This window comes from Pteronotus mesoamericanus, unplaced genomic scaffold (genome assembly GCF_021234165.1).
Source record: "Pteronotus mesoamericanus isolate MK-2021 breed Mesoamerican mustached bat unplaced genomic scaffold, CSHL_Meso_final contig_214, whole genome shotgun sequence".
In the NCBI taxonomy this organism is placed as follows: Eukaryota; Metazoa; Chordata; class Mammalia; order Chiroptera; family Mormoopidae; genus Pteronotus; species Pteronotus mesoamericanus.
In genome coordinates this window covers 5,463,042-5,603,191 of record NW_026555089.1, presented here as the reverse complement: position 1 = coordinate 5,603,191, position 140,150 = coordinate 5,463,042, and the positions used below count along the sequence as shown (strand labels likewise).

Here is a 140,150-nt window from a genome sequence, read left to right as displayed (position 1 = left end):
CCGCTGCCCTCCTCTCCTGCCAGCCCTGCTGCCCGGTGCCCATGGCGTCCCTCAGCTAGAGAACCTCCCCGCCTGCCTGCAGCTTCCATTTGGAGGCGCCTCCCCAACGTGGGCCAAGGCTGGACCGCGGACGCCCCCGCCCGCCCCGCCCCCAGACTCCATCGCAGGAAACAGCCCCATCCACGGGCACCCCAGGACCCTGCAAGCCACCCCTGTTCCCCTTCTCTTGCCCCCTAGCCTGACCCCCTCCTTCTGCACGCTGTCCCCTGGCTCAAGTCACTACCACCTCGGGCCTGGGCAGGCCCCCGTCTGCTCCTGGGTCTCCAGCCTCTGCCGGGCCACCGCCAGCTCTGCGGAGGAAGCCTGTCCCGATGCAGCCCTCACGGTGACCTTGCAGGTGGACGGCTACCCAGGACAGTCCCTGTCCACACCCACCTGTCCCCCCGCCCCACCTCTGCTTTGTGCCCGGCACGCTGGCCTAGGCTCCAGGCCTCCGCCTCAGGGAGACCTTCCAGGCTGCCCTTGCCCTGGCCTGGGCACCGATGTCCGGTGGTCTTGCCTCCATCCCTCATCATAACCTCCCCGCACGACACCCACTCATTTATTGTGTCCCCGCGAGACGTAGCTCCAAGGAGGCAGGGGCTCCGGGGTGGTATCCCCAGAGCCCGCATGGCACAGTCATAGCCTCGCGAGTGGATCTACGGCTTCCTGGCCTCTGGCTTCCCCCAGACAGTGCAGGCTCTGCTGTCCCACCCCTGTGTCCCAATCCCCACCTTGCGTGTCCTAGCTTCTTCCTAGAAGGCAGGTCTGCTGCTACTCAGTTCCTTGGTTTCCTCCTGTAAGTGGGGACCCTGGCACCTACCGCTGGGGTTGTTGTGATATAATAAGTGAGTGAATCACATCGAGAGCTCGGGCCTCAGCCTGGCAGCTGTGGGTTCCAGAGGGCCCTGAGCATAGCAGGGAGACTGAGCGGCAGGGAGGGACATGCCGCTGCCTCCCTGTCCCTGGGGACTGTCTGCACAGGGAGCCGAATTGCAGTCAGTCTGCGGTCCCCGGGAGCCTCGGGTCAGAGCCAGGTGTCACCTCGGGTCTGGGCTGGGCGTCCTTGCTCCTGGCCGCTGCTCAGACAGGCAGGGCTGAGGTTTGCCCACATCTCTCCGATCGAACCGACACACACTCAGCTGAACGCAGCGGTGGTTCTGGCTGAGGTGGCCCACGGCAGCAGCGGCACTGTGGGCGTACGGGCCGGGGACGGAGGGACCTCCTCGGGTTGTTCCCTGAGAGGTCCCATCACTGTGCACAGGTAGGTGGAGAGCAAACCGGCGGATTGGCCCGGGGCCACGTGTGCTCCGCTTCCTGGCCACGCCGTTCCCTTGCTCAGCGAGTGCCTTGATTTTCACAACAGCTCTACAAGGCATGTCATTGTGAATACCTCCATTTTACAGATGGGGAAACTGAGGCTCAGAGACATTGAGTCACGTGCTCAGGGTCACCCATGAAGGGCAGAGTGGGACCCAAACCCAGGCGTCTGATGCCAAAGTCCATTTTTGACTGTGAGACTATGCTGCCCGCTGAGAGCAAGGCGCCTGCCATTTTTATGGCAAACGCACTCTACATGGGCCCCTATGGGCTTTGAGAAGGACGTGCGTCCTGCCCTAACATGCGCGCCCACTGCGGGGCTCTAGCAGGCAGCCGCCCGGCTTCAGTCCTCTATGTCCGGGTCCCCAGGCCCCTCTCCAGGCCCTGCCGTGCTTGCTCCCCAAACAGGTTTGGGCGGACGCCGATGCTGAGCTGGTCCTGCCTGCTGGTGGCCGTGGCCAACACGAGTGCCATCTTTGCCCCCAGTTTCCTCATCTACTGTGGCCTCCGGTGTTTGTGTGCTTTTGGGTTGTCCGGAATCACCCTGACCTCGACGATACTCAGTGAGTCGCCGGCTCAGCCCGTCGCCTGCCACGGCGGGGAGGGGAGCACGGGGCCCAAGGCCACCACGCGCGGCCCTTACCTGCTCTCCCCCGCTTCGCCTTCCAGTGGTGGAGTGGACCACGACTCAGAGGCATGCTCTCAGCATGACGATTCTGGGATGCACCTACTGCATAGGCCAGATAGTCCTGGGGGGTCTGGCCTTTGCCCTGCGGGACTGGCGAGCCCTCCACCTGGCCACGTCAGCGCCCTACTTTGCCTTCTTCCTGATATGCTGGTGGGTACAGTGTGGGGCCTTTGCCCTTGGGGAGAGCATCAGTGAACAGGAGGGGGACCCAGGGGAGGAGTGTGGCCCTCGGCCCCGCCCCCCGGGCTGGCTGTGAGTCCCACAAAGCTGAGAGCCATGGAAAGGGGTGATGCGAACGGAGCCCTTGCTGGGAAGAGGTGGTTCGGGGCGTCAGAGTTCCAGGGTGTGCGTTTCAGCCAGAGGCCTGAAGGTCCTGTCCAGCCCGCTGACCTCCCTTACATTGGCATCAGCACCCCCACACTTGGCGGCCTCGCTTGCACATCACGTGCTGAGCCTGTGGGCATGCAAGTCATGAGGACAGCCATCGCATATGGAAAGGAATCATCGCCACTATTATTTTGGTGCTACAAAAATCCCTGAGGCCTGCAAATACAGTGGTACCTCGGTATTTGTCGCTACTTCGTCCCAGAACCTGAGACGAGTGCTGAGACTGACGAGGACCGAACGATGAAGCATTTTCTCTTGCGGGGCGTTGTGACTCAAACAAGTTCGACGCATCCCTGAGCAAGCCCCGAGTGCTGAAACATCCTTTTCCCACGTACATGCAGCGAGTACAAGGTTTGACTTGATGAGCTCTGAAGCCAGCACGTACCGAGGTCTGACTGTACCTGCTTGGGTGGGGACTAGAGGAAGAGACACTGGGAAACAAACACAAATTCAGGTCCCGTGGGTTTTCTTGGGCCCGTGAAACAGTTGAGCTCACCTGGGCCCAGGTAAGTCCACTGTGGGCTGCAGTCATTAGGGCTTGTTCCTTACCTCTCAGGTATTCACTGCACTCTAACCCTGGACAAGAAATGGTTTTAGGCATTGGGGACACAGCAAATAAAGCCACTGACCATACAGAGTGTTATTGTATAAACAGGATCTGTAAGCAAAGAGGAAGACAGCCTCTAATGACACCCATGAGGCAAGCCACAGGGTCGCACTGTTTGGGTGTGTCCTGGCTGTTGTTGGTAACACCAGATGTGTATTAACGTTTCTTCTAATGAGGGAGATGATGCTATTACCAGTGGTTTCAGATGAGGGGTTGAGGCCTCAAGAGGGTCGGTCACTCGCCCACGGCCACGTAGCCAGTGTGAGCCAGAGGCAGGATTGGACCCCAGGCAGCCTGACTCTTTTAAACCACTGTCTGTCAAACTGCCTCTGGAAGTTTTTCTTAGCTTCTCTACAAACCGGGCTGAGACCCTGTTGCTGGAAAGCTCTGCCCCTTCCACCAGGGAGACCCTTCTCCCTGCCCATCTGCCCCGAGGCTGGAAAGAAGCAGGCTTGTCTGTAAAACCGTTTGGTCTGGCTGGCAATGTTTTTAGTGTGTGTGTGTGTGTGTGTGTGTGTGTGTGTAATTCAGCATGAGGTAAGCTTTCTCCCATTGCAATGGCCCCAGAATCAGCCCGTGCCCAGGCAGCCCATGAGCCGCTGTGTGCATGGCCCAGGCGGGCAGGGCCCAGGCATCCAGGGAGCCAGATGGGGCGGCCCTGCGGGAGAGGCGTTGGTGCTCATCTGAGACTCTCAAAGAGACGGCGCCTCCCAGGCTGGCATTAGCAGTGCAGAGGGAGACGTGGCCGTGTCTCCTCGCTCTCCTGGCCGGGGGGCGGGTCGGCTGCCCACCACGCCCTCCACACCTGACTCGGGGGCGTGGCCCGAACACACGGTAAAAGGCAAAGACCCAGCCAGGCAGCTCTTTCTCTGACAGGTGGCTGCCGGAATCTGCACGATGGCTGATTGTTACTGGCAAACCAGACCGAGCCCTTCAGGAACTCCAAAAGGTGGCCAGGATAAATGGCCACAAGGATGCCAGAAAGACTCTGACCATAGAGGTGAGATGCTGCTGTTTGTGACATAGAGTGTGGGACGTGACTGGGACACGACACCTGCCGACATGTTATCAGCATTAGCACCAGCTTCACCACTGCCCACTCGACCACCACCTCCATCAACACCACCGGTACCATCGCCGCCGCCGCCACCACCACCACCGTCGTCACCGTCCTCGTCACCCTCATCGCCCCCGTCATTTCCTCCGCCGTCACCACTGTTACCCCCCATGGCCACCGCCACTCCCATCATTGCTACACAAACACAGCTACCATCGCTGCCACCAGTAATAGCGACACCGCTGATACCCACAGCTACCCACGCTCCCCCGTCACCGTCACCGCCTCCGTCAACAGACCGCCCCTAGCAATTTTATCTTCCTCACCACTGGCGTCACCAACACTATCACTCACACCCCCAACAGCACCTCTACAAACGGCCGTCATCACCGTCACCGTCACCTTCCCGACCGTCACCGCCGCCAATAACACCACCACCGTTACCAGCAACACACCCACCTCACCACCTCTGTCATTCACCGCCTTACTCCGCCTGTATTGCACACCCACCTCATGGGGCTTCTCAGTGTATTTGGGAAACAGGACGTTCTCATTCAAAGATCACTCTTTCAAGGAAGTAGATGCGGGGGGATGTGCGGTCCCAGAGATGAGAGGACACGAAGCACGCTGGGGTGGAGGATCAGGGCAGGCTTCCAGGAAGAGGCGCGCTAGGGCTGACCAGCACTGGACTGAGCCCAGGGCAGGCAGAGCCCAGGGGTGCAGCAGGAGGCTGGATGGGCCCTTGCGGCGTGGAGAGGGGCCAGGGTGGCCGCAGTGGGCAGGCCCTGAAGTGGTGAAGTTGGTGAGTGAGGAGGGAGGGCAGGGTTCTGCACAGTGACTGCTGAGAGCGTCCGGTTGCCTGCAGCTCAGAGGACCAGAGCGGGGCGTGCGACTCGCTCCTTGGTCCCAGTAGGCAGGCCGGGTCTGGGGAGGAAGCTCAGCCAAGAGGCAGAGAAAGCCCTTTCTGCCCGCCTCCCCCTCCCCCCGAGGGCCCTCCAGTCTCCGGAGGTCAAGGCCCGGGCTCCCCCATCACTCTGGACACCGTTCCCTAGGATGGGGGTGGGGCAGGGCCTTGGGTGCAGCCCTCACTGTGGCCCTGTTTCCCTGGGAGGTGCTGATGTCCAGCATAGAGGAGGAGGTGGCCTCCGCGAAGGCCTGCCAGTCACTGCTGGACCTGTTCCGTGTGCGCATACTCCGCGGGAGAAGCTGCTGTCTGCTCCTGGTGAAGTACGCCGCCCTCGTCTGCCCTCCTGGCCGTGGAGCTGCGGAGGCGGGGAGAGGGATGTCGCGTGGGGACCCCAGCAGGCCTCTTGGGGTGCGTTTCTGGCAGGGACAGGCAGCTCCTCAGGAGACAGAAGCCCTGGAAGGCAGGGGACAGGCAGTAAGTGCGGGTGTCGCCTGAAGGCCAGCTCCTGCTGTGGGGGCAGGCGGGGCAGGCTGAAAGCACAGGGTCCAGGGGGCACCTGGCCCAGCAGTGGCTGGAGCGGCCCCCTGCGTGTCAACGATGGACTCACCCCAACAGTGCGCTTCTAGGGGGCTGAGTGTACGGGGTCACCTACTTACCCCTCTGAGCAGCCCTGAGAGATAAGTTCACTTACACCTCCATGTACAGATGGGGACAGAAGGGTCCAGAGTGGCAAGTAGCTTGCTCAAGATGATGAGCAGGTGTTTGAACGGAGGCTGAGCTGTCTCCTCTCCCAGGTGTCACCTGCAGATCCCACGTGGGGCATGGAATCCTCCCCCTTACCCCGCCAGGAGGCCCTGTCTTGGCACCCAAGGGCCCTGGGACTAAGGAAAGTCCCCTTTATAAAACAAATGCAGCTGAAGTGACTTCTAGGAGAGCATATTGAAAAGTGAGGGTCCAATTTGATTGGAACTTATCTTCAAATAAAACTGGAGATTAGGAGAATGTTTATTTTATGCTATATTTAACCACAGAGTTATAAAGGGCAAACATTTACTACATCTTAGAACAGAGAATGGATCAAATGCTTTTTTTAAATTTTCTTAAATGCTTTTTTTTAAAAAAAATATTTATTTATAGAGAGAGGGGAAGGGAGGGAGAAAGAGGAAGATAAACACCAATGTGTGGTTGCCTCTCGAGCGCCCCCTACTGGGGACCTGGCCTGCAATCCAGGCATGTGCCCTGACTGGGAATCGAACTGGTGACCCTTTGGTTTGCGGACTGGCACACAATCCACTGAGCCACTGAGCCAGCCAGGGTTTTGTTTGTTTGTTTGTTTGTTTTGGTTTAGTTTCTTTCTGACAAATTAGAAGGAGTGCCGCTGTGCCAGGAGAGCCCAGGGTCCTTCTTTCCCCGGCCTCCGAGGCTTCCTGGGCTCTCCCCAGGGCTGCGCTGCACCCTTTGTTGTTCAATCACAGGTTGGAGAGCAGCGGCCCTCGTGGGTTTTCTTGCCTTTGGCTGCTAACCCAGCTGTTCTGGACTGTCACACCGAGTGTGGGCCCCCACATCACCTTCACAAACATCAGGAGACACGGCAGCTTTGCTCTGCTGTTGTTTACCTTGCTGGTGGCGTCAGGTGCTGTGGGCACAGCCTTCAGGCGACGCAGCAGGGAGGGCTGGGGTGAGTGTCCTGGTGAAACAGGGATGGGGACGGATTTGAACAGCAGCCAAGAATTAAGTTCACATTGTGGGCACTGGTGGATCCAAATTCAATCTCCAGACTGGAAATCCAGCTACTGTAAGTTCACCTACTCGCAGGCCTGAAGCCTGAGTGGCAGGAAGCCCGCCTGTCTCCCCCCTCCCCCTGCCAGCTGCCTGGGCTCAGCCAGCAGGGGCTTCCCTGCGGGGGTCTTGGGCTCAACCAGAGAGAAGTCTTATGTCCCTCTGGCCATGAAGACCTGTCGTGGGGCGCTCTCCCCGGCTGAGAGGTGGCACCGCCAAGGATCGGGGACATCAGACCTTCCATCCTGAAGGAGGGGCAGCCCAGCTCCGCCTCCTCCACAGAGGCCTCATGAATCCATCTTTCAAGACAGAGAAATGGGCAACCAGAGACGGGCAGGGACCTCTCTGGTTATCAGAGCAGGAGCCAGGTCGTGGTTCCAGAAACAAAGCCAGAGGGTGCTAGAACTGGACAGGGGGCAGCTCAGCCTGACCCACAGAGCCCCTGTCTGCCCTGGGCCGGTCAGGCCTTCCCTCGACCCACGGCCCAGCCCTTCCCTCCTTCTCCTGGGACAGCCTGACCCTCGGGAGGCATCCTGCACTGGGCAGGCTTCTGCGGCCCGGCCGTGACCAGCTCCGGCTCGGCTGTGTCCTCTGGGGATGGCCGCGGTGTCCGGCAGGGCTGCAGGGGGCCCTCTCCCTGTGGGCAGGGACCTGACTTCCGGCTTTGCCCTGCAGCTTCTCTGTCATGATGTCCTACACCGGGCTGGTCTACGACCTGCAGAATCTGGGGGGTAACATCTTCTTCCTCCAAGTCCTCTTCGGAACCATGGACTTCCTGGGCCGGGCTGCCAACAACTTCTTGCTCAAGTTCTTTGGCCGCCGTGTGACCCTGGTCAGCTCCCTTGCCTTAGCCGGCCTCTGCATCCTGGCCAACATGCTGGTCCCACAAGGTGAGGCAGGGCAGCGAGCAGGAGAAGACAGGGAGCCGCTGACCGTCTTGGGCCCTTGCTTCCTTGCCCTGTCCCCCGCTCCGCCTGCCCCACCCTGGCCTCCTTCCCCTCCCCTGGCCCCAAGGCTGGGAGGGCCCCCTGCCCCAGCCCTGCCCAAGCCTATCGCCATTACAGCCTTTGCCATATCATCTCAGGAATCCAATCCCCAAATAGTCACTGCCCATCTTCCTGAGGAAGGTGGGGTTCAAGGTGGTGAAGTCACGTGCCCAAGATCCCTCAGCCAGCAGGTGCTGGAGCCAGGGCTTGGAGCAGACTTCAGGGCCGGGCTGGAGCCTGCAGGGGGAGAAGGGCAGGGAGGGCTGCGGCGGGCTTCAGGTGGCTTCAGGTGGCTGGCAGTGAGGCACCAAGCCCCGTGAGTGCGGTGTTGTGTGCAGAGAGCTGGGGTGGCTGCTGGGGGCCTTTGTCGTCCTCTTTTATTTCGGAATAAGGCCGCAGGGCCCTGGAGAGCCTCTCCTGTCCCTTTTGTTTGTCAAGAAGGGAGACTGGACCCTATAGCTCAGTTGGTTAGATCATTGTCCGGATATGCCAAGGTTGCCAGTTCAAGTCATTCCCGGCTGGGGCACATACAAGAATCAACCAATGAATGCATAAGTAAGTGGAACAACAAATCGATCTCACCTCTCTTTCCCTTCTTCTGTCTCTCTAAAATCAATACATTTTTAAAAATTTATTTTTTAAAGATTTTATTTATTTTTAGAGAGGGGAAGGGAAGGAGAAAGAGAAGAAGAGAAGCATCAACGTGTGGTGGCCTCTCGAGTGCCCCCACTGGGGGACCTGGCCCACAACCCAGGCATGCGCCCCGACTGGGAATCGAACCAGCGACCCTTTGATTCGCAGGCTGGCGCTCAATCCACTGAGCCACACCAGCCAGAGCTAAAAACAATTTATTTAAAAAGGGAGGAGACAGGAGCAGAGGCAGGGATGGCTGGAGTGTGACCTGGACCTCAGCTTCCTGGTGAGGAACCCTGCTACCCGCCCATGGCTCTCTGTGAACCCAGGGGTCCCCGCAGGCAGGCCAAGGGAGAGTGAGAAGGACCCTGGGTGCCTGCGCCCCCGCATGACCGTCTCCTGCAGGGGAAAGGCCCAGGGCTCTCAGGGCCCGAGGGACGTGGCGCAGTGGCCACCCGGTGGGAGGCAGGCCCCCTGTGCGGCCCTCAGCCACCTGGCCGTGCCCACCCATCCCAGACCTGGCTGCCCTCTTGCCTTGCATCCCACCCCCCGCCACCTGCCATGATGTCATCCTGCCCTGAGTCCCCATGTGACCCTGGGCGGCCTGGCACTGCCCGGGTCCTGCTTTCAGCACAGGGAAGCCCGCGGAAGACCTGGCGCCTCAGCTCTGGGCTGGCTGGGCGACCTCCCGGGCTGACCCTCCTCTCATCTTTCCTCTTCCCAGACTTTCAGAGCCTGCGAGTGGTCTTCGCTGTCCTGGGAAAGGGCTGTCTTGGCATATGCCTAACCTGCTTCTCTGTCTACAAGTCTGAACTCTTCCCAACCTCGCTGCGGTAGGCTGGGCTGCGGGCTGTGCCCAGGAGGGGCTGCCCGACCTGGAGGTGGGGGAGGAAGGGACACCCCTGCAAGGCCAAGGAGGGCAGAGCACCCAGGAATACACAGCAGAGGGATCCAGCTGCCGACCTGGAACGGACCGCACGGCCCAGCTTCCTTCCCCGAAGGCCATCCTCAGCCAGGGCCTCTCAGAGCAGCCTGTCCCCAAGCCCTGCCCCAGCCGCTGCCCGACAGCGGGGCCCCCAGCAGGCCTCTGGGCTTGCGATTGGAAACTCCCCTCTGCTGGGGTGGAATCTGGCAAGGAAAGCAAGAGCTGCCCTGGGAGAGCGGGGACGGCTACCTGCCCCCCACTACCCACCCCTGTCGTGGTGGAGTCACCCGCTCAGAGTCCAAGGGCCCCAGGGGACACAGATGGAAAACAAGTGGTCTCAAGTTAGACCGCCCCCACGTTGAGCAGTTGGGTAAACTGAGGCTTAAGGACTTAGTATCAAAGGACTTCCTTAATAGAAGATCAGGAGTGGACCTCAGTTCCTCTGACTCCTAGCCCAGTGCTCTCCCTCATTCCTGGCACTCATTTACTCACGTGTCCATTCTTTCTTTAATTTTTTTGATGCGTACTAATTGATTTTGTTGATATCATATAGAAAACGCAAGCTGGCAACTCAGTGGTGTAGCAGGAGCCCTGAGGCCAACCTCCAAATTACCTAAGACCAGAGTGGAAGGGGCCCTAGATAGTTCCCAAGAAAGACGCTGCATGTTCCCAGGAAGCAAAGCCCCCACCTCTGTCTCTGGATGGGAAAATCTAGGTGGGCTCCATGGAGGAGGTGACATTATGGGCACCTGCTGTAGCCCAGTTTTTCCTCCCCTGGTATCTCCTGACCCAACCAAATGTCCCTCCCCCCAACTCCTCGCTTTCGTAAAGCCCTCCCCTCTAAAGTGCCAACAGTGACAAGCGTTTGGGCCATCCCCTCTGCCCACAGGATGACAGCAGATGGCTTCTTGCAGTCAGTCGGTCGGTTGGGGGCTGTGCTGGGCCAGCTGATCAGGATGACCCGCCAGGTCGTGCCCCTGCTGCCCACCCTCTCCTACGGTGCCACCCCCATCATTTCCAGTCTTTTTGTCCTGCTCTTCCTCCCGGAGACGAGGGGACTTCCACTACCTGACACCATCCAGGACCTGGAGAACCAGTGAGTGACTCTTGGCCACCTGGGAGTGGGCCTGGGCTTGCTCTCACACCAGGATGCTGCTGGGTGGGGCTGCAGGTGTGGTGCCCGAGGGTCAGGGAGACATCCTGGGTGGAGAGGGCAGGGACCGGGCTGGGCTTGTCATGGGGTGACACTCGCGGCTGCAGTGGTGGCGAAGCTTGTGTTTGTGGGACCATTTAATTTTGACAACAACCCTGTGAGGGAAAGACAATTGCTATCTGCGTTAACAACAACCTCAGAGGGATGAAGTGACTTACTCCAGGCCTCACTCGTAGAAGGTGATGGTGCCGTAGGCAGGTGACACAGTGGTCGCGAGCACGGCTCCGCAGCCAGACTGCCTGGAGCAGCATCCCCACCTCCCTGGGCATGTTACTCACCTCTGCTACCAAAACTCACTGGGGAGAGACAGCCTCTGCTGTCCTAGTTACATCTTCCCCCAGAGACTTCCAGGCCCAGGCAGAGCCACAGTGAGTTCTCTTGGACCCTCCAGGAACAAATCATGCTACTCCCACGTATGTGCCTGGAGAGAGGAGGCATGAGGGGATGGTCTTCAACTTCATTCTACAGTCAGGATCACCCTTACGTTTCTGCTTCCTCATTTGTAAAACGGGTATAAAAAAAAAGAGGAAAACCAGCCTTGCTGGAAGAGCGGCTTTTGGGTTTCACTGAGTTGGTACACAAAAGCAACCAGGGACAGACGCAGGCCCACAGCACATGCTGGCCCTGAGCAGCGGCTGTGCCTGGTCCTGGCCTCTGCGGCGTCCGCAGGAGGAGCAGGGACCGAGTCACGGCAACAGTAATGAGAGCAGCTGGTGTTCAGCGGGCCCGCGCTGCTTTAACATAGTCTCCTGCATAATCCAGATGATAACCCCACAAGGGGCTGTTGTGTACGATTTCCTTGTCGAAGCAGTGGAGACACAGAGAGGTTATGTGACTTGTTGGAGAACACAGGGACGCTGGGACGTATTTTGCTCTCTCACTTCAGTTGTTTTTGTTGTGTTCCTGCTGTTCCAGGCCCTGCCCTAGGCTTTGGGTGGGCCGCGGTCCCTGCGACCCGATCTCGTAGAGTTTACACTCTCCTGAGACTTGACTCCCAGTTCTGCCCTCCCTGCTGGGAAGGGGCAGCCGCTTCCCCACGCATCCCTGCTCTCTCTGCTGATTATCGTAGGGGATCAGCACCAGCCAGGAGCAACCAGAGAGAGGTGGTCATCAGGGAAAGCACCTGGTTCTAGAAGTTCTGCCTGGGCGGAGCCCCTCTGGCCAAAGATCCAGATGGAAGGAACTAGATGGAAGAAACTGCCTTATCTGCAATCAGAGGACGGAATTGGGCAGCCCGGAGGGCTGGGTGTGGCCAGGGCCAGGCTGGCTGCTGCTTCCCCTGCCCTGGTTGGACTCCCCGCCTGCCTCAGCCCCCCAGGGGCCCACCTGGCTGCCTTCAGCCTCCACACCCTCACTCAGCGCCCTGCCCCGCCTCACAGAGCCTGGCTTTGCAGGTTTCTCACCCCGAGCCTCCAAAGTAGGTCATAGGACAGACGAGGGCAGGCTCCAGACAGAGCTGGGTCCAGTCCCTCCCCAGCACTTACAGACTCCTCGTCTATGACATGGGAATGATCCAGGAACCTTCCTCTAGGGGTGGGCGACAAGGCTAATGGATCATAGCACAGACCAGACTCCAACAAATAGGGATGCTCAGAGCTGCGGGGCACAGGTGTTCAGGTAGCGTCCTGCCCGTGGCGCCCCCTAGGGAGGCGCGCGGGGGCTGAAATCCAGCCCAGGGCTACCCTGGCCCAGCCCCTTACCCTAGCGGGGGCTGTGTTCACTCTGAGAAAGGGTGTTTTCTGTTTTGTTTTGTTTTTCAATCTTCACCCAAGAAAGAGAAAGAGAAACATCGAGTGAGAGGGAAACATCTTGTATGCGTCCAGACCAGAGATTGAACACACAACCCAGGCGTGTGTCCCGACCGGGAACCAGACCTGCAACCTTTTGGTGCACAGGACAATGCTCCAACCAGCTGGGCCACCTGGCCCGGCCAACCCTGCTGGTGAGGGAGCGCTCCCCACCCTGGGGTTCTGGGGACGGCCCTACGCCCCGCACTTGACCCTGCACAGCGCAGATGGACCGCGCTTGATCAATGACAGGCACTCACGCTGCACACCAGGAGGGTCACATGGGGGTGTGCTCAGGAGCAGGGAACCCCCTGGCACTGCGGGAGGAGGCTTTGCATCATCAAGAGGGGGGGCGGGGGGGCCCTGATTCCTGAAGGAGGATGGATGGGCTTATTTGATGCATTCACAGGTTGGCAGGAAACTAAAATACACGTCTCAGGGATTCAGGAACTGTGCCTGGTCCCTTGAGAGAAGTGGTGCTTGGCCGGGGGACTTTGTCCCACAGGCACAGACCGGGGAAGACACGGGCAGTTAGGCCCCTCGAGACCCTCCTGGTTTCACCAGGTGTCAAAAAGCATGTAACATTGGATCTTAATTTTAGGCCTTACACCTCAGGGTGTCTCTTGGCTGTTTGTCTATCTCAAGGGGCCAGCTTTTCCTGTCTGCTAAGCCCCTCTCCGCGCAGCCTTGGCCGTTGAAACGACAGGATAATCGAGACCGGCCACTTCTTTTAGAGGTGAAGAAACTAAGGCCCCGAAAGATGGAGCGACATGCTCAGAGTCACGTGGCAAATGCTCGCCCGATGTCCAGTCCCGGGCTCTTTCCAGAACACCAAGCTCCTCCGCCTCACCCACAGCCCTTTTGCCCTATTCCTATCAGTCCTGTCACAAAGTTACACGCTTCCCCGGAGAGCCACCCTGTAGACAACTGTCTGCTCTCCTTCATGACGCAGGGAAACCTCAGGTCTCGGGTTCCCCTCCCCAGGCACCCAATTCTCCTCTCTCGTTTCCATCAGGCACAAGCAGGCCCATCAGGTACAATTCCAATCAAACCCCCTGTTTGCTTAACACCCGCTGGTGTCTTCCGAAGAAGATTTTTACTCCGCGCACCGCCAACAGGCCCCCGTGGGTCCTCAGCCTTCCTTCACTAATAAACTTTAAATGATTTAAATTACACAAAGTATATTCTTGTCATCATGAAGTTAAATTAGAAATTAGTGTCAGAGAGATATCCAAAAAACTCCTTAAAATGAAACCATGCACTTCTAAATGTCCCACAGGTCAAAGAAGAAATCACAAAGGAAGTGAAAGAATATTTTGAACAAGATTTAAAATCTTTAAATGACATATCGAAATTTGTAGGATGAAAGTAGAGCAGTGTTTAGAGTAAGATTTATATCATTAAATGCCTACATGAGAAAGGAAGAAAGTCTCTCATACATATAAGCTTAAGAAATGAGAAAAAAGAAGAGCTAATTAAAAATAAAGTCAGTAGGAGACAGGAAATAATAAACAGCATAAATCTGAAAATTAAAAAAAGAATCAATGAAACATGAAGCTCGTTCTTTGAGAAGATTAACAAAATTTATAAACCTCTAGACATACTGATCAGGAAAAGAAAAAAGACACACATTACCAATATCAGAAATGAAAAAGAGAACATCACTACAGATCCTACAGACATTTAAATGATAAGGGAACATCATGAGCAATATTTCACCAATAAATTAGACAACTTATATGAAATTAAGAAATTTCTTGAAGGATACAAATTAGAAAAGTTCACTCCAGAAGAAATAGATAACATCTATTAGAGAAATGGAATTTATGGTGTAAAAGCTTCCCACAGACACAAATCCAGGACGAGATGTTTTCACTGGTTAATTCTGCCAAAATTTTAAGCGAGCGATAATACCAATTTTACACAAAACCCTACATACATTGAAAAAAGATAACACCTTCCAACTCATTCTATGAGGCCAACATTAGACTGCTACCAACAACAGAAAAAGACATTATAAAAAAACTATAAGTCAGTATCTCTTATAAACATAGAGACAAAGATTCTTAACATTTACAAAAAATTCTAAACATTCAGAAAATTGAATTTAACATTATACCTAAATTAAGGAGACAATACATCATGACCAAGTGGATTTTAAACAATTTTTTATTATTTATTTTTAGGGAGAGGTGAAGGGATGAAGAAAGAGAGGGAGAGAAACATCTATGTGAGAAAGAAACATTGATTGGTTGCCTCTCGGACACGCCCTGACCGTGGACCGAACCCACAACCCAGGCACATGCCCTGACTGGGTAATCAAACTGACTACCTTTTGCTTTGTGGGATGTCACCCAACCAACTGAACCACACCAGTCACGGCATTGAGTGGAGTTTATCCCAGGAGATTGAACTAGGTTTAATATTCAAAAACCAAGGTACGCAAACAAAATTGTTAACAAACCATGTGATCATCTCAACAAACAACATTTCACCAAATCCAGTATTTATTCCTGATAAATGACATTCTGCAAACTACAAACCCAAGGGAACTTGCTCAACCTGATAGAGAACATCTATGAAAACCTAGAGGTAATGTCATACTTAATGGTGAAAGACTGGATGCTTTCCTATTAAGATTAGACATGAGTCTTATCACCTCTCTTCAGTATTGGTCCTAGCCCATGCAATAAGGCAAGAAAATATAAATAAGAGGTATACAGTTAAGAAAGCAAGACCAAACTGTCTTTATTTGCAGGTGAAAGAACGGTAGAAAATCCTAAGAAATCTACTAAAATGTTACTAGAATTAATAAACGAGTTTAGGAAGGTTGTAGGATACAATGTCAATATACAAAAATCTGTTGTATTTCTCTATGGGAGTAACAGTCAGAAACTAAGCAATCAGAAAACACCGCCTAACAACAGCATGGGGAAGAAACAATTTCTAGGAACAAATTCAACAAAATCAAGGCAAGATCCATACACTGAAAACTACAACACATTGCTGAGAGATACTAAAGAAGACCTAAATAAATGGAGAGATGTGCCATATTCAGAGGCTGGAAGGCTCTGTTACCAAGACGACAATTCTCCACGAAGGAATTTATAGATTCAATGCAATCCCAGTCACCTGGCAGCCCAAGGGGCCTGGCCATAGCATGCTGGGGTTGAGGGCTGACACTGAGGGTGGGGATGGGGCACCCATGGGAGCCCCTCATGTCTCACCAGGCTCAGTGGGTGGTGGGGGGGCAGGACAGGCCGCATCCCTGCCCGGTTCCCCCACGAGGTGCCTCACGGAGCACCACGGCTTTTCCAGCCAGTCACATGCAGCACGTATAATTCTGAGAGCTGAACACAGACTTGCTCTCGGAGACACAATGCCTTGGCTTAGGAAAACCCCTTGGCAGGCCACATGGGGAAGGCGAGGCCCTGAGGATGCCTGTTTTTGCAGGAGAAAGAGCAGCAACAGAGAGGACAGAAGGAGCAGATGTCTGCGGTAGGAGGAAGTAGAGGAGAGAGATGGAAGGGAGGAAGCTGCTGGGTGAACCCAAGGCCGCAGGCCAGCACTCAGGACTGTGCAGTTCCACACAGGCACGGATGCTCTCGTGGCTGCGGACAAACGCGCCCTTTGTCTCCTCGAACCTCGAGGCCTTAGAAAATGGTGGGTGTGTGTGGTAACTGCGTGCATGTGTGTACCTGCATGTCACTGTAAATAAAGGCTGGGGACTGGCGTCTGGCTTCCAGGACACAGTTTCATCTGGGATAGAAAGAGAGGAAAAACCACAAGCCCACGGAGGACAGACTCTGGTGGGAACGGGACACTCCCCGAGCCGCAACCTCCCCTCACCTGCCCTCCCGCACCTTCCCGCGTGGAGCTCAGACAGCATGGCTGGGGGGTGAGCCTGAAGGCTCAGCCGCCCTGCGGCTGCATTACACGTGCTCTTTCTCAAAAAATAAGAATTCTTTGTCAAAACCACAGAGCAAGCATTAGCCAAATATGGAAATACAAATCACGTTTCAAACCAGATTCATGACAGCCTCTCTCCCTGGGGCTTGCCCTTCAAAGGACAGCTGCCATGCAGGCGCCGACCCTGGGCCCCTCCTGCCACTTCAGCTCCCAAGTCAGAGCCCTTCTCAAGTCAGCCTTCCGGGGTGCCCAGGAGTCTCCCACAGCCCTCCTCAAAGATCATGACAATACCCTGCCCCGTGTCACTCAGTTGGCTGGGTGTCATACCACAAAGCGAGACTCACTGGCTGGACTCCTGGTCGAGGCACATGCCTGGCTGCAGGTATGTTCCCTGTCAGGGCACATGTGAGAGGAAACTAATTGATGTCTGTCACCCTCTCTTTCTCCCTCCCTTACCCTCCCTCTAAAAATAAGTAAATAAATGAGATCTTTAAAAAATGACGATGATGATGAACAAGAAGACGATGAAGATAGCATTAATGTTAAGCACTCCCTGCTTGCCAGACAGTGTACTCGTGGACTGTATAAACCCATTTAGTTCTCAGAAGAGCTTTACAAAATCTGAACTCTTATTGCCCCATTTTACAGAGGAGGAAACTGAGGCACAAGAGGTGAAGCCCCTTTCCCAAGGCCGCACAGCTCGGATGCAGCTGGACTTGAGATCCAGACTGCCTGCTTCCGAGTCTGTGTGCACAGCCCTCGGGCCACATGCCTCTCAAGCAGGGGACTCCCCGGCTTGTCACCGGCACAGATGGCATGGGCCACTGTGACCTCAGGCTGCGTGCCCCACATCCGCAGAAGCAGAAGAAGAGGCTGCTGATTGTAGAGTGTGTGTGCACGTGGCCCACCCCTTCCTGCCCCTATGATTTCAGATGAAGGGAGAGGGATTTTGCCAAAATTCATGTCGCACTTTCCTATACCCTTCCCTCCGCTTGTCCTTGCAGCCACCTGAAATTCCTCCTCTGCGTAGGCTGCAGCTCACAACATCAGGAAGAGACAGCTTTCGGTGGGGGGACCAGGCATTTCTAAGAGGCAGCTACACCAGCATCTGAAAGGACCGGCCAGGACTGGGACGGGGGAAGCAGCAGCTGGGAAGCGGGGCCCTGAGGCACAGGCCCCAGGAACAGGGCGGGGGGGCAGGGGGTGGGCCAGCACTTGTTAAAATGTTCCAGCAGGTCACTGTCAGCTGCAGACCAGGCCCTCAAGGCATGGGGCAAAGGTCAGCCCGCTAGAGCAGCTCGAGTTCTGAGAAGTCAGGTTCCAATGGCTGGTTAAGAGGTCTTGGTTGAATTTTAACATGAAATATCTTTTTGACAGCGCAAGGCCCGCGACTCCCCTTTGGTGAAGGAAGACCACTCTAGCAGAGGCGGCGGCACATGAAAAGGAAGGAGCCAGGGCCCGGCTGCCCAGCCCTCCCCTTGACCTAATTTGAGAGAATTTGCTCAATGGCCGGAGGCTCCTGGGGCGGGCGGGGGCTCCGGGGAAGCACAGAAGAAGGTGGCTGAGGCAGGGTTGCAGCAGCTCACACGAGGGGGCCAATGCAAGCTATGACATACTCGGTCCCACGCCTTGGCCACCGGCCCGAGATGGCGTGGGGTCAGCAGCCCGCGGCCTCCCCCAGCACCGCCATATGACCGCTCTGTGGGCGCTGGGTACACGCAGGCCAACGGGCCTCACCCTCTCCCGGGGGTTGGGGGCTTTGAGGCCACAGGAAGATGCAGTTCCCTGTAGCCAAAGCCCGTGACGTCTCTGGAGTGGTGCCCAGGACAGGAAGCCGGGTTTCTGCTGATGAGTGCCCACCGGGTACCTGGCAGGTGCCACACGCAGTGCAGCAGAGGGGACAGTGGGTGACTCCAGAAGTCCATTTGGGGAAAGGCTGCTTTTCTGTGCAGGGAAACCTTCTCCTGGACCTTCTCCTACACAAAGGCAAAGCCAGGCTGGGGTCCAGAGGGCGAGGAGGCTGAGCTGGCAGATGAGGACGCAAAGGGACCTCTGCCCTGGACACTGAGGGGCTGTGACAGAGATCAATCTGGGGGCCTTCTAAGGAGGTGCCAAGCAAGGGGAAACGTGGCCCCAGCTGGGGCTCGGGGAGGAGAGAACATGAGGGAACGGGCTGCTGTTCAAAGGGGAGCAGGTCCCCAGTGAGAGTGAGGGGCAGCCGGGGCGGAGGCAGGCGTGCGGGCCTGGCCACGGTCCGCGCTCCCCAGCATCCTCCCTCGCTACCGCCAGCCTTAAGCCCACCTGAAATTGAACGCAGAGGTGTTGGGGCTGGACCCGCCTCAGCTGGAGTCCTGATTAAGCCGGAGGGGCTGTGTGGCTTCGTTCGCCTCTCCGCGCCTCAATCTTCACATCTGTAAAAAGGGGGGCAAGAATATGGAAGGGTTGGAGGAAGGATGAAATGAGTTGATGTGAGGAGAGCACTTAGGATTGTGTCCCACACATAAAGATGACGCAGTGACCATTAGAGAACACCACACCATCACATTCATCACCATCATCATCATCACCGTCAGCACCATAATCACGATAAAGCACTGAGGACTCCTGAACTGTGCAGTGAGGGATTCTGAGTTGAGCATGTGGCCACCGTTGGGGCACATTAGTTCCGGATGAGGGGTGGGGCAGGTGGGGACGAGTAACACCCAGGAGACCAGGGCTGCAGAGGGTCTGGGGAAGGAGTTGGTATTTGGGGACCTAAGTATCCTGACTTTGACACGTGGGCGGCCAGAGAAGGTGAAGACGCTCAGAGAACTATGTCTTCTTCTTGTGGAGAACTATGTCACCGCGTCACCAAGGGGGGCTGCGACGTCCATTTTACAGATGAGGAAATCAAGGCTCAGGGAGCCCAGACTCAATTAGAGACCAAGAGGCCTCAGTGATCTCCCTCCTTCCCTGCCTGGGCCCTGGTCTGCATGCCAGGTCTGGCTCTGGGGAAGCTGGGGGCACGATGACTCAGACCTGTCACACATGATTCTTGCCACCCCTCAGCTGCAGAGGGAAGAGCTCCAGGCTCACGCAGCACGCGGGGCTGTTTGAAAGTTGCAGGGAGAACAGGGGGAGACGCTGTTGGGGGGGGTGGGTTCGGAGGGAGGCGAAAGTTCTCAGGAAAAAGAAACTGCAAACTGGGAAGACAGGGCAGAGGCCATGGGGCTGGGGCCCCAGGCCGTGTGAACACACAAAGCAAAGGTTTTGAAGGTGGGCGAGAGAGTAGGGTTCCGCGCCTTGGCCTTGTCTCTGAAGCACCAGTGAGTCTTCGAAGGCTTTCAGCAGGACTGACAGCTAGAAGCTGGCAAACACCATCAAAGGGACCAACACAGACCAGCCTCTCAGGAGCACGGTCTCACCTCAGACAACCAGCTCATGGAGATGAGGGGCAGCAGGCGAGTGGAGGCGCAGACGCTACATTAAGTCATTGTCCCAGGTTCTGGGGAGCCCAGAGGCATGAGCAAACTGAGCTGGCCGTGGCTTCTGCTTCCTCCCATCGTCCGCCTGGATTCAGCCAGTCCTGGGGGCCACCCTGGGCCTGGTCTGAGTCACTGACAGCACGTAGTCCAGCTGGCCTTTCTCCTGCCTGGCCTGGGCCCAGAGGCAGCTGCTGTCACCACGGGACATTGGGGGTTGGGAGGAATCACGATTGGGCCAGAGAGAGGTCCTCACACAGTGAACCGCCAGCACCAAAATGGATAAAAATCAACTACATTGACAAACAGCTTGCCTGTGTCCATTCTTGGAGTCCTGACACCCTCCTGCTAATAACCCCTGATGACCGCCAGGGCAGGTCCAGGCGGGGACGCAAGGTCTCTCACGGCGCCATCTCCCTTCATCTCTTTACCATGTTGCCTTGCCGCTCTTTTCCTTCACTTTCTCTTTACCTGCCACTCACTCCCACAGTCATAATCTCCATCAGGGACCACCCACCTCCTAGGTTGCCTCCCAGGTCTCCTCCCAGCCTCCCGCCCTGTACCTGGACCAGGACCATGCTAGGACGCCACCAGCTCTAGGGCACAGTGTCCTCCCTTTCTGTGTGGTGGTCACCCCATGTCTTCACTCTCGTCTCGTATGTCATCCCAGCCATTCCCCTGCATCTGCACAGCTCAGCAGCCCCATCTGTCTCCATTATTGTCACCTGCTGGGGCCCAAGGCCTTGTCCACTGCACGCCTGGCCCCAGCCGCAGAACAGGACCCCGCCTACAGTCCCACCCAGTTCCCGGCCAACGCCCTCTCCTCAGTGGCCAGCCTCGCATCTGCATTCACTGGCCTTCCTGCCCTCCCAACATCATGTCCACCAGGGGAGCTCCGGGCCTGCACGCCGTGTGCACAAGCCGGGACTCACCTCCGGCAGCCCACGGGGAGCTCCCAGGGCCGAGGCCCCCTCGGAGCTGGATCCCATCCCCTCCCATAGCCTCAGGGGCTCTGCTCGCAAATAGCCCTCCTCCTGCACACACCATTAGGATTTCCCCAAGCTCCAGGGATTTCCAACGAAGCACAGTATCTCCCGCCGCCACGGGAGTCCCGTAGTACACACAGCTGTTCCCAGCGCCCTCACTTGCCTGCATTCCCACACGGCTCGCCATCTTGCTGGGGCCCTGGGACAGACTCTCACCTATGGAGGGTGAACGGAAGCCCTGCGTGTCACACCCTCTTGTCCCCATCTACGGCTTGACGCACACAGGAGCACAGCGGCCGTGCACCAAGCGGCCGGGGCCGAGCCACAAGGCCGGCGAGCCAGCGTTCCCAGACACGGCTTGGAGGAGAGCTGCCCGGTGATCAGCACCAGCCATTTGGGGCTTCACAGGATCAGGAAACGCACTTCTGTTGTGCTTGAGCCATGATACGTTTTGGGCCTTGGGTGTAACTGCAGCTGGCATTGCCCTAATTAACTCAACCACACCCTGTCCAGTTCCCACTTCATCATCCCGCCTCACAGCGGCACTCCTGGGAGGAGCTCTCTGTTGCCACTCTCTCCGCTGCCTTGTGTCTAATTCTCTGACCATCCCACGCCCATCGGGACCGCCCACTATGCCACAGAGAGCCCGCAAGCCATGGCCGTTGAGGCTGTCCACCTGCGCACCCAGAGGTCAGCTCCGGCCCTGACCTCACGCCCCCCGCCAGCAGCACTTGATGCCCTTGTTGCCTGTCGGATGCTCTCCTCTCTGGCGTTGGGGACTTCACAGCTGCCCTGCGCTCACTACCTCGCTGGCTTTGCCTACATGATCTCTTTGGCTGGATCCTCTCCTTTCTCCGCTCTCACAGGTGGAGACCAAGCCCTGGCTGTTGTGGCTCATCTGGTTGGAGGCGTGTCCCATAACTGATGGATTTGTGTTTGATTTCTGGTCAGCGCACATACCTAGGATGCCGGTTCTGGACCTGGTTGAGGTATACACAGTAAGCAACCAACTGATGCTCTTTTCTTGCATCAATGTATCTCTCTCCCCTCCTTTCTGCCTTCCACTCTCTCTAAAAAGCAATGAAAAAATGTACTTGGGAGAGAATAAAAAAAAATTAAAATTAAAATTGGAGCCCAAGGACCCGGTCTCAAAACTCTTCGCCGCTGGCTGATCTCACTCGGGCCTGGACTTGAAATCGGCCTTTGGCTCTCAGGGCACACGCGGCCCCATCCGAGTACCGGCTTGTTTCCCGATGCCGCCACCTGGGGGGCAAAGGGCCATGTCAGGGCCAAACCAGACGATTTACTTCCCCCTCAACCTTGCTTCGTCCCCACCCGTGTTCCCTGTGGGGGGTCACCCTTTCCCTCCGCTCTCAGCACCCAAGTCCAACCCACGCCAATCAATACACCCCAAATGCAGGCTCCTCTCTCCGCCCGCCCTGACGGCCCACGCCTGACCCTTGTCACCCCTCTCGGGGAGTATAAGCCAGCCTCAGGGGACCCACCTGCACTTGTCCCCTTCCCAGTGTGCTCTCCACACAGCAGCCCCGGGGCACTCCCTCTCACACGTGTCCCCTAGTGTCACTCCCCTCTGCGAGGCCCAGGAAGGACCTGGATGTCTTGGCCCTGGGACTGCTCTACCCTCATCACATCCCACTGTCTCCTTTGGTCATGGCCCTGCAGCCACACTGGCCTCCTTACGGCTCCAGTAGCACACAGGGCGCGTGCTCACCCCAGGACCTTTGGACCTGCTCTCCTCTCTGCCAGGAGTGCTCTTCGCCCAGCTCTCTGCGGGCTTTGTCCCCTTCCCCCACTCGGGTCTCATCCCATGTCACCTCTGGAGGTGCCGTTCCTGACTCTACCCCTCGGACACCCTGTTCCTGTCCGAGGCATGGTCTTTTCCCATCACTGTGTGTTATCCATTCATTTCTTGCCCTGCTTCCCCGCCCCCACCCCCGCATGCCCCTCCACAGAGCCCAAGGCAGGGACCGTTCTTGTTTGCTCACTGCTGCTCCCCAGGGCCAAGGGCCGAGGCCGCTCTGTAATCACTCAGCACAGTCCCCTCATGGATGAAGGATGCCCCTTCATCCATGCCCCGAAACACTAAGAGAAAGGCTCATGCATCCCCCCCTGTGGAGCAAGGAGGTGACTCCAGCCATGAAATGGGAAGTGGAAGTGAGAAACAAGAACAGGCAGCTTTGGAAGGACCAAATTGTAATTTCGAAATGAAAGGTATAAATGCAGAGGTTACAGTTCCCATGGTGTGGGAAACATGAGGCCCAACGGAAGGGCTGAGGGCCCAGCGAATTCAACCACGGAGCCCAGGCCGGTGCTGGATGCAGGAGCTGCCAACCTCCCACAGGAGGAGGCAGATGCTGATGAATTCTGGGCTGAGGCTGTGATGTGAAGTTGAGGCATTTGTCCCTTCATCCATTTGACGCACATGATTGAGAGCCTACTACGTGCCAGGCGGGCCTTTCCCTGTGTCACTGAGAGACAGCAGTGAAGGAAATGGGCCACCATTGAGGAGCGCACAGTCCAGGGCTGGGAATCAGCTAAGAAGGAGCTGGGAGAGGAGGCGATGCGGGCGCTGGGTGGCAGGATGTGCTACTACAGGGGAAGGGAAGCGGGAGAGGGCACGGGGAGAGCCACAGCGGGAGCGGGGGGGGGGGGGGGGGGGCGGGGAGGGCCCACGTGGAGGTGCACCGGCTGGGGGGGGAGGCCCTCCCTGCGAACGAGGAGACTGAGGCACCGGCTTGCTGGCGTGAGAGGTTCCGGGCAGAAGAAAGAGCAAGTGCAGACCCTGAGGTAGAGACTTGCCAGGCACATTGAAGAGACAGGACAGAGGCCCAGAGGCTGGCGAGGGGAAAGCAAGCGAGGGGGGGGCCGCGAGCCCAAAGGCGGGAGAGGGCCGAGCTCGTGAACAGGCGTGGGCCTTCGCTCTGTGTTTGATGAGGAGAGGCTGCCCGGTTCTGAGCACAGCAGCGACTGGTCTGAGGAAGGCAAACAGCCTCCGTGTGCGAGCGGAGAACAACCTGCGAAGGCCCGCGGTGGAGGCGGGAGGCCAACGCACAGGCCGCTGCGGGATCCTGGGAAACAAGGCCAGGGCTGCGGCAGGTGGCGGCAGCAGTGGGGGAGGTGAGGTGGGCACAGTCCTGGGGGTCAGGTGTGAAAGGAAGGGGGGCAGCGATGACTCCAGCGCATTGTCCTGAGGGCTGTGAATGGGAAAGCCGTGGGGGCGGGGCGGATGCCAGAGGGCGCTCCACTTCGGCGCAGGGGCTGTGAGACGCTTACTGCACACACACAACACACACAACACACACAGGCCCTCCCAGTGCACAGGATGTCGCTCCACGCTCACACCAGCCCCAACATTAGGAGGATCCCCAGTGAGGCCGGCGGGGTCCGAGGAGGTCCTAGGAGCCCCATTTGGCCCAGGACTGAGCCGAGGCCTCGCCCACAGCCGTCAGACACCAAGCGGTTGGCCTGGCCCCCAGCCCCGACAGGGCAGGCGCTGCTGGTCTTTTGCTTGTGCTCCCTCAGATCCCAGTTAAACTTTGACCAAGGAAACGATTACTGACTCCTATCCCATAGGTGGCACCTGGTCACAGTTTAATTCCAGTCGGGGTGCCTTCAGTCTCCACCTTCCCCACGTCCCTATTCAGGTTCTCCTGGAGATCCAGGTTCTGCCGCATCTCTGGGGAGATGCCAGGGGCTCAGGGTGACCCCACGCACCCTCAGGTCCTGGGTGGAGCCAATCTGAGTGACCGCGCAATCTGAGTCACCCGCCCCCGAGTGAGTGAATCAGAGGGGCCGATGCTGGACTCCAGGCTGCCTGGCAGGAGAGCCCTTGCTGCCACCGGGGAAGCAGGCTGTTGGTGTGGGCTTCTCGGCCCTGGGCCGGCCTCTCTGACTGGCTACATACACTGGTGCCCTGGGGAGCTTCATGGCCTTTTCTGAACTCCTGGACAGAGTGAGCAGCCTGGGCCGGTTCCAGGGTCTCCAGACACTGGCCTTGGCGGTCCCCATCATGTGGCTCAGTGCTCTGATCCTGCTGGAGAACTTCTCAGGCGCTGTGCCCGGGCACCGCTCCTGGACAACAGTGCCGCCCAGGCCAGCGCCCCCGGGGCCCTGGGCCCTGAGGCCCCCCTGGCTGTGTCCATCCCTCCGGGTCCCAACCATGGGCCCGACCAGTGTCGCCACTTCCGCCACCCACAGTGGCAGCTCCTGGACCCCAATGCCACAGCCACCAACTGGAGTGAGGCAGCCACGGAGCCCTGCGTGGATGGCTGGGTCTACGACCGCAGCACCTTTACCTCCACCATCGTGGCTGAGGTGAGGGCTTCCCCCGACACCCTCCCCAAGCCTGGGCACCTTAGAAGCCAGATTCACTGCGTGCAGTTGGCAGGACTCAGAATAGCCCAGGACCAGAACGCCTCCTCACTCGCCAGGACCTTCCAGCCACCCTCCTTGGCCACGTCTGCAGGCAGAGGGCTTGCGGGCAGGACATGGCCTACAAAGGCCTGGGCTGGTGGAACAGCGGCTGACGCTGGCGGCATACGCAACACGCGAGGGCGGCCCTTCTGCCGATGTCAGCAGTGCCTCTGGCAGCTCTCTCCACACGCGGGCCATCGCTCCATCTCTCACAGGGACCTGGGGAAGATTCGTTCGATTCCCAGAGGCAACCCCACAAGGGATCACTGAACGAATCTGATCTGGCAACGTGGAGAGGCGACCCGCCCCAGCCAGCGGGAAGGGGCCTCTTTGTACAGAACCAGAGGGAAGTGGGAGGAGGTACCAGTTCTGGCAAGGCAGGAGCGGGCAGGCGAGGCGAGGGAAGGCTGACCCCTGGCAGGAGGGCTAAACGGAGTCACGCAGGGGCTTAGGCCAGGGGTGACAGCCCTCACTGCCCCACAGGGCACTGCCTCACATCCCAACAGCTCACCCGGCCCACCACCCACACTCAGCTCCCTGGGGCCTTCCCCTCTAGCTCCTCTGCCCCCGCTGGCTCCCCCTACCGCCTGAGCTCTGCTCCCCCTCTGCTCTCCCACCAGTGGGACCTGGTGTGTGGCTCTCAGGCCATGAAGCCCATGGCCCAGACCATCTTCCTGGCTGGGCTCATGGTGGGAGCCACCATGTTTGGCAGAGCCTCTGACAGGTGGGCACCTGCCGCCCCCTTCCCGTTCCGCAGGCCCTGTTGCCATCGCTGCCCCCTTGCTCCAAGGTCCCTGAGTGCGGGTCTCCCTCCTGACCCTGTGCAGCTGTCCAGCTGAGCAGGGCTGGGACCCTCTCTGGGCCTTGACTTCCCCGGCTCTCCTCCGGGGTTGTGGAGGGTCCTGCTGTTATCAAACGTTCGCTGCTGAAGCCCGTGCAGCCACAGGTCTGCCCTCAGCTGCTGCTTGGGTGCTCCTGCTGATGGAGAACTCATTTGTGGCCGACACTACCTTTGCGCTCCCCCTGTGTTCCCAAGCCCCGCATGGATGAAGAATGCGGGTCAGGCCCTGGGTGTCATTTCAGCCTCCCCTTCTGCCCCGTGTGCAAACGTAGGGTGGGCAGAGGGGCTATTGGCTCCTCCACACCCCCAAAGCCAATACCGCAGCCCGTGTGGACCCGCCTGCCTCCAGTGTGTGTCACAGGTTTGGGCGCAGGCTGGTGTTGACCTGGAGCTACTTTCACGTGGCCGTGTGGGGCACAGCGACTGCATTTGCTCCCACTTTCCTTGTCTACTGCCTCTTCCGCTTCCTGGTGGGCGTGACCTGCTCAAGCATCTTGGTGAACACCCCCGTTCTCCGTAGGTCCCCTGACCCGGGCAGAGCAGGGAAGGCTCCTGCAGGCTCCAGGGATGACCTGTGTGGTCTTCTTGCAGTGACGGAGTGGACGTCTGAGCAAACCCAAGCCTTGGTGCCGACCCTCAGTACCCTGGGCTACAGCTTCGGCATGGTCCCGTTGGCCGCGGTGGCCTACGGTCTACGCGAGTGGACGCTGCTGCAGCTGGTCCTCTCTGTCCCCTTCTTCCTCTTCTTTGTGTACTCCTGGTGGGTGTCACCCCACCGCCCTGCCACCCTGCACCCAGAGAATGGGAGACCCTCCCCTGGGGGAGCAGGAGGTTGATGTGCAGGGCAGGAGCCAGGCACAGACGGCACGCACAAGCACTGCATGGTCACCCACTCCACCCATGGTCCAAAATGCATCTCCTTCCTCTGTCTCCCTTGCTCCTTGAGGGTGCTTTCTCCTTCCTTCCTCAACCTTCTCCCTCGCCCTTCCTTCCGTCACCTTTCATGACCCTAGCCACCCACCCTGTTGTAGCTGGTGGGTGCCCATTGTGACCTCTCCTTGTTGTACCCACGGCTCTCCCTTCAAAAGCTGCTGCCCCTGAATTCCCTCACCAGCCCCGCCTTTCTCTGGCCACCAGCCTCCTGTTTCCAGCAGCCTCTGTGACATCTCCACGATTGGGACCCCACACCGAAAAGTACCATCTCCGTGCCTGCCACTCCCGAGGGCTCCCCAGGCACCCCCGGCGTTCACAGCAGCCGCCGCCCTCCAGGTCCTGCAGTGAGAGTTGCCATGACACCTCCATTTCCCTCACCACTCCCCCAGCCCACGTCCCGCAGGTCGCTGGGTCTTGTCAACTCTACGTCCTATGGGCACCTTGATTGCTCCCTTCTGTCCCCTGTTCTGCAAGCTCCAAAGGACCTCATGGGCCCAGTGGGTGTGAAGCAGTTGCCCCCCGCCCCGCTGCCGCTGGCAGGGAAAGTGTGTCTCGCTGGTAACCGGCAGGATCATGGCCTGCGGGTAGGAGCCAGGGTGGACAGGTGGGCACCGGAGGGACCTCGGCCAGCCGGGTAGACAGCACGGGAGATGCGGACTTGACGCTGAGGGCCATGGGAGCCAGGTTAGAGATAGGGTCAGGGTCCTGCCATGGGGAGGGGCACTGGCATGCACAGGGCCCAGTGGCACCCAGGAGGCGGCTGCGGTTGTCCAGCCGGGACAACAGGGACAAAGGTGAGGCAAGGCCCATGGGCCAGTGGAGCACAGGGGCTACTAGAGGTGACAAGAACTGCGGACGGACTAGGTCCCAGGAAAGTATGAAGCTGTTTGCAGGAAGGGGCCCGGGAAGGAGCCAGCTCAGGCAGGATGGTGGGGCCAGGGAGAGGAGGGGCTGGGGGCCAGGCTGTGTGACCGGCAGGCAGGGCCAACAGTGGGGCGCGGACCCTGGCAGGCCCCTCGTCTGCGGTGGGCTGGCAGGACGGTGCTCCTGCATCGTGGAGGTGCGGGCCAACCCGGCTGCCCCCAGGCCCACCCAGGCCTGGCTCCCAGATGAGGCCGGGGAAGGGCTGTGCGGTCAGGAGGGGGTAGACGGTGAGAACAAGACCCCCGATCGGAACCTAGTGGAGAGGGGAGGGAGGGAAGGGGGAGGAAAGAGTCCTGCTGCGGAAGACGGTGGGGCTGAGTTGGTGCGGCCGCCACCTGTCACAGTGCCCCTCGCAGCCCACCCACTGACCTTGCCACGCTGAGCCCTGAGGCCACCCTCTGTGGCAGAGGGGGAAGGAGGGGCAGTGACGCTTGTGTAGGCCAGGCTCCAGGCCACCCATTGGAGCCAGGCCTGGGGGCCACGGGCAGTGATGCCCCACCCCTCCCTCGCCCCTGCCCCAGGCGGCTGGCCGAGTCGGCACGCTGGCTCCTCATTGCAGGCAGGCGGGAGTGGGGCTTGCGGGAGCTGCAGGAGGTGGCATCCGTCAACGGGAAGAGGGCAGCATGTGACCCTGCTCAGGGCCTCTGGGAGGCCAGCCAAGGGCTCCAGACCCCTAGGGTAAGGGTGTCAGAGAGAAGGGCTGCCTGGAGTCCCCGGTGCTCACAGTGCCCTCCCCCGCCCCTCAAGGCCTTGCTCTCAGCGCTGCAGGAGGAGCTCAGTGTGAGCCAGGCTCCGCCAGCCTAGGCGCCCTGCGTCGCACCCCTGGAACTGGGCCTCCGCACCTGCGTCTCCACTGCATCCTCGTAGATGTTCCTCAACCCCCAGCCCATCCAGGCCCCAGCCTCTGCCTCTGGCCTGCCCGCAGGCTGCTGGCCGCCAGGGAACTTGGAATCAGGGCTCTGGCTGGTCCCACTCACCCACGGGCGCCCCTCCCACAAGCCCTGTGGCACGGGCGCCTCTCTCAGTGAGCCAGGCCGGGCCAGGCGGGCTCTATGGCAGAGTCTATAGAAGAGGAATATCAGGGATTCAGACCAAAGGCGCTGGGGAGAGCTGAAGAGCCCGGGAGGATGAGGACGCAGTGGGAGAACGCACACCACCTTAGTTTGGAGGGCCCAGGAAGGCAGAGGGGTATTCTCTGAGGCCCAGACTCAGAGCCACCCAGCGGAGACTGACACCAGCCAGGCCCCAAGGGAGGGGCCACTCAGTGGAAGAAGGGGCTGTGGAGGGCACACAGACACTGCCAGACAGGACACCTAGGAGTGGAAGGAAGGGAGGAATACCCGGGCTCCTCCCCTGATCCCGCCTCTAGCCTCCCAACGCTGCCTCCCACTGGCCAAACCTAATGAGGTGCTGCATTGGCATGGAGTCCTGGGAAACGCAGTCGGCAGAGGCAGCCCTCTGCCTTTCAGAGCTCACAGGGGGAGGGCAGAAATGGGTCTGATGATCAAAAGCAATTGAGCAACTCAAGCCTCAGCCAGACTCCATCTGTCCCGCCCCCAGGTTCGCCTATGGCTTCACCTTCTTTGGTCTGGCCTTGGACCTACAGGCCATCGACAGTAACATCTTCCTGTTGCAAGTCATCCTTGGGCTCATTGACATTCCAGCCAAGATAGGCTCCCTGATGCTGCTGAGGTGTCTGGGCCGCCGCTCTGTGCAGGCAGCGTCCCTGGTGCTCGGGGGGCTCTGCGTCCTGGCCGACGCGCTGGTGCCCCGCAGTGAGCGGGCAGGTCTGGGGCTCGCTGCTGCAGCCAGGGGCCCGACCCAGGCCGGGGGGTGGGTCCTGAGCCGGGAGCTGCCTGCCCTCGTCCCCTCCTTAGAGGATGCCGGACCGGAAAAGGGGCCCAGTTAGGAAGGAGGCTCCGGGGGTGACCAGGACAGATGACGGTGGCCTGTACTGGGCGGTGGGAGCAGGGATGGAGTGGGGAGGGTGATATTGTGACAACTGTGGAGATAACATAAGAACTCAGAGACAGATGGTGGGGACAGGGGCACGGAAATAGTGGGAGGGGTGGCATCAGGGAGGGCTTTCAGGGTCAGGCTCTGCGTGTCCCTGTGGGGGCAGATTGGGGGCATCAGGGAATGGGCCATGAGGTCACATAGGAAATGGTGCATGTGTGTGCTCTGGGGACACCCAAGTGGAGGTGACTCACAGACATCGAACGTTCAGGGAGAGAGCCTTCATCGGACCCTGGGGCCCCCGCCACCATCCCTACTAACCCCATCTCTATCTACGGAGATGAGGTACCTGCAATCAGCCCTAGCCATCCTGGGCTCGGGTGTCTAGGGACCTCCTACACCCACATCAGCATCTACATGGGGGAGCTCTTCCCCACCTTGCTCAGGTGAGGCGGTACCTGGGCCCAAGAAGGGGAGTGTCCTGGGCGGGGACCACAGGCTGTGGGTAGTCTCCCCAGACCTAGTTGTCCCTGCCTACTGCCTTCCCTCCATGAGGCCTCAGGGCTGGCTGCCCACATGTGTTCCTGCCCAGCCTGACCTATGGTGGCTCCCCATGCAAGGTAGGGCTGGGCCAGGTGGGAGATCAAGGCCACAAGCGGGAAGAGTGGCCCCTCACAGGTGTCCCTGTGCCAACAGGATGACTGCTATGGGCGTGGGCCACAGCGCGCTCCGGGTGGGAGCCATGCCGGCGCCTTTGGTCCGGGTGCTGGGCGTACACCATCGCACGCTGCCCCTGCTGCTGTACGGGGCCGTGCCGGTGCCGAGTGGCCTGCCCGCATTGCTGCTGCCCAAGACCCAGAGTCTGCCGCTGCCCAACACCATCCAAAATGTGCAAAACCAGTAAGTGGGCCCAGCCCCGGGACCCACGCCTTCTCCTTCTATTGATCCCCCGAACAGGGTGGCCTGGCCGCCCACCTCCATCACTGGACAGAAGAATGAGGCCCAGAGAAGGCTAGGATTGGCTGAGTCACACAGCACCTCTTTGAGAGTGGAGGCCAAGGGCTGGGTCTCCCAGCTGACAGTGTGGAGTGTGTTCCCTGCCCTTCGTTCCACCCTTGGAGGCCCAACGGCCCAGCTATGCCCATCTCCACCTTGCGAGAGGTCAAGGGGGAGGATGTGTAGCCCTGTGTTTGGCGCAGAGCCAGGGCCATCATGGCCATTGCTGGGGATCCTCACTGACCCCAGACTCTACTACTAAAGTTCCTCGGTGTCTGTGGCGGCTGTCACTGCCCACCCACCCTCCATCATATGCTCAGGGAGTTCAGTCCTGGGCCCCTGAGAGCAGCAGCATCTCTGAGTCCTCAGGATGGACACAGGGCCGAGGTCGGGGGTCAGCGCACCTGCGAGAGCCAGCCCCTTCCTGTCTTTCCTGAACAGGACAGTAAAGAAGGCAACACATGGGACCCGGGTGCACTCTGTCCTGAAATCCACGCAGTTTTAGTCTTCCTGGGAGAAGAGCATTCTGTCCTCTGTTGAAGGCAGGTGAGCAAAGGCCTCGATTTCCAGAGGGTCCGGGGCTGCCCCTCACTGTCTGAGGAGCCCCCTCAACACACACAGGGAAAAGGATGGTGTGATGGGCAGCCAGCCACCTGCCCCTCACTCTCAGCTGCGAAGAGGAGCTGCGACCAGCGCCGGGAGGCGACCAGCCTGTGGACCCCGAGCCCCTGACTCTTGCCGCCCCGGCTTAGAGGCTTATCATCCCCCACAGCCACAATCCCCTGAGCTTCTCCCTGCGGCCTGAGGGCTCTGCGCAAGCGCTGGGGCCTCAGATCCCCAACTTCACGCAAAGGGTTGCTCCTGGATCCGCCAAACCTCTCCACACTCCAGCCACACGGCCGTCCTGCCTGCCACCCATAGCTTGGCCCTGGAATCCCCCTGACCACTTCTCCACAAACTCCCTCTCAACCTCCTAGACCCAGGCCAGCGTCTTCATTCCAGGGACCCACGGCCCAGCCCGGGGATCGGATGAAACCCGCTCCCACAGCCAATGCCACATGCCTATCTCCCATCCCCGCCAGCCTGGGAGCCTCCAGAGGGTTGGGATGTCCCCAGCTGCTCCCCCGACCCCAGAGCAGGGGCAGAAGAACATTCGTGGGAGGCAGACGAGTGAATAACGGAACCAACGACTGGCCTTCACCAACTCAGTGGTGGGCCCAGGTTCTGCCAGGGCGGGGGCTCCTTGCTGGCATGGCCCTTTCCCAGGCCTGCTCTCCCACCCGGAGAGTCGGCCGTAGGAGCTGCCCTTTCCAGCCCCTGTTGTGGGCCAGGCACCACGCTGGGCACATCAGGGCATCATCTCATTTCATCTTTTCCTGAATCCTTGGAGACAGACCTCACCCTTTTTCGTAGAGGGGAAAACCGAGGCTCAGGGACAATGACTGCCCAGGACACACAGCTAGGAGGGAGCAGAACCAGGGATCAAGCCCTAGTCTGTAAGTCTCCAGAGCGCCTCTCTGGCCACCACACCCCTAGTCTGCCCTCAGGCCTCACCATCCCTCTCAGAACCTGCTGGGTCCCTGCAGGGTCCTCGGGAAACACCACGCAGGGCCTCAGGCAAAAAAGGGCAGGCCCAGGATCTCCCCTCTACCAGCTGACAGATGTGGCTGCAGGCAGGAGCCCCCTGCTGCCCGGTGGGATCCCCGCCAGCTGTGTTCTGGTGGTCTCTGGGCCACCTGGGCCTGTATCACTGCTTCCAGGCACCTCAGCAGAGAGCTGCACACCTCCACATGCACACAGAGACACCAGTGAATTGTACACGTCCACACATACATACAGAAGGAAGTTAATGGGAAAACAGAACACAGCACCTTGCCCCCTCCCCCCAGGGAGATGGGGTCACTCCCTGGCCTGGTCTTAGCAGCTGGAGCCTCAGGGCCTCTGGGGGTTACGTCCTTCAGTCATCAGACCATGGTTAGCCCTTAGGGAAGACCCCCAGGGCTGAAGGTGTCCCAGCCCCACCTAGACTTTCCGTCTTTGCCTGCTGCCCAGCTGAGCCCCAGATGTCTTTCCTACCCTTACTCAGCATTCCTGGGGCTCCATGGTGTCCAGTAGCTTCCAGAAGGCAGAACTCAGGGCTGGTGGGAGATGAATCCTGCTCTCCCCTGGGGTGTCCTCTGGCTCACTAAGTGGTCAGAGAGGCCTTGCTCCCAGTCCTTCCAGGTGGTCACAATCTTCAGGACCCAAGGCCCTGCACCCCTGGGCTACTAGGAAATGTCATCACCATGGCAGAGTGGGCGCCCTGTGAAGGGAGAAGGGTCATCCCCAGGCAGCAGCCACAGACCTGCGTTATAGCCACGCGCTGATAGCTGAATGGGAGGCCTTCACCTGGGACACACCCTCTTTCAATGACTGCCACAGGGAGCTCCTGGCTCCAGAAGCTGCTGGAGACCCTGCAACAAAGGAGCCAAGGGGACTGGGTTTGGGGAAGAAGAACCCACCAACTAATCCCATGGTCTCCTGCCCCCATGGTGGCGGAGGCCTCAGGCAGCAAAGACAGAAAAGTGACTCAGGACTTACTTTGCTCATTCTCCTGCCCCCAGTGAGTGCAGTAGTTCACACAGGAGGGAGCGTGGGGAGGAGCAGTGCTGGGCACCATGGGCTCCATATCCACCTCCAGGAGGGGGACATCCTGCCAGAAGAGCCCCAGCACTGGCTGAGCTGCTGTCCCCTCCCCTGGGCGCTTGCATGGCCAGCGGAGGTCTGCAAAGCCAAAGACTTCAGCCAGACTTCACTTCGAGCTTCTTCCCCATACCCTGTCCTTGGTCAACCCTCCCCCCCCCCCCCCCCCCGCCGGTGGAACCTCCTGACACATCCCTGCAATTACTGTCAAGGACGGAGTCCCTGGAGTTTCAGTCACCCCCAGGTGCTGTTTGAGCTCTCCTGGGGGTCACTGCCAGGCCAGCCAGAACCTGAGGGCCCAGGTCGGGCCCAGCTAAGTTCAACATCGGATGTCTTAGACAAAGGAGCTGAGTCCGAGGCAACCATCTCTTACAGATGGGTAAACTGAATCAACGGCAGGGTCCAGGAATCCTTCCTTACAACCAGGCCTTTGAGTGACAAGAGCTCTCAGCTTCCTTATGCAGAGAGGGAACACCCAGTCCCACAGCCACATGACCCTGAGCAGGACTGAAGTCCATTCTCCCAACTCCTGCACTGTCCCTCTCTCTGGACCCCCGTATCTGACAGACTGTTCAGGGCCCTTCTACAAATTTCTTAAGCAAGCATGTGCCTGTTTTTATTTTCTTCGGTGATAGGGAGAGAGGACAGCAGCAGAGGACCCAGGGGCAAGGCTATCGCCTGCATAGGGACAGGACATCCCGGCGAGACTGCCCCAAGTCAGAGCCTCAGCCAGGCTTCCGTGAGGCATGAGAGCTGACCTTGGGGGTGCCAGCCTCAGGCTCCAAGACTGGGAGCCGTGAGGGAAAGGGGGTGCCGGTGCCTCCCCCAGCCGGGGTGGCTGGTTTAGGAGGACAAGGGGAGGGCAAAACCATGGACATCCATACCCCAGGCAACTGGGGGGGGACAGCTCTGCTTTCCTTGATAGGACTCTGGGGAGGACTCAAGGACTTTTGGGCGCCACATCCCATAGTGGGGAGGGTCCCAAGACAAAAGCTTCATCCCAGGATGGAGGGAAGGAAGGGAAGATGAGCTAACCTGGGTGTGCTCCCAGAAGCATTGACCTCAAGGGCCTGGGAGGTGTCTAAGCCTAAACAGGGACCAGGCTCAGGAACTGGGAAATGCCACAAGAATGAGCTGGGCGGCAGCAGAGCCGCCTCAAATGAAGACGCAGGAAGCTGAATCAGGCTTTGAAAGGTGATGGCAAGCTGAGGGCCCAAGAAAGCAGAGCACAGAGGGGAGGTAAGCACCCTGAGCAGAAGGCAGAGGAAACCTGAGTGTTCACAGGTGTGGTGACCTGACCCACCACCGCCACCAGGGAGATGCAGACTCATCTACACTCTGCTCTCCTGGGGGTACCGGCACACGCGGGTCCTCAACTACAACCCCCACCTTTAGAGGCCCTGCACCTTGTGATTGTGGCATGCTCGAGGGCTTCACAAATACAAGCCATCTCTCAGCTTTGTCTGCGCCCGTGGGCCTGTTTAGGTTCTTCACGTAGGAGCGAACACCTGGGCCTGAGTCCACACCTGCAGCCCCAGGAACTGCCCACGCGCAGCTGGGGTGGACAGGGAGGCTGTGATCAGGGAGGACAGGGTCCCAGCCTCTAGAGATGTGGAAGGCAAGAGCCTCTGGAGTCAGGCAGAGCTGGGGGCAAATCCGGATACAGCTGCTGATTCACCCGCCTTGAGAGCACGGACGGCCTTCTGTGCCCTTGCCACCCAGGTATAACTCTGCCTCTCCCGAGAGCTGTGGTGACCACTAGGGGACAACAGGATCCTCCTGCCTCTGGGGACTCGTCTCCATTCAGGCAAACTAGGGCCCTAGCGTGGGTTGGCCCAACCAGGGCCACAGAGCAGCCTTCACCCACAAGCCTGGGGGCTGGTCCCTGCCCTCACCCTCTGCCACGAGGAGACAAAGACAAGGAGACAAAGACAAACTGCCCCACGCGCCCAAAGCCATGCTCAGCCCAAAAGTTTGGGGACCACTTACCAACTCTCATGGGCTCCAATTTGGGACCTGAGCCAGGGCCAGTGTCCCAACAACTCCCACCCAGAACAAACTGCACAGGACCGTTGGGTTTGGAAAGTTTTTGTTTTCTTTTCCCACACATTTCCGGGGTTGGGGTGTTTTCCAAGACTCAGACACAGTTGTTAACAAAGAGAAAAAATTGGGGGAGCAGGGAGCCCTGGGCAGAGAAGCGACCCCAGCAGTCTGAGGGCAACGCCTCACTCTCCCCCCCTGCTGCTGGCGCCTCCCGGGCCGCCCAGGCTGCTGCTCGCGGTATCTAGATTATTTGTCTTTAATATATATCTGCATTTGCCTTTCCCCTCCCACCCGCCCCCCACCCCTGCTCCTCCAGCAGTTCCCCCAGCAATGCACGTCGCCCGGCGGCACACAACAGAACAGGCCTCCCCCGGCCCAAGCCCCTTCCCTGGGCCGCACCAGGAAGGCACCTCCCCCACCGCATGGGTGGAGTCGGGGCGCTCGTAGGGTCACCTGCTGCCCCGCCCCCTCCCTCTCTGGGCACTCGCCCACCCTCCCCCCTTCTCCCGCGGACTCTGGAAACCCAAAGGGAGGAAAGGAAGGGAGAAACCAGACACACAAAAAAAGAAATGGGGAGGAGGATGGGGCAGAGAGACTGCAAGCCTGGGGTGGGGACTGAAGGGCTTGGAAGAGAAGGAAGGCAGGAGGGACAGATAGAGGAAAAAGAAAAGTTGAGGAAAATGAACAGGACAAGTAGTGGACACTTTACAAAACCCCCAGCCTTCCTTCCCGCCCAACCCCACCAAAATAAAACTACCCCCCTTAAAAAAATAAATCAACCCAGGGCTGTGAGCACGTGCCCTGCCCGGGAGCGCAGAGCGGAGAGGGCCAGCCAGCCCCAGGACTGACGTGCCGCCACCCCAAACGGCAGGAGGAAAGGGATGAGCACGGGGTTTTCCTTTTCTTTTTTTTCTTTTTTTTTTTGCGTTTCCTCTTCGTGAGAGAAGTCTGAGGCAGCCAGGGAGTGGGGCCCCAGAGCCCCGGTAGGGAGAGGACCGCACCCTCCTCCTGGGCCCTCCCGGGAGGGGCAGCTGGCAGTGGGACGAGGTGCCGGGGGCTCAGACGTAATACTCCTTGTCTTTGTTCTTCTTGGCCTTGCTGGGCGTCTTGGGGGCCGCGGGGGCCTTCTCTTTCACCACCGCCCCATTGCTCTGGGCCGAGTTACTGATGTAGTTCCGGCTCTGGTCCACCTGGTAGGAGCCCTCGTCGCGGTTGCGGTATTTGTACATGGCGTAGAGGAGGATGAGGATGCAGAGTGCCGCGGCCGCCACGATGCCTACCACCATGCCCGTGGTGCTGCTGGACTCCCGGATCACCTCCACTGCGCCCGGCGGTCCCCGTTCCCCAGGCCCCGTGGGGTTGGCTGTGGGCAGATGGGGGAAGCCAGGGGCGGCGGTCACACCGGGGCGCAGGGGAGGGGGCCTCCGTGGCTCGAAGGATGTGGGGGCCCCGGGCCCCAGGGGTGGGTTCTCCAGCAGGGGCTGCAGCGGGTCTCGGTGGTTCATTTTGCCCGCTGGCAGGTTGGGGGCCGGGGCAGAAGGGGCTAGCAGCACCCCAGGGGCGCCGGTGGCCCCATCTGTCCTGAGGTTGGGCCGGGGAGCGGGTTTGCGGGGTGAGAGGAGGGTGGTGCGGTCCGTGACCAGGGGGAAGGTGGTGTAAAAGTCCTCGTCGTCCGTGGGGGGGAGGCTGGAGTCAAAGACCTCCCCGGAGGCAAAGCCCGAGGCCTCGATGGGCTCCTCGCAGTCGCTGTCGTCCTGCTCGGCCTGGCATGGGCCCCCGGCGGAGGGTGGGCGGCGGGCCGAGGGCGGGGGCAGGGTGTCTTGAGTGGCGCCCACGCCCGTGAGGAAGGGGTAGAAGGTGGGGGGTGGGGGCACGAAGGGGGATCGGGTGGCCACGGGAGGGGGGTCTAAGGAGTCCTCCGTGATAATGGGCAATATTAACTCTCCTCCTAGAACAAGAGAGAGAAGAGAAAAGAGAGGGCGTCAGCGAGGGCCGGGGTGCAAGTGGCCGCCACAGAGAGAGAAACAACAGCCTCACACACCCAAATCGGTTCCAATTGGCTTTGGCGGAGACTAGAGCGGGCTGGGCCCGCCCGCCAGCCGGCCGGAGCACTGCGCTTTAAGCAGCACTGCGCTTTAAGCGGGCAGCGGCTGGATGCCCTGGGCACCCCACGCACGGGCTCTGTGGCTCTCGGGGGTTTTGGTCTTTTGATTGTCTTAAGAAACCAAAAGGAACAGAAAGGAAAGGAAATCGAAAAGAAATAGAAAAAAAAAAACTCTACTGGTTTAAGGCTTTAAAAACAGATAACAAGAGCAGCATTTAAACAAACCTAACAACAATATCTTTTAGGGTTTTTTTCTAGATATTTCTTTTTTTGCTTTTGTTTTTTCTTTTGTTTTTAAAAAAGAAGATAGCATACCACGGAATTCAGGCAACTTACATCAACAAATAGGCCGTGTGATTTTAGCATGAAGAAAAAAATTACAAACAGAGCTGTGTAAGCGGGTTCTCCCGGAAAAAATAAGAAAAAACAACTTTTCTGTACCACGTTTTCTGTCTATTTGGTATCTCCCTCCCTCACTTGTCTCTCCCTGGACATCTTGCTTCCTCCTGAATACTCTCTCTCCTCCCTCACTTGTGCCCTCTCCCCCTCGTGAAACTAAACAAAGCTGAAATCTGCAGTGCAAGCTGGTGTTGAGGACCTGTTACCACCACTTGGTGTCAGCGTGCAGCGGAGGGAGGGGCGGCGGGAAGAGGTGCATGACAGGTAGCTGTGCAGGAACTGCTACATGGGTGAGACGGCTCAGGAGGGGATGGTCATGGAAGGGAGCTGTGAAGGCTAACTGCAGGTTGGCCATGAGGAGAAGAGGAACTGAGGTGGGAGGTGACAAGGTTTATGAGGAAGAGTACGCAAGGAGGAGACACACACTGAAGTAGAGTCTTGTCCCATAGGACCACAGGAAGGGTGGTGAGAAGCCATGTGGAGGCACGGAGGTGGGGAGAGACAGGAAGTGAGTGAGGGAAGTGGGCAAGGACACATGATTCCTGAGTTATCCCTAACTCCCCAACACTTTCCTTCTTCACCCTCCACCTCTGACCCCCACTGACTTCCCCCCGCCCCCTCCCCAGAACCCCCATGGGCCGCCAGGACCTGGCCAGGGCTTGACTGCCTCTGGCCCTCTTATTATTGTTAAAACAATAATAAAACAACGGAAAGAAGAAGAAAGCAAAAAAAGAAAAAAAAATACATACACAGCCATCTGGGAAGGAAGCACTTGATAATATAGGGCCCAAGGGAACTAGTGGGATGGGTTTTTGGGGGATTAGGTCTCCTCCCTCCCTGGGTCTGCTGAATGGGACCCCTGGGCAGAAACTGCAATTCCCATAAGCCACAAAGGGTGAAAACAGCAACTCCCATTAGCTTTTGGAGGGGTGTGGACCACAATTCCCATCAGCCCCTGAGTCAACAACTACAACTCCCATCAGCCCAGTGGGTCCCCTTCTCAAACCAAAGTAGTGCAACCAACTAGTGATGGGTAGAAAGGAGCTGGAGCCCAGTTCTGGGAGGCTGGTGGGGGATGGAAGTTTTCTCTCTAGCTCTCCCTCCAGAACGGTCCAAGCCCTGCCCCCACCTGAGTGCTTCTCCCTGGTCTCTGCAGGGGGTGGTCTTTGAGATCACACCACAAGCCCTCCACCGTCTCTGCAGGAAGCATCACACGCCTGCCTGCCCCACTGCAGCCGGACTCCAGCTCCCACACTGCTTCTTCCCTGCATTTCACACCCCTGCTATTGAGACCCCATGCTGCCTGCCTTCCCCGATGTTCACTCAAGCTGCCCTGGGCTCTGTGGCAGTCAAGTCACACACAGTGTGGGGTACTGGGTCTTCCTAGGGCCCAGGAAGCGTCAGGCAAGCTACCCTAGTGAGGATCCAGCAGAACCTGCAGGAGGGGAGGATCCTCACTGCAAAAGTCCAACTGGGGGTTCCCTGGGCTGCACCTCCCACTGGGTATTTGGGGGTGCAGATCCACAAAGTTGCTAGTGCTGGGACCCTGGGTCCAGCTCCACACCAGAGGTGCACATTGGAATGGGGTGCCCCTGGAAGTCTGACAAGGACTCCAGACAGCCTGCCTCCCCCTACTTCAGGCAGCTGTGACATTTGGAAATACAGGTGCACATATCACAGATGCCACCCACCTTCTCTTCCAAAATGGAATTTCAATGCACATCAGGCTCACTTACTAGAGTTCCATTCTGGCCAAGGAGACCACCAGCCATTCCTGAGTAGCCCTCCTCCCCAGCTCCCCTGCCTCTTGCTGGCCCAGCAGCTTGTACTCCCATTCCCACCCAAACAAGATGTGCCTAGTGCCCGAAGGGCTGTCTAGAACTGAGGTTCAGTGTCAGGAACTAAGCAATCAGCTGGCTTAGTCCTTAACCACCAGAAGCCCTGCCCAGGTTGCGAGAGCAAGGCCACTAGCCAACAGGACACCACATGCAAATGAGAAAAAAGGCAGCCTCTTGGCCTGGCCGCAGCCTTGCAGATGCACAAGTTGGCAAACAGCCTCTCTGTGCACAACTGAAAAAAGGTATTGTCTTCCTGAGGAACACAGCCTCATCCCTTCAGGGACCAGGACACAGGGCTTGGCAAGCAGGACACTGACTAGATTTCAGCCCTTACCTTTTCCAGCAGAGAACAACCTGTGTAACTGTGTGCTGTGACCAGAAGGATAGTGCCCCTCCCCACCCAGAAACACCAACGCAGCAAGGGCAACTACCAAGGTGGATTCAAGGTCAGAGACAGAGGTCCTTGTGTGTTCCTAGGTAGGAACACACCCCTCGGGGGGCCTGCTGCTGACTGATGGATCTGAGCATGTGAGTGCATGCCACCAAGTCTGAGCAGATGTGTAAGTGAACCCCTGGCTCAGAACTCGCACGTGCAGCTGTGGACACGTGAGCATGCCACTGAGGGTCTGTGCACATGCCATGTACTTCTGGAAACACCTTTCCCCGCACTCATTTTCTCCATCTCCTGGGTCATGAGACTACATTTCCCAGATTCCCTTGCAATTAGGTGTGGTCATGACTGAGCAGTGGGCAGTACTGGCCCATGACAGCCTTCAGTGTTTGATCCTCCCTGCTCTTTCTCCTCTCAGTGTACCTGGAAACCACTTGTTGAAAATGGAGGCACTGCCAAATGGAAGGAGTAGGGGTTCTCAAAGCACCCTGCAGCAGAGCACCTGCTGATCAGGAGCACTTAGGTCAGGCTTCACCTGAGTAAGAAATGCCCACTGAGATTTGAGGGCTATCTGTTACAGCAACAAATTTACTAATAGACACTGCCCCAGAAACGAGTGTCACCCAAACCTGTGGCACTCAGGTAACAACCCAAGGAAACGGATCTGGCCCTGAACAGATGAAGCACCACTTAATGCAGCAGCAGGACATGTGGTACCGCCCGTCACTTGTGATGACCCTGAAGGCAGGCCATGTGGAGGCTGAGGCACTCAGGGAAAGTGACAGGGAAGTCAGGAAGGCAATGTTGGCTTTTACTTTCTGCTTTCCATAACGTGTTACAAGAAAGAGACAAAGCTGGGCAAGAACTGGTGGGGATGCAAACAGAGAGGAAGGGATTAGAAGGAGCCCGCAAATGGGGGGCCTGCAAGTGTCAGAAGAGCCACTGCTTCCAAACCCCACGTTGTAAGACAGATCAAAAATGGCTTTGAGGGGCAGCGGCCCTGTGAAACTCCCACATGAACGAGGGGCTCAGCCTTGCCACGGAGTCAGATCAAGGGTGTGGCCTCCTCCCCACTGACTGTTTCCCACGCCCTCACGATAGTCGCCACTGAATTAAGAGACAGGTATGGGGGCAGAGAAACAAGGAAATCAGCTGGCTGGGGAATTTCATCTAGGAAAGAACCCTGAGTGTGGTTACTTGGACTGTTTGAGCCTTTAAACAACCTTTGGGCCCCTAAATATGTATGAGCAAGAAGTGGGCTACCAACGCTACAGGACCCCCAAAGAGGACTTTTTTTTCAACACCCACTTCAGAGGTGGCCATGGAGAATGAAGACCAGAAAGCACCTTCCAGAGGGCAGCACCAGGGCCCCCAAAGGAGAGGAGGCTCCTCCAAGACGGCAGAGGCAGGTGTAAGGACAAAACTCCCCCGGGCAGGGCTCTGTGGCCTCCATGCTGGCTGATTTCCTCCACACTAGGAACTTCCATCCTTCCTTTTTTGAACAAGCAGCTTACTGTGGGGCCACTTGTGGCCCACCACTGCATGCTGGGTGTATGTGGGTCTGTGCGGGCAGTGACAATTGTCCTTTTAGTGTATGGGTCTCCAGACCATATGGGTGTCCAGGAGCCAGGTCTGCATCGGATGGAGCAGGTGGCCATCTTCCAGACATCCTCACCTTCGAGATCACAGCTCTAACTAGGTGGGGCTTTGTAAGTATCTCCCCTGGGGAGGCGTGGGAATGCTCTGTGGTGGGAAGAATCAACGGGTCGCTGGTGATCTGAAAACCAGACTGCAGCAAATAAATCACTAGCTGGTCACCGTGTCTGTTTCTGCTTCCTCCTTAGGCACGGCACGGCCATTCCTCCTGGCCTTCCTGGCAGGTCGGTGGTGGCCACACAACTGGGCTCTGAAGGGCAGAACTGTCGAGAGCAACACACACCTCCCACCCAGACCTGGCCCATAAAACCGTCCCTTTTGTGACCCTCCCTGTTCATCCCCTCCCAGCGCAACTGAGGAACCCACGGTGTAAAGATGGTGCAGTTTCCAGATGGAGACTAGGCCCTGAATCAGCACTTGGGAAGAGATGCCCACCATTCAGGGACTTATTTATAACTTTATGTGCAGGGGAAAGAAATCTGCATGGTGTAAACCACAGGTGTTGGGAGGTTGATCTGTTACAGAACTAGTGTTACCCTGAGACACTCTGGAACCTCAACACATCTGTGCCTCTGTGAATCTGAGCTAAATGTGAGTCTGAGCAAATGTGTCCGTGTGTGTGTATACAGAATTCAGCCTGTGTGTACCTCTGAGCATCTCACATGTGTGGGGGGGGTGCCTCAGAAGGGATGCACACATAGGGGCAGTGCATGAGGCTCCTTCTGTGGGTCTAACCCCATGTGGGCTTATGTGAATACAGGCAGGTATGTGTGGATATGCTCTTGTGGGTCTGAACAGCTATATATGCTCACCTGTGTGTGGACAGTCATGCATTTTGCTGTGTATGACCTGGTAAGTCTGTGAAGGTGTATGCCCTTCCATATGCAGCTGCACCTCTGAGCAAATGCTTAAGTGCAATAGGTGCTGCGTGGGGCCACATAGGCGTGTGCATGTATTCGCACACCACTGTGGGACTTAGTATGCATGCCTTGAGGGACGGGAGTGTGTCTGAGCACATGTACATAGCTCTGAGCATATGGGTATACATGTAAGAATGAGCCTCTGCAGGTCTGAGCTAAGGTTCTTCTCTCATGAGCCAGTGGGGGAGGGGCGCAGGTCTGTAAGTCTGAACAAAAGTGTGCATGTGCGAAGATCCTGGGTCTGGGCACACAGCCACACCTCTGGGCAAATGAGCACACGCCAGTACCTGGGGACATCCCTTGGAGTATGTGTATGTGCCTTGGTGACTGTGAACATACATGTGCAGGTGACCATAGGTCTCAGTGCAAGTGTATGCTTGAGTGGAGCTATGACACACACTTCTGTGACCCTGAGCAAAGACCTGCATGCCCCTGAATTCCCACATGCTTGTGCGCATGTGCACGTGTGCCTTGGTGGGTCTGAGCACGCTGTGTATGATGCTATTCTGAGCATGCGTACATGCATCTGTAACTCTAAAACACCTGTGAGCAACTAAATCTGTGTGTAGGATCCTAAGGTCTGAGCACATGTGCACCCATAAGCCAACCATGGATGTAGAATTCTGGGAGTCTGAGGACATACGTATGCATGTCTCAATGACTTTGAGCACATGTGTGTACATGCTCAGGCCTGAATATACATGTGCATGTCTGAAATGAGTGCTCCTATAAGTCTGAGCGTGTGTGTTACTCTGAACACCTGGTGCATCTCAACAGATGTGTGCATGAGCATGCCGTAGTGGGTTTGCACATGTATGTGCAGCTCTGAGCATGCCAAGTGCCTTAGTGCATTTGAGACATGCTGCATGTGCACCTGTATGGCTGAGCACATGTATGAAAGTGGGTCTGAGCAAGTGGGCACCTGAGTCCACACCATTTGGAGCTCTAAGCACACACATGCAAGTCTGTGGCTCTGAGTACATGTGTACCTCTGTGAGACTGAATGTGTACATGGATTTGTGCTGCTGTGGGTCTCAACATCTGTTCTGTGGACAAACTTCTGGGGTTCTGAGCATGTGTTTCTTAAGTTCTAAGCACGTATGGGTCTCCAAGGGTCTGGGTACTAATGGCATGTGCTCTTCTAGGTTTGAATATATATGAACCTGTGGAAGTGGACACATGTGGGCTTGTTGGTATGTCCATGCATGCCTCTCGTCAGACGTATGCATACAGATGTGTGCCTCTGTGGGTCTGAGCCCATGTGCACTTCCTGTGTCAGCAGGTGCAAACTCAGATCCCTACAGGGGCCAGGCCCATAACACGATGTGTGGGTCAGGCCGGCTGAGACAGCGAGCAGTGGTGGGCCCTTTATGGCGCCCTAAGGGCACTCCCACTCAAAAGAACTTAAATGCTGTGTCCATCAAACAGTACCGTTTGACTGGGTTGCCAACCTCAGGTCAGATAACCATGTTGGATGGTCTCACCAAGCTGGGGGAGGGGGCGTGGGGCGTGGGGCGTGGGGCCGGTGAAGGGGCCCAGGTCAGGAGAAAGGGTGGAGCCATGAGCAGGGAAGATGCTAGGCTTTACACCCAGCCCCAGAGAGCGGATCCGAGGGGTGGGAGGGATGCAAACAGCCTGGGCTCCGCCCCAGAGCAGCGGCTGTGTCTAGCCAGGCTGCCTCCACCTCTAATACTGACCTTGGAGCCCAAGGAGGCTGGGTCCTCTGCTAGAGAAAAGCCCCGCTGACCTGGGGGCACAGGAAGGGCTCCAGTGGGGGGCGGCATGGCCTAGATCAGCCCAAGAGGTGCTGGAGTCGTCTTGGTCTTTGCCTGGCCTTCCATCGGGATAAGGATCCAACTTGAAGATTTCAAGTGGCAAGAATGTGAAAGTGCAAACGTGTGACTTGTCTGGGGGACAGACTGTGGCTTCCATTGGTTTCCTCTGGGGGCCTCACGTGTGCATTGTGCCTTCTCTCCCCTCCTATTTTTAAAGCCGGGTGCCAGGCTAGCCCACCAACCTATCCCTACTCCTCTTCCACGACCCGCCCCCGCCCCAAGTACTCTGCCCTTTTCCCAGCAAGAGCTGCTCGGCTGCCTGTGCGATCTATTTCGGCCCTTCCTCGTTTCCTTGTCCCAGCACAGCCCGTCTGCGTACACACTCAGCGTCACCCCCAGGCCCCTAACGAGACTTGGGGCTGGGAAGCTAGAACCTCGGTGGACTGTGTGTGGCTCTGGCGTGGTCCAGTGCGCCTGTCTCTGCGTGGTGGCCACCTGGCCCGACACTCCTCTCTGAGGGGTCCAGGGAGAGCAGACACCTCCCGACACCCCGGCAGTTCCCATCCCAGAGTGGGTGAGCATCGGCACACGCGTGTGGTGGGGCCAAGCACCCTTTTCCCATGACCCACACAGCCCTTGGTCCCCAGAGCCCCATCCCAGGGCTCTCATGGGGTCACTCATCACCCATTGCAGCCACCCTGGCAGAGCTGGGCTAAGGGCCCTGCGCACTCACGGGGAGTCTCGGTCAGTGATGAGTCAGAGGGGACAGCGCACAGTGGAGGGCGGTGCTGTGTTGAAGCTGCCAGGTGCCCAAAGCGATGGGGCGGTGTGAGGGTGCATTCCAAGCCAAGACCACCCAGTGAGGCATGGGGAACAGCCCCCAATGTGGGGGGCCTCCCCACAGTAGGGGGCTTCTGTCCCAGGAGGCACGGGCCCCGGGCTGTGGGTGGGGAGGTCTTTCCAGCCCAGCAACCTGAGCCTCCCTGAGGGGCCCCAGGGCCCAGAGCCACTGGAAAGAGCCCCTCAGCGTTGCTCTACTGGGGGGAGGGGCACGGGATAGTCGGACTTCAGCCTCTGGGTCTGGAGGCCTGCACCCTCTGGAAGCTGAGCCTCTGCCTTGAGGCTCTACCCACACCCCTTCCATGGTTGTAGCCCACCCTCAGCTTCAGCATCTCCCCTTGGCCTGGTAGACGCCCCCCCCAAGCCCACCCCCCACCAGCCAGATTCACAGGATGTACCCAGGTCACCTGCCCACCTCAGCTGCCCACCTCACCTCCCTTACCCTGCATGTACCTGCCCCAACATCTAGCCTTCCAGTACCAACAGCCCAGTGGGAGTGCCACTCACTCCAAGGCAATCAGAAGTCTCTGGAAACCCAAGCAGGGAATGTGTGCTCCCATGGGCTCATCTGGGCTGCTGCCAAGGCCCATGCTCCTCAGAGAGGAAATCCGGTCCTTCCCCCTTTCCCACTGCCAGCCTCAAGCACGAGGACCTCAGCGCCTCTCAGCCACCCTCCCCACCTGCTCAGATGAGCAGCCCTCGCACCCACTGCGCCACTCCACGCCCCACGGTTCTTGGTCAGCCCTCAAGGCCCACCCCTGCTGTGCCAATCTCTCTCTGGGGCTGCACCCTTGACTCCAGCTGGAAGGGGCACGCAGAGGCTGGAGTGTCACCCCCAGGAAGCCTTTCCTCCCAGCCCTGGTCTCCCCTACAGTAGCTCTCCCACTGGAAACCTGAGCCAGACCTCAGGTCCCAATCTCCCCAGGGGACCACATGTCTGGCCAAGCTCACTGCTGGGCACAGAGCTGCTGTTCAGTAACTACCCTGGCTGGGCAGTGCTGGCAGAATGTCCGGCCACCTCCCTGAGACTGGGGATGAAGACGCTTCGGGATCCAGCAGAGACCTCCTCTACCAGTGACCAGGAGAACACCAGGCTTGGGGACTGATGGGAGTTGCAGTTCTGGACCCAAGAACTGACGACAGTTGTAGTTCCTAAACCTGCATTCCCCATCCCCTCTCCCCCAGGACTCATGGGAGTTGCAGTTACTCAACTTTCTAGGGGAAAGTCTCCCTCTTTCCCTCCCAGCATCCCTTGGCTCTCAACCCCAGGACCCTAAGCTAAGGACCTCACTACTTCTGAGGGCTGGGGCACCAAAGGCCAGAAACTGCCTCTCCAGAGGGCTCTTGAGGGACTGGGGGCAGGGCACGGCGGGAAGGGAGAGGAGCTATGAGGGGAAGCTAAGGATTGGCACTAGGCCCCTTGGGCTTGGGCCAGGTGGGAGGGACAGTCGCCCCCCTCCCATCAACGTCGCAGTGGGCCCCGGGGCAGGGGAGGGGGGAAAGGTACTCACCAGTACTGGGCTCACACTCCTCCAGGTCCTCGTCATCACTCGGACACTCGGCCGACGCCACCAGGAGGTCATCTGTGTTCTGAGGGGTAAGAGGAGGGGTGGGGAAAGAAGAGGGTTCCAGGGTGGGTCAGCAGTCCCCCATAGCCACCTCTAGAGATGTGGGATGGCTCAGGGGACAGGGCCCTGGGCTTAGACACACACCCTGGTCCATGCCCAGCTCTCTCATCACTTGGTGGGTAACCGAGGCCCTTCATTTTCTTCATTGCAAAGGGAGGCTAAATAGCTCCCTCCCAGCAGTGGCTCCCCGTGGCTCCTGGGGATCAATGAGACAGCAGCCTGTCCAGACATCTGGGGAGCCTGGTCACTAGAGCTGGGGCCTTAGGGCTAGAGCAAGGGGACCCAGGGACATCAAGGAGACAAGGCACATGGGCCTCTGGAAGCCACCATGGGCAGGGAGGGGGAGCCAGACCTGGGGGTTTCTTGGCTCCAGCCTCACAACCCCATCATCCTCATCTCTCCCAATCCCTTTCTCCGAGCCGGGAACCAGGCTGCACACAATAATTAGGGCTGTGGTTGTCATGACAACAGGAGTCGACTTTGTCAGCACTTTCTCTCCTGATGGCAAAGAGAGAGAATCCCGGAGATGAGTGAGTGTAAGGGGGGAGGGATCCTCAGGGGTACAACAGGGGAGAGACCTAAGGAGGAAAACCCAGAGTCCAGGCAGGAAGGGAGCCTGAGAGACTGACACCCGGCTGGAGAAGTCTGGGGTGGGGAAGGGATGAAAGGGTTACATCGAGTCTCTTCCCCAACCCCCGATCCTCAGATGTTGCTGCCCTCACCCAAGGACTAGGCGGGGCCTGGAGGACAAGCTTTCACTCTGTATCCTTGCCCCTCCTCACCAGCCTCCCCTGTGGGGGCTTTCCAGCACAGCCATGACCCCTAGGGGTCCAACCGCTCTCTTCTGCCCAGGTGCTCTGCCCATCACCCTTCCACTGAACCTGGATGGCTCTTCTAGCCTCTGTCTGGAGGGCAATGGGCAGGCTGGGTGCCCAGCCTGGGGTAGAGCCAGGCCTTTCTCGCAGGGCTCCCCGCTCCTTGGGGCAAGGCCTGGCAATCGAATCCCCTCAGTGTACTAGGCAGTGAAGGCAGAGGGGAGGGAGGTTCGGGCGTGTGTCTCTCTCGCCTGGAGCTTGCCCGATCTTGATGGCATGGACTGGCCGAGGTGAGGGGACTTGCCGCTCATCGAGCCCAACCCTCCCTTGCAGAGGCTAAAAGCGGGCTCGTGCTGAAGGCAGGACGCATCCCCACATGGCCCCCAGAGCCCTCTCTCACCTTGGGAGAACAGAGGTCCCTCTAGGCGCAGAGGCCCAATAGCCATAGCAATGGGGGACAGAAGTAGCTTGGGCAGGAGAGTAGGGTGACTAACCAAGGTTCCATGTGCCAGGTATGAGCACTCCCTGAACCAATGATCTTCGGGGGCAACAACTAGAAAATTAGCCGGGCCCCTGGGCTGCCTCAGTAAATCACATATGCTCAATGGCTCTGGCCACCAGGAAAGCCAGGCCTGTCCTGCCCCAGGAGGATTTCATTCTCCAGGCAAGGGCAGGCCCTTCTAGTGCTCCTCTGGGTACAAGGAAAGATAAACTCAAATCACCTCGGCTTGCCCTGCCCCAGGGACAGCACCGGAGCAGGTGGGGGCAGGGCGGGGAGGATAAAGCACAGGGGCTGTCTGCACGGACGCCCACTGAGGACACTGAGGCCTGCTACGCCGCGGTGCCTGCTCAAGGTCACAGAACTTGTGACAACAAGGGACTGGACTTGCGTTCCACTGCAGCGACTCCAACCATCAGGTCTAAGAGGCAGCTCCGAGCCTCCATCCATCCCCAGAGAGGGGCCGCCACCCCCGGAGGGACCTCTAGCCCTGCCCCGAGTAATGCCGTCCAGGTTCCATCTGTCTCCCACTTGCTGCCCAAGCAGCACTGGGCATGGCTTTTGTTACGCGATGGGGGGAGCGGTCATTCCACCGAGTCCAGACTTCCTCCCTCTTAGGGAGGAACCAAACGGTCCCTCAACTCTGGAAATGGTCCCCTAAAAATTGTGGCTACCTCCGTATCTGGGGTCACCAGAGCAAAGGACACTTCTTGAAAGGAGACTTTGCCCCCCTCACCTGAACCATCAGCATGACGGGGACAGCAGCCTCCAGGACCCCACCAGGCCCCTGGGACCCTCCCCTGGATGCCGCAGCGCTACGCAGACATCAGTCCCCCACCCAGAGCCCCACCATTTGTCCGCCAGCTGGAGGGGCCCTCACCTGGGTGGTGCTGTCCCTCAGCGTAGGCGAGCGGCCCCGGCGTGTGGTAGTGGTGGCCATGGTGGTGGTGGTCTCCATGATGGTGGTGGCCATGTCCGCCAGCAGGGTGGTGGCCGTGGTCTCCGCGCTGAGCAGCACGGACGGCCCCTCCCCCACCAGGCGCAGGTGGCCCTCAGTCCGCACGTTGGGGTCGCTCTCGGCGGCCAGCGCCAGCACCTTGAGCCCATTGTAGTAGAGGCCGGACACCTGGCCCTGGAAGGGGCGGCCCTGATCCCGGCCCCCGATCTTGATGGCAGCCTGGCTGTTGAAGATGGTCAGCTGGCGGCCTGGCAGGGACGGGAATGGGCAAGGGTGACAGACAGAGGAGGGACAGGCAGTAGGGGGAGAAAAGGATGGGGAGAATGGAGAAGAGCCAGAGGAGGGAAGAGGCGTCAAGGCGGAAATCGGTGAGTGGGGTTGGAGGGGGGAGGGAGAAATGAGGAAGGGGCAGACACCAAAGGGAAAGTCCTTGTCAGCCACAGCCCCTGGCCCAGCCAAGTGGAGACCCCGGGGGGAAGGCCCACAGGCCACACATGGGCTGGGAAGGGAGCCAGCTCCCCACTGCCCCCACCATGCTCATGCCTCTGACCTTCCCATCCCCCTCTCCTCTCCTCCTCCAGGAGCATCGCACCCCCCTCCTTTCCCTTCCCTCAGTTTGATCCCCATCTTCACCCTCTGCTTCCCCAAGCATCCCATACCCAGCTCCAAGCCATGGAGCGCTTAGAAGCAGCAGATACAGCACACACAGAGGCAGAGACAGAGAAGGCGACCGCCAGGCCGAGTGTCAATGCGTGTCAGGCAGAGAGGGAGGCGAGACCAGGGGGTGGACAGGACAGTGCATGGGAGGAGGACGGCGTGAGGGTGGGAGAAGCCACGAGGACCTCACTCTGCCCTCCCGACCACCACAAGGCCATCTGACCTCTGGCCAGGCTCCCCCCTTTCCTCCTTCCCTCCAGGCCCCGCCTTGCCAGGGCATCAGGCCTTGGAGAGCAGAGGCCTTCCTCCCCGCCAGGATGTGCAAAGCACAGAGATGGAAAACGTTAAAGGGACCTTTCTTCGCTCACTGACAGCCAAAAACAAAAGCGCTCCAGCTCCAATCTCACTCCTCACTCAGCAGTTACACCTCCGAATTCCCACCTGGGTGGGTTTTGGCTGTTCTGTTTGGTTTTAATGGATCTGGGGGTCGGTTTAACCCTCTGAGTCTGTTGCTTTGGTTTGGTTTTTAGAAAATATATTTATTATGTTTAAGTTTAGATTTAACTTTGGTTTTGGTACTGCTTATTTTGGGGAGGGAGGGGCGCAGAGGAACTACTGCATTGCCCCCTGCTCCTCCGGACCTTCAGCTGCTGGCTCTGGGGGGTTTAAGACCTGGCTTAGCCCTTGTTAGCCTCTGGTTAGTGCCTCGTTAAAGATCTGGTTTAGAGTTAGATGCCTGGAAGCCCTGCCCCTAAAACCTGGGCTGAGGACAGTCCAACTTGTGAAACCCATACTCTCTTTGGAATCACGTGTTCCCTGGGACGCCCACCCTTCTGTCTGGCCTCTGGTGTGAGTCTGCTCGGCCTCTCCTCCTCCCCCAGGGCCCTCTCACCGCCCAGCACCTCACTCAGCCCTGCAGCTGCATCTCCATCTCACAAATGAGGGAGCTGGAGCCCAGAGAAGCTGGCCTCGAGTGAGTGGCAGCTGGGACAGCAGACCCAGAGAGGCTCTTGGGGGTCACCGTGTCCAGGGTTTATTCCCGGGCACAAGGGTTAGGAGAAAAACGAAGAGGAGAAGATTCATAGCAGTCAAACAAGTTTGGGAAGGAAACATTTCACAATTAACAGGTGTCTTTCTCATGGGACTTCTCGGCGCCTTTATAAAACCGATGTCCCTGCGCCTCTCCAAGAGGAAGAGTCGGGATTTAGCATCTCCCAAGCTCATTTCACAAGTCTTTTCATTGTGAAGCATCTCATGGGACTTACGCTTCACAGGACATATTTTGGAAATGGAAAATGGATTCATTCAATAAATATTTATTGAGCCCATACCATATGCCAGGTGCTGGCAGTCAAATAATCCCTCTGAGGATGCCCAGCCTTGCTCTCCCATACTCTCCTGCTCCTCATTTCACTCATCCTCAAAGCCCCCCTTGGGAGAAAGGCTGAGAGGGTGTCACTGTCCCTTCTTCCCCAGAAGGGAACTGAGGCTCAAGGAAATGTTGACCCTTTTAATGAAGGTACGTCACAGGTTAAGTTCCTCCTTCCACATGGGGAAATACTAGAATGTTTAGCCCAATCCTTCACTTCGTAGAAGATGAACTAGAGGCCTAAAGAGAAGGCGTGATCAGGCCGAACTGTTCCCCCATCTGGACCACCAGTCCTGCCTCCTCCCCCGCCAGCCGCCCCCAGGCCTGTCCTGTTTTCCCTACCCCCTGGGGTCACAAGTTGTCCCAGCCTCAGCCCAGCTGCTCCCTTGGCCTCCTAATTCTGGGAGAGGAAGGTGGGAAATGAAGAGGAAGCTGCGTACGTCAGCACACTTGGCCACTGTGGCCCCACCTGCCATGAACTCCTCAAAGGGTTAAAGTTCGCCCCGCTGGAGAGAGCAACCCAGTGTGGCTGGGGGCTGTAGGTTTTAGCGATGTCTGTTACAGTCCCTTTAACTTTTTGTCCTGTTCCGGATTTATCACATCTGGTTATCAGCAAGTTTAGTCCCCGCTGGCTGTGTGGGGGCTGGAAGTGACATTTGGGGGTTTTAGTTGGGGAAGGCCCCAGAGGACATTTAAAAGCACAGTTATCAGCTGGTTAGATGGAGGTTTAACAGTTATACTTCCCCCCTAGAGTTTAGCCTTAGAGGTACAGAGCTCGCCCCCTCTCCAAAGGAAATGGGATGGCTTTGCCCTTGGCCCCAACTTCCCTTGGTGACAAGTGGCCTTCTCCCTCACACCCAGCAGCGCCTCACCACATGCAGCCTCTCATGAGAGCGAGCCTGTTCTGTCTTCGTCAGCTCAGCAGTACAGAAACCCTGGTGGGGTGGCTCCCCCTTTCCCTCGCCCCTCGTTCCCTGCCCCCCAGCCCAGCTACTTCTCAGGGGCCTTCTGGACCACGGTGGGCCTATTGCAGACAGTGGTCCCACAGCCACTTTCTTGGGGGAGGTCTTTCCAATAGGACCTGAGGCCCTCACCTCCTCTTCTCCTCAGATGACTTGATGAAGCCTTCCTACCCCTCTTTGGATCCTAGGAGCAGCATTCCCCGCTCCCCAAAGCCCGCATGGCTCCCTGCGAAACCTCTGAGCTGACCACGTCCCTGCCCTGCATTCCAGCCTGCTCTACGTGGTAGCTCATAGATTCTCCTAGTCCCATCCCAGGCTTAGAAAGAGATGAGAACTCTTGTAGGGAAGCCACGCCCCCACACCAACACTCTAGAAGACACAGACCCTTGACTACAGAGAGGAAGGGAGCCTCCTGGCGGGACAATGGTCCCTTCACTAGGGGGTGGGCGACAGGAAGGCGTGGATGGGGAAAGAGAGAGCTCTGCACCTTTAAGATAGTGTTTTTAAAGTTAATTAATTAATTAATTAATTAATTCTGGTTAATTACCTTTGTCGAGCAGCCACTCATCTACTACTCGACCAAGCCGGTAGGGGATTCTCTGTCTAGCAATCGCCAGGCGCTCGTTATCAAAGTTTCCTTGGAAAAGTTTAGAAAGACAGTAGGTTTCTCAGGCGGCGAAGTCCAAAGGAGTTAGAAAAGTAATTATGCATTTCTTAGGAGACTCAGAGAAGCAGCAACATCCACCAGAAAGGAGGGAAGGTCCACCCAAGGCGGGAGAAGAAACGCCAGGTCCCTTGTCCTCCCTTCTCCTCCCCTAGGCTCCCATCCAGAGCCAGCCCCACCCTGGGGGCGGGAGCGACCCAAAGAAAAAGACAGGGACACAGAAGAAAAGGAAAGGGAAATGAAAGGAAAGCAGCTGGAAGGTCAAAGGTCAGAGGTTAAACAGGTTTATGTGCTCAGGCTGTTGGCCCTCTTCCTTGGAGATCCCAGAGTGGGGTAGCAGCAGAGGGGCATTTAGCAGGTTTAAGTTAGGGGGTGGGAGGCCTCGGTGGCCCAGCTGGTTACTGCATTTAGAGGGAGGTTTAGAAGTGGGAGGGGCAGGTTAAGCAGGAGTTTATGCGGCATTTAGGGGGGTGTGGCCCGACACACTCATTTAACAGTGAGATTTAAAAACCACTTCTCCAAGCCGGTCTCAGATCCCTTTGTCTTCCTTGCTGAACTCCCAGCTTTCCCCTCCACTCCCAAGCCTCCCACACCCCTGACCCCACCACCAGCCCCCACACACCCTTCGCCCCCCAGCCCCACCCTGAAGGCCCCCAAGCCCACCACTGCTCTCACTACAGGCGCTCCAGGTCTGTCACCCTGGTCACCGCTCCCTGCCTACCAGCACCACTAGAGCCAACCTCGCAGGTGACCGACCTCCCAGTGCGGTTGGTGCCTGGAGTGGCAGCGGGACCACACCCAGCAGCTCTACCCATCCCTCTTCACTTCCCTCCAGGGTCTCTGTGCCATTTCGTCTCCTCTTCCACCCCCTTTCTCTACCCAGGGTGCCCTCCCTACTGGCACCCTCACTCCTCCTCTGCCTGGTGGCGCCTTGCTCTCCTCCCCCGCCGCAGCTCCGTCCCAAGGCACTCAGACTCCTCTCTGCCCAGGTCTCCTCTCCTCTCTGCCCTCTGGGCCCAGCCCAGCTCCTGATCCCTTCTCACTCACAAGCCCTTCTCCTTCAGGCTCTTCCCCCACAGTCCCTAACCCCCACCTTCTCGATCCTTGGCTGGTCACCCGGACATGCACCTGTTCCTCTCTTCACTCACCATTCTGCAGGCCCTGGAGACAGGGAAGGGGGTGTGTGTGCGCGTGCGTGTCTGTGGACGGAGGTCTGGCGGTGTGCCTGGGAGTTCTGTGTGCTCCTCCCTCACCATGGGCTCTGGGTGATCCCAGTCGGCAACCGTAGAAATGGCAATGATTTCCTTGGGGAGTCTGGCCACTCTTCCCATTGAAACCACTTACACGCTGTTCAATAACATGCGCTCTGGGCGGTGGAGGGCTTTCTCTCTCATCTCCCACTGCACAGCTGAGTCAGGCAGGGAAAGCAGAGGCAGAGGGGCAGGAGGCATTCAGGGACCGACCTGCACTGGGGTGCTTGTGTGTGTGTCTGTGTGTCTGTACATTTGTCCACGTGTGTGTCCCGAGAGGAAAGGAGAGCGGCACATCTGCCTCACTGTGCACAGAACGATCCTGACAACGCTGTTCGCTCAGCTCTTCCCCCTCGCCACGCCCTTGTAGCGCTTGCTTGGTTTATCTCAGGAATCCTACAGTGCCGCTACAAGGCAGGTATTATGCCCACTTTCAGAGTTGGGAACTGAGATTCAGAGAGGCTAGAAGACTATCCAAGGCCACACAATTTGTCAGTAAGAGATCCTGGACTGGAAGCCAGGCCCTGCTGACCCGAGGCCCCTGAGCTCTGGGCTCCCTAAGCGTCTGGGCACCTGGGCTCTCCGCCTGGGCACACTGCTAATCTGGCCTGCGGGCGTTGCTCAGAATGACACAGCTTTCGCAGAGGACCCGCTCACAATGCACACAGGCAACCCCTGGGCCCTCAGGTCACTCAGTTTGCCAGTGAGGGGGCATCAGCCGTCTGTGCCACCCCCGCCCAGTGCAGGCCCACAAGCCGAGGAAGGCGGGCGCGAATCCTCCAACCTGGCCTCTGGCCTGCTGGGCTCTGTGGGGACAGACTCTGGACCTGAGCTCTGACTTCATGTCGGGAGACCTTGACGCCATCTCCCGCCCCAGTCTAGCCCTGTCCAGCACAGGCTGATGTCCTCACTGCGATGAAGCCTGCTCTGATGTGTGTGGGCGGCTGAGAGAGAGACAGAGAGAACTTTGGTGCCCACAGGGCAATCACACACACGCAGCCTGGCCTGTCAGTGTCTGCGCGTGTGATGGACTCAGCTTAGGTACGCGTGTGTGTCTGAGTGGCCGCACCTGTGCCCAGGGCCTTGGTGTAGGCGGGGGTCCACAGCCGAGCTTTTATTTCTCGCGTCTGCCTGACCATAAGAATGTGTTTGCGGCCACCCAGGTGTCTGGGGTTGGCCTGTGTCCTTTGGCCTCTGTGTTTATTAGTGGGCCATGTGGCCCTCCAGGCCCGAGGACTGCCCAAGAAGGTCTGGGTACAAGCCTGCACCCAGGCTCTGTGACTTGTGGGCCTATACAGGCACCTTTCTTATGGCCTAAGAGGGCCCGTGAGGGCCTGCACACCCACACCTTTCTCTGTCTTCCTGCCTGCACTCTTCGCGGTCAGCGTGGGGCAGCGTCTCTGCCTCCACCTCGGCTGCGTTTCTGCCTGAGAGAGGAACCGGCTGCAGGTGCTCTCGGCTTCTCAGTCGGCCCCAGCACATGACTGCAGGGTCCCTCAGCCCCTATCTCCACACCTGTGTTCCTGCGGCTCTCCCCTGCAGTGGTTCAATTTCCCCTCCCTCTTAATCTCCCACACTAAGGCTCCCTTCCTCTCCTCCCGAGGCTCTGTCCACCTCTCTTCTCGCTGGCTGGGTCTGTGCGACAGCGCCTCCATATATCTCTTTGCATCGCTCCAGCAGCCGCCTCCGCCTTTGCTGGCGTCTCAGGGACTATTTCCATGTCTCTCCATCGCGGCTCCTCTGGCTCCCTCTCTTTCTCAGGTTCTTTCTCTGCCTCCTCACAGAGTCTCTGCTCCCTCACTTCTCCCATGTCCGCTGTCATCCCTGTCCCTCTCCTGTGCTCCGCAGACCTTGGTTTGTCCTCGGCCACCACTGCTGCCACACTGTTGAACGGGGTCTGTTTGCATTCCTGTGCTCGCCTCTCCTACCAACACTGTGAACTCTCTGCGAGTAGAGGCTGTGTCCCAGTCACCTCAGTGTCCCCAGGGCCTAGCAGAGGACCTGATACCTAGTAGGTTGTCAATAACAGTTTGTCGAATGCACTTGACCTTATTTTTTTCACTCTTTTTACCTGTCTCTCTCCCTCTTACCCCCTGAGACATTGGGGCTCCTTTTCTCTGGGTCTCCATGGTTACTTCTCAACCTTTATCTAGATCTCCAAAATGGATCTTTGACTTGCTCTTTGTAAGGACCTCAGTTTGTTCCTTGGTTCTGTCCTCGGGAACAGCTCTGCCTACTTGCCAAAATATGTTTTGGGTTATTTCTGAATCTTCCCTCCCTGATTTCTGCATCTGCCTCCCCATTTTCACCTGTGCTTCAATTCTGAACTCAGCCTTTCCTCAATTGTGTCTCTCTACTTCTACCCTTCCTCCTCTTCTCCCTCATCCCCAAACTGGACCCTGGCCTTACTACTCAGCTCCGCCCTCTCCCTCCCAGTTCTCACACTCCAAGGACCACTGTCTTGCCCAGCCCTACAAAGCCCAGCCCTGCAAATCTCGCTGGTTTTCTTTAGCCACACCCACCCTGGCCCCACCCCCAAGCCACACCTCCTCCGAGCACCCAGGCTACCTACCTGCTGGGTACCGCTCATTGACTGGCCAGCTGTCCACCTGCAGGGTGGCATTGCCACCACTTCTAGTGAAGCGCACCACGTGGTATTTGCCGTCACTCACGATGGCGTTGGGCTCGTCGATGGTAATGTCGTCTGTGCCCACATTAAAGATCACGCCCACGGTGCCCTGGTCCTGAGGACAGAAAAGCAGAGGTCAGTGCCTGGGAGGGAGCAACTGTTCACTCCTTCTAGCAATCTACCTGCGACCACCACTGGCCCAGCCCCAGGGCACTTCACAGCTTTGCAAGACACCTCTCCCAGTCGTGCTTTTACTGGACCCTCTCCCCTGCCCAAAGAGGCAGGCAGGTCGTCCCTCCCCCATACTCAGGCAAGGGAACAACTGCAGGGTACAGGGCCTGGACCCGGAGCGCTTCCACTGACCACAGCTGCCTCTTGCCTTTTGGTCTATTCAGAACGTTCACAAGTGTCTACAGGACACCTACTCTATTCAAGGGCCACAAAGCCCAGACCTTGGACAGGATGACCAGGACCGCACTGGGGACCAGCGGGAGCACAGAGGGTAGGGCCTCCCTAAGGCACAACCAACAGAGAAGTCCACGGAAGCCGCCCTGTGCCTGGGGAACACCTGACCCCCTCGCTCCCTACCATCCCCAGCCTCAAGGACCCCCTCCCCTGCATGATCAGCACTGAGCCAGTTCCCTGGGGTCCCCTAGCAGGGCACTGGCATGCCTCTCCTGGCAGCCCATCCGGCCCCAGGTAGGTCAGGCTACAGTGAGGGGAAAGCCCCTCTGCAGTCGTGGGGACAGAGGTAAGGGGTCTGAACTGCATGGGTTTTTTTTTTTGCCGGGGGGGGGGGGTGACAGGTATGGAAAGAGATCAGGGAAACAAACCTTACTGGACTGCACTAAGGAAAGGCGAGCAAGCATGTGGGTGTAGGGTCGAGGATGGGACTGGGAGCTGGGGAGGGACAGGCAGAGGACAGACAGGGACTGAGGCCTAGGGAAAGGAAGTGAAGAGTCAGTCTGAGCAACCTCTGGGGCCCAGGCCCCCAGCTCAGGAGAGGGTCTGCATGGAGAACCCTGCAGAGCCACCCAGGATGCAGGTCAGGGAGAGGGAAAGCTTCCCTGAGACCCACCAGCCTCTCTCTGGGTGCGGGCCACACATGGGCTCTTCATCCCCATAGCGACCCCCTCAGGAAGCATGCAGCATCCCCATTACATTGAGAAAGAAACCGAGGCTGAGGAGGTTAAGTCATATCTCCAAATCACACAGCTCATAAGAAAGGAGCCCCAGATGGAACCCTAGTTGGTCTGACTACAAAGCCAAGGCTCTCTCCTCACTGCTAGCTAGTCTGGGGAGACACTGACTCAAGTGGCGGGGAGTGGGGGTAGGGAGACACCGGCACAGGCTCACTCAGCCCCCGTGGACCAGGCAGTCACTGGAACCAGACCACCACAGAACACACTACACTCCAGGGTCTTCCTGAAAGACTGCTCCCGTCCCCGCTGGGCACGAGGAGCCACCTAATCAATCCAATGGAGCTGAGCGGCTTGGTGGTCCTGGGGGTGAGGATAGGGTGGCTCACAGATGGGGCAGCGATTGGGGTTTGGAGAGTTGGGGGGCAGGATATATAGCTGTCACTCGGAAACCTACACCCTCTCCCTTCCCCACTTGTGTGTCCAGTTCTAGAACCTGGGAAAGCCACACACACACACACACACACACACACACACACACACACAGAGTCATACATATGCAACATCTCTCCTTCTCAGATGCCATAAAGCAGGGAAACTGAGGCTGGCCTTGCCTAACAGAGTACAGCAAGCCCCACTCATCCACCTCCCACCACTGACAACATCCCGGGGAGATGAGTGATCGTCTGCTCCCACGCACGTGAGGGGAACAGCCGTGGCTCCTCAGTACTACTGTCAGTAGTACCATCACCTAGCATAGCATCGGCCCCTTGGACTACCCTGAGGGTTTCTCCCCATGAGGCTCAGCTGGGCAGTGATGGCGGTCAAGGAGCAGATGCAGCCTGGAGCCGGGCGGGCAGCAGGCCAGCCAGGGCAGCTGGGAGGCAGGACACCTGGGTTTCCCAGGAGGCAGCCGAGCTCAGAGCCCTGCACTCCGGGGGAGAGGCAGCTCCCCAGAGCCGCTTGTCACTTCTGTTAAAGTCATTAATTCCTAATTCCCCAATTACCTCATTAGGCGGCGGTGGGGAGAACGCGGCCGCTCCTACAGCAAATAATTATGGGAGTCAAAATTAATTTGGCAAAGTGGAGCGACGCTTTATTAGAAACGTCAAATTGCTTTTCTCTTATTTTGCTGCCGCCTCCCCACTCTCTGCGAGCTGCTAATGACGCTGTGGTGGGAGCTGATGTGTCACCAGGGGGAGGGAGCTTGGGGGCCGCTCCCCAGGGGCTGCAGCCCATCTGGTGCCCAACTCTCCCGCGAGAGCTGGCCTCTCTCAGGCTCCCACGTTTCCTCCAGGGCTCCCCACCCTCACCGGGCTCCCCATCCGAGCGCCAGGCGCCCCCCTCCCTGCCCTCCGCAGCACCAGGCACCAGGTCTTGTTCCCCCAGCACTGTGCACCAGGCGAGGCCTGGGGGCAACTGCTGGGAGGGGAAGGGAGGCCTCCTCTCCCTGTACCCTGGTCCCTTACCCCTTCTCCTTAGCACTAGGGGCGCCCCGTGCCCTCAACCTACTGGTAGAGAGACACACAGAAGTTGTCCAGGGGTCACACACAGAACACACACAGATCACATCCAGGTGGGTGACCACAGATGACATCTGCTAACACAGGGGTATTTGCTGACACTGAGTGCTTCCTCGGGGCTGAGCAAAGGCCTGGGTGCTTCACATACATGGTCCCGTGTAAACCTCACAGCATCCCGCTGTCCTCCTACCACGCCTCTGAACAGATGGGGACGCTGAGGTCCGGAGAGGTGAGGTGACTGCATCCAGGCAGAACAAGGGAGTGGCAGAGTTGGGACTCAAGCCCAGGCTCCCTGCTCCAAAGCCACGCGCAGTTGCGCAGTTTCTCATGACTGGGGAGCGAGAAGAGCAGCCCCCAGCCACAGAAAGGGGAACAGAAGCAGAGTCCCGCCTGCCCTGTGTGGCCGGGGCACTGAAACACCAGCCATCAACACTCCGCCAGGAAACACAAATGTGGAGCTACGCACCCGCCACAGGACACAGCCTCTCTCATCATCCCCTGCGGTCCCGCACAGTCACACCGTCACTCCCCACACAATCGCCGTGCCCCCACTGCCGCTCACACGCAGGCCGAGACACTCTCGCTCGCCCAGGCACGGAACTCCCAGGCTGTCCCCCCAGGCCACTCTTCGCTCTGCACCCCTTCCCTCTGCGCCCCCTGCCCGTTCTCCCCCCGCTCAGTGCCCATCAGCTGCCACTCCCACTCCAGCTCCCCGCTGCCCGCAGGAAATCTCTCCTCACACCGCTGTCCTTTGCTCCCTGGCATTGGGGGAAGGGTGCGCAGCCATGGACCCTCAGGAGCTGCTATGTAAGGAGGGGCCAGTAGCCACCGTCCCAATCAGAAGGGGATGGGCCAGAGCCCAAACAACCCTTCTCCCTGGCTTCCTTGCTCCCCTTAAAGCCCGGGGACTCCCACCCAGACCTTCCCAGCACACAGAGCCTGACCAGCCTGCTTAACCCTCCCAGCTCAGGGGTCCTGGCCAGGGTTCCCCGCATGTGGGTAGCAGGCAGGGAAAGGAGAGGCAGAAAAGGGCTGTGCAGGTGGAAATAGGGATTGAGGTCAGAGCTCCAGGGGTTGAAGCCCTGGGGAGGAGACAGGGAGGCTAGGCGCAGAAATGAAAGGAGTAAGGCCAGAGGCCACAGGGAAGAGTACAGGTCAGAACCAGAGGCGGGGAAAGAGTAGGGGAAGAACAGGGCTGTCTGGAGACTCGACTTAGGAGAAAAACTCTGAGGAGAGGAGTCACGGGACTGGCAGGAGGCCCCGGGGGAAGCCCTGGGAAGGAGCAGAGGTGGAGGGAGGAACAGGCCTCACAAGGAGCTGGGCAGAGAAAGGCAGAGTTGGGTGGGACCAGAGGTCAAGATGGAGATGTGGGGGTGGGCCTAGAGGTCAAAGTCGAGGGAGCACAGCCAGAGAGGCTGTAGGAGTGGCAGGGTCCGAGGCGGCTGGGAGAACAAAGGTCACAGAAACAGGGATCAAGGGCAGGGCAGAGGCAGTGCCAGGATTTGAAGGCTAGGTGAAGAAGCAAGGGCAGGCTGCTCCAGGCAGGAAGGGTGAAGGAGGGCGGCAGGAACAGGCGCAGAGCACAGCGGTATTCTAGGGGTGAGCAGGCAGCAGTCCAGGGCAGCCTCGAACATGGAGACATTTCTGAAGGCTGCAGAGTGGCCTGGGAGGCTCAAGGAGACCCTTGACTGCATTTGGAAAGGTCAGAAGACACAGATGCACTCAAGGAGTGGAGCACGGACAGCTTCCAATCAGCAGGGTAACCCTGGAGGTCTCGTGAATAACCAGGAAGGGAAGGGGTTTCAGGAGCAGAACTGCAGACGGGAAACTCCAGGGAACAGAGGTTCCAAGAGCTTCGCTCGAGGGAAAGATGTGAGGTACTAACCCCATGGTAACGGAGGGACAGGTCAGATTTAGGGTAGGAAGGGTGGGGGTGGGGGCTAGGAGCACCCTGGTTCCTTACGATGTGCAGCTGCAGGTAGTCTCCGAGGCCGGAGGCGCTGTCCACCCGCACCAGCACAGCGCTCCGCTGGTGCGTGCTGAAGCCCACGGCCAGGCGGTCCATCCTCGTGCTTGGCCGGTCATTGGGGGGCCACGTGTAGGTGATGAGCGCTCCCCCCTTTCCAAAGATGTACGTGGTGCCGGCTGCGGAGAGAAGGAAAGGGAGAGGGAAATATGACATCAGGAGGGCAAGGTCAGCAGGCCCTCAGGGCTGCAACGAGAGCACTAAGACACCAGATTCAGGGTACAGAGTTGCAGCCTGGCTGTCCCCCGCAGCCGCCAGGCGCTGCAGTCCCGCGGAATGGCTGGCAGGCGGGTGCCCAGGCGCGAGCTGTGCACGCACACAGACAGATGTAGCTGCCTCATCAAGAATTCTGGCTTTAATTACAGCAAAACAGAGGTAACAGAGGGAGTGCGACAGAGAACGAGCGCGCGCGCCCGGAGAGATGTTGCAGGTGGACCAAGAGGACTTCTCGGGGCAGGAAGGACCCAAGGGGCCTAAGCCTGACCAGCTCAACTTCTCCCAGGGTTGGTGGAGGTGACAGATCCAAGGTGTGTGCTTCTGCGGGGCCAGAGCCGAACAGGCGCCAAGGCTCAAGGAGCCCCAGGCAGGGCTGGAGGAGGAGCAGGGCTGTGTTCAGCTCTGACTCATTGCCCGTAGGCTGGCACCCTTCCAACACCTGCCCCCACCTCTCCCAGCCCCTGGAAGTCCTGGTCCTACTTTGCCGAGGACTCCCTGCTTCTACTCACAACTAGGGGGCTGCCTGGGTCCCAAAACAGGGGGGGACCTGGAGCCTGGCCCAGAAAAGAAGAGACAGACATGGAGGATGGGGGGGGGGGCGATTGGGACTGACAGCCAGAGGAAGAAGGCAGGGACACAGATGGACAGAGAGGGACAGAGAGGGGTGTAGGTGAGAGAAAGCAGGAGAGTGGGAGCCAGAGATGAAGGCTCCTTCTCCCTGCCCTCCCCCACCCCACCCTCTTTCCCCCTGTCTCCTCTTCTCCATCCGGCTGCCGGGGGCGGGTGCGAGGTCCCTAACGATCTCGGCCCCAAAATAGACCCCATTAGTCTCCATGTTCCCTCCTGCAGCTGACTGGGTTCCCTGGGGGTGGGGGCAGAATGACAGCTAGGGTGGGGGTGGGGAGTTGGTCACCCAGTTTCCAGGAAGGGAGCCTTGTCCGGAAGGCCTAGAGGACCAGTAATCTAGGGCCTTCGGAGAAGGGAAGAGAACAATCCTGCATTCTTTAGAACCTAAATGGAGCAGATGAGAGTCATAAAAGGCTTAATTAAATAATTAGCTACTAACGACTCCTCTCAAAGCACTTTTTTGGGGGAAGAGGGGTTCAAGGAGGATTTATCCAGAGAGGAAGAGGGGGCAGATGGGGTCAGAGGGCAAAAGCCTGAAGTAGACTGGGAGAAAAGTTGGGGTATGGGAGGTGGGAGAGCTCTGGCTCATGTGGAAAACCCGGGGTCAGGGCTGGGGTGAGGGTGGGGAGGGGGGCCGGGCTGGGGGCGGGCCAGAGGCACTTCCAAGGAGCAAACTTGCTCTGCCAAGATGGTAGCCCAGCTGTTAACACTGAGGCCGGGCCCCTCAAGCACCCCCAGGTTCCCCCTCAGGGACTCAGGAGCCCCACTGTAGCTCAGGCAGTATAGTTGAGGGATAGGGGACTCTAGCCCAGGAAGTTCCCAGGCTCCCCTCAAAACAGGGGACTCCCGACAGCCTTGGAGGGAGGCACCACCTGCTGGCCCAGGGAGGAGCTGAAGAGGGCCGGCTGATGCCTGGGTCCTAGAAAGGCAGTAGGGTGAGTTGTGAGGGCAGCAGTTGCTGGGCTTAGGGGCAGCAGGAGCTGCTCCCCAGGGCCCTTGTCATGATGCCCTCCATCCCCCCATCCTTGCCGGGCCAGAGAGGAGAGACATCCCACGTCCCCCGAGGCAGAAGAGGGTGAGAGAACCACCGGATGTCTAATAACTGACGTCTCACCACTGCTCCATGCCAGGAAAGCACCTCTGGCCGACAGAGGGAGCCTGGCTCAGCCCCTCCAACCCATGTGTCCCTCCTGCTGGGGTCCTGAGGGCCCAGTGCTGAGGGCTGATTCCTCAGCATGAGACCCCCCATGATTAGGGTAGAGAGCTGGATGGGGGCACAGCGCACACTGAGCTGCACCCCGACCCAGGCTGGACCACCTGCCTGGAGAGGGCGGGGTCCGAAGGCCAGGAGCAGGGTAGGCCTCCACCGGTAGTAATAGTCTTTCCACTCCCAATGCAGCACTCTGGAAAATCAGCTGTTTCCATGGCAACTGTAATACCCAGGGTCCTCCCTACTCCCTCCACTTACTCACAAACTGCATGGCCAAATTTGGGGGTGGGGAAGGCCAGGGGAGCTAAGATGCTGACCTTCCTCCACACCCCACCCCACCCCTCCCTGATCAGAGACTGCTGCCACTTCACCCCCTGGGCTCCAGGGTTTCCCAGTGAGACAAAGACGGGGCTTTTGGGGCTTCTTGGGCCCTCGAACCAGCAAAGGAAATGCCATCTACCTGGGGCCTGCTCCCAAATTTCCCAGGTCAAGGGGAAACGAGGCTCTTTCTCCTCACTTTCCCACCCAGGAACCCAGGCTGCACAGTCCCCTGGAGAGAGCCCTGCCTGAGCCCAGAGAGGGCCTGAGGGGCAGGCAGCCCACATGTCCCATTGGGCAGTGAGGCCCGAGGGATCAGAGGCAGCACTGGCGCTCCAGGCCCCAGGCCCCACGACACACGTGCCCAATGACACACCCACAGGCCCCACACCAACACATAGGCGGCGATGCACCGAGCTGCACACAAAGACCCAGTGTGGAGAGGCAGACCCCCAACAGGAGACATGAAGCAGACGGAAGCGTGGCGGTAAGCACACAAAGACAGGCCGCGGCAGGCAGCAAGGGCAGGGGCTGGCACGCTCAGGGCAGGAGGGCGCACAGGTTTCCGCCCCTAAGACCCAGGGCGCAGGGGCCGCCCGCCCACTGCCTCCCCATCTCCCAGCTCCAGAGCCAGGCCTCCCCTGGGATTTATGACCCAGCTGTTCTCACAATGCAGCCAGTTTATTAAGCAGGGCGAACCTGTAAAAGCCTAAGGGGCTTTATTACACTGTGGGGGGACCCAGTGGAGAGACACGCTTCTTGGGCCAAGGAGGAAAAAGATGAATGGCTTATTGGACTGGGGCGGCAGTAATTACCCTGGAGAGACATTTCTCTCCCCAGCCCCACGCTCCCGCCAGAGGGCGCAGAGGGCCAGGCAGAGAAGACAGCGGGATTGGGGGTAGGGAGCGGTGTTTCTGCCAGGTCCCCCTGGGTGGGACCCTCCTGGGCCTCTGGGGCCTCTAGCCTCTTGCCTTGCTAGGTGTCTTCTGCCCTACTCCCAGACAGACTCCCAGGGGAGACACAGAGATATGACGTCCAGGGCTCCACACCACATCTAGAACCTCTGTAAGGTTCTGGAAGGAGCTGCGGACTAGAGAGTGGCCTAAACCAAGACCTAGGTGTTGCGCTAGGGTGATCCAGACCACTGGTTTTGATCTCCGCAGGAAACCAGTAGTGAGCTACATTGTGCATAATATTTCAGGGCAGTCATGTACATCTGAAGCCCAAGACAATAGCGCTCTAGTCCTCTACCCAAAGGCCCAGGGTTGGCATCTTCTGCCCACACCCAACATAGTCCCTCCAATGCCTCCTAGACCCAGAAATTCACTGATCCAGCAACACTCTAAATGATCAAGAATCTTCCATAGAGTTCCCACACACCTGCATTCTAGAAAAAAAACAAACAAACCAACAAACATTAGTAATGGTTAGCTAACCCAGACCCAAACAACACAATTATCTCATGTAAACACCCCATGCGGCGATGCTCCTGTGGTTAAAACTACATGTGCAGACCCTCCATCTGCTCATCTTCCTGCAGCATCAGAAACCATGACAAAAATCTTCTGGTAGATCTAGAATCATGAGAGAATGAAAAGTCCTACACAATCTAGAAAAGCCACGTTCCTTGGTGCCCACGGCGCACCTCAGCTCTGGCACATGGACTCTTCACAACCCAGGGGGACCCCCACGAATCCGACCGTGGGGCTCAGCTCTCTCCTGATCTAGCCTCCCAGAGCAATAGCCCTTCAATGCGTAAGGCCATTCTTGGCCATAAACCATCCAGTCAGAGATCCAAGTTAACACACCCACATTCGGAATCCGAAGAACTGCCAGCCCCCTTTATTAGCTGGAGGGATGAATCCAGAACCCCCGAAAGCTACTGACCCAGAACTGAGCTGGGATCGACCCCTCCATTCCTGGCTTCCGAGGGCACCAGAAATGAAGGTCGGAGGCTGAAAGGCTCCTCAAGGACTCTGAAACCAACGTTGGGGTCGAGGACCTGGAGAGTGGCCCCCTCTCGGGCCATTTTTAGGACCCAGGTGTCCTGGTCCCCCCATGCCCAGACGTCCTAACACCAGGTGCAGGAGTGTCTCGGGTGTCTGGCGAGTTGGAGGGATGTTATGTAACAGGAGGGGGTCGGAGGATGGAGGGTAAATGGAGGAAAGAGTGAAGAGAAGGGGGGAAGGAAGGCAAGAAATGCAGCGAGACCCCAAGAGAAGGGAAGTAGAGAAGCAGGTGCACAAAGAGAGGCTCCCCACACTGGGGGACGCTGAGGGTCCGCGGACAGAGAAGAAAGGCCTCCCAAGCTGCCCTCTTCCTCCAGCCAAGCGTGAGGCCCCAAAAGCTGCCTGTCCTTTTGCCACCCGCCATGGCTAAGGTGTGTGGAGGTGGAGTTCAGCCATGACAGGTGGCCTCCTCCCGACTCTCCTCTCTGGCCTCTGACTCCCCTCCTTCCTCTCACCTACCTAGCCCTCCACGGGCTCCTCCACTCAGTCTCCCACCGCCTTCCATCACTGTTCTGCGTGCCCTCCAGCTCCTCCTCTGCCTCCACGTGTGGCACCAGGCAGCCATTGGCCCTCTTGGGGCTCCTCTGCCCAGCAAGGGGGTGGCCATCTCTGAGGCAACCCCAACACCAACACTCCAGAGGGTCCCCCTACAATGCTGTTTCCTCCATTTCCTCTCCTCTCCCCACTCTTTCCACCCTGACTCCAGAGCCCAGGCCCCTCCTTCCAATCTGCTCACCCCGCTGGGCCAGCGCCTCTCTCCTCTCCCTGCCTCTTGAACCAACTCTCCTCTCCACCCCACAAGGCTCCTCCAACAGCCTTGGTGCCCTCTTCCTATCTCACCCCTTTGCGCCTCTCCTCATTGCCCAGAAAGACCATGTCCTATCTGGGACCCTCTGGGAACAACCCTGGGCCTCAAGAGAGCCCGAGGGGACAATGAAGAGGAGGGAGGAAGGCGTAGAGGACCACAGAGCTCATGGGGAGAAGCAGGGAGTTGAGTGTGGGGTGGGCAGGCGGAAGAAGAAAGAGACGGGATAGTGCTGCGTGGAGAGGACCCTTGCTGGGACAGAGATTAGACAAGACAAGACCCTGCTGCGGAAGAGAGAAGAACGCAAGGAAGAGGAGGTTGGAAGGGGCCACTCCTGGGAAATGGATGAAGAGAGAGTAGAGGCATAAGAAAATGAGAGAGTGATGAAGTAGGAGAAAAGCAAAGAAGAACAGAAAGGGGGAGGGAGGATGGGAAGAGATATGGGGAACAAAGACTGGGAAGTGAGAATGAACAGAAGAAGAACGATAATGGGGAGGCAGAGGTGAGGGCAGAAATGGGAGGCCGCGATGGGCCGTGATGGGGAAGTGACAGGCACGGAAGTTGATGGTGGAACAAAAGCGGAGCGAAAAAATGAGAGGCGATGGATGAATGGGAATGGAAAGAGACGGAAGTACAGAAACTGGAGGCAACAAGGGGTCAGAGTGGGAACTGGCGGAGGCGCAGTGATGAGGTGATGGGAGCCGAGGTGAAAGACGTCAGAGCGCCGAGACGGGGACGATGGGGTGCAGAGATGGAGGCGATGAGAGGACTCCCATGAGAGGTGATGGAGTCCTGGGGCGGAAAGTGATGGAGGTACAGCAATGGGGAGTGATGGAGGCTGAGACGGGAAGTGATGGAGGCTGAGCTGGGAGGTGATGAGAGGTACCGGAGTGGAGGTGAAAGAGGTACAGAGACGGGCGGTGAGAGAGGTACAGAAGTGGAGACAGCGGGGTCCCCCTGCTGAACATGAAGGCAAGGTCTGGAGACGGGAGGTGATGCGGTGCTCCGAGAGCGGAAGTGATGGCTGGACTCAAGTGGGAGGCGTGGAGGTCTCTGGGATAGGAGATGACAGGAACTCTGAGATGGCATGTGACAGAGGGACTGAGATGGAACATGATCCAGTATGACATGGGAATGAAATAAAATGTGAGGAGGGACAGACCTGGGAGGTACAGGGAGTAGAGAGAGTGAAATTATGGGGGTGCAGCGATGGAGGCAGGAAGAATATGGAGGCCAGAGAGAGAAGGTGGCAGGTACAGAGAAGGGAAGAGATGGCACGCAGGGAGTCTGGAGGGTCTAAGACATGAAGTGATGAGGGGACTGAGATGGGGGCACGATGGCAGGTGGAAACAAGGAGCGACAGAGGTCAGAAATGGAAGGGGGTGGAGGCTGAGAGGAAACGTGAAGCAGGTTTTGGGAGGGAAGGTTAAGAGGGGCTGAGGTGTGCTAGCAGCAGGAAGCGACGGGCCCGACAGGAGAGGTGAAGGGGAGCATCAGGGGAGCCAATTCCGAGCAACAGAACCGCAGAGGTGAGAGGTGCTGGGGGTCAGCAGCAGACAGAGGACGGGGGCGGGGGGGGGGGCGGGCAGAGGTGAAGAGGGGTGGGAAGGAGAAGCCAGAGAGGAAGGAATGAGGCTGGGAGAACAGCACACAATGGAGTGAGTTGGCTGGGAGGTGGTGGCGGAAGGACAGTAATGGGGGAGAGAAGGGAAGGTTGCTGGGAGGACAGGGGTGAGACAGAGACAGATAAGAAGTGAAAGAGGAGGAGATGGGACATGTCAGAGGCAGAGATGACAGATGGGACAGAGGTGGGACGGTGGCCATGGGAGGACAAAGATGAGAAGGTAATGGGGTACAGATGCTAGACCAGCAACGGGAAGGTGAGGGTGAGGTAGAGGTGGAGGGAGGTAAGCCAGATGCAGAAAGCGGCCGAGATGGAGGAAGCGAGGAGGAAGACAGCCTGGGGAAGGGAGAGCCGGAAAGAGGGGATTACAGGACAGAGGCAGGGAGGTGACGGGAGGGCGGCAACAGAAGGGTGATAACAAGCCAGAGATCGGGATAGGGAGGTGAAGGTGAGGCAAAGAATGAAAGTGGTTCAGACAAGAGATGAGGTGATAAAGAGATGCGGGGCGGGGGGGGGGGAGGTGATGGAGAGGGGAGGGTGGGGCTGAGAAGATGGGAGCTGGATATGGGAGGTGAGGGGGCGCGGGTCGCAAAGCAGAGGGGCTGGGCCTCGGGCACACAGGCTGGGGTGCGGCCCGCGAGGGCCAGGGCCGCGCACACCGGTGGCCTGGGGGCCAGCCGGCCGACCGGCCTCGGCATAGCCCGCGACTTACCGTGCCCGCCGCGGGTGAGGAAGGGCATGCGGTTGATGGCGATGGGCACGGTGCCGTGCTTGCTGTGGAAGTGGTGGACGTGGTGGGTGGTGCTGAGGCTGGAGGAGACCCGGGCCCCCTCGGCCGCCCCCAGCAGCAGCAGCAGCAGCAGCAGCGGCGGCGGCAGCAGAGGTGGCGGCGGCGGTGGCGGCAGGGGCCCGGCCAGGGCGGGGGGGCGGCGCGGGCACCCCCCCGGCCCGCTCCCCCCGGGGGGCATTTCGGCCCGGGGGCGGCCGCCTCACAGCCCCATGGCCGGGGGCGGGGACGCGGGGCTGCGCAGCCCCGCGAAGCCCCCCTCCGGCTCCAAGCCCCGGGGGGGGGGGGGGGGGAGTAGGGATGAAGAGAAGGAAAACCAGAGCCCAAGCCTCGGTCCGGAGCCAATGAAATCAACCGGATCCCGCCGGGGAACCCGGGGTCTGCAGAGCGGCAACGCCAAGGTCCAGAACGCCTGGGTCCATCGCGAGACGCTAAGGGTCTCCCCGCATCCCAGCGGGGTCGGGGCGGCGCAGAGGGCCGTCAGAAACCCGGGGGAGCGCCCGCGGGAGGGGGCATAGTTCCGGGTGGAGAGGTAGGGAAGGCGCGGGGGCCAGGCAGGGAGGGACGGCAGGGAAATCCTGCGGAAAAACCGAGCCGGGGAGGGGAACTGGAGCCGAGAAGCGGGAACCCGACGGAGACTAGGGCCGGCCGCGCGGCTGCCGCCGCTGCGGCCCGACGGAGGCCCGCGAAAAGGAGGGAGCGGCCGGGGGAGGAGGGGCGGGGGAAGGGGGGCAGGGAAGCAAATCCGGGTGAGGGGGGATGGAAAGGAGGGAGGGGAGAGGAGAGGAGGGGCTCAGGGCCGAGCGGAGCGAAGGCGCGAGCCTGCGAGATTCCGGCGGGGCGATGGAGGCAGCGGAGTGTTGCTGCAGAGGCAGAGAGGCTGGAAGGGAGAAGGGGAGGGAGACGAGGAGGCAGGAAAGGAGGAAGTAGAGAGGGGAGGGGGTGGGGGCGCGGGAGGAGGAGGGGGCAGGGCGGAGGGACCGGAGCGGCTCCGGGTCTGCGGGCGGCGCTGGGCAGCTCCGGCGCGCGTCACCTGGCTAGCCCGCTCCGCGCTCGCCGCTCCTCGGCGCGCGCGCCCCGCCCCTCCCCCGCGCCCGGGCGCGCGCCCCCCTCCCGCCCCCTCCGAAGAAGGGGCCCTGCTGAATAATTGAACAGGTCTGAGGCTAGCAAGAGAGGCGGCTCTCTTCCTCCTCCTCCCCTCCCCCCCACCTCGCACCTGGACGAACCCCAATAGTGCTTGCTGGTCCAGCACGCAGAGATGTGGCTACCCGACACCTCTGCACGCACCCCTCTGAACACACGTGCGCGCTAGGATGTGGACGGGCCTGGAGATGGAGACACCCACGTGCCCATACAGGCCTCGGTGTGCGCGCATGCACACACAGGCTCACACATACGTGCATACATGTGCTCATAGAAGCTGGCACATGAACTCACCCTCAGCCGAGCATGTACACATGCTCACAGAGACACACACAGGCACGCATACATGTTCACTAACAGACAATAAATGGCCAAGTACACGCAGGCACCTGCTCCAGGCTCAACCTCCAAAACCAGGGTCATCCATATGCATACACGCACAATGCATCAAGAGTCCCAAAGACACTTAAGAGTAAGACACAGCACACACATAAGTCTCCTCCCCACCTCCTCAAAAGGGTGTCCCCTATCCTCCTACACACCCCTTCTAGACTCCTCCCATGGCTCCTCTCCACTCTCCCTGCTCCTCCCCCAACCTCAACCTCTCCCTCCAAGGGGGCTTTCCAGGACACCTGTCCACGGAGTGTCCTACTTGAAACAAAACCCTTCCTGCCCCTTTTGCGTCCAGCTGAGAAAGTCACTGCTCCCTCTAGGTGCCCCTCCACTGGGATTTGCCCCTCAGGCTTTTTGAGGTCTCTGGGAAGCATTTGTCATGGCCCAAGAGGTAAGTGCAGGGAGGATCCCTTCCCTTATCTGGATGCCACCTCCACTCCCACATCAACTTGGGTTCTGCCCAGAGGATGCTCTGCTAGGTCTGGGTGGGGTAGGGGGTAGACAAGTGGGAAAAGAGGGAGGGAGGTGGATATAGAACGGAGAAAGAGTCAAAGAAATAGGGTCGTAGAGTGAGAAGTGTTGACGAAGGGGTAAAAGGAAGCGGGGTAATGTGACAAAGGGGAAGGAGAATGGAGGGGGGGAGAGAGATGGCTCCTGCTTATTGATTCTGAATTCCATTTCAGAGCAAAAACTGTCACCAGTAGCCCCAGGTGTGCTGTGCCCAGCTCCAGGATGCTGTCAGGACCCATGACAGCTCCTTTGGGGATCCTGCCACCTCACCACCCTTGCTAGATGCCAGGGCCCCTTTTGACCCTGGCCCTTCGGAAGTGAAGAAAGGGTCCCCAGAGGTACCCAAGAGGAGGGTCCGAGGTGGTGTGCGGCCACAGCAGGGAGGAGAGACCGCATGCAGGCTGGGGACCAGGGCTGAGGCCCCCGAAGACTTGTCCTCCTGCCCTCTCCATCCCATGATTGTGCCCCTGGCTCTGAAATACAGACTGACATAGCTCTGAGCTGGCAGAAAATTTATGGTCCCGGAGGGAAGAAGGGAGGAGCCGGTAGCGAGAGGAGAGGAAGGGAAACCGCCTGGAGGCCAATCGATACCAGTGAGTGGGAAGTGGAGAGAGTTGGAGGGGGGTGACGCTGGGGAGTGTGGGGGGAGACAGAGGGTAGAAAAGAAGGGAGAGATAGAGGTGTGCAAGAGATCAATAGAGGCTGCAGCGAGCAACAGAGCAAATGGAGGGATGAGAAATAAGGGGGCAGAGATGGGGAAGAGCCAGGTGGCCTGGGGAAGCCTGAGACAGGTTCTGAGAGACAGCAGCACACAGGCCCAAGGGGAGCCCCTCAGCCCTGGGGTTTCAGCTGCGTGTCAGGAAGCGTCTCTCCTTTTGGCTTCCTTCCTCTCACTGCATATTCTCTTACTCATTCTCTCCACTTTCCTCTTTTTCATGGAAGACATGGGTTCTCTCTCTCTTTGATCTCTCTCCTACCTTCCCAGAACAGAACCCTGAGCCTAAAAGGGACACACATCACAGGTGGAGAAACTGAGGCCATAATGGAGAAATGTTCTGCAGGTTGGACCTATTTCATCTCCGTCTCAACCGCCCTCCCCCACCCTCTGCCCCGCAGACAGCTCCACACCCTGACCCGACCCTCCAAGGACAGGGGTCCGGCTCCCTCCACCCTGGCTGTTCCCACCCACCCATGTCCCTCTCTTCAGATGAAGGGCCCTTTGGTGCCCAGTGGTTCACTCTTGGGGATGGGACAACCTAACAGGTCTGGGCCAGTTTCCTGCTTGACATTATGCTTCAGTGGGGCCCCAAGAAGACCAGCCCCAGAGAGACAGCAGGGATACGAAACAGTGCGAACTGGGAGAATCAGGAAGAGACACAACCCCGAGAGAAGAGGGGGCTGTGGCTTGGAAAGCCCTGGCGCAGTCCCCAACTTCCAGAGTCCTGCCCTGTCCTTCAGGGCAGAGATCTCAGAGGCACCTCAGGGCCGGTGTTCAGAGGCTCCCAGGTTGCACCCACCTTGTCTTTATGTCCACGGCTCTGCCGCCAGCCTGCAGACCAAGGTTCCTGCATAGTGACACTTCCCCAGCCCCAACTGTCCCCGCCTCCCACCAGCCTGGAACCAGGAAAAGTCCCAACCTTTCTTCCTATCCCTGCTGAAAGATGGTGTGACTCCCTAAAGCCCCATCCACTTCTATGCCCCCTTCCAGAAGGTTCCACCATGTTGGAATACAGAAGTGACAATGGGCGGCAGTGCTTCTCGATCCTGATCCTCTGTACCCTCGGCAAGCAAGGCCCACCACTGGCACCACCAGCACCCCAGGACTAAATGAGGTGCAGTGAGTAACAGGGTTGGGGCGCCGAGGTTCTAGCTGGGCTCCACCGCACCCCCCCCCCCCCCCCGCCGCCGCACATTGACTCATGGCAGGGAACTGCCTCACTGAGGGTCTCCGTTTCCCCATCAGTTAAATAGGATGGTTGGTCTCTATCCCCCCGCCTTCTCTGAGGCACAAAATAGAAGAGCTTCGTGAGCTCCAAAACACTAAACCATCAGTGGGGACTTTCACTATTAGCAGCGAAGTTAACACCACCTTCAGATTTGCACGCAGCTGAATGAGCTGGAGAGGAAGGGGCCCAGCCCAGCGCCATCTTTATTCCCGGCAGCCAGGGCAGGGGTTCCCCTGAGTGGCCCATTGTCTGGAGGTTTTGGAAAGTACGCCAGATAGCAGGTCAGATGGGGAAATCCTGGGGGAAAGGCAGAACCCTGCCTCAGAGCACAGGGAAGGTGTCAAGGGAGATGGACTAGGTATTTTTTCTAGGGAGAATGAGAACCATAAGCCACCCAAGAGCCCATTCTGCAGCCAGTCCATTCCATAAGAAACTCAGGACTCCACCCAAATGACTGAGGCTCTGAGGTATGGCACAGAAGCCAAGGCATGAACCCCCGCTCTAAGCCCAGGTTTATCATTGGCTTCCTCAAATTCACTCACCCCTCCAGGGGTGTGTGTGTGTGTGTGTGTGTGTGTGTGTGTGTGTACACACGCATGTGTTTGGATTATCTTTTTTCCCAGGCAGTTGAGTGGTCACATCCCTGGTCCCTCAGTAGGGCTGCCCTAAGAATGACCATTGAAGTGATAACCGAGGGAGCAGCCCTCTCCCCAGTCCCTGCCCCCAGCCTGATCATCAAAGGGAAGCTCCAGACCCCCCTCAAGTAGGAGGCTGCCCCTGCCCCCTTTCTGCCCCAGCCGCTGTCTCTCTGCCAAGCTCTCACCAGCGGCTGGCCACCGGCCACTGGGGACTGGAAACTGCTGCTGAAGCTGCCCTGGGGCCGGGGGTCAAATAATATGCAAGTTGGCCGGCAGATACCCAGCCAGGGAGTAGGAGAAGCAGGCAAAGACACTAGGGAGTGCCCTTGTGGCTCCAAGGAACGACCTGCAGTTGGAGTTCTTGGGGAGGGGGGAAGAGAGAACAGCATGGCCGATGCCCAGGGAAGCCAGCTATCCAATAGCCTGGCCTCCTGGGAATCTCCCAAGTCTGCCCTGCAGGGCATGGTCCACTCTGGGCAGGAGATAACAGGCTTCCACTGCATAATTCTGAGGTCACCAGAGGAAAGGAGGTACAGGTTGACACCAGCCCCTTGCCCTGGGCAATAGTGTCTATGTGTGAGCTACACATACATACAACATAGAAGACCATGGCCAAAATTACATGGGGAGAGCAACAGAGGCTGACACCTTTGGTTATGGGTGAAGGGAGCAGTGTCCCGCCAGTTCAGAACGAAGGAGAGAGTCCATCTATCAACAGGTCGCCCCAGAAATTCAGGCAGCAGCAATCCTGCACAGGCCTGAGAGGAAAGACTGAGAGGGGACAGTAGCCCGCCGTTCCCCTTAGGCTCTCATGACAAGAAGGGATGAGAAGGAAGCAAGCATCAAGGCTCTCAGAGACCCTCCCCCGCCACCCAGCAGCCCCCAAGGGGAGGAATGGACCGGGACCTCCCCCAGCAGCCCCAAGTCTCCCAGGCACTCACGGTCATTGCAGACAGGGCCTCCATAGGAAGTCATGGTGCAGTCGCAGGTGAAGCCATCCCACTGCTGCAAGCAGACGCCCTGGTTAGCACAAGACTCTTCGGTGCAGGTGGTGCTGGGGCCTGGAAGAAGTAGAAGGAAGGAACACAAGTGCTCAGCCAGGCCCCCTCCTTGCCCAGGAGGTATGGAAGCTTCAGGGCCAGGCTGAGAGGTCCTGCTCTCAGTTCTGCCAGGCTGAAAGGGCCAAGTACTGATGAGGCGGGGCTGGGTAGGAATGGGGGGCTCCAGGACAACCAGACTCGGCCTTGAACTGTGCTAAGGGGCCCGGGTGGGAGGCAACAAGGAGAGCAAGTGACCCTTCACCCCCTTGTACCCTTGCTCCGGAGATAGGGGCAAGGCCTGAGAAGGAAGGCCACTTTGCTGCTCTGGTGTGTCCCTGCAGCTGGCCCCCCGCAGCCTGCAGGGTCACGCCTAACTCCTCCGCCCTACACTCACCATCACAGCCCCTCTCCACCTGCCCGATGCGGTGCAGGGCGTCAGCGATGAGGTCTGGGAGGCGCCCGTTGAGGTCCACTGAGGCCAGGCAGCCCTGAAAGCCATCCCGGGAGGCCACCAGCTTGGGCAGGTTGCTGAACATATTCTTGCTCAGACCACCAATGTACAACTCCCCTGCAAAGGGAGTGGGGTCAAAACCAATGCCTCCCAGCCCCCCTTCCCCTCCCAGGACTTCGCATCTGGTTGTCAGATCTTCCTGCACGTGCAGTGTCCCAACCCAGACTCCATACTCGTTTCCTTTATGGAGATGTAGCGCCTTGCACATCCCCAGCCCCCGCCTCTTCCTTCATCCTTCTCCACTTTGCCATCTGTCTGCTCCTCTCCCAGAGAAGCCCAGATGCAGGGGGCGGGGCTGGGGGGAGAGGGGAGGGAGCAGCTGGAGAAATCGCTCCATGCTCTCTCCCACACATCTGATTCCAGTTCCGGCCTGTAATCAGGCCCTTTCATAGATGTGCAGCCCCAACTCCCTCCACTGCTGGTTCCCCCCTTCCAAAGTCTCCCATTCCCAGAAATCCTCCAGGCCTCCCCCAGCCTCCCCCTACTCTGAGTTCTCTCCTGGGGGTAGGGTTTAAGGCCAGCTTTTCTCCCCCAACTAAGGCTTGGTCTGGAAACTCTGGGTGACACTGGGAAGTTCTCCTCAGGGCCACCTGCCCCCCGCACCACTGCCCAGCCACCTCAAACCTAACTCTCTGGACACTTTGGCCAGCCCCCAGCAGAGCTTCTATGGATCAACCCTAATGCCCCGGCCATAGGCTCAATTCAACACAAGACAGGCCCAGAGCACCCCAGGTTGGCAGTCACTGTGGGTTATCTGTGGCACGTCGCCCCCTACTGGGAACAGGGGGAATTGGCAGCACCGTGCCACATGATCTGGCCCAGGATCTAAGCTTCCAGTTCCAGCTCTGCTGCCTGCTCGCTTGGTGACTTCAGGCAAGCCATCTAGCTTCAAGAAGCCTCTGGTTCCACCTCTCCAAGAGGGGGATGAATTCAATGGTCTCTGAGGATCCTCCTCAAGCTTGGACTGACGCCTATGGGTAGCTATGGAACTGAGGGCTGCTTTGGGTTTGTGAAAGAAGTCACCCTCTGGAATAGCCACGGGTATTGTCCTCATGTCTGCTCCAACACGCCAGTTTGCAGACGCATCCTCCTCTTCCTTGCTCTGTGAACCATCCCTTCTGGGGCAGGAGACAACTGCTTCAATAGCTGCTCAAGAGGCGCTGGTAAGGGTGGGACCCTGGTGTAATGCTGAACTCGCTAGGGAATCCTGGGTCCAAAAAAGTCCCCAGAGCTAGCCCAGCCAAGGCCCACAGTATGTGGCCAGGGCAGCACACAGGGACCAGCTACTGCTACTCCCTCTTCCCCTCATGAACCACACCCCCCTTCCCTCTCTACGAGGCACCTGCCAGAATGCTAAGCTCCCTGTTCTTTCTCCAGCCCCTCATCCAAGGCAGGCTTCTCAACCTTGGAGGACCAAGAGGTGTTTGGAAGGCCTGGGCTACCTACTCCTAGCTTTAGAATAAGACCACCAAGCTCCCCATGAGACACATCTTTTGACCAGGCTGAGAGGACAGCCTTGCAGATGAGCAGACCTCTGACAGGAACACATAAGGCTGGACACAGCAGAGAACAGGGGAAGGTGGGACCGTGGGCAAGGGCGGAGGGGGAATCACGCTAGTGGAAGGGCACCCAGAGCCGAGCGATCCTGGGCCAAGGGGGTATCTGGTCTAGGGCCAGGCCTCCTCCAGAGGCCTCGGGCCCCCACCTTTGAGATCGAGGTTTCGGGCGCCGTTGGAGTGCTGCGTTACAGTGCGGGAGTCAATCTTGAGCGTGTGCACGTTGCCTGGGTCCCTGGACACCACCACGTTGTGCCACTGGTTGTCATTGACTGGTTTGTCTGAGTTCCCCTTCATCAAAGACGGGCCATTCCCCAGGTCAAACACGTAGTGGATGTACCTGCCCCACAGTAGGGAGGAGACACTGGGTCAAGGTGGGGGCAGTGCTGGGAAGGAGGAACTATAGCTGGTAGGGGCCCTCGGGGCCACAGGAGGAAGGCATAGAGTGGGAGACCTTGTAATGGAGAGACCCAAACCAATGGCACAAGGGCTGCAGTCACGGGGAGAACATGCAGAGGGCGACAGGGGAGCTGGTAGGGGGAGAGGTTGGTGGGAGCAGCAAGATCCCCTGGGATCAGGGACAAAGATGCTCTAGGGTGGCGTCCTCTCAGGCAAGAGAGGCCACAGGAACACGGCCTGTCTTCTGCCAGTAGAGAGGGCCAGAGGGCCCAGGCCCGGACAGTGAATGAAGACCACATATAATTGGGAAACCCCTTGGCAAGGAAGTAAGTAACTGGGGAGTCACCAGGGATTTGCCATCATGGCTGGTGGCTGGGGCCTGAATCTTGACCTGTGCTTGGGGGACATTAGACACCCAAGCCAGTGGACGAGGGGCCATATCTTAGCCAGCAGGGAGAGGGAACCACTTCCTGGACAGTGGTGCAGTGCCCAGCACCTCACCCCTTGACCAGCTCGATGACAATGAAGTCATTGCCGTTGCCAGAGTTGAATAGGAGAAGTCCGTCAGGGGCTGTGGTCTTGAACTGGAAGAAGAGGTGCATGGAGGCATAGGCTTGCAGCGTGGCCAGTGCCAGGTAGCTGCTCCGACTCTTGAAGGTGACAGGATCAGCCACAATGGCACGCAGGCCAAAACGAGCATTGAGCTCGCAGTAGGTGATGTCCCCGTCCTTGCACTGGTCCATGTAGGGCTGGCCATTGAACACCAGCCCGCTCAGGTGCCCAATGAAGTTAGAGGGCACCACAGAGATGAAGCGCCGCTCCGTCATGATGCCCGTCTCGATGTTGTAGAGCTCCAGCCGCGTATGAGCTCCTGCCATCTGTCCTGCTTGGGACAATAGACAGAGGTGAGGGGGTGGCTTTGGGGCAGACTGTAGGATCATTCCTGAGGTTGGGCCTTGGGTCCCCAGGAGCCTCCCCTCCACATAAGGGCTGCACAGCAGAGACATCAGCCAAGAGCCCTCACTAGGTGCCAACAGCAAGCACAGCTCCTGGGTCCAGGAGAAGTGGTGGGACTTGTTAGTCCTGGGATGACAGGCTTCCAGAGACTTGCTGCCTGCAGGGAGCTGAAATGGTCCCCGGGGTTCAGGCCCCCCCACAACATGCCACCCTTGAGGGAGAAATGCCAGCAGCGGCTTGAGATAATGCTGCCCTAGGCAGTGACCACCCAGAAGAACAGGGCCAAGCACAGGTCACTAGAGATGTGTCCACCTTCCTGGCCCCAGACCACCTACCCTCCACAGTCACGTTGTCCACAGACAGCTGCAGGCTCTTGCCACGCCGCACCACCCTCACCGTGTGCCACTCATTGTCATTGAGCTTGTGCCCCGCAAAGAGGGTCTCGGGGCCTTTACCTGCGGCACCAAGGGGGGAGTGAGAGTGGCACCTATACACTCCCGTACATACCAGCCCAGGCCCAGAGCCTCACCACCCACAGACGTGTGCACACAGGTTCCCACATAACCTACAGCACATATTTGGCTGTGCCACACACCCGTGCACACAGAGCTTTGTACACACCCAGACACAGTACTGCCACTCTGTACAGTATCGGAGGGTGCCATGTGAAGAGAATTGATGTGAATCATGCTGTGTGAGGCCTTGCACATGGACACTCACGTCCTATAACCAGCGTCTTACCCCAATCTCCAAAGGACCTTCAGTGTCAATGTGTGCAGCCAGCTGCTAAACTCCCAGCATGCATGCATAGACCTAAAACTTTCAGAGCCTTACCACGCACCCACAACTTCATTGCCATCCATGGAACCTCCACATAGATACACAGCCCCTTCCCCATCTACACAGGGACCCAGTGTGACCTTTCTACGTGCACTGGCTAATTCCACACACTTGACATGCAACCACACACAGCTCATTCAGCCTGGCCAGAGAGGGGAATGTTTTTAGGAATTATGACCACTGATCAAGACCAGGATAATCTGCTTCCAAGTCTAAAATAAAAATAATTCATCTTTAGAATGGTGCTGAACCTTGCAGCATTCCCAGACCACCCCTGGGCCCCCCAGTGCTCATGCCAGCAGGGAACAGGGTACGCCATTCATATGTACGCTGGTACCGAACACATACAGAGACACACTCAACATACAGAGTCCCTCCACCTACACTCCCCCGTTCCTGTGCTCTCCTACATGGCCTCAGGGCACACCATGCAGAACTGCTTTGAGACAGCATTAAGCCCAGGATCTGGGATGCTCAGAAATGTCTGCACTCTCTCCATCTCTCCCCTGCTGAGAGCCTCATTGTCACTCTGAAAGCACCACCGTTTACAGAAACTTGGCCCTTATGGGACACAGGAGCTGAGAGGGCTATTTTGAAGCCCGGACCATGCTGGCCTCCATTCATCCCAAGCTGCATCTTCTTTCCTGTGTGCCTCGCCCTCCCCCTTGTGGCCGCCTCTGGAGATGCAGCAGAATATCCTAGCCCCTCTCTCCAGCTCCTTCCTGCCCATAAAGGGTGTTGGGCCATCCTATGGCAGGGGCCACCAATCCTATGGCAGGGGCCACCAAGACTTTGACCCACCCTCTTTGAGATGATGATGTTTCCTGGCCTGCCTTTTCCCAGACCCGGTGAGCATGCTGACCCCAGGCCCCCGACCAGCCCTCCCTGGTCTGGCTTCATTTGGCCCATTCTGTCCTCCACAACCACACTACCCCCATCCTCCCCACTCCAGCTCACCTCCCCTCACCCACAGCCCAGCCCCGACACGAGCCAGTGATGAAGGCTTCTCCTCCCCCCACCATCCCTCCCAGACCCCAGTGTCCAGCATCCCAAGCCCCTTGGGGCTCTGCAGAAGAAGAGGGAAGCCACTTACTGGGTGCGCAGCCGACGCGCAGGCAGTCTGGGGGGGCCATGGGGCGGGCAGAGGGGGAGGGGAGACAAAAAGGCAGAACAAGTTTTTTTTTTTTTTTTACATCCTTCACAGGGAGGGGTGTCTGCGGGCGGGGGTTCCCCCCCGGGGCCACTTTCCGGGGACCACGCGTGCCCAGGTGCCCTCTCTCCCCTTCCGCAGTTGGATCCCTGTACCTCCTGCCCCCAAAAGAGCTCCAACGCTCCCCAGGGCTGGAAGGCAGGGCAGTCAGGTGATAGGAAGAGGGCTTGCTTCTCCCTTCTTAGAAGGGCCCAGGCCTCTGCTGTCTGAGGGAGATGGGCACCTCGGGAATCTCAGTGTACAGGGGATCGTCGGGGCTAAGGGCTTGACAGACCCAACACCTCCTCATCTCTGGGCGGGAGATGTGTGCGGCCGGCCAGAGTCCCTGTCTCCCCTGCTCTGGGACAACTCCCTGCTCAGAGCTCAGGCTGTGACATGTCACTCCCCATGCCCTCTGGGCTCTGAGCTAAATGGAGGGGTCTGCCCCAGGGCCCCCCTCCGGTGGCCATATGCCTCCCAAAGTCCCAGGGGGCTGGCACCACCCCTACAGGAACTTTCCTTCTGCCCTTCCTAACCCAGAGGATGCCAGGCTGTCACTGGGGACCCAGTGGTCTCTCATTCTGAAGAGGAACTGGTATTAATTGGTTTCTCTAGGAGGAGCCACAGCCTTACCAATGGGGACACTGAGACCCTCAAAGCATGACTCTGAGGACACAGCAAGTCAGGGACAAGCAGGCACCATCCGCAAAGTCCCCTGCCCCTTCCCCTGCCCCAGTGTTGCTATCTTCCAATTCCAGGCTCCGAGTGCCCCACGTGGCCAGAAAGCACACTATCTCTACAGAGCTGCGTCCTGGGCCTCTGGCCATCTCCCTGGTGGGACACATTGCCCACAACATGCCGGTTGGCCAGCCGTGCAGACGGAACAGAGCGCCAGAGCCCTGTGAAGTTGGGACCTAGGACCCTGAATGGCACTCCTTCAAACCCAACAGCTAGGAGCTGCAAAGTCCTGCACCAGGAGGTGGAAAAGCTGGGTGCTAATCTCATTATGTAATCTCTGAGCCTCAGCTTCCCTCCCTGTGAGCTGAGGGGCTTGAACAAGAGAATCTTGAGCTGGGAGCGAGAAACAGGTATCCACTGGGCTGTTTCTCGCCTTTCAGAGGAACAATTACCAGCCTTCGGGTAACGGCAATATCATGGCATCCCGTGGCTCCTGCCAGAACAGGCTCTGCCAAGACCCCAGGGGCTAGGAAGCAGAGGGGCGTAGGGAACCTGGCATCCCTGGGCCCTGAAGGTTCCTGCAGTGGAGGTAACAGGTCCCCCTGTGGCTCTGGGTGGCATGGGCCCCTCGGGCAGTACAGCTGAGCTCCGCACGCGTCGTCAACCGCAGCAGAAGAGTGGGGGGAGCAGCCGGGACCCTGAGCCATAGCTTGGCACCAAGGGAGGGAAGAAGAGGCAGAAGGTCAAACGGCAGACATGGGGGGCGGTCAGAAGTCCCAGAAAGAGGAAAGAGGTAGAGAAGGCACAGAGAGAAAAGAGGAAGAAAGGGGAGCACAGGGAAGGAGAAGCTGGACAGAGGGGGCAGGGGAGGAATGTTGCGGGGAGGGTGCCAGGCCTGGAGTCAGGTCACGGGGGCTCTCTCGGGGCCAGCAGAGTCTTCACCAATGAAGGGTCCAAAAAAGAAAAAAGCGGGCTGAAAGAGCAGGCCGACTCCATTGGGAAAAAAGCCCAGGGAGTTCAATTCTTTCCCTCCCCAGCAGGGGAGCACCAGGAAAGAGGGTCCATCTGTCCAGAGAAGAGGTGTCAGCTCCAGGCCCACCCTCTGCAGCGAACACTCTCAGAAGCCCGCACTCTGAGGAGAGCAAACACCTGTGGAAGATGGGCATCCCAGGGGGCAGCCAGCACCATGGAGGGGGGAAGCCAGGAGCTACAAGCGAGTGGGAGAAACAGCCCTCCAGTGCACCTCTCCACCCGGAGCCCAGCTCAGGGAGCGTTAGCTGGCAACCTACGGCCTAGTAGGTAACCTGTGCCTCAAGTTCAGGGAGTGGACGGAAGTGACTGGTCTGCGCAAACCCACCCAGGCCCTGGTTGGACAAAGACCAGGGTGAGGACATGAATGTGTGGTGGGACAGGTGGGAAGAAGCCACCTGCATGGAAAGGAACTCAGAGAAAGAACCCAGCCTCCCATGCCCCATCGGACGCCTCGCCACCCCCAGCCCCTACAGACGGAGAGGGCTGTGGGGGTAGGGGAAGGCTTCTATGCAAGGAGCCCCAGAAGCCCGCTGGCTAGAGTCCCACCTCAGAAGTGATACTGTGGGGTGGCAGCGTGCATGGTGCAGCCGTCATTAGAGCTGTCGCCCTGGGAGCCCTGCCAACAGAGGGAGCTCTGACCAGCCCCAGCTGGGCATGAGGTGCCCTTCCATGGCCCCAGGGATTGAAGGGCTTTGGGATGTAATGTGTATTTAGTCTGGCGTACAACGTGAACGAGAGTTAGACTTGCTACGTATGGCTCAAGAGGGCAGAACTAGGTCCGCAAGTGGGCATTTCAGAATGGGGGCTGCCACCTAGGAAGAATGACCCAATGATTAGAATGGTCACCTCAGAGATGAGGAACTCCTGACATGGAAGGCGTCTGAGCACAGGTGGAAAGCCTCCCGTCAGTGGGGGAAGGCACAGGCAATTCACACAGTGGGACAGGCTGAAGGGGGTGACTTCTAAGGGCCCCTCCAGCTCTAAGATTCTCTCATTACAATGTTCCCTTCACGTCTGACAGCTGGGACCTTACGGACACACCTGGGGGAGGGCATCTCCAGGGAGGGTGAGGAGGAACAGAAGCCCCGGCTGGGTTCTGGCCCCAGGGCCACATCCAAGGCAGAAGGAAGCCAGGAACACAGGCTGCACAGGGACAGGATGAGGACTCCAGAGGACTCTACAGTCCTCTGGCGCAGAGCAACCATTCGGCTCAGGGGCCGCAGGCAGCAGAGCTCTGGGAACTTGCTCAGTGCCTGCAGATACACTGGAGCCTGCGAGACAGGGCAGAAGGCACCATCCGGCTTCTCTGGCAGGTTTCTCTGGCACCCTCTGCCCAGAGGGAGGCAGCAGTAGCCTCAAGGCTTCGGTGGGCCTCTGTGGCCTAGCACACACCCTGTCTCCTGAGACAGGCACTACGTGCCTCCTCCTAGCTGCCCCACCCAGCGGTCACTGGCAGATGGCTCTCTTTTCAGGATCCAGCACCATGTCTGCATCATCCCCCTGAGCATGGGGAGCCACATGGCTGCCTGCACGAGGCTGGCTTCCTTCCCATAGGGTGAGACCACGAGGCCAGAGGCCAAGCCCCATGGGTCTCTCTCCACTCCCCAGGAGCGAGTCCAGCCCAGGCCTGGGGGCCTCAGTGGTGGCACCTGTCTGTGAGGTCCCGCAGGCCCTGTGTGGCAAGCAGGATGGGAATCAGAATGGGGGCCCTGAGGTGGGGTCCTGCAATGTGGAAGGAAGCAAGCCCCCAGCCTGGCTCTAAGCTTACGTCCCTATCCCAGTACAATTTTCCTTCATGAAGGCTGGTGAGTCTCTACACATGTGTCTTGCATCTCTATAATGTTTTCACTCCCATTATTCCATTTGAGCCTCAAAACTATCACAAAGAGTAGGAAGAGCAAGGATTCCTGTCCCCATTTTACAGAGGAGAAAACAAAGGCTCGGAGAGAGGAAATGACTTACCCAGCGGTCAAGGGGACCAGGGCTAGAACCCAGATCTTCTGGCCCCTGGCCCAGCGCTCTTCCCATCACGGCCCAAGGCTAGGTGGCTGGGGGTGGACAGCCTGTTGTGTCTGTGTGACACACAGCGACCACATGCCTCCTTGCACACACATTACTTGGTGTTTGTGGACACATGAATCTGCACCAAGCATTTGGTCACAGCTCGTCATGAGCCATGTTGGGGATGGCATCTCTATGGATGGGACCAGCACAGCCAAGGGAGAGAGGCAGGTGGGAAGGATGGCCTGCTGACTATCAGCCTAAGAACAACATTGTTCTCCAACTTCTAAGTACTTATGTGGCACAGACAAAAAACATGGCCATGGGAAGCCCTGGCTGGTGCGGCTCAGTGGATTGAGCACCCACCTGCGAAGCAAAAGGGTCATGGGCTGGATTCCCAGTCAGGGCACAGGCCTGGATTGTGGGCCAGGTCCACAGTAGGGGGCGCTCCAGAGGCAACCACACATTGATGTTTCTCTCCTCTTTCTCCCTCCCTTCCCCTCTGTCTAAAATAAATTAAATCTTTTAAAAAATAAGTAAAATAAAATAGCAGTGTTTTTTTTTTTAAAAATGGCCATGGGAAGGAGAGACTAGATGCTAAGAGCAAAAGGCCCTGAGGGGCCACCAGAGCACATTTTTCAGGCCAAGGACACCACCTCCTGCCTAATCTAAAGGAACCCAAGCTTCTTCATGGGGGACCTAAGACAGTCCAAGTGAGGAAGAAGCACCTGCCTTCCTGGCAAAGAGAAAGCCCCAGAGTCCCCCTGCTGTGTCCCCACCACACACACAGAGCCATGTGCACAGCTGCACAGAGAACACACACATCCCGGGGGAGGGGGGCGTCTCATGCTGGGGGCACAGACCTAGGCAGTCTGAGAAGCACAGGGCCACTCAGGGCGTCCTGGACTGATGCCTTGCTCCTGTGACCATTTCACGGGCGCCTGGGGCTGTTGTACAGACCCGTAGAGTGTTGGCCGAAAGGTGTCCCCATCCCGCCTTCCCCTGCAGTGCCGCCCCCTGCCGCTCACCCTGGGCCGTGATCAGGGTTAGAAGCAGAGCCTGGGGGAAGCCCAACACCACTCCGAGGTCCTGGGTGCCTGCACGCCTCCCCGCCCCCAGCTCCCACCTGCTCTGCAAATCCTTGTCCTAGGAGTACAAAGGCCAGGTAGCCAAAAGGGGAAAGAAGAAAAAAACTTAGTATAAATGTATTAACAAGTTCTTGGGCCCTCAAAAGGCCACAGTCTATCCCACAAATGCCCCAGAGACCAGCATTAGCATGAGACTCCAGATAAATATTTAAAAGCTCAGAGCTCTGTGTTGTCTCCAGTCAAGGATTCTAACCTGCTCAAAAGAGCCCTCCTTCTCCTCAAGGTCCAGTGGCCTGAATCTTCCGACATGCAGCCCCTTGGGCGCGACACATCTGTTCGCTCTGAGAGGCTAGTCTGGATGGACAGATGTGACCCAAGCCTGGACAGCTTAGGACCTTCTAACTCCCAGTGTTTCCCTGGCCGAAAGTTCCATGATGGTGAGGACCTCATCTTACCCACTACTGTAGCCCCAGGTTTGGACTACACCTGGCACTTATAAGGATGTCCCATGAGTATTAGCTGAATGAGTGAGCCTGCTGTTTTCTTTTTGCCCAACAGGCCTCATGGTCCTACCTACATGACACCCGGAGGGCTGCCAGATGGAGTGGAGCCACGGCCTGCTCTGGGCAGGGGCAGAGACACGAGCCCTTTGAAGGCAAGGGCCCCCGACGCCCTTCCACCCCCTGCTCAGTTAGAAGCAGCGAGGAAAGCACCGTGCTTTAGGCAAATGGCCTGAGTTTGAGTCCAGGCTCCCCCCTCCTCTACTCCCATCACCCCCACTAGCTTTGTGACATTGGATAAGGCAGTGTATGAATTTCACAGTCCCTAAAACAGGGATAGCAACACCTATCTGGTGATCTGGTGTCATCACAGGGCAGCTATGGGACTCAAATGTGAAAGCAGACAAGAGGAAGATGACACACCCCGATGCACCCAGTGTCGCACGTGCACCTACGCACACAGACACAGATACAGCTCTTAAAATGTGGAGCACATGGGGGCAGCTGTTGGGGGCAGCTGTTGGGGGCAGGTCCTCCTCAGCTCCAGACCTGCTGTGCTAGCCCAACACCAGCACGCTCCCCCAGTGAATGAACCACAAATGAGCAAGTGGATGAGGCGACAACCAAGAATGAGCTGTCGGTACATGGGTGCGTGTGCACAGGACAGATGCCGCCAAGACCCACGTGAGGACCATGGGAGAGCAGCTGTCATCGGACCTCACATGCTCTAGGGTAGGCGGTGCGCCCACACCTGGGGTAGCCCCGCACAGTGCTGCTGAGCCTACACTGGGCCTCCCCGCCAGGGATGGAGCTCTCAGGGGCTCTGACCCTCCCTGCCTCCAAATTCTCGCCGGGGCCCCCACCAGCTTCTCCAGACAGAGGGCGTGCGAGTCGGAGGCAAGGCCAGGGAAGGGGCCAGGAGCACGGGGTGGGGTGGTTACCGAGGTTGACAGTGAGCTTCATCTGGCCCCCATCCAGCTCGAGGCGCAGGGTGTCGGCGGACTCCCTGGAGGTGGTGGCCATCATGAGCCCGTAGGCCCGCTGGGACATGAAACGTAGAGACACATCCTCCGCCTCCGTGTGCATGGCATTTGGCAGCATGATCTTCATGTACATGGAGCCATCGTAGCTCAGGACCGTGGCCTCTGCCCCAGGAGTGGGGGAGGATGGGGGCAGGGGACAAGCAAAGGCCAGTGGAGGGAGAGAGAAGACGGAGAAAATCATTACAAGGAGGACGGGCCCAGGGCTGGTCTATAAGGGGCACCCTGAAGAGGAGGGGCCGTGGAGATGGGCAGCGGGACACCTGGGATGAAGACTGGCCTCACCTCTCTCACAGACCCGCCCCAGAAAGCCGGTCCCGACGCAGTCACAGACGAAGCGGTTCCAGCCCTCTCGGCAGATGCCCCCGTTGCGACAGGGGGCAGATGCACACTGCTTCAGCGTCTCCCGGGAGCAGAAGGGGGCAACACCCACAGCCCCCTGTGCCTCGGCCAGGCCCCGAAGGTCTCGGCTACGCCCGTCTATGAAGAGGTCCCGCACACAGCCCACATAGCCAGCCCGAAGCGCCGCCGTCCACACCTCCGGGGGCAGGGGCATTTCCACTCGCCCCCCCTCAGGGAGACCGCCCAGGTACAGCTCGCTCTCCAGGTCCAGAATCTCGCTCTCCCCAGTGGCCAAGAATGGTGTGCTGCGGCTGTTTACTGAGATGGAGCCTAGGGATCAAAACAAACTGGGAATCAGTGGGGAAGGCCGGGTCAAGAGATGCCACAGGACGGAAAGGATGGCTGGCCTCACAGCCGGGCCTCTCCCTCGCACACCCTGCAGCAGCCCTGGGTGGGAAGCTTAGCCTCACTCGCCTGCTCAGGTACTGTCTGGCAAAGGTACTCCCAAGTTCAGGAGCTCACACTAGCCAGCCCGAGCCCAGCTGCCGCGTGAGGTCCAGGCTCCTCCTCCCCGACCTGAGCAAGTCCTTGAAGATGCACAGGAAGGAGGCAGACACACCCCAAAAGGGCCGGAACATTCACAGGTCATTCTCCCCTCCAGTCCCTTAAACCAGCCACTAGAGGCACAGAACCCCAAGGAGGCTGAAAGGGGTGAATCTAAGGGTTTTCCCCACTAACACTTACTGAGCATTTAGGAGTACACACCAGGCATTTAGCACTTTACATATATCACTGAAGTCTCACAGTAACCCTGTGAAATGAGTCCTTCACGATCCCACTTGAAATGGCAGACAAGCCTTAGAGAAACTGGGGAATCTGCCCAAAGGACCACAGCAGGTGAGGAGCAGAGCCAAAATATCCCACCCAGACAGGACTCTCCACCCGGGGCCCACTTCCTCTGCCCCCGGCCTGGAGCCCCTCTGAGACTGGCGGACAAGATGGGCAGGCAGGTCATATCCTGGCACCTGTGAGGCAGGATGGCAGCCAGGAGGGGGGGGGCGGGCATGGAGCCCCAGAACTGAGATCGTTTTTTGGAAGGAGAAGCTGGTCACCTTGGAAAAAGATTTGAGATCAGGTAGGAGCTTCAAAGCTTTTACCAAGCAAGAGGAAATTAAATTGAGTATAGACCTTGCTCCAAGGCCACTCTAAAACATGGAAAGGGAAAAGCCCAAATGTTCATCGATGGATGAATGGATAAACAAAATGTGATCTATAACATGCAATGGAATATCATGCAGCCATAAAAAGGAGGAAAATGCTGGCACAGGCCACAGCTTGGATGAACCTTGAAAATATTCTGCTGAGTGACATAAAACAGACACAAGAGGACAAATACTATATAATCCCACTTACAGGAGGTCCCTAGACTAGTGTTCATAGAGACAGGCAGGAGGATGGCAGCTGCCAGGGGCCAAGGGAGGGGGGATGGGAGTTCATATTTACCAGGGGCAGGAGTTCAGTTTGGGGAAATGAAAACATTCTGGAGACAGGTGGTGGTGGTGGTTGCAACAATAATGTGAATGTACCTGATGCCACTAAACCCATGCACTGAAAATGGCTAAAATGGTAAATTTTATGTTATGTATAATTTACCACAATTTTTTGAAACCATGGAGAAGGTCAGAAAGCTTTGTTGGAGTGACTGCCCAAGTCTGTGTTGTGCGCAGGGACTGATGTGGGCCATCGGACATGGCCAGAGTTGGTCAAGACAGGGACCCAAGGACCAGCCAGACCTAGTGGGCGGACTCTGGGGCTCTGTGTGAGGCTAAGGAGACCACTTCCTGATGGCAACGCAGAGCAGGGGCCCAGGAGTTCTGTGCAAGGCATGAAAGGCTTTCCTACCTAAAGAGTTACTGATCACCTGCTTGGAAACAACAGGAGGCAGCAAGTGAAGCCCCGGCGGGCATCAGGAGAGCAAACGAAGGAGGAACCCATGTACCGTAAAGCCAGGGAAGGCAGCCTTTCTCTGAGGAAGGGGGAGGGAGGAACAGCTAGCCCATGAATAGCTGACACTTCCGGGAGCCGTGGCGGCCCCCCCTCCCTGTGTGTGGGCGCATGGTCACTCCACCTAGACTCGAAGGCCCAGTGCGGCGACAACTGGGGGCGCACAAAAATTTAGCTGACATTAGTAAGTGCTTAAATTGGATAATATGTCTGTTCTCATTATACCAGTTCTCTCTTTCTCAGATAATTCCCTCATGTTCAGCAAGATGGATTAGGCGGAAAACAAGAGAAGGATGGGAAAGGGGGATTGAAAGGGACGAGGAGAGGAGAGGGTGGCTGACAGCAACAGAAAGTTCGAGAAGTAGCACCCGCCTGACCTCAGCACTCTCTGCTCTGCTGCTTCATTGTGCTGGAGTCCTCCCTGGGGTGGCCACTGTCATTTTCCGCCCCCGCCACCACCACCAGCACCACCACCAGAACAGGAGCTCTGCGACAGCCAAGACTAGTTAGCTACTTCGCTGCTCTCCCCACTCCAGCACCTTGGACAGCACCTAGCACAGCCCGTACTCAAGTGAGAATTTCTAAAGTGAATTAATAAAAGAAAGTTGGATGTATCTAAACGGAAGGGAGGCATGGTTGGGAAGATTTTCGTGGGGGGAATGAGATATCTACTCTGTGGGGGACACTGTGCTAATGCTTGTACAGTGTTCTCTCATTTTTGCCTCTTGATGGCCCCAATGTAATGGTTGCTTTTATAGATAAGGACACTGAGGCTTAAAGGGGTTGATGGGCCTAAAGTTACAGTAAGTGACAAGTTAAGTGCTCAGGTGTGAACCCAGGTCTCCAAACACTATGCTCATTGTACCCCGGGCACCGCGACACGAGTGACCATGGAGCGGCTGGGGCCAGAGGAGGAAGCGGGGAGAATGACACGGATGAATCCAAGAAACTGTGTAGGCCAGAAGTGACCTGGGGAGGACGTCGGGACAGGGGGACAGAAGTGGCCAGGGTGAGAGGAGGGACCAGAGGCCTCCTGACCTTTGCGCCCGTCCCTCTGGAAGTCCACGTGGCACCATTCGCCGTCATTGACCTTGCGGCTGGATGCCCGCAGCTTGATGCCTCCGGAGCCCATGTCCAGCAGAAGGTAGAGGTAGCCATCCAACAGTTCCATGGCAAAGTAGTCAGCCCGCTGGGCAGAGCTGTGGCTGCCGGCCCCGGCTGTGGCCCGCCGGCCCTGGCTAAAGAGCAGCAGCCCATTGGGCTCAGTGGTGCGGAAGTCCAGGGAGATGGAGCCAGTACGCTTGGCACTCCAGCGGGGCAGCGCCACAAAGGCCTCAGGACTCTCAAAGGTGACAGGGTCCAAGGCAGCCACATCTTCGCAGCGGAATGACAAGTCCCCCTGTAGCTTCATCTTCGGGTCCCCTTCCTTTGCCAGGCGAGATAGCTCCAGCTTGAAGTCGTTATTCTTATAGACCACCTGCAGGGAGGGACAGGGGTTTTCGATCAAGAAGCAGAAGGGGCTTAGGGGCCTGGTCAGTCCTGCCCAGCATCTGCCAGCACCATGGGACCCTGCCACCCAGTCCTGGGAGTCCCTGCTCAGCCCCACCAGACCACTGGCTTGGCCTTTGTTCTAGAACTTCACACACAGAGGCTGTGAACAAGCAACTCCCACGCCCCACTTATTTTCTCTGTCCTGCCTTCCTGTCCAGCACAAGAGTGGGAGCCCGATCATACTGGCAAGACAACCATGCCACTGTCTGGTGGATATCGCCCAATTGACAGAGTCTTTTTGTTTATACTCTCATCCGCTCCTCACAGCCACCTTAAGAAGCAGGTACTGACCACTCATTTTACAGATGAGGAAACTAAGAGTTAGGTCAGGGGGGTTGGCCAAGGTCACAGAGCTATTGAGGGAAAGAGCTGGGACTCAAACACAGAGGTTTGCTCTTCACATCCAACAGCTACCTCGAGGGTCCCCTGAGAGGGTAGGGAACTTCTGAGGTTCAAGGACATGAGAGAGAAGCCTCTTGATGGACCCAATGGCCTCAGGTTTTGAAGAGAGAAGGTCTCCCACGATGGACTTGGAAGGCACAGAGGCCCCAGGCAGCTGGCCGGGTCTGACTCATCACACTGAAGACAGGGGCAAAGGGCTCCTGGGCTGACCGCAGCCCTTTCCTAGCCCTACTCACGTCCTTGAGGCAGCCCATAAAGTTGTTGCTGACAGGCGAGCCCGGCAGGTCAGCGGTGTTGGGGCTGCCCCCAATGTAGAAGAAGTCATCAGAGCCCAGCATGGTGTAATCCTCCTGCGTGTAGCCTGTGGTGGTCAGGATCCCGTCCACCGAGATGGTCACCTGCCCAGCCCAGGGAGGGAGGGAGACAAGGAGACAACCTGCGTCAACTCCCTGGGAAGAGTCCAGGGCTGGGAAAGGGAGGGGCCAGGGGGCAGTGGGGGAGGGGGACCCCCCATTTTTATGTCTGCTTGTCTCAGAGGAGGAACAGTGTGGGGGGAGAGAGGGAAGGGAAAGAGGAGGCAGCACAAGATCTGATGGTTTCAGGGTGGGTGAAGGCCTGCCCCACAGCCCCCAGCTCAGCAGCAGAGGCCTCTGGGCACTGAAAAGAGTGCTCACCAAGAACCAGTTCCTGGAAGAGGCTCCAAGTGGAAGTGGGAGCCCCAGGCCAGGGCTCCAGATAAGGGGATGCATGTGGCACCCTCACTCCCCTCCTCTTGAAGATGCTCTCTGGCCCTGCTCATGATTTCAGAGCGCCTTTGATAAACCAGACAGAGGCGCCAACTCTCCTTGGACCCTGGTGGCTTTGACTCGCCTGCAGCTCCCCGTTCAGGGCACTGAGGAGCCCTTTCAGTCTTAGCCCAGTAGGGAGGTGGCAGAAAGCAAGGGCATGAGGAGCAAGAACTCAGATGTTCCTGGGGAGTCTTGGAACTTCCTGGGGGACGCAGAACAACCTTCAGGGCTGATTCCCACCACTGTGCTCCTTTCCTGAGTCTGTCTCTTTACTCCCAGGCCCCTCTGTACTCTAGTCACTCTCTTGGCTCCCAAGGAGAGGACAGTACTTCACCTAGTCATCAGCCTGCCTTCCTCTCCTTGCCTTCCCTGCTGATGCCACCATCGTACCCTGGGGAGTCAGGGCCAGGGCAGGGAACAGAGGGGGACAGGGCTAACCTCACGATATCTTGACCCTGCACTGAAAAGTCAGGTAAAAAAGCAAGATGGGTAAGGATGGGGGAGTACCTGGTGTTCCAAGGAGATGAGAAAGGCTCAGTGGTGGCCTGGGGGAGGCAGAGTGACCTTGGTGGGGAGTGGCGAGTGCAGGAAATTCTTGGACTACTCGCTCCCCAGGCAAAGGCCCACCTGGCCTCTGAGAATTCCACAGGAGCAGCCGGCAAGGCCTCCAGACACCCAGCAAGGTTGAGGGGAAAGAGTCGAGATCTGTGGGACCGTGAACCCCCATACTAGGAAGGCTGTGGTGTAGGACGCGTCAGCTGGGAAAGCGAATACATGCTTCCACAGGCTGCCGTTCACCCCACTTCTCACTCCTGTAAAGTGCTTCAGCACCCCCTTTTCAGGAAAAGTCTGGAGACTGGGGCCTTCCAGTCACTGCCTGTGGTGTCCCCACCCACAGCAGCCCGTCTGCACATGCCACCAGTCATTTTCCAGCAGCTGGTCTCCAGAGTTCCGCTGTCACAGGGGCAGAGGTGCCCGTTAGGTACTCCTAAGGGACATGAACAGAATGGGAGCAAGGGGAACCTTCCCCACAGGGCCCTTGAGTCCCCCTTGTGCTGAGCTGGAGCCCCCCAGTGAGTGGGGAGGGGGCTGAGCAAAGCCAGGGCGGAAGGGGTCCCCTCCAGGGAACCATCAAACCTTGTGCTGGGAGAGCTAGGTTCAAGGACAGGCGGTAAAGGGGTGTCTTTGTGGAAGGTGGTGGTTTGAAAGCTTTTGAGTCTAGTTTTGAGGGGAGGGCTAGTCATTAGTATTTCTTCTTCCCTCCATCCTGCCTGAGGCTGGGAAGTGAGGATCTGAGTGGAAAGGGGGAGGGTCAAAGTATTAGTCACAAAAACATGCAGACAAGATTAGACTGGGCAGAAGAGGGCTGGAGAAAGGAAAGAACGGGACTGGGCTGAAGGCGCAGAGGTAAGACAGGGAGGGGTGGCAGGGTGAAGGGGTCTCCCTGGGACCAATTCCATTTCATCCTGCCCTCTACCTCCACTCCTGAATTGGGCTACAAATTAGTTCCTGAGGCTGCATCTGGTCACCCCAAATAGACAATCAGCTCCTGAAGGATGGACACCTGGCCTGACACGTCCCTGTAACCCCAATAATCCCAGGACAGTCCAAGAACACACCATAGTCATTAAAGGCGACATGAAGTCCCCTCATGATTCAGGACCACACTTGGATCTCACTGCCTGTGCCCCATTTATAAATCCTACACCTCGGGAGCCTTTGGAGAACAGAGCCTCGGTCCCCCGAGACTGCTCTAACCAGTCACTCCTGCTGCCATCTCTACATTTGGCCTTCCAGTCCCCTCAAGCTACCCAGCTGTCCACCCTCCCCAGCCCCAGCAGCAAGGGCACCAGCTACTGACACCTTCTTCACCCAGTGGCTTCTCCTTGGCCCAGTCCACTTGGCCAGCTCACCTGCCTCTGCCCTCTCAGAGTTAGAAGGACCTGCCTGGAGGAAGAGGGGTGTCCTCCTCAACTCCCCTCCAGACCGGGGGCAAATATGACCTGGCCCTCACTGCTTTATGCAAATCACTGCCACACAGTGCCCCCTAGTAGAATAGAGTTGCCTTAATCATCCTACCTGTCCCCCAAATTCCCAACTTTTTTGGAGCAGCCCTGGCCCGAGGGGTGGAGGAGAGGGTAGCAGGAGGTGGGTAGCATCAGAAGATGCATGGAGGAAGGGGGTCAGCCTAGGGGTGGGGAAAGGAGAGAAAGTGGGGAACGGGCACTGGAAAAAAAGGGAGGCAAGGGCAGGGGAATGGAGGAAGGTATCTGGGGAAGGCAAGGAGGGAGATGACAGATTAGTAAACCCAACTGTTCCCTCAGACAAATCAAAGTCCAGACACAAAAATGGCGGGTTCGTTAGTAAAAGCAGGAAACAGGGAAATAATTCCCCTGTCCCCCTCCACCCTGGGGGTTCATGATGCCCCTGCCCCCCAACCCCGCCCGCGCAGCTTCTGGAAGGGGTAGGGCCGGCGGGGGAGGAGGGCAAGGGGGGGTGCCATGCAACACAGAACAGCCACTGCATCAAGGGCACGTGCGGGTTAGAGGGCCAGGGTAGGGGCCGGCCCAGCAGGAGAGGCGAGAGAACACAGCCACCGGTGAGAAGGCACGTGGGCCAGGGAGGTAGGAAGAGCAGAGATGGAGGCAAAAGAGCTGTGGGGTGCAGGAAGGAAGAGCTTCCTTCCAGCGGAGGAGGGGAGAGGGGCCCTCACTAGGACACATTTATGGGCTGAGTGAAAAAGGGGAAGGGACCTTAGACTCAGACCATCCCCACCCAGAGGGTGACCCATGCGCTCATTCCCACGGCCCATTCACCACTGATCACAGACCCCAGACACACCTGCTCATACACCAGCACATCCCACTGAAGGCAGCGGGGGAAGTCTCGATGGGCTCATTTCCAACAGCATCCTTTCTGTCACCAGGACCACAGCTGGGGCCCCAAGACACGGCCGAGACTCTGCACCCTGCCCATACCAGTCTCCTCAGCCAGTCCACTCAACACAGACAGGCCGGGCCTGAGTGGGGACCGAGTGGGCCAGAAGGAAGGAGTCACAGCTCTGCTCGGGGAGAGCCGTGCCCAGCCAAGGAGGAGAGCGCGGAGCACAGAAGACACAGGAGCCCAGTGCCCAGCGGCCCAGACCCAGCTCCACTCTCCAGGAGCAGGGAGGGTGGTGGGAGGTGCTCGAAGGGGCAGCCTACAACCTGGGTGGGCTCTCAACCTTCCCCACTGACCTCACCTCTCTTCTGCTCTGCTTGGCTCCCTACTTAGGCAGGGTGGTAGGATGTGAAACCAGGTCCTGGCCATAGATATGCCCCAGGAAGAAAGGGAGGAAGAGTGGACACCCCTCTGGCATCACCCAGAGCTCTTCCTGGCTCTCTGCTATGTTCACAGTCACCAGCCTCCTTGGAGGAGGGAATGGGGCTTATTTGAGGGAGAATATGATTGAGTGAGGGCAAGTGCTTTGACTTCGTGGGTGGGCTGGATGGGCTTTGGGGATTCATGAAGCCCCTTGACATCACAGGGAAAACTGCATCAATGGGCATTTTGTTTCCTTGTGAGAGGCCATTTCTGTGACATCAGATTCTCAAACGGCTCCACAAGCCAAAGCTGGTTAACTTTGAATTGAGTGGGGTGGGAGTCGAGGATGAGGATGGGGCGGGGGACACGTCTGAAGGAGGTATGCAGCCCTGCTACAGGCTGACGTTTAGCCATGTGTTTGAAGCGGAGGAGAAAATGGTTGGAAAGACACACAAGGAAGATGACCGAGCCAACAGCTATAGTCCAACAGTCAATCCTGATGTCTAGATTTGATCAAGTTTGGGAATAGAAGCTTCGGGTCAAAAATTCTGAGTTTAGCCTTTCCCATTTTCTAGAACAATCCCAATTTACCTCTCTCACTCTCATTCGTAAAAGGGGTTTAACAGCTTCCATCACCACCCCACCTTCTCCCAGGCTGACCGGGAAGATCAAACGAGACAGCTGAAATAAAATCTTCCACAACCGGCTGTGTGACCCCAGGCTTTCTCTGGGCCCCAGCTTCCCCATCTGTTAACTGGGAATAATCTCTGCCTGCAATCAAAGCATTCATCAAGTTTAAATGATGTTCAAAAGGTAAGAGCTGTTTAGGGGAACCAAAGCCCCCAGTGGATGTACAAAGAACTATTAGTTTTGTAAGAAAATGTCCATTGACCTGACCACACCTAATCCAAACCTTGGCCTTTTTGATCTGTATCCACCCTCTCTCCCCCAGAGAGAAATGTTCAAATAACAAGAAAAGAATTAGTGAAAAATAAGTACTAAACCAGCCAGAACCCGACTGAGGAAGGCCTGGGAATCAGAACAGGTTGAACGCTGTGTCTTCTAGTGCCCCATTCTCTGGCTCCAGTCTTGGCCTGTAGGAGCCGATCCCTGGGACGTTTCTCTAAGGGTTTATGAGTCTACGGAGGCCACGCCGAGGCAACCAGCTCCGGTTGTCAATGGTGATGCTCATGCTGGAAGGCAGGGACATCAGAGATGGACACAGGGTTTAGTAGCAGCCTCCCTTGCCAGTGGGGAAACCAGACAGGGTTCTTCACTTCTTAACCAGCTCACTCAAGTCACCCCATCATTCCTCCTCCTCCTCCTCCTCCCCAGGTCCAATTCCTGAGGCATTCAGGGTTTCATGAAGTTATTTTAGGACTAACTCCTAAGAAGGGATGGTAATAGGGTCTCCAGTAGGGCCAGCAACACTGTATTCTCCAGGGTTTTCTGTGGGAAGGGAACAGCATCTTTACAAAACATCCCTGCCCTGGAAACAATGAGATAATCAGTGAGCGTTTTATAAAGCTTAATAAAATTAGAGTTCCCTTTACAGAGTAGCTTACCCTCCCTGACCTTCACACTGACCCCATGAAATAGGCAGTACAGGTGCATCATCAGCCCGTTTGGTAACTGAGCTTTTGCCCCAGGTTACAGGGTCGATTTTTAACTGAACTGAGACTAGAAGGGAGGTCTGCAGGGCCCTAATTCTCGGACGGTGCTTGGTGTATACTACATGGGCCTATCTTGCCTGCCCCTTCTGTCCCCAAAGTCACAGTGAAGCTCTGTAAATGTCCTGAGAGGCACTCAATGCCCTGGCCTGAGGCATGGGCAGCAGCCACATCCCAGAAGCAGCAGCTGGACAACAGAGACTGGAAGGTGGGGCTGGGACCCCCGAATGGCTCCATTAGAACATGGGGACAACTGAGAGTGACCAGAGAAGATCTTTGATTGGAGGCAGCCAGGATGGCTACAGCCATAGGCATGGGCTCGGGCAGAGGACAGGGTTACCACGAGTCTGTGGGTACAGGGAAACACAGACCTGCACAAGGATCAGGACAGGCCAGACATGGCCTCAGAGGTAGAGCCTCCTGGGGAGGTGAGGGAGCCACTCAGACTAGGAGCCTAGCTGTCACGCTTCCCTCTTCACCAGCCAGGCAGCCACATGGACCTGGCAGGCTGGGAAGGCCAAGCAGCTGCCCCAAGCAGCGTGGGCCCCATAGGAGCAGACACGTCCATATGCAGGGTCCCCAGCCTGGTGCTCAATCACTCTGCATTATTAATAGGCGATGACTAACCGCCTGCTGCTGCAGAGCCAGGACCGGGCAGGCATGAGGGAATCCCAGGGGAGAGCACACAGCAGGGCCTGCAGGCACGCACTCCGAGGCGAGGCGAGGCGAGGTGAGGCGAGGAGCAAAGGGCCAGCCTCGGTTCCTTCCCCGCTCCTGCCCCCACAACCACCTCCACACAGAGCCCTCACCAGGCTCAGAAACACACATGGTCACACAGCCCCCAGCTCACACCAGCCAGCATTTACATGTGTAGAGTTACCAGCAGAATCTCACAAACACACAGTACAGTCACCCACTAACACCCCCTACGTGTTGCACCAACATTTACACACACTTGCACCCACACACACACATACATACCAGCTGCATTTACACAGACACCCACACCAACACTCACAGGGACAGAGCCCAACCCAAACAGAGGAGCTTGGTGACAACTACCCCAGCTCCACCCCTGCTGGGCCTCCTCTCACCCCCTCAACAGGGAAGGAAACCACCCCCGGTCAGAGGCCATGCTGCACAGGCAGGGGACAGAGAGGGGAGGAGAGATGGAGGGGAAGGAAGACAGTGTGAAACACAGTGTTAGTCAGAGCAGCAGAGCTGTGGGGGGAACTGGACGCTGTCCCTGGTGGGGGGAAAAGACCATTCGTGCCATGCAAAATGTGCAGGAAGATGGAACCAGGAACCCTCAAGGTTGAGAAATGAGGGTAGGGGTGTCACCTCTTCCCTGGCAGCCAGCATGGGGCAGTCCCCAAACTGGTATGAACTGGTGACTTGAAGGAGCTCTCTGGACTGGTCCCAGGCTGCTGCGCATCTCCCAAGGCCATTTCTGCCCCCCCGCCCCGCCCCGGGGAACCTGCCCAGCTGGCTGCCACTTGAGGTCTCACCGCCAACCCCCTCCCCCAACTCAAGGGGCCTGTCCAGGAGCTGACAGTGAGCAGAGCATAGCATGTCATGGGATGGTGTTTTCCATGGATTTTCAGGAGACCAAGAAAGAAACTAAACCAAAGAGAAAAAACGAGGGGGAGGGGATGAACAAAACAAAGCAATAGAAATAAGCAGCCTGGCATCGGGGCTGGTCTAACCAGAGCCGATGAATATGGGGCCTGCCCCCAGGTCCCTCTGGCCAGGAATCAATTCAGGAGTCAGGGGTTAGGGCAGGGACAGGCCGAATTCCTCGATTTCCATTTGTCTTTTGGATTTGAGTTTGGACCAAAAAAAAGAAAGAAAAGGGAAAGAGGAAAACTAAAGGAGAAGCAAAATCTAAAGATTATCTAGGACGCAAAAAAGGAAGAGCAAAACAACCAAAACCAAACAGGGAAAGGAAACAAAAGAGGGAGAATCAAACAGTTAAAAAAACCCACGGCAAACCAAACGGTAAGACAATTAGAGTGATATCTACCAGATAATGCAGTTTGTTTACCATAGCGTGTCCAATCCCTGCGTGCTTCACCGGAGATATGGGGGAGGGGGGGAGGGGTCAAAAAAAAAACAACAACAAAGACAACAACAAAAGAACAGAATGAAAGAAAAGAAAAATAAAATGACCAACTGTGAAACTCAAAGAAGGAGGAAAAATATATATCCGTATATATTTGGTTGTTTTTTCAGACCCTCCCACCTTAGGTTCAGCTAAAGTATTTTGTTTAAAGAAAATTAAATTATGATGGAAAGGAGAAATAAAACACACACAAAAATTAAGTTCCTTCTTCTCCCAACCCCTCCCCCACCCCTCCTGTGGATTCCTCTTCCCCCCATCCCCTCCCGGAGGAAGAGCCTGCTGCAGAGAAGGGGAACAGTTAAAGACCTTGGTTAGTAGAGAAGAAAACAAAAGAACTGGACCAAGAAAGCAAAGACTTAAAGATGGTCGACATTCCGCAGATGAGACAGAAAGGTTAGTTCAGTCTTTCACTCATACCTTGCCCCACCTGTCCCTGCCCATCCCTTGGTCCCCTGGGTTATAAGCGTGTTAGTAACACACACAGAGTCGGCAACGGGGTTTTCCAACAGAGGGTGAAAGAGGGAAGGCAGGGGGTTAAGAAGCAGACCCAATTATGCAGTATTAGTAATTCCTATTGGCTGAAATGTTAGGAAGTTGAGGGGAGGAAGGGAGGAGAGCAAGGGGTATGAGAAAGGGATGGACTATTGAGTTGGGTAGGACAAGTGGGTTTGTTGGCTAACTGGTCAACCAGGTGGCTTTACAGAGAACTGGCTAAAGAGCAAGTTGGTGCTGGCCAACTGGCAGACCAATGACCATATTGAGTTAATGGGTTAACTGTTTGGTGATGGCCAGCCGGCTGCCAGGCTGGGAGAAGAGTAGCCCAACACCTCTAGAGAATAGCAGGAGCGGCTAGAATGAGAGGAGATTTCATTTGGAGACAAAGGGAGGGGTTCCCAACAAGTGTAGGAGGGGATATGGGTGTCTGCTGTTCCTGGATGTAGAGGATAGACAAATATAGAGTCATGGGTGCGGGGGGCAGCTCCCCTTTTCTTTTTTTTGTCTGTCTCTCTTCCTTGAGAAAGGAAGAGAGAGTGAGTTGTCACCAGAATGAGGAAAAGGAAACCTTGCCCTCTGTGGGCTGACAGAGGGCTCACTCTCAAATCATATATCTAATCATCCCAAACTTGCCTCCCTCTCCTTCCCCTCTCCCACCCAAAGCTGACTCCTCCTTCCTGCCTAACTTGACTTTTCAGAGCCCATGTTTCCCAGAAAGTTCCCCAGGTTCTTCAACCACTGTACCGCCATCCTCTTATGCTCCTCTAGGCAGTTGTCCCTGACAAAATTAACTACCTACCACCATTACCCCTGCAAGTCTCTGGAACTGATAAGGCTTTCCCGGCAGCCTAGCCTCCCTCCCTGTGCACCCATAGACCCCTGAGCCTCCACTCCCCACAGCCAGCACCAGAAATTTACCCCCCTCCACACCACACCATAAAAAGGAACAGAGGCCTATCTACCTCTAAAATCCTTTACTCCTCCCTCAGCTATAAGCCAGCTTCTGCTCCCCCAAGTTCACTTTCTCTTCTTATGGCCAAAGACAGCAGCAACAACCACCTTCAAAATCACCCTAGTCTTTAAGGAAGAGATGCCAAAGGGACAGAGGCAGCTGCACTGAGAGTATCAGAGATGGAGGGACACTATTACAAAATACTTAAACTGCACACCCAAGAGAGTGACTGTGAGAAGGAAAGGTATTCTAGGGACAGATCCATTAGTTAGAGAATTATTATAACCAGTGGGCATGGGGGCTAATTCAGTAACACAATTAATAAGGGCCTCATATAATTAAAAACAACAGAATTCAATATTTAGCAGCTAGAAGAAGTGCTGAATGACCAATATTAATTCTTAGTGATGCAGGAGCAGTTTACCTCCTGATAGCAGGAGGGCGAGAGTCTAACTGTGGGGGCAGTGTCCGGAACGAGGAGATGAGCGGTGACTCGAGTACTAGTACTATCAGCTGGTAGGACTGTTGTGAGATGAAGAGGTCAACTAGTCAGAACAAAGAACAATTAGCTTCAGGGCAGCTAAACCAATTGCACCAAAAAAGGTAAGAGCTGCGTGGTATTGCTCCACTAGAGGAACAAGGCAGGAAAAGGGCATTGGAGGGGAAATGCAATTACTACTGTTTTTAAATTAGAACTCGTTGTGGAAACTAAAATTTAAAAAAAAAAGTTTTAAACTTTCATGGACAACTTCCATTTTAACAAATAGAAGAGCAAATTCAGAAACAAGATTAAGGGGAAAGAGATGGGAGTTCAAAGCCTGGGCCTTCCACTAAGGTGTCTAGAGATCTAGGTTGGAGCAGGAGATGGGGGCTCTCCTAGACCTAAGGGTTAGGGATCCAGAACCCAGTCTATGGGGATCGTGCCAGAGAGGGCAATTATGGCCAAATGCTAGAGTGGAGCTCCCACTGAAACCCGTTCCTGGTGGCCTGTGAAACGGTGACCCGTGCCTTCACAAATGCGGGGACCTGGAGAGCGGACCTCCAGCCTAACTAATGAGCAGTGAAGGGTCAGCTCAGTCATGGAGACAGCTCAGGAGCACCAGAATGGCAGTGCTTGATGAGGGAGGAGGGCATCGAGTCATGGAGGAGAGAAGTCACTCAATGCATCAAGTGCTAACTCCCCACAGTCCCTTAAGGGCCTTCGGACCAAGCTATATGCCATCTCCACCTTGAACTCTGAGTGTAGCCCCAGCCCCTTAAGACAGCCAAGAGTGGGATCACACACACAAATGTACATAAAGGCAATCTCTGTGGAGCCTGGGCAAGAGATGCTCAGGGCAAAGAAAAGAGACACTCACTTCACTCAGAGATAAGAGGGGTCCATTTTCTGACAAGCAGAATATTCTGATGGTTTCAAGATTTGAGATCATCCAAGAACGGCAGAACCACAAGATGAACTATAGCCGCCACTGCATTTTGTACAGATGACAATAACCAGGCCCTCCCTGGGACGCAGAGAACTGGAGTGCCTGCGAAGTTAGATAAACTTCCAGTTCTACCACTTCCTAACTGGGTAACTTTGGGAAAGTCCTTTAACCTGCTGAGTCTCAATTTCCTCATTGGTCACATGGGACTACATCTCACTTCACAGGATTGTTAGAAACACTGGTGAGATACAAAAGGGAAATGAGACCCCTGAAGTCAAGGGCTGGGAGAGGAGACGAAGGGCAATGCCCCCTGAGGAGGGCTGCAAAGGATGGGCACGGTCCACGGGAACTCAGAGGACGGGATGGGAGAGGCTTTCTCCTGGCTTTGTAAAGTGAGTAGGAGTCTTCCAGAGGGAAGAGGTACCACAGTTCAACGCTCGCATGAAATACATCTGCTGGGTCCTCGTGTCCAAAACTCACCAACTGGCTTCAAGAAAGAGCCCAACTGAACCAGAAAAAGACCACTAGAAAAACAACAAAAAACACTCAATAGTTGCTGGTATTAGGCCCTTAAGGAACTTACCACCTAGAAGTAGAGAGAAGAAATGAACACAAACATTGACCACACAGGTGGAATGTGATGAGAGTGCTCGAACACAGCAAAGAGAAAGACTGGTTGCAGGTGGGAGGATCAAGGGAGGCTTTGTGAAGAAGGTGGCATTTGGGCTAAGCCTGAAAGGCTGAACAAACCCACAGCCAATGAGAATGGCCAAGAGCCCCTCAGCACTCAAAGGCGCCCGGCACTGCGCCTTACCACATCACCTCAGTCAGCAAGGGTGCATTTCGCCGAGGATGAGCTAAGTGCAGAGAGGTCACCGAACTTGCATCAAGTCTCTCGAACTAGTGGCAGCGCTGAGATTTGAACCCAGACTGTCAGACTTAAACCCCAGCTCTAGGATTTCAGCAAGAAGAAAGGAGGGGAATGGTGGCATCGGTGGGAGAACTGTGGACACAAAAGAGGAGCTAAGGAAGCCAGTGCCAACGGAGTATGCAGAGAAGCACAGTTAGATCCTGTGACAGGGTGTGTGAGCTGACAGAGAAGAAGACTGGCCCGGGCCGGAAGGTGGGCCAGGGAGCCCCAAATGCCCAGAAGATCCCATGTTGGGGGCACTGCCCCCTTGGGGCCAGAGGAGCTCCTGAAAATTTCTGCGCTGAGAAGCTGGGCAGGAGGAAGCACATGTGATACCTTGGTAGTCAGCCTGTCTTCCGAATTTGGTGCTGGTTGATGAAGAAATAGGTTTGCACTCGGCTTGCATGGTCGTAGGAGGCATACTGGGAATAGGAGGAGAGTGGACCCAGGATTAAAATAGACCTCGGGAAATCCACAAAGGTAATCATTCCTGCAGGCTCCCCAAGAGATGCCTCCAGTCACAGTGGCCTCAGGCAGAGTTCGAAGGCAGAAGAAGGCTAAAGCAAGGTGCTATATCAGTGAGGCTTCCTCTGGTCCCAGCGGCTTTGTCTAAGAGTGTCTTCATGATTTCAGGGATAATTATCTAGTTCAGGGGAAAGGGCAAATTCTGCCTCCTTCCAGCCATTGGAGCTGGCCTCTTGACCCAGAACCAAGGGGAAAGGAGACCCCCTCAGTGCTTGCTCTTGGGCAGGCCCTCCCCACTCCTGCCTTTCTAATCACCTGGGGAAAACAATGTGGAACCTGGTGTTCTCAGACCCTGCCATCTACCTTGTGAGGGAGACAGGTGCCATTTCTTACCCTACCTCCTTTCCTTGCTCCTGCCCACAAAATCTGAAGGAGACAGAACACTGGTTTAAAACAACCCACTCCCAACCCAACATCACCCCTCCGATCACAAAAGGATTTTTCCAATCCGAAGACACGTCTGGACACTGTACAGACTTGTTTGGGCGCGGTTCCTACCTCTCAGCACTACTGACACTCGGAGCCACGTCCCTCTTTGCTGTGGGGCCGTCCTGTGCATTGTGTAGGGTTTAGCAGCATCCTGGCCTCTATCCACTAGATGCCAGTAGCACCCTCTCCTGGGCTGTGACAACCCAAAATGTCTCCAGATATTGCCAAATGTCTCCTGAGGAGCAAGGGGCACACCATCCTCGATTGAAAACCACTTTAGGAACAACAGGACCCAATAACTTATTCTTAGAAGCCCTGAAAATTAGGCAGTCAAAGGGCCCAGTGAGGATCCAGTGAATCCAGAGCACAGCCCTAAGGCTCGCCTCCCACCATTGGCCGCAGTCACCAAAAAAGGGCTGGGCCTCACCTTATGGACGTGGACTGGAGTGAAAAAATATCCCCAAGAACCCCCTTTTTAAAAGGGGTTTCGATCAAAGTCTTTAAGCAGATACCCTCTTTGGCCCTGAAGGCCGGAGCTCAGGTCAGTGCAATCTGACTGCCCCGCCCCATCCGGTGGGATAGGCCAGGTGAAGCCGGGGCCATCAGTTACCAGCTTGGGCCCATGACTCCATGAGCCCCAGGAAGAGGCATCCATGCGTCACTGTCCACATTTGGTGCTGCTGAAACCAGGCCTCGTCCCCACTGTGGCCCTTCCACCCCCCTCAGCCACAGACCCCTCCCTCTTCTCAGTATCTCTCTAGTTCCCAGAAAATTTAAAGTTTCCGTCACTCAGTTGACACTTGCATGGCTGTGCTTGGGTCACTTTTAGCAGACTCATCCTGTCTCTTCAAGGGCTGGGAGGGCAGGGACCATGCCTGCTTTTTCTCTGTACCCCATGTGGACACGCAATGTATTTGTTGACCAAATGATGCACAGGGACTCTGAGCTTGCAGCGTCTTCTTGCCAAAGGCAGTACCAGGTCACGGCACTGGCCCTGGTGAGGGAAAGCAAGCAAGAAGCACCAAAGGCAACTCCCCCACACAAACACCCCTGCAGTAAAATGTGTGTGACACATAAAAGTGTTACAAATGGACCTGACACTCTCAGGTTTGCTCAGACAGTGGTGACAACAAGGGACAAACCTCTGCCCCGGCCAGGGAATGATGTGACATGGAGAGAGGCATTGCATCGAGGAGGAGTGCCCCCACCAAGCATGCCACTCTACAGAGCATAGGGACACTAAGAACAGGCGCCTGGGTAAGGACTCAACTGCAAGAGGTAGCAGCAGGCTGGGAAGGAACAGCAGGTGTCCTCACGCCCAGGAAAGGAGCTACCAGAGAGGGAGCCCCTGAGATCATCGCTTAATGGCATTGAAGGGGAACAGGTAAGGAGAGTGAGAGGTCAGCTGGAATCCCAACCCCCAACTGACAAGCCTTTCAAGGGAGGAAGCAGAGGAGAAGGAGGCGGAGGGGGAAGAGGGGGAGGAGACACAATGGAAGGCTGGCCACCACACAACCAGAACCCGGGAAGTACAGAGACAATAAGTAGTAAGAGAAGGGCTGTAAACCAGCAGAGAAGCGCCTCCCGGGCCGAGATGCTGTGTGCTCCTGGTTGCACTTAGAGCGCCGGAGCGGGGGCCAGAAAAGCTTCCCTGCTATCAGCTACAAGAGAAAGCTGTGGACCCAAAAAAGAGAAGGGCTGGCAAAGCTTGGGCACCTGATGAGCAGGGAGAGAAGTCAGCAGGGGGAGGCAGGACGCACAGTGGCCTCTCCTGCTTTCAAAGGATGGTCTGGCTTGGGCCTGCTTGAGGCAGGAACTTCTCAGGGCTGGTCAAGCAGAAGCCTGGCCAGAGAGACGGTCTCCCCTGTCATAGCCACCCTGGGCCTTGGGAGAGGCAAAGAGGAGACTGCTAAGAGGACGGAGCTGATGCCGAGAAACAGCGGCGCCTCTCCAGGAGGTGAGTCTGGGAGCAGGGGCTGAGGGGACACTGCAGAAAAGAGCCCTGTCCTGCCTGCAGGAGCAGCCCCAAGACTCTCCTCTGAGGTCTTGCACGGGCTGGTCTGGGAGCCACGGAAAGAGAGCCATGGACTTCTGGGAGGGCCTGGGCTCCTTCAGAGGGACTGGAAGGGACTAGAAGGGAAAAGAAAAGGGAGTGTGCTGCCCAGGGAGAGGCAGGCCAAGCCCCTCTCTGTCCGGCTCTCCCTCACCCACCGGCTGCACCTCCGCCTTGCTCTGACCCAACCCTTGCCTCTGTCACAGAATGGCCCCACCTGGGGGCAGGCCGTATCCTGCCCCACACATACCTCAGGCTTTCGTTTGTACCTTTCTGCCCTAGTGTCGGGACACCCACAGCTGCTCCACCAGACCAGTGTCTCCCCACCCCAGAGCACCCCAGGGCCCACCCATCCAGACTCTGTCTTACTTCTCCCATCTCCAAAATCGCTCTTCTGCCAGATCACCAGATTCCTTAACCCCAGTCCTTGAAGTGCCAGCGCCTGCTACCAATCTGAGCCCAGCCCTTCCCCGTCCCTCAGACTCCTACCCTGGGCAGTTCTTCAGCCACCTCCCTAGCTCTGCTCCCTGGTCCTTGAAGCCTGCTTGCTACCGCCACTCTCCTGGACCCTCACACCCCCAAGCCCTGCTCTTCTCCAGAGCCGTGTCTCAATGCCCCACCCTGATGCCTCGCATCCGCTCTCCCATCCTGTCCTGATACAGCTGGCCCTGGCCTTCTTCTTGCTCCCCCTACCTGGCGCAGGTTTCGGGTGACCCGGACGTCGTGCCAGGCGTTGTCGTTGAACTTGCCATTGACAGGTTCCACGAGGGCCTCGAAGGCTCCTGAGCCCAGGTTGATGACAAGCCAGACGGCCCCGGACTTGAGGGACAGGTTGACGTAGTCAGCCGACTTGCCCGTGTGCAGCATTAGCCCATTGCGCTGCAGGGTGCGGAAGGCCAGCGTGATCTCATCCGTGCTGCTCTGGATTGGGTTGTGTGACAGGTCGTAGCAGAAGAACTCATTGCCTTTAAAGGTCGCCACAAACTCCTCCTTGCCTGGACGCCGTGGTGTGGGGAAAGGGGAGAAGGCTGAGTGGGAAAGGGTACGCCAAACCGCCGTCTTCCCCTCCAGCAGCCCGGGCGCAGGTCCCCCAGGGCCCCGACTGCAAGCTTTAGGCCCTCTCCTCTCCCCAGCCGCTCCACCCTCAACTCTGGACCCTGCCATCTCTGCTGTCAGAAGTCAACCTCCCCCATGTCCATTTCCAAAGCAGGAGACTGCTAAGTATTTCTCACACTGACAGCTGACAATTAAGCTGCCACAGGGCCAGGCAAAGCTGCCGTTCTCACTGTCTCCTCCCCCACCAGCCTCCCATCAGCCACTCCCCTTGATGAAAGGATGTGGAAGAGACACACGAGGCTCCACCTGACTTCTCCCTGGGAGGGCCCCCCCATGACTGGGGCACCAAGGTGCCCTGAGCGCAGCCCACCTCCCACTCCTGCCTCTTCTCAGTGATGACCGTTCTCAGCCCAGAGACACTTCAAGCCTCACCAGCAGGGATGCAACTGGTAGGCCTGCTGTGCAGCAGTGAGCAGATGAGAAGAATGTGAAAACGGTGGGTGGGGGAGGCAGGGGTAGGACACACGGGAAGGCGATGCCGGTGACCGGTGACGGGGATGTGCACCAGGTAGCAGCAGGCCACCGGGCAGGACTTACACGAGTGGCTATCATGCCGGCTATCACTTCCTACTCTAACCTCAGAGGACAGTAGAGATGGGCCCTTAGGCAGAGAGCCGCTGAGGGGCCCCAGAGGATGAATGTGAGACCCCGCGTGCCAGCAAGTGGCTAGGGGTGAAAGGGCAAGGGCAGGCCTGGCTCGCACGCACACACGTGTGCATGTGTGTGCACAGGGCTCCTTCCACAGGCACTTTTTAAGCAGAAGCAAAAATGGCTAGGAGAGCTTTAGGGGTATTTAGCATTCCATAAGTGGGTGACAGGTGAGAGGTCAATGACACGGTGGAGGGAAGCTGGGGTCCCAAGCAGCTTCACAAGCCAGAGCCCAAGGAGAGGGGAGAGAACGGGATGGGGAGGCGGGGAGAGCAGACTCTGACAGGGACCGCATCTCCTCCCCAGCAAACAGCTCGTCTGGCCCACCTCACCGGAGCAGGAATGCTGGCAAAGGCCTTTATGGGGCGCAGGGGGTTCTCAGTAGAGGCCCCCGGTCAGGCAGAAGCAAGCACAGTGCAGGGAGCGGGGGACACGTGTGGCCCTGGTGAGGCACCTGCCGGGCCGGGCCACAGCAGCAGGCGCTGCATGTGGAATCAGGCTCTCTGGGCGCACTTTCTGCTGGTGCCCCTCCCCTGCACACACAGCCCCGCTTCTCTCCGTCCGGGCAGGCTGCCCGTGGACTTGGTCCTCGCTGCCTCCGGATGCCAAAGCACCAGCTGCTGCCCCAGAGCCTGGCACCGCACTTACTGCAGCTGGCAAGGCCCCGTTTCCTGAGGCCACAGGGCAGCAAGTCTGGTGAGGACACAGGCAACATGGGGACAGTCGAAACCCTGCTCTGCCCACCTCAGGGCTCCAGTGGAGAGGACCAGAGAGAATCAAGGGGAAGAGTCAAGCCGAGACAAGAAGGGGAAGGTGTGCAGGGAGGGAAAGAGATGAACCATCGGGGACGGAGAGGAAATGGTGAGGGAGCAAGAGGTGACAGAGTAAAGCAATCTGGAAAAAGACAAGGAGCAAACTAAGAGGGGACAGACAGGTAAGGGTAATGGGAAAAGAGCCAGCAAGGGAAGGGGGACCGAGACCTCTAAGGAACGGAAGCCAAGGCTTTGTCAGGATTGCACTGCTTCCATAGCAACCGGGCCTGCTGCCTGGGCACTGGCAGGGGAAGAAGAGGCAGGCTCAAGGACCAGAAAGGGGACTCTGTTTGACCTTGGGTTTGCCACATGTACTAATCCCTCCCAGAAGCCAGGCCTTCCCTCCTACTCCCTCACCTTCACTGCAGTCAAAGGAAATATCATTAAAGGGAGTGTCAAACTGAAAAAAAGGCAGGAATAAGGCAACCACGTGAAAAAGTGATTGGGACAGAACAAAAGAGGCCGGTAGAAAGGAGAGAGGCAGGGCTGGGGCTGGACGCGGCTGCCGAGGCAAAGTGGAGAAACACGTCAGTCTCAATTCCTCCAGTCTCTGCCTCAGGTCTCCTAGGCGAGGAGGCAAAGCCAATCTGAAGCCTGAGTCTACATGTTCTCCAATTCCCAATGCAGCCAGAGACCCCGGGCAGCCCAGAGATGGAAAGAGGCTTGGAGAAGCCAGGGGGAGCCTGAAAGAATTTGAGGAGACAGAAAAGAAAACCCGAGGGTGGTGGGAAGCACAGAGAGAGACCCTGAGTGGGGAGGAGGGCAGAAAGACCTCAAGAGAGTTTGGGATGGGGCTCTTTCAGAGTAAGTGAGCATGTGGAGGTTGGTTGCCCAAGCACAAGCAAGACCTGGGAGGAGCAGACCTGCCTGAAGCACCAGGGGGCGCTCTCCCCCATCTCCCGGCCCAGACCATCCTGAAACTACAACCCCAGTCACAGCTTGAACAACAATCACAGCTCCTAATAGCCCCTGACCCAGGAAGGAGGGTTGTCACTGATGCATGCTGTCTCCCAGGCCAGGGGGTATGGAGTTCCACATGTGTCTCAGTCAAGCTGAATGTATCTAGAGACGAGTTGTGTGGTCCTGGGTTTCTGAGCGCCGTGAGGGACAGAGCAGCTGCCTCCTTTCCGGACCCAGCCCAGAGCCCTTCTCCGGGAAGGTCTCCAGCGCCGCCCCCCCCCCCCGCCCCGCCCCTCCCTGCTCTCAAGCACTACAGCTGTCTGTTCTGCTCATTTGGCACTCACTGCCGAGTAACATCTTGTACTGCTCCCCTGAGAGGAAGTGTGATGTGAGAAAGACCTGGGCACTAATACCGGCTCTTCCACCAGCTTTGTGACCTTGGCCAAGAGGCAGCATCTCCCAGCCCCAGCTTTCTCCCTGGACAAAGGAGCTAATCATCGGCGGCCTCACAGGTTGCTGTGGGCATTAGAAAGAGAACAGATGGGTGTGACTTCCTAAGCTGTGAACCATTCCACGAATAAACGACTCTTGTGCTGCTGTGTAAGTTTCTGTGTGTGTGTGCTGCCTCTCTCTCCAGATCAATGAATACATTAACTCCTCTGGACAGTCTTTGCTTTTCATATACTTTGCATGTAGCACGCTTTATTGTACTTATTTGTTAGAATGTCAATGAGCCCCTTGAGAACAAAGACCATCCGCCCATTTAAAATAACTTTGCTGAGCACGTGCCCACTCATGTGCCAGGAGTTGTGTAAAGCAGGGGGTATACAAATGAAGAGATCTGAGCGCTGTCCTCAGGGAGCTCAATCTAGTGAGGGAGGCAAACAGGTAAAGTGACAGGTACAATACAGTGAGACAAGCAATTAATGGATGTATAGACAAGGGGAGCACCAAAAAGTGTCTGGGTTCGCCTGGGGCATTCAGGGGCTACTTCCAGTGTGGATGGTCTGACTGTTTTTCGAGAGTCAGCGGAAAGAGATACCAAATAGCTGGGGAAGAAAGCAGGGATGGCGGAAGTCCAGGCCGCCAGAACAGCGTGTTCTGAAAGAATGCAGATAGGACTCGATAGCCCCAGTGCTTGGCACCCTCTGGTGTTCCTTGAGGGGGTGCAAAAGCAGCCTGTATGCTTCTTAGGAAAGAGGATCTCTTAAGAGAGCAGTCTCAGTGCTTAAAGCCCGCAGCCCTGAGAAAGGCTCAAGGGCCCCACGCTGGTCTTGGGGGGGCTTTGGCAGATGTCAGCTTCCTCCTCTGTAAACCCAGGGCAATGCACCCCTCCACAAAGGATCGCGGAGGCTCAGTGAGGTGATGAGTGTGATCCATATGTATTATACATGCCACATCTGCCAACCAGAATTTGATGATGAAATGGGGGTGGGGGTTACCCTGCTGCCTGGTCATTCCACCAGAGAAACATACTTTATAGCAATGACTCTGAACAACTGCTGCAAAAAGACACCTGTATCCTAGATGGAGGTCACCAGGACAACTAAGCTTTGGGAAAGAAATGGAGGTTTGTGGCCCTTCACACCAGGGCAGGTACTGGGGGTGCAGGCCTACCAGTCCCTGTGGGCCTCAGAGAGGGTACACCCCTGTTGACTAACCTCCCCCATGGGAAGTGCAGTTTGCCTTCAGGGGGTGAGGGCTGGGCTCACTGGGGACTGTGGGGTCACTGACCTTTTGTCGGCTGGTGCACATCACTGGCTGCTCCTCTCCCGGCCCCCCCCTCGGAGAACAGTAAGGACCCTACTGGAGAAGCAGAATTGGGGAGTCAGGCACGGGGGCTACTCAGCCAGTCCCACCCCAGCCTTGAGGTGATTGGCGGGGCCTTTCCAGGGCAGAGGTTCTCTTGCTTGGAGGGACCGCTTCAGGGAAAGGGGAGCTGCTCTGGGGACTCACTTGCTTTAGGGACTCTCGGGAAAGAGCTCATTGACGAACCAAGGATCCCATTGGCCCCAGAAATCCCATCACACTCATGACCACCAACTTCTGCGCTTTGCCCAGGAGCGGGTAGACAGGGGCGGAGGGGCAGAGGCCACACTGCTGGTTCAGGAGCCCCTTCTGCCCAACAACATGCACACAGGACAGCCCTCGGGATCTGGAGGCCCCTGAGCTGCCACTTCCTGTTCCTCGCTCGTCCTCCTCCCCACTCTGTATCCTTGCTCACTCCCTCTCTGCTGGGTCAGAGTTCACGTTCAACTTCCACTCATTCAAAAGCCTGACACAGGCACCCTTCCTCCAAAACTCCCCAATCCACGTACCACATGCCCCTTGTCTGATCTTTGCCTGTCCTCGAAGCAAACCTGGCTCTCTGTCTGCACCTAGTTCCTTTACTACAGGGAGTGCTTTTGATGTCACTTTTGTCCACGTGTTTGCCAGTCGGACTACGGGGCATAGCAGGGGCAGGGCCATGGTTTCTGCTTGTACTCTGTCCCTCCATTGTGCCTTCAGAGGGCTGTGCACACCAAGGGAGGTCTTGACTAGCTGGAACTTGTGTTTGGGGAGGAGCCCTCTCTTGAGGATGACTCCTTGCTCTGCACCACCCAGCATGGCAGCCCCAGGCCTCCTCTCGGAAGGCCCCACAGGCAGGTATTGCCATGCCCGGATTCCAGGTCAGCTGAAGCTCTTCAGCCACCCACCTGTGCCAGTGACTGTGTGTGCTCAGCGCCTGGTTCCCAGGCGCCCACACCTTTTGCCAGACCCCATGGGATATCTTCAGGATGAGGGGAACTCAAAAATGGAGTTTAAAAGTCCCTGCACAGGCCTCTACTCCCACCCAATCCCAAATTCCCAGAACTAAAGCTAGAATGGCACCTGGACTATGGATCTTTCGGGGGTGGGGGATCCTTTTGGCCCTCAACTATGACAAAGGTGAGCCACAGCCAGCACCCCCAGAACCAGGCACTCACAGGCAAGAAGGATGTAAGTGAACCAACCAGGTCCTGACTCCCCCACTTGGGACTTCCTCTTTTCCCACATGTTTTGCCATAACTTCACATCCCTGCAAAAATCATGGGCCCCCGCCTCCCCAGACCTACGTCCATCCCAAATTCCAGATCTAAGCCTCTTCCTACAGCCCAGTCTTCCTCCTGTTGGCCTCTCCTGCCTACAGGCTAAGGACTCCACCTCATCCCAACGGAAGATGGGCCCCAAGAGAGGACCGCCCTGGGCAGGGGAGCAGTGCCTACGCATCTAGAAGGCCAAATGCACGAGCTCAAAGAGTCAATGACGGGGCGCCCTAGGGGAGGTCATAGCTGGCAGGGACCACAGTCAGGACTCGTGGGCTCCATCTCCAGCGGCTGAACACCAGGGCTCTTTAAAGTGGTAGGGACTTGGTGGAAGCTAAAAATAGAGAAAAAGTCCCAATGGTACCATCAATTAAAGTCTGTGGAATCACTAGCAAGTCACCTCATCTCTCTGGGCCTAAATGTCCTCATCCATTAAACAGAGTCAAGAGAAGTTCGAAAGGTACTAGGGTGAAGGTGTGCAGTGGGACAGCTGCGGAAAGGGGGGATCCCAAGCCAGCACTCCCCTACTTTTCCTGCTTACTCCATTGTGGGAATGGGGGCCCCCCACAGCAGCAGGGTGAAGGGAGGGAGGCTGCCTAAAATCCCCTTTCTCCAGCCCGCGCTTTTCTCTTTTTATTTGGATTCATAGAGAAGAAAGGATGATCAGAATGAGTGGAAGAAAATAAAATACCACCATGAGAAAGAAAAAAAGCAAGATACACTACCAGGAAAACTCAAAAAGGTGACTGGAGACAACGGCAGGAGTTCAAACATCTCTTGATGTCAGAAACCAAGGTGAGATGAGGGTGGATGGAGTGAGGCGGGGAGGTGGGGAGAGGGGAGAGCACAGACACGAACAAACCCCCCACCCCCACCCCAGCACCCCCAAATAAAATAAAGACATGGCGGAGGAAGGGGCTGGGAAGGGAAGGAAGGAGGTGGGACAGATGGAGGAGGGGAAAGAGGAACAAGGAGAGGAACAGAAAATCCAGGCGCGGGTTGGGGGCAATCCAGTCCAATCCAAAGCAAACCAGAACTTCAGACCATACCTTCGCTGTTTAACGTCAGGTGAGCCGGACCTTGGAAAGGGGAAGGAGAGAAAGAAAGAAAGGAAAAACAAAAAAAAAAAAAAGAAGAAAAAAAGAAAGAAAAGGGGAAAGAAACAAAGAAAACACGAGTCATCAAAATCAGCCAGAGAGAGGGGAGAAAAAAGCTTTTGCTGCCACAATTTAAAAACCCTTTTTAACTTGTGACAGACATCGGGGAAAAGCCCCCAGCCCAGAAGCTGAGGAAAGGGGCCCGATGCCGAAACAGGGTGGAGGGCATGAAGAGGGGGGAGAGAGAGAAAGAGAGAAGGGGACAGCAGAGAGGGTGAAGGGGTACAGGCAGAGCCAGAGGAAGAATGGGGCAGGGAGTCACTGCAGTGGGGAGAGGACATTTTGGTTTCTTTTTTTCCTTCTTGCCGGAAAAAAAAAAAGGAAAAGGAGGAGAAGCATGAGGCTGGGAGGGCTGCTTTTTCCTTTTTCTTTTTTTCTTTTTTTTTTTCTTCCGGGAGACGGAGAGAAAAAAAAACGGTCAACGAGAAAAACGATTCAGATGGAGGAGAAAAATAAAACACGACACAAAAATCAAAGCCACCTGGAGAGAGAGAGAGTGTCCCGTTAGCGTGGAACTGAGTGGGCAAGGGGGACCTCCAACCCTGCCCCCCAACGCCCCATCCCTGTTACCCCTATGACCCTGGCAGAGAAGGGGCAGAGCGGGGATAGGAGGAGCCTGGGCCTAGAGGGATGCCCTGCCAAAGTGAGCCCCAGGAAGGCACCTGTCCAGTTCCAGGCCTCCCAGCTGCTCCTCCCACACCCTCTGTTTGGACAGCAGGCATGCTGCACACCTGGATTCTATAAGGAAACTGGGGTTCAGGAGGACCAAGTGAGGTAGGAGAAAGCATGATCTAGGCAGACATTGGAGCAAGGGTGGGGGACGTGGATCCTCCCACCAGGAGGACTAAGAGGCTAGGGCCAGAGCTCTCGGACAGCAAGGGGTAAGGAGGACAGTCAGGACCCACGGCAAGAGGCCCAGATCTCCAAGAGGTCAAACACCTCGTTCATAAATTGTTCTGTGGACTCCCTTTCTCTGGCCAGGCTGCCTCTGAGATGACCTAAAAGCTGGATTTTGAACATGGAAAAAAGAAACCTGTATCCAACATTGTGAGCAGGAGCAGCTGGGATTATTTTCAGGGTTACCTTGACCCCTTAAGAGAGCCTGGTCAGCCCTGATCCAAGGAACCCCTCAGCCTTTGGGTAAGAGCTTCTGGCCCACTGAACCAGGTCCCCTGTCCCCAGAAGGTACCAATCAAGGAAAGCTCTCTCCAGAGAGGCTGACAGCCCCAGGTCCCACAGTGGGCTGAGACCCCAAGGCCTGAGATGAGCAGCCAGCCCCACTAAACCTCAGGCCTCCCACTCCCCCCACCCTTCACCCACAGTGTCTGGCCAAGAGGCTGGGAAAGGAATAGCCCTGCGTCAGTCCCACATTGCCCACGGAAACCATCCCAGCTGCTGTGGCAATGGGATGTTGGCCCTGGGGGTAAGAAGCGGGGCTAGGGCAGGAGAATGGAGGGTAAAGGGCCGCGGGTGTCTCAGGGATGAAGCTAAGGGCTGGTGAGCCTGGGTTCAGGAGGAAGGCAGCGAGGAGGCCAGGAAGGCATGGCCAAGGGCCAAGGCCTGGATCCTGTGGAAGATGTGGACAGATGGTTCATGGCGCCCCCTTCTCTCTCGGGCGCATTGGTCTCTCCCCACCTCTGGGTCTGAGGCCAGTTGGGGGAGGGGGCCACAGCAGCTAAGGACAGCCTTGGGACAGAACTGCTCTCAGGAAGACACAGGTTCTATCTACAAAACAGTGGGGACCCAAGCATTTGGACTGAGTCTTATTACATTTTGTTCTGAGTGTCCCCACCAACTCTTTGCTCAAGAACTACCTGCATCGTCTTCCAAACCCCTAAATCCGGGACCTAGTCCCAGAGCCCTAACCCCTCATCTGGCAAAATAGACTTGCTCACAGGCTCCCACGTTTGGAAATCCAGGCCTGGGAGCTGGTGCCCTGCGGACCTGCCCTCTGTCCCCTGCAAGCCTTTGCTACTGCTAGGGTGGGGGCAGCATCTCTCCCCTTGCAGACCCTTCCACTGCCCAGCTCCTCGCCAGCCTCATTAGCATGCGGCACTCTCCCTCTGTCACCACGGCAACCAGCTGCTCAGCTCCCTCAGGCGTGACAGCACCAGCCATCTTGGTGAAGGGGAGGCCAGTTCCCTGCCCTGTCTCAGCCCCGCCTGGCCCCAGGGTGCTCTCCCTAAAGCCTGCCTCCCCACCTGGCCCTGGAACCTCTCCTCCCTCCTTAATGCCCAGCTCCCATTCAGTAGGCCCCTCCCGTGTCCACCTGTGGCACCAGCCCCTCCTCCGACCACAGAAGAAGAGCTGGCAGTGACGGATGGCACTACCAAGGGTCCTTTCCTAGGGTACTTTATCTGGCTGCTTCTGTATCTTTTCTCTGCTACAAGAGGCTGGGGGAAAAGGAGGTGGGACAACCAGGATCCCCCAAAAGGAGATGCTCAGTAGGGCGCTGGGGAGCAGGATGGCTGGGCTCCTGGGAGAAAGCGAGGCCTGAGACAGAGCATCAGGAGGCGAGAAGAAAGGGTGAAGGCAGAGGACTCAGAGGTCCGAAGGGGGGACTGTGGAGTCTGGAGCACAGTGCCGCAGAGGAGGCCCCAGCCAACCTCACCCCCCAAAACCACCACCTGCCAAACGCACTCTGTCTCACTCCCTTCCTCTCCTACCAAAATCCCAAGAGGATCAACATTGAAAGAAGGAAGGTGGTTGTAGGGGACAAGATTGAGAGACACACAAGGAGACATGTCACAGAGAGACACACAGAAGCATCACATCACTAGGTGTGTACACACACAGGCACTCACACTCACACAGCCACAGACACACACCCCTGCACAGCCACTGACATGCGGGCACACACGGGGTTCCAGCCAAACCAGCAGATCCCTGTGTAGCCCCCCGAGAAATGGCTGGGTCACAGGCCTCATTCCCCACTAGTCTCCAAAGCCCAGCTCGCCTTCTTGTGCCTGCCAATCCTACCTGCTTGGACCAGAACGGCTTGCTTTTCTCTCCCCTCCTAGCTCCAGTCACTTTCTCCCCCAGCAGCCCCCTTGCCCGCTCCTCTTGGCCAGAGTGTCTTGCCCTTCCTGGTTCAATCTTCTCTGCCCCTCCCTCCATGGGCATCCTTCCTCTTCCCACCGCTACTTACTCTTCTCCTTCCTCCGGAATATCTGCCCCTCCTCCCCCCTCCCCAAGCCTCTCTCCTCCAGCCTTTTCTCCCTTCTCTCTGCCTCCCTCATCTCTCCCTTTGTTCAGGAGGAGACATGACATCAGGAGCAACTAAAAGTCACATCAGCACTACATCTTATCTCCATCCCTCAGAAGGCTGCGTCCACCCAGACACATGCACAGAGGTAAACACTGACACACGGAGACGCAGACACAGTCAGGACAGGTGCAGACACAGAGGCAGACACTCCTGCAGAGGCACAGAGATGGGGGCCACATCACAGAAAACACAGAGATGGAGGTGCACACACCTCCACACACATTCAGACGCATCCATGTACAGACACGCACAAAGGCACACAACACAACAAAGCAGCAGAGCTGTCTGCACGTGCGTGCACACAGATACACACATACACACACGAGTGCCTGCATGCTAGGGCCAGGGGACCTGAGGGACATCCACAGAGAAGAGACATCAACCAGAGAGACCAGCCAAACTATGGACGCCACAAGGAAAAATGGATTCTAGCCTCACGCTCGGGCCAACAGCCTCTCCCTTCTTTCCTTCGCAGGACCCCTGCTCTCCCCTGCTCCTCCCAGGGCAGGGCCCAGGCCCGGGGAGCCCCCACTCCTACTTGCTTCTCCAGGAAGAGAACGTGGGGTAGGTTTGGTGCCTGGATCCCACCTCCCACCCACCTTGCTGCCTGCCTTCTCCAAGGTGGCCATGTGAGCTCACCAGCAACCCAGCCTCCAAGTCCGGATCACCCAACTCAGTCTTCCCCCTCTCTGACCTAGTATATCCCGGAAGAAGAAAAGAAACAGGGAAAACCAAACCGAGGGGGAAGATTCAGAGAATGACAGGAACCCAAAGAGGGCCTGGGGAAGGACAGAAACAAGAGACAAAGAAAGAGGTCCAGGGACAGCGTCCCAGAGAAAATCCAGGGAGAGAGAAAGGCAAAAGAAAGAGAAGACAGGGAAAGAATGGACAGAGAAACCCCAAAGAGAGGCTTGCTCCCCACCCTTGCCCTTGGCCTGGGCTGAAGGAGAAGCAGACCAGCCCCCTCTACCAGCTCAGAGGACAGGGGACAGGAGCTTGCAGCAAGCGTCAGCCAGAACAGAGAAGCTGCCACCTTCCCACACTCCCTGACTGGGGCACAGGCCCCACCCTCTGCCTGCACCCTCCGGACCCCAGAGCAGATTCTCCCCAAGCACTGCTCCCCCACCCCGGCTTCCATCAGGCAAAACAGTGTCCCCTCACTCACTTCAGGGCACTTCAGAATCCTCCAGCCCCATCCCTCCACTCACAATCCCTGTCTCCTCCCTAAGGAAGAATGAGAAAGGCCAGGTGACAGACTGGCGCTGAAGACGAGCAAGGGCCTGCCCTCTGCCTGGCACTGCTCCCCGGCAGTAAAAAGGGACAAGGCCAGAGGTGGGGCCGAGGCCGCCAAAGGGACACACAGACACCCTTCCCCGGGAGTGGGCAGGGGAGGGAGCCCTCCGGTAGCCAACAATACCCCCTCACATAGGATCCCACAGCAATTGACCGGCCACTTCTGTGACCAAAAGGCGTCACTCACCTTCCATGGGGTGCTCCTCTACAGGCCAGCGAGGTTCAGCAAGGGGTGAGGCAGGGGGAGAGAGGGAGAGAAAGGGAGAGAAAGAGAAAGGGGGCTGTTAGCAAGGATACCAAGAACAGGGCTTCAAGACCGTGACCGGTTCAAGGTCTGCAAGCCCACCCAGGCCCTGACAAAGGCCACCCAACCTGGAAGGCTCTGCTGGGGACGAGGCTGAGACTGAGATCGAGGTGTTCCTTGAGTCTGTGCCTCACGTTCAGAGAACCCAAGCCTCACGCTGCATTTCAGAAAACTGAGACCCTGGGCAGGGAAGTGGCCACTCAAGGTCACATGGAGACTCGGAGGCAGAGCCAGGAGCGGCAGTCAGGCGGCCTGACTCCCCCAGGCATGCTCCTCCCCGGTATCCCAGCGCGTCTCCGAGACAGATGGAGACACACGGGGCTCACCAGAGACACACACTCATGCTCAGTGACACACTGACACACATAGGCACTTACTGATCTAGAGACATGCATAATCTCTCACACAGCTCACATCCAAAGCCTTCGCACACAGGACCCAACTGCCCCCACCTGTTACCCACCCAGGGGAGAAAAGTTACAGGTATGCAAATCAGAAAACACCATCCTGCCCCAAAGTGCCAGTGCCATATGACTCCCACAGGGGCAGTTCCTTCAACTGCACTACGGCTCCTGGAGCCAGCTGGGCACTGACTTGCTTTGTAAGAAGACCAAGTCATCCCCTCCAAACACGTCTGCCATGCTCACCTGCTGGGAGCCTTTAGAGAAGCCACGGCAGGAAAAGCAACAACACAACCTACAAAGAGACCCAGTGGAGAAACACACACACACACACACACACACACACACACACACACGCCCCAGGATACGCACGCATACACACAAACAGTTCTTCAGTACATATTTAGGCCTGGAAGCACACGCCGTCTCCTCCTACCTCCAACCTCATTTTGGTATTTGCTCATTCGCTCTCAGGGGCTTAACTATCCTCCAGAAACACATACTGTCATTTATCATAACTTATGCCACCCCCATAATACGCACACACAGGCTGAATGCAGAATCAATACTGGCACAGTGATCTGATGCACAACAGTAGAGACACACCCCGCCACCACCCCACACGTCCTCCAGTGGCTAAAGACGCACACCCTGAGATGAACACAGGTCCCTTTTTTCTATCTGTCTATCCATTTATCTACCTACCTACCTACCTATCTATCTCCCATTTTCTAAACCTACCCACGCAAGCCTACATATCTAGATATGTTACAAACACACTTCTCTACAACACAGAGCTTCTTTTACCTGACAGCTGCATCCCCTAAAAACTGTGTATACAATGACTTTTTTAAAAGATTTTATTTATTTATTTTTAGAGAGATGAGAAGGGAGGGAGAAAGACAAAGAGAGAAACACCAATGTGTGAGAGATGCTTCAACTGATTGGTTGCCTCTCACATGCCCCAAACTGAGGTCCTGGCCTGCCACCCAGGCATGTACCCCGACTGGGAATCTGAACTGATGACCTTTTGGTTTACAGGCTGGCACTCAATCCACTGAGCCACACCAGCCAGGGCTACAATGACTTTCTTAAATAAACTGAGTCATGTCCCATTTGTGGGGCCTGGCTAATGGAAGAGGCCCTCGGGAAAACCCACGGCTCTTGTGAAGAGCCCTACATCAGTCCCCTTTGGCCCCAGGGTGTGAAGGCTCTGGTCAGTCAGCAAACCGTCCCTCCAGCACCTGTACAAACTAGGAGGCATGGTGCCTTCCAGATCATCCAACATGGGGGTGTTTCAAAAGCTATTGCCCCCTGCCACCACCCTGGGTTCTGCTACGCTCAGGAAAGTGAAACAACCAAGTTTGGCCTGCTGCCTGTACAAGTCTTCCCTCTCCTGGCTCCTGAGAGGTGGCACCTCAGGACTCATTGACCTCACTTTCTCTGGGGCTCTTCGCTTTCTGCTGGTTCACCTGTGCCCCGCACCTGCCAATCCAGGCACCCCCCAGGCTCAGTCCCACGCCTTCTACACTCCTCTCTTCTCTAGCCCTCCTCGGTGATAGATCCCTTTTGTAGCTTAGGGAACCCCCCAAAACTGTATTTTTACAGCCCCGGCCTCTTCCCTGGGTGCCAGTCCTACATCCCTACCTGCCTGCTCAGCAATTACTCAGGCAGCCATCTGCCATCCAAACTCCACCATTAACACCACGCTTGACATCTCCGCCCCCGTAACAAAGCGCCCGGTTCCCTGCTTTCAACCAACACTCCCTGAGCACCCACTAGGCGACCCACACTCCGCCAGGCTCCAGAGGTTCATTAGTGAGCCACACACCACACAGATCCTCAGTGTGCGCCGGTGTGCCTCAGCCTCGCAGCAGCCTGAGTGAGCTCATCGGTACTATCCGCCTCCTTTGGACAGAAAAGGATACTTGCCCAGGAGCACAAGATCACCTTGGCCTTCATGCTCTGCACTGCTAAATCGCCACAGCCCCCACCCCCAACCCCATCCTTGGTTTCCCACCTTAGACTCCCGCTGGTTGATCTCCCTGCCCATCCCCAGCCTGGCTCTCCGGGCACCGGTACCAGGTACACCTGAACGAACACTGTTGCGATCAACACGTGCAACACACACAAGTGCACATGCACTCAGAACTTTTTCAGTGGCTCTGGTACAAACCTCTCTTTTGCCCTCTTGACCTGTATATACACCTGCCTTAAGAAAAGCTCTCCCTGAGTGTCTCATGGGCCTCTCACCCTCCATGTGTCCAAGACCCACCTCATACTCCCCTCCCTAGAAGCCTTCCCCCGGCCTGCATTCCCTGAGCAGGTCAGGCACCCAGAAATCTGCCCAGCTGTGTTTTCATACCAATCACCAGGTCCATTGGTTCTACCTTCTAAAACCTGAAACACTAAACTAAGCTCCTAGAAACCCTTTCCATGCCTCCATCACCATCAGCACGGCCCCAAGGGCAGGCCCTCATGACGTCCTCTCCTCAGAACATTAATAAACCTTGTAAACATTCCCTGCCCCGACAGGCAGTCTTTTCACCCTGCCACTCATAGTCCGAGCACTGCCAAAGTGGTCCAACCAAGTGATGACCCTGCATAAAACTCTTCACGGCTTCCCAGTGCCTACAGGATAAAGTCCAATCTTCTTAGGAAAGTCCATTTGAAGTTTGACCATACCTCCTTCCAACCTCCTTTCCTGCAACAACCGAGGCTCCAGCCACACCCAAGTCCTTCCCATTTCCTTTATACGCCACATTTCTGCATACTCTTCCCTCAGCTTGAAACGCCCTTCCCCATCCTTATTCTTCTCATCCTCAATGGTCTGAAAAAAGTTGACTCCTGCTTTCTGACCAGGTCAGGACAGCTTTTTCTGTGTTCTGAAGTGACCTCCCAGCCAGAGCAAACCATCCCTCTTTCGTGCCAGCTCTCAATATGTGCATTGTGTTATTATTTCACTTATCGGATCTGTCTTGCGATTGTGTTTCCATATCTGCTTCCTGACTGGACTGTGAGATATCCAAGAACAAACACAATGTCTCATTCATCTCTCTATATCCAGCTGCTTGCACAGTTCCTGGCTCAGGAAAAAGCATGGCTGTGTTTGTTGAATGAATAGTAAAAAGCCCATCTCATGTAATGAACACTTTGAGCATGCCTGGCTCTTGCACTGTGTCATTTCCTCACCACCATCCTCTCATCAATGGATACTGCTGTTACTCCCTTGTAGAGATGGAGAAACCAAGACTCAAAAAGTGGAAGAAACTTTTCCAACATCATTCTGTTCATGAGGGACAGAGCCAAAATCTGAACCCAAATCTGTCTGGCTTTAAAATTTCCAGTGAAACTACATTCATGGCCTGGAAGTCAAGACTTCTAGGAGTTCACTGTAATCCAGTTTTGATTTTTATCTCTCACAAAGCACAAACATCTTGGTCTCCTCACCTGCCCCTGAGACACTTGACTCACATCCCCTGCCTGGTACATGAGACTCCTTACTTAGGCTGTTTTTCTTATGACAAAGCCCCGTCCTTTCCTTTCTACCTCCATCAACTTCATTCAGTCATCCTTGATCTAGCCAAGTCCCACCTCCTCCTTGAAGCCTTCCCTGATCACTAGGATTAATATTATAGTAACCTGGGCCAGGAAGTTCAGTTGATTGGAGCATCAGCCCATGCACCAAAAAGTTGGGGGTCCAGTCCCTGGTCAGGGCACATACAAAGATTGCAGGTTCAATCCCCAGTCGGGGCACATACAAGAGGCAACTGATCGATGTTTCTCTGTGTGTCTCTCCATCTTCCTCTCTCTCTCTCTCTCTCTCTGTCTCTCTCTCCCTTCCTTTTCTAAAGTCAATAAACATACCTTCTGAGGAGGATTTTTAAAATAATAATATAATAATTATGGTGGCATTTATTGATCACTTAGATAGTACCTGGCACATTGTAAAGGATTCCCCTATATAAACTCACTCAACCCTTTTTTAAAGTTGTTATTCAATTACAGAGTAGGATATTGAAGACCAATGCGATTAAGTAAACTGCCCAAGTTCACACAGCTAGCAAGTAGCAAAGCTGGGATTCAAACCTAGGCAGCCCATGCTCTAAGCCATTCCGCCATATGGGGCTTTCCTTGGGAACATCCACCTTGTCTCTGGAGTCTTACAGACTCCAGGGAGAATGGTCGCTCCCTGTACCACTCTCTTAAGCAGTTGGTCTCATTCTGCCCGGAGCCATTTCCAACCACAGCAACCATCAGGACCGCAGATATCGGATGTTAGAGCTGACAGTGATTCCACATACATGACCTCATTTACTCAATTTTCACACAGATAGGTTATGACTGCCCCACCAGAGGGCATCGATGGTACTGTCTTGCCCAACATAAATTTGTGATTCCAGCAGACTTGTTATTTGAGGACAGTGATGAAGACTTGGACAAAAGAAAAGAAAGCGTTCTGAGCAGCCAAAACCAGAATCATAACAGTTATGCAGGGGAACTATTATTTTCTCAGACTCTACCCAGACTCCACTTACTGTGAGTGACACACAATCCTAACAGGCTTGGGAATGCTGATCTCCAAGTTCACAGAGAAAGCAGTGGATGTGAGTTGCTACCTGACAACTCCTCCTACGGGTGGAGGTGGAAAAACTAGAAAAAGCTAATATAAGAATTCAAAAGTCCAGCAGTCAAGCATCACTTCAGGCAGGCACAAACCTCAGAGAAGAAACAGTCCAGAGCAGCACCTGAGGGGAATCACGACAGCCTGAGTCATCCGGAAAACATTCCAAATATTGTGCTTACGGAGGCAGGGAGGCATGCAACATATAGAAAGATTTCCATCTGGATGTTTTGAATGTTAGTGAGCTGTATATTTTAATGGGAAAAAAAGCCTGCTTTCCAGGGGGAGTTCTTCCAGGAGGGCTTGGAAGACAGATTTTCCTGATGGACTTCCACTGCCCTCTCTCAGTGCTGGGACAGCTGACCAACCAATACAGGAACACCCTCATCACATACTGGCTTAAGGAAGAAGCTGTGGCCCAAGAAATTTGGGGTAGCTGCTGGCTTCTGATCAAAGCACTGTCCCCAAGCACCCCGATAAACCAAGTGCAGGCAATCCATGGATACAGCTGACTGGCCACCTCTCTGTTTTGGAGGCAGCATGGACAAAGGTGGCGGGGGGAAGCAACAGGTCCAGGAGTCAGCTCAGGGTTCAGATTGCAGCCCTTATATTTCAGGTGGTGGTCACGGGGGTTAAATGAGATAAAGCAGCCAAGGCACCTCGCAAACGCTCACTGGCTGCCAGGCTCCGTGCTCTCCATCCTTGCCTGTGTGATCTGATTCTCTTTTTGTTCCTACTGCTCCTTCGCTGCCTGCAGCTGCCCCTCTCCCTCCTCCTCTGGATGCTCCTCTGAAGTCTTTCACCTTCTCCTTGGCCACCTCATCTGATTCTAGAGCTTCAAATACTATCTCTCCATGCATGTGGCTCCCAGGTCTCCATCTGCAGCCCCGCCTTCAATTCAGAACTTGGTCTCATATAGCCGTCTGGACACATCTGTCCAGGAACACCAAGGGGCCCCACAACTCGACATACGCATGGCCTGTGGCCAGACCTGCTCCCCTCCTGACTTCCCCCTTTCTTTTCACCTGTCCACTACCGTTCCAGCCAAGCAAATCTGAAATCTCATCATCTCTGCCCCCTTCCAACCTCCTCCACATACAAGAAGCAGAGACTCACAGCTTCAGCCTCAGCAGTGGCTCTCAGCTTCTGCTACCATTGCTGCCAACACCGCTGCCAACTCCCTTCTTTGCTACTCTCCAAGACAACGAGGGTTTGGGGCCTCTGGATCTCTTTCCTGAACTGTCTCCCCTCTGATTCCTCTTCCACATAACTCTGCTCCCTACCATCCATTCTACACCTCACTCCCAGCTTCTGAAACAGCTCTTATTATTCATATACCTGCTCAAAATCCATTTGTGGCTCCATCTGCCAATACTCTGTAGACAGCATCCAATAAATGTTGGTTGAATGGCTTAAGTCAAAACTCCAAGACCTGGTCTCAACCTGCTTCTCCTGCTTTAGATTCCACCATTTTCCCAGTACTCTTGGGTGGCCGTCTATGGACATGTACATTTCCTCCCTTCCATGCCTTTGTTCTTACTGGTTCCTTTGCTTGGAGTGACCTCCCCCAAATCAAGCTTACTAATCAATGCTCAAGGCCAAATCTTAAATAGAATGCCTTTCATTACGGATCCTCCCAAGTTGCAAACGCTCCCCTTCTTCAAAACCCCAAGAGCACTCTGCCTGTAATAGCATCTACCATTTACTAACCACTTATTATGTACCAGACATTCATTTAATTCCCATGAGACACCTGCGAGGTAAGCATGCTTATCTCCATTTAGGAAAAATTAGTCTGAAGGTTAGGTACTCATCTGATGTCACAGGCCTAGTAGTGAGTAGTCAGATTTAGACCCGGATTTGAGCCTCAGGAGTGTGTGGTTTAATCACTAAGCCACACTGCCTCACTGAATCTATTTGGGTATATATTACACTGTTTTGCGTTGTTCTTTTGCTGTTGTTTATTAGCACTTTCTATGTGCTGGGCTCTGTTCTAAGAACTTCACAAGAATTAGCTAATTTAACTCTCACAACAAATCTATAACATAGGTACTATTAATGTCCCCATTTTACAGATAAGGAAGCCAGGGCAGAGAGATCTTAAGTCCTAGGTCACTGCCCAGGCAGTTTGGTTGCAAAATCTGCTCTCTTAACTACACAGTAGACTGTTTTTGTTTCCTTGTTTGTTTGTTTTAAAGATTTACCTTACTGATTTTTAGAGAGAGGGTAAAGGGAGGGAGAAAGAGGGAGAGAAACATCGATGTGCAAGAAACATGGATCAGTTGCCTTGCGCATGCCCCCAACCAGGGACCTGGCTCACAACCCAGGCATGTGCCCTGACTGGGAATCAAACCGGTGACCTTTCACTTTGCAGGATGATGCCCAACCCACTGAGCCACCCCAATCAGGGCTGGACTGTTTTGTTTTTAATCTGCTTCCCCAATTCAACAGTTAATTCCTGGAGCAGCTTATTCATCTCTGATTCCCCTTCAGGACCCAAAACAAAAAACCCTGTCACAAAGGAGGCCTTCAAAATTACCTGTTAAAATGAAATCACCAATGAACTTACGAAACACACACACGAGACATGTGCATCTACCCCACTGCCAACACACACTTTACTAGTAGTTTCATACTTCTCTCCCAAGCCAGGCACACACCTGACACTGTCCTGAACCTCTGCACACCCACCCCACTCCTCTGGAGGTCTCCCGCACACCTGCACACACTTCTTTCTTGATCACTTTTCAGCCCTTTCTCTACACACCTGAGTGACCTGAGGAGTTCACATGCAAACCACTGCAAAATTCCAGTCTATTCCATCCCAGCTTTGGCAGATAATCAGCAGCAGGTACACACACTCAGTTGTTCATACAGACGCCCCAGAGGAAAGAAGAAAATTTCCTAACATGGAGATTTGTACTGAATGGATATGCGCAGACCTGGGAAGGCAGAGGGACATTCCAAAGCATCGCAAATACCTGAAGGCAGGTCAGCATGTCTTGCATATAAAGCTAAAACTATTTTTTCTAATGTATATTTGATTAACCACCATGGCAAAGATAACATCAAAGTCATCTGAAAGCTATTCTGAATTCATAGTAGCTTTGAGTCATCTATTTTCACAATAAATAGATATAAAAAGAACTACAATTTGGAAAGGGTACTGTGAATTACTGACTTTATAAATGTCCTTAACCTCAGAAAAAGTTGAGAACCACTCAAAGCAGATAATGATGAAGTTACTGTAACTTCCAGGGACGCTTGGGGCTCTCGGCCCCGCGAGCTGTCTCAGAGATTGGGAGCCAGACCTGCTTCCTCAAAGCCTTCCTCCCTTAACCCCGATACCCAAGGGTAGGAACCCAATCCTTTCTTCCTTGGCTAGATGACAATGTACTGGAGAAGTGTAATGAACACAGAATATTACAAAAGCTGCCCAGAAAATAAAGAACAAAAGTAAAAGGAGAGGGAATGGAGTCGTGGAGGGGGAGGGGAATCAGAGCTGTCACTGTGCCAGTCATCTGTAGATGCAACGCGCAAGCCCACCTACAACATATATCTGAAAACATATACACACATATTTTCATATGCATATACAGCCTTACCTCAAGCCTCTAGTCTCTCAAATACATAGTAATGTCTCTTCATTCATTCCACAAATCTTTATCAAACACTCACTAAGTGCCTGGTACTATATTAGGTACAGGGAATATACAGATGAATATGCCTGCCTCTTTATCACAGACAAAGCACCACTCCCTCAACAGATACTACACACACACACACACACACACACACACACCCCCAAGCACCCTTGCCCCTACCAACTGTCTGACACCCATCTAATATTTCCCTTTCCTTTTTCTTCATGAATCTCACACGCACACACACTGGGTCAGACACAGAGCCACCTCTCACTGCTCCAACACAACTGACGCAAACATTCATCCGATACATATCCAGCATATACACATATGATACACAAAACAGTCCCTCTAAACAGAGGTCCTCGAACACATCTCAGACATAAAACCACACAACCCTCATTCAGAAGCACACTTTGGCTCACTGGGAGCCGCTGGCCAATAACTCCTTTCAGGGAATGAATGCAAGGGCTCTGTTTGACCAGGGTGCCTCTGGCTGCATTTTTCGTACAGCCAGGCCCAATTCTGCATGGTGACACTGTGGACCAATTACTGTAATCTACCTCTCTGTGGCTCAAATTTCCCTTCCAAGAAATTAGAAGGGTGATTCGTTCTATTTCCTTTTTTTTAAACTTTATTTTTGTTGTTGACACTATTACAGATGTCCCCGTCTGCCTATTTTCTTAGGAAGGCTTGAAGGGAAGAGGTCATAGGGACCACAGACCCATATAAAGGTCATAGAGAAAAGGATTCCTCATCGACAGATTCCTGCACACGAGCACATGCCCTTACACTTGAGCACTCTTCACTCTACCAGGCACTGGACTTCAGTCTGTAAACACTCCTAGTCAAACAGTCTCATTCACTCATCTGCACGCTGCCAGACCCACGAGCCTCTGCATGCAGGCAAACACCAACACACAGATACCCAATTTCACAGTTTAGGGAGCACCTGAGCTCCTTGGGGAAAAGGCAAGAAGGCATCAGATTAACTTAATACACACACAATTCCTGAAGATATATCCCACAACCTTGTACAAATAATCCCCAAAAAGCAATACAGAAACCTTCCTAATGTATTCCTCTACAACTATACATACACAATCAAAATACTATGCAAAGTGCAGACTTCCCAAACCCGAGGCTACACCTACAGACTTGGCTCCTCTCCTGGCTGTCCACATGCTGGCAGCCACAAGGACACCCAACCCCAAAGCAGTCCCCGGGCCACACTAGATTGTGGGCACACACATGCATATGCACACACTCCCCAAAGACTACCTCTCGGGCAGACACATGCAACTGCTACGTGGCCCACAGCTTCGAGGGGTACGGAGGGAGAGGAAAGCGTGTCTGTCTGCACATATCTGCAGAAAGCAGCTGCCACGGACCAGGCATGAAGAAGATGGGGAACCTCTCCCCACTCCCCAGACAGACCAAAGTACAACAAGTGCCTTATAGTCCCTCCTTTTCCCACCTCCACCGAACCCACAGCCCGCCCCGGGCCTGGTGCAACCCACCACCTCATCCCCTCACTTCATCCCTCTGTGGCCCTTGCAGCTGGGCAGCTGGCAGAGCCTCCCCTTCCCTTAAACCTCCCTTTCAATCCCCTACACCACATTCGATGCCATGCCCCAGAGTCCTATCATCCCCTCTCCAGACCACTAGTCTCCCTTCCAAAGTCCAGGCTGGTCAGGCCTGGATGTTCAAAACAGAAGCTTCCACTCCCTGCCTCTCACTCGGGAGAAGTGACCAGCCATTTCTTTGCCCCTCAACAAATCCGTCATCTCCTAGTCATGAGCCCCAGAGGCCTTGACAATCCCCTCTCTCACTTTTCCTTCTCTCTCGCAGGAGCTCTGCCGCTTCTGTGAAAAAGAAACACTCGGTCCCCTCCCTCCTGGAGCTTGTAGTCACAGCCTCGCAACCCCCACTCGCCCTCACGCGCCTTCGTGCCCTCCTCCCCACGCCCACCGCCCTCGCGCCTAGGCTTTCGTCCGCCCCTCGCGGCCCAGCCTCAGAGGCCGCACTTCGCGCACTTCGCGCACTTCGCCCGGCCCGCGGACGCTCCCTGACCGAGTCCAGCAGCACCGGCCCCGCCCTCCTGGGCCGACCACGCCCCCGTCCACACAGGCCCCACCCACAGCCCTTCAAAGTCCTCACGGGCCTTGCTGCCCTACTCTCCCGGTCGACCGTCCGCCCTCACTGCCCTCCAGGGCCTAGCCAGTCAGACCGCACCCACTTTCTTCAGGACTCCCTCACGCGCCCCAGACCTTACGCCCCCAGAGTCCCCGCCCTCAAGGCCCCACCCACTGCCTCTCATAGGTCCGGCCCACACAGGCCACTTCCACAAGCCCTCGCTTCCCCTCACCCACAGGACACACACACCCTCAAGCGCCAAGCCGTCACCCTCTCACCAGGACTCGACTACACAGAACTACCCCACAAGGAACTAGAGGACTCACCGGAGTGGGGGCAGTTGGCCTCAGAGGCCACACCCACACTGGCCACGCCCACAGTCCCCCGCCTCACCCAGCAGCTCACTTGCTCACTACCTATCCCCGTGCGCTCTCCCCAGACGGGCGCCCTCACACGGGACACGCCTCACAGCCCTCCGGTGGTGGTGCACACTCTCAGGCCCCGACCCAGGGGCACCTCCAGCCCCTCCCTCCCGCAGCCAGGCCCCCGCGGCGGCTCCCCGGCTCACCTTCGCTGCAGAACTTGCCGCCGAAGCCCGTGTGGCTGCAGTCGCAGCCCACCTCGCCGGGGGCCAGCACCGTGCAGAGGCCGCCGTTGGCGCAGGGATTGCGCGCGGGCGCGCACAGCGGGTCGGCAGCGGCGCCGCGCAGGCCCTGGCTGCCCAGCAGCGCGGGAGGCCGCTCGCCCAGCTTCAGGTTGGCCAGGAGGCCGCGGAATGGCGGCTCGTACTTGACCGTGCTGAGCGTGAGCGCCGAGAGGCGCACGTCGGGAGGGATGCCGCCCACGAACAAGTCGCTGGCCACCTGCATCTCGCGCCGCTTCGAGCGCACCTCGGCGGCTCGGGCCTCGCCGTCCACCGCCAGCGCCGTACGGCGCGCGTCGCGGGTCAGTAGCACCATGTGCCAGCGGTCGTCGGCCACCGGCGTGTCCAGTTGCAGCGTGGCCGGCTCGGCGCACGAAAGCGTGAAGCGCAGCCTCAGGCGCCCATCCACCAACAGCAGCTCCAGGAAGTCGCAGTCACCGCCGTCGTCCAGGTAGAGCAGTAGCGCGCGCGTGGCGTTGGTGCGCAGGCTGAAGCTGAGCTCTCCGCTGCTTGCCGCGCCCGCCCAGCGCGCGTAGCGAGCCCACTGCCCGGGGCCGCCGCCGAACTCCAGGCCGCCCGCGCCCGCTGCCAGCGTCAGCAGCAGCAGCAACAGCGGCGGCGATGGCGGCCGCCACGGGCTCCCAGGCGCCATGCCTCCGGCGGCCCCGGCCCCGCCCGGCCCCCGGCCCCGCTCAGGCTTCAGAGCCGCGGGCGCATGGGGCGGGGAGGGGGCCGGGCGCCCCCCGCACCGAGCGGGGCTCCCTCGCCAGCTCACAGTGCCATGGGCCTGGCCCCGAAGCAAAGCACGCAGAGGCCCAAGTGCCGGCTTCCCCGAGCCCGGGCGGAGGCGCCCCTCCCCCGCTGCGGGCTCCGGAGGAAGATGGGGGAGGGAAGCCTGCGAGAAAAGAGAGAGGAAAAAGTTAATGAGGGGCTCGGGAGAGGAGAGGCCGTCGGTGTCTAGCTCCCCACTCACACCAGCAAGCGCCCAATTGTTTCCCTTTGGGACTTGACTTGAGGAGTCGCCCTGACCTGAGAGCAAGAGACACTACCGTGGATGGGAATGCTGGGCCTCAACACCTGGGGAGAGATGGCACCCCCCCGGGGCATTATTGGTTTGAGATGTGGCCAGGTAAACGGCCCAGTAGGAGCCCCACCTAGACGCCCTCATTCTCGCCTCCTGTCAGGACCAGGGCCAGCTCCTCCAGCGGGCGACCCCAGGCAATTCCTCTCTGAGCCACCCAACCCCTGTGCATGGTTCCCACCACCAGCCACGGCTCTCTCTCATCAGCTGCTGATGCTGGATAATGAAGTTGCTAAATAATTCATTGGGATTAATTAAATGTCAATTCATCAATGGTATCACAGAGTAACCTGGCTGGAGAGGGGGTAAGGGAGAGACGCCAGACAGGACCCAGGCATCCCGTCCCCAAGCCCCCTCTATCCATGCAACGACACAGGCATCTGATTCCTTTTCTCCAATCCCCCCCACACACAGCCACACCCACCCTTCCCTGGGCCCCAACCCCACTGCTCACCAGCCCAGATCCTTCTTGAACCTAAATGCATGTCACCCTCAACCTCCAGCTCCCAATCCCCAGCCTTAGGCCTGGCCCAATACCTGGGTTCCTTCACCTCTCAGTTCCACCCCTCCTCCTCATCCAGGGCTGGGGGAGCCACCAGGAGGCAGGCAGGCTCATTTGCATAAAATTGCCTTTCTGAAATGATTACCCTTGTAACTGGCTGTCAGAGAGCAATTTATACCCCACGCAGGGGAGGGGAATTTGCATCTCGTTAAACTCCAAGTCGTAATTATTTATATCCAACAACCCTCCTGAATATTGCATTGATTTTATTTGGGGGAGGGAGGAAGGGAAGGAGGTGGGGAGAAGTCGGAGAGAGAAGCCTGAAGGGACCGCAGTTTAGGAGCAGACAGGAAAAGATTGAAGGGGGAAGTGGAAGGAGAGGAACTGCATGGAAAGTGACAGAGCCAGAAGAGTAATGGAGGAGAAAGGTGGCCTGACGGGGAGAAAAGGAAAGGAAGATAGATAAAATTAAATTCCAGATTCAAATAGCATTTGTCAAGGTCCTATATGCTGGGCATTTTTACAAATATCATTTTTACTTCATCCCTCTGAGAAGTCCCATTATTCCAATTAACCACTGGGGAAGCCCGCCCCACGAAGTCCAGGGACTTCCCCGGGGTCACACAGCCAGTATGCAGGGAACTGGGACTTAGATCCCATCTATCTGATCCATATCTGTCTCCACGAAGGAGACCAAGGGCAGGGCAGCCACAGGTGTCGCTCAAAGAGGGGTCTCAAAAAGAAGAGGAGAGAGGTGGCTTGGAGAGGGAGGAGGTCGGAGGGGCGTCATGAGGAGTCCAAGAGCTATGTGGGAGGAAGCTGGGGTGTGAAGAAAAAGATTGAAACCTAGGGGGTCCCTAAAACTCCATAGCAAGGGGGAGGGCAGGAATGGTTGAGGTGACATGTGCAGAAGGAAGACGGGGCAGAGAAGTCCTCAGGACCCTTAAAGCCCAGCTCTCGGGTCCTTCCGTCTGGCCCCTTCTGACTGCTGTCCCACCCCCAATCCTACAGACTCCAACGGGGACTCGAGTGCCCCTCCAAGGGCTGCCCCTTCCCAAGCAGGGGCAGAGGCGATCCAGGCAGCAGCCCCTCTCCCTCTAAACACTGTTGGGTTATATATAGCTTTGCCACTGCCTCTCCTCATTGGGTAAAGGAGATAATTAACATGCACAGGCTAATTAGCCAATCAAATTAAATGCAGCACCTGCTCCCAGCCTGATTGACGCCTTTACCCCCAAACACACGCACCCCCACTCCAGCCCATAGCAGGGGAGAGGGACCTTCAAGCTTGGGGGGGAAGGCCGAACCCCCCCTCTTTTCCAAAAGGGGCAGCCTGTGACGCCCAGCGGATTCACAGCCCCTGAGTCACATCCTCCCTCCCCTGCTAGGGTCTCAGTCTCGGTCTGGCCTAGCCTCTCTTAGCCTCTCTCAGCCTCTCTCCCAGGCCCCCACCTCTGGACACTATTTTGGGGAGGGAATTAATTAGCTATTGATTTCCACTGGCAGAGGGAATAGGATTTCGTGCTGCTGTCCACTCACCCCTCAGCTCAGGAGAGGGAGGCGATTTTAGTTCCCCTGCCCTGGTCCCCAACCCAGTTCTTCTGTCATACATCCTCCTACAGAGATGGCAGAAGGGTCCTTGCCCAACACCCAGGGGCAGGGTCTCCCTCGATCAGGAAGTTGGCAGAGAACAGACAGAGGCAAAGATGGTGGAGAGGCCTCCAGAGACTGAAAGGTAGAGGCCTGGGTCTTGAGAAACAGAAAGAATGTTACCTGATTGGGGGAGAGGGGGTGGCAGCAAATCGAGTGAGAGTCTAGGAGGGGGCGATTCCACTGGTCTGTGTGTGTGCCAAGATGTGCAGGGACAATGTGGGAAGGAAGGGGGTGCTATGTGCAAGCATGCGAGCCGCCTGTGGGGACAGAGGCTGAACTTACAGGTGCCTCCAGGGAGGGACGAGGCCAGGGTCTGGGCCTGCGGCCCCTCAAGGCTCATTACTCATTCTCCCCACAGCCCACAGCTCTGCAGCGCAGGCCAGCGTGGCTCAGTGCCAGGGGCCCGGGGGCTGCAGGGCTGGCCAGCAGGAAACCCTAGCCCTCCCTGCGTTCTCTCCCCAGGGACCCAGAGACCATTGGGGCAGCTTCGGGCTTGCCAGGCAGAGGTTGTCCCAAGAGGAATGTGAGCTAAGAGGACACCGGGGTCCTTTCTACCCCACACTACCCTTCAGTTCCCAGGAAACCTGCTGCTTTTTACCCTTCTTTTCCCCTCCCTTCCGCCTCCGCACTCCGGGCCCAAGCTTCTGCTGACCAAGCCTTCAACCCACCCTTCCTCTGGGGACTTAGGGGGCTCCTGCTAAGCTGAGATGTCCCTTCCTTCTTCACGTCCTGATGCACAGATAGCATCTGGCTTCTGATCTCCCCGTGGCCAGGGCCGTTGCCTTGCACAACCACGTCAAGTAGACGGTGTCCCCTGGAGTTGCTCAAGGCCCCTCGCCCAGGCTCATACAATGCAGAGGAAGCCCCTGCACCCACAGAGCGGAGGCACTGCTCCCCAAGACCAACGGCTCCTTCACCGGTGCCCACTATCAGCGCACAGACACTGACTGGCCAGAGCAGCCAACTCGGGATGTCCTGCCTGCTAACTGACGTCACTGCGGCGCACGCTGCCAGCCACTGCTGGCCCACAGCCACTGCTCCTCACCAGTGTCAACTGGGACTCTGCACCCAGTCAGCTCCCAGAGCCCCCTCACAGGTGGACCCAACACCCTTGAACTAGTGGTGCTGGAAGCTGGAGGGGGTGGGGGGTGGGGTGACTCGGCTGCTCTCAGGACCTCATCCTACTCCCTTCCCCACTGAGTCCTCTCCTAAACTATTTCTGGGTCCTCCTCAGCTGACAGCCTCCTCCTCATCTTCCCACGGCCAGGCCAGGGCCACTGTGGTATCTGGGCTACAGCTTTGGGGCTCCACACTGTGCGTCAGATGGAGGCTCGACCACCGGGTGCATTTAATCCTCCAGTTCCAGGAGGTAGTTGGGTCACCCCCAGCTTACAAACAAGGAACCCGCACTTAGAATGATGAATTCATTTGCCCAAGTTTGAGTGCAAGTAAGAGGTGGCCTTACTCCTACCCTGCACTGTCCACAGGTCACAGGACAGGGTTGGGCTCTGTGAGCCCACCTTTCTCCGATCTGGCCACGGGGGCCACCGCCCTCTCCAGATGCCCCAGACTCTGAGTTTGCCCCTAGGGCTGAAAGATGCAAACCTCAAAGCTAAATGGAGTGCATCCCTCTCGATATTTTTTGCGGTGGAAACTGAGTCCCAGAGAGGGACAGTGACTGCCCAGGGCCACACAGCAGAGCAAAGCTAAAACCAAGGCCACTGGCCTTCCATTCTAGATGCTTTCCACTGAGCCCCCCGTCTGACCAAAGGCCTAAGCCTCCCTTCCACCAGCGCAAACTGAGCAAATGGATGCAGAGTCCAGGGGGAGATAGTCCACACCCACCCCGGCCAAGCCCCAGGCCAGGGGTCTTCTCCTGGCATGCACTCAGCCCCTCCTCCAGGCACCTCTGCACCACACTCACATACACCTCCAGCCATGGGAATGCCAGCCTCCCTCTGGCTGTCCTCTCCTCACGCCAGCTCCCTCTCATGCCAGCTGGGAGTGTGACAGCAGGGGCCTCCCCCAGGCACCAGGAAGGAAGAGCTGGGTTTACACACATTCTGGTGGCCCCAGAAGGCAGCCCGTGGACAGGTGGGAGAAGTGCCTGTAATGAGGAGGGAGATTTTGGCTCGAGATAAAGAGAAACTTGCTGGCAATCCAAGCATCCAACAGTCGAGTAGGCTGCCTCCGGGGGATGGTGAGTTCCCCGTCTGCGGAGGTGTGTGAGCTCAGGCAGGATGACTACTGCTCAGCGATGCTCAAGATGGGGCTCCTGAATCATATGGAAAGGGGACACCAAACTGTGAGCCCTTCCAGTCACAGAAGGTGTTTTATGGAGGGTCCCTTCTCCCCACTAAAACCTCAGGCGGGTTTGGCGGGCTGCAGACAGTTCCTACCTCCCCTTCCTGCTCCCTCTTTCCAGCCCTAGAAGAGACAAAGGAGCCCTCACGCGTGTCTGCATCCAGCCCCACCTCAGCAGCAGGCAAAAACAAGATAATCCAATGACTAGAAGCACTGACTCTGGAACTGGGTTGAAAGCCGTCTATGTTTTTCTAGCTGTGTGACTAGGGCAAGTTACTTAGCTTCTCTGGGCCTCAATTTCCTTACGTGTAAAATAGAATAGTGGTGTTGTCAAAATTAAGAGTTACCATAATATATGTAAGGCACTTAGAACAGTGCCTGGCATAGACTGAAATGGAAAAGTGGGTGTTGTATTAATCATTACTTTTAAAACTCCATACCTCAGCATTTCACAGTTTGCGAAAGTCCATGTGTCTCATGTTTCCTTAGTTTCTCACCAGGGCCCAATGAGGGAAGCAAGCAAGGCAGGTCTTAGCACTGCCCCCTTTTACAGACAGTGAAACTGACACTCACAGAGGAGAAGGGGCACGCTCCCCCAAGGTCATACAGTTTGAGTGTGGCAGAGCTGGGACTTAGACTCCTCCCCCTGGACCCTTTTCCCATGCACTGGGCACCTTCCCTGCCTAAGAAGGTGGGAGAATGGAGGAACACACTGGTCTGAGGACTCTTGGTCTGGGGACTCGTGGGAGTTCCCCAGCAGCCCAGGCTGGGCTCACGGGTCCCCCTGAGCAGGTCTCTGTGTCCATGGAGAGCAGCATGAATGGGCCTGGGCACAAGAGGTGGCAGCTTGAGGTGCGCATGACAAAGCTGCTGCCAGGTGTGTGGGGCTGAGGAGATGGGTGGGCTGGGGACCAAGGTGCGACTGAATGACTCGACGGAGAAGGGGGCGAAGCCCAGTTGCCTACGGGCCGGGGGATAGGCCATGGAAAGGGTGAGCTCACCCCTCTGCCCACCCGTGCGCTGTGCACAGCTGGGGGGTTCCGACCGGGGTGGGTGCACCCCAGCCATGCGGAGGCGACAGATGGTTCCCAGGGGCAGCCTTGTGAGTAAGCATGAGGTGCCTGGAAACATGGTATCCGTGAAAGGTACGTGTCTGGAAGGTCATGACAATGATGATGCAAAGAGCTGCTGTTTATTGGGGGCTTTCTGTGTGCCAGCCAAATGCCTCCAAGCAGGTGAAGTTCACAGCACACAGAGCCAGGCTCGCGGCGGGTCTGCAGTACATACAGCTGTTGTGACTGATCATCGTTGTCATCATCTCACCTAGCTCTTCCTAGAACCCCATGAGGTAAGTATGAGGACCCCCATTTGACAGACGAGCAAGCTGAGGCCCACCGAATGGGGAAAGCTGAACCTGTGCAGCCTCACTCTCACCTCACCCCACCACCTTAAATGGGGGCGGCGGCAGCAGAGACGGCTTCGTAAATGACAACGAGGTGCCTAGCCCGCGCTAGATTATTTGTTGAATGAGTCTCCGAAAGCCCACAGGCCTGCCGGTGTGGACAGGGCCAGGCAGGGAGTGCCCCAGCAGATGGAGCGGCAGGGTTGGTTGCGTGCGGAACCCAGTCCGGGCATCCTCGTGGGGGCTGGGCTCAGGAGCTGGGAATGAATGGGCAGCATGGTGAGCACTGGGCAGGGCTAGGGCCCCGCGGGTGAGGGTGAGTGCTGGGGTGGGGGGTGCCTAGAAGTGGGAAGGTGCTGAGGAAGGCCAGGTGTGGCTGAGTGGCAGACTAGACCAGGAGGGCCTGGGGTTTGGGGGGGCTTTCTGAGGGTGCAGAGATCTGAGAGCGAGTGAGAGAGAGAATGAAAGTGGGAGAGAAGCTTAAGGGGTGAACCAAGATTCAAAGGGGCTCTTAGTGTGCATGCGTGTGCGGGTGCGCACACACAAAGGCCTGAAGCAAAGTCTTAGGGCCAGACGAGAACGTGGCACTTAATGATGTGTGTTAGGGCCATGGAGGGGCGGGAGGGGTTGGTGTCTCTGCGAGGGTGCACACGTGTGGCTGTCTGGGAGGGGAGGGCGTGTCCCAGAGTGAAGGTGTATATGGAGGAACAGAGCTGTGCCTGAGCTGGCTGTGGGAACCTGGGGCGGTGGATGGTTGGATGGGGGCTGGGCGGGCTGACGGTGCGGTGTTGGGGGTATGCGAGGGCCCTGTGTGTGGCATGTGCATGACAGCAAGCACCCGGGGGAGGTCTCTGAGACAGCGAGGTGGCAGGCTCTTTGGGCAGGGAGTGTAGGCGGCGTGCTGCCAGGAGGTGTATTGTGTACGCAGGTGTGTGTGACTGTGTAGGCGTGTGTCTAGGTGGGTGCCACAGAGTGTACGTATCAGTGTCAGGTTGTCCATGTCACTGGCAAAAGGGATGGGAGAGAGAGGCTGAACCTGGGAAGAGACAGATACTGGAGGGAAGACAGGTCCCCAGTAACCCCTCCAGAACCCAGCCCCCTCCTCAGGAACACACAGTGTGGATTCAGCCCAGCCCAAGGAGGCAGAAGAGGCCTGGGCTCCGGAGAACTCCCAGCCACCCACTGAGAGTGACCACTGGCCTCTGCCAGCCCATCAGTCCCCCCCCGCCCCCCCTCGACCTGAGGGCAGGATGGGGCTGAGAACACCTCCTCAGGCAGGAATGAAGGGACCCCTGCCAGGCCCTTCCCCCAGAAAAAGCCAGCCCAGCCTCAGAGGCCAGCACCCCGAGGCAGGAGGATTTAGGGACCTGAGCGGCTGAAGCACCCACAAAACAAGACCTCCTGGTTAACAGACTGGCCAGCCTCCCTTCTCTTTTTCTACTCTGGTGAAAGATAAAGAATGCGAGGCCCTTAAGTCCATCCTCCCCCAAAAGGAATACCCAGACACAGGGAAGGTGGACAAGAGGGAGGGGCAGGGATGAATGGGAGGTCCTCGCCCACCCACCCCACCGCCCAGCACATACAAAACCAGAGGTGTTCAGAAGCTCCCAAGGCAGTCCAGAGGCCTGGGGGCCCGAGACCCACCCACCCCCTAGGATTCATTTCATCCCTCCAGGTCTGGATGGCTTCCCCCTTCACTTCCAGGCACCAAGAAACAGACCTCGCTGGTTCGGTGAAGCACCAGATGCCCTCACCCAGGACTCAGGTGGGGTTGAGAGTGAAGACTACAACAGCCCCTCAAAGACAATTTTGTCTCCAAGGGTTCGAGGGCTCACACCCCAGCCCAAAAACCCCAAGGCAGCTGTCTATTTCTGCGAGGGGAGGAGGCTGGGACAGGAGAAAAGGCCCCCTCCTCTTTGGGGGTGGAGAGCAAGCCCAGGGGCCCGCAGCTTCCTCTCCCTGCAGCACTCTCTGACCATAACCCTGTCACCGCCCCAGTGCATTCCCACCCCGGCACGGCCCCCTCCTACTGGTTTCCCAGTCTCCCTCTCTGACGGCCCCCAATCTTCTCCCGCAAGCTTCCGCTCCTCTCCCTCAGGCCCCCCATCTTTCCTGGCTCTCCACGGCACAGACCCGTCTCTGCCTCAAACACCTTGGCACCTTCCCCTCTGCCCCCTCCCGATAACCTCCTCTCCTTGGCTCCCATCCCCCCGTAAAGCCTGGCGCTCACTGGTGCCCCCCAGTATGAAGCACTTGGCCTGGCCCCTGCTCCTTGCCTCTCCACTACTCTCTTCCCCTCTCCAGCACCCTCTCCTCCCACGAAGCCCGGCTCCTCGCTGGTTTCTCCCCTGCAGACCCTTCAGAGCACAACAGCTCCCCAGCCCCTCTGGCTGAGCACTGCCTCCAGCCCTTGGGGCTAGCACAGACTGGGGAACCCCCTCTTCAGAGCCTCCCTCGCAGCCCTCGTTCTCTCCCGATCCCTCCCGCAACCTCCATTCACCCCAGTTCAGGGCCAGTGCCTCTTCCACAGGGAGGCTCGGACCCCCAGCCCCCAGCCGCTTAGCCTCCTCTGTCACCCAGCCAGCCCTCTCAGCGCGGCAGCGCCCCCGCCCCCCAATCCATCCTTCCTGCCTCCCCCGCCTCTCTAGTCGCTCCCCTCCCCAGATCGGCTCCCGCCCCCCGCCCGTCTCCGCCGCAGCACCCCCCCCCCAACCCCGTACCTGGTTCTGGGGGCTCCAAGAACTGGAGGGTGGGGATCAGAGCCCCAGAGCCACCGTGTCTCCGGCGGGTGACAGAACAGGGGCCAGTGGTGTCGGCTGCCTCGCGCCTCTCTAGCTCCCCGCCGTGTCCCCGCCCGCCCCGCCGCGGTGCCGCTCGGAGGAGGATGCTCTGCGAGTCAGGGCGGCTGCTCCCGCCGCCGCATCCCTGCAACACCGACTGACGGCAGCATCAGCACCAGTGCCCGCCCCACAGACGCGCGCATTGGACCAGGCTGCGCTAATGGACGAGCGGCGCAGCCAATGCAAAGGCGCAGAAGCCGTCAGTCCCGCGGCTCCACTGGCCCTCCTCCTCCCCCACGAAGGACCCAGGCGTCCCGGCCCCAAGGCATCCGAGCTCTTCCCCGCCTCTCGCGGTCTTTAGCCCTGGCGCCCGGGGCCCCAAACAGACCGACCCGCAACCCAGCCCCAGTGCCTTTTCTGGAAACCCTGGCGCGCATTGGATTGGGCCCTCGGGTCCCGCATCCCCAGACCGGCAGGTCCATGTGGCAGCGCCCAGAGCTAGGTCGAGCTAAAGGGAAGGCTGTGGGCCTCGACTTGGGGCACCAAGCGAGTAGGACTGACTGGTGTGGGACCTGAGCCGCAGCGCCCTCTGCTGGCTACACCCAGGGGCGGGACCGGACTAACAACGAGCCTAGGGAAGGGGGACCCTGCCCGCGGCTGCTGGGGCTTTTTCAAGCCCCTAGCCTGACCTCCGCCTCCCACCGCCCGAGGCCTGGCTGCCCCTTGAACCGAGGAGGGAGTGTCTTTGCTGGGATACGGACGGAGGTGGTGGGAGAGGGAAAGATAGAGAGGAGGGTGGGGTAGACCTCGAGGCTTGGGGTTGCACATCCCTGCCTCACGGGAATCCCAGAG

General features: G+C 57.1%; 3 protein-coding genes across 16 annotated transcripts in view; 2 read left to right on the top strand and 1 right to left on the bottom strand.

Annotated features, from left to right (window-relative positions):
• The window catches only part of SLC22A11 (solute carrier family 22 member 11), a 13,971-nt gene extending 2,297 nt beyond the window's left edge, over positions 1-11,674 (top strand). The window contains exons 3-10 of the mRNA XM_054570952.1: positions 1,768-1,922; positions 2,029-2,197; positions 3,918-4,041; positions 5,210-5,325; positions 7,460-7,674; positions 9,128-9,236; positions 10,218-10,424; positions 11,611-11,674. Coding sequence (XP_054426927.1) covers positions 1,768-1,922; positions 2,029-2,197; positions 3,918-4,041; positions 5,210-5,325; positions 7,460-7,674; positions 9,128-9,236; positions 10,218-10,424; positions 11,611-11,674 — 1,159 coding nt within the window. The remainder of the gene's footprint in view (positions 1-1,767; positions 1,923-2,028; positions 2,198-3,917; positions 4,042-5,209; positions 5,326-7,459; positions 7,675-9,127; positions 9,237-10,217; positions 10,425-11,610) is intronic.
• A 12,956-nt stretch (positions 11,675-24,630) lies between these two features.
• On the top strand, positions 24,631-31,273 carry SLC22A12 (solute carrier family 22 member 12). Its single transcript, XM_054570951.1, is given in 11 exon segments — positions 24,631-24,772; positions 24,775-25,019; positions 25,739-25,842; positions 26,321-26,475; positions 26,551-26,725; positions 28,338-28,494; positions 28,564-28,679; positions 29,377-29,588; positions 30,113-30,218; positions 30,469-30,672; positions 31,210-31,273. Coding segments are annotated over 11 exon segments (1,680 nt in total).
• A 4,729-nt stretch (positions 31,274-36,002) lies between these two features.
• NRXN2 (neurexin 2) lies at positions 36,003-130,228 on the bottom strand. Of its 14 annotated transcripts, none has more exons than XM_054570931.1 (22): positions 129,502-130,228; positions 118,012-118,029; positions 113,156-113,185; positions 110,776-110,847; positions 106,259-106,560; positions 98,697-98,720; positions 91,128-91,289; positions 89,977-90,415; positions 86,878-87,264; positions 86,494-86,697; positions 80,158-80,184; positions 78,560-78,688; positions 77,769-78,150; positions 77,018-77,208; positions 75,196-75,369; positions 74,703-74,822; positions 61,473-61,654; positions 56,791-56,962; positions 52,852-52,941; positions 49,239-49,564; positions 46,928-47,006; positions 36,003-37,441 (listed from the first exon to the last, which is right to left on the bottom strand). In XM_054570931.1, the coding sequence occupies exons 1-22, from the start codon at positions 130,226-130,228 to the stop codon at positions 36,552-36,554; spliced, it is 5,127 nt and encodes a 1,708-aa protein (XP_054426906.1). In that variant the 3' UTR covers positions 36,003-36,551. The 14 variants fall into 14 exon arrangements, with proteins under 14 accessions (XP_054426906.1, XP_054426912.1, XP_054426907.1 ...); XM_054570937.1 differs by having other exon boundaries at positions 36,003-36,856; XM_054570932.1 differs by having other exon boundaries at positions 78,560-78,679.
• Positions 130,229-140,150: the final 9,922 nt, after the last annotated feature.

Excerpts from the sequence above, each read along its gene's own strand:
- NRXN2 (XM_054570931.1), bottom strand. The coding sequence starts at position 130,228 with ATGGCGCCTGGGAGCCCGTGGCGGCCGCCATCGCCGCCGCTGTTGCTG. Across the intron at positions 91,290-98,696 it reads CAGGGATTGGACACGCTATG|GTGACCATCTCGGTGGACGG; the intron begins GTAAACAAACTG and ends TGGGCTGGGCAG. Across the intron at positions 80,185-86,493 it reads GAAGCTCACTGTCAACCTCG|ACTGCCTGCGCGTCGGCTGC; the intron begins GTAACCACCCCA and ends TGGCCCCCCCAG.